This window comes from Pomacea canaliculata, linkage group LG7, assembly GCF_003073045.1.
Source record: "Pomacea canaliculata isolate SZHN2017 linkage group LG7, ASM307304v1, whole genome shotgun sequence".
In the NCBI taxonomy this organism is placed as follows: domain Eukaryota; kingdom Metazoa; phylum Mollusca; class Gastropoda; order Architaenioglossa; family Ampullariidae; genus Pomacea; species Pomacea canaliculata.
In genome coordinates, this window is record NC_037596.1 from 5,642,569 (window position 1) to 5,786,747 (window position 144,179).

The window sequence follows — 144,179 nt, forward strand, 5'->3', positions numbered from 1 at the left end:
AGAGGCATAACCGTCCGATACATTTTAAGTGACGCATCCTGTCACGTGACACATAAACACCCTCGAGCAGTCGTGGGTGCTCAGCCTTGGGTAGCGAACCCTCCCACTTCACCTTTCCTCCTTCGCTGTGTGAACCGAGTGACACCGCCGTCAACTGTCTGTCATTGATCATCTAAATGGAAAACGCGCGCCTGAGACCATTGAAGTCCGATCAAAATAACCGGTCCCTGGACCGGAGCGAACCTGTTAACACCCGGAGACCAGGTGCCCATGGCACTCAATGACGGTAGCAGGGTGTAATATGGAAAACGTGCTGTACAGCCAGGAAGGGGTGGGGTAGGGGACAAGGGCGGACTGGGTGGCGAATACACTGAGTGTAAGGAAGATCATTCTTCCGGTGCAACACTTCTGACTTCTGGCTTTGCCAACGACAGACAGATGACCTCAGACTAACAAACAGACTAGCCTGTCCCGCAGTCCCAGTAACAGACTACAAACAGACTAACCTGTCACAACAGACTAACAAACAGACTAACCTGTCACGCAGTCCCAGTAACAGACTAACAAACAGACTAACCTGTCACGTACTCCCAGTAACAGACTAACAAACAGACTAACCTGTCGCTCCTTAGTGGCCTCCAGCTGGCGCCTTGAAGTCTTCTAGTCCGAAAGTATACAACACTTCTTGATAACATAGGAGATGTCATTCTTAACTATCAAACTATTCATGATAGGCAGACAGCTGCTGCGAGTAAACTCATTAACAGAAAGTACCACAAGTAAATTCAGCTTCAATTAGAAGAAAACAAATAAAAGTAACTGCCATGCACCCCAGTGAGTCAGCGGTGTGTCATGTCACGTGCTGCCTCATGGTCCTCTCCCATGTCTGTCTGTAGCATCACCTGGCCCATGGTGCCAGCGGAGATGAAATTTCCAGTGTTCTACTCCATGTGATACTGGAGCAGACAGGTAACAAGTCGGAGATGTGCTGAAACTGGATTCCTCTCCACAACTATCGTCTCTTCTTCTAATCATCATCTTATTACAATTATTGTTGTCATGCAGTCCAGTTTCTTGTCATAAGAATCACCAACCTCATCACTACAATCTCTCCTTTCAGCTCCTCTGAACACTGAAGTCATTTGACCAATCCTATGAACAGTTTATCTGAACATGAACACCGACATCATGTGATGACTCATTCGGTGAGCAGTTGTAACTGTCCTCTTCGTGATGTCACTCTGTCGGCTCTGTTGTTGATGTCAGTGGCTGTTGACCAACAGCACTTACCCTGACCTGTGCACTATATGCACTGAGGGGTGTATGAGGACACCAAGGCGCTTCCTTGTGATCATTGTGCTTTGAAACTGGATGAACTGTTGTCTGTTGTTCCTATTTCTAACGCTTTAAAATGTTTACCTCATTTTTGTGCAAACACATTAGTTTATTTGTTTTAAGTCAATGGCTTTACACTATGTAATGTTTTCATTATGGTCTTAGCCTTATTGTGTACATGTACCTGGACTTTTGCTAACAGCCTGCCACAGATACTGTTGGTCTTCTGTCTACACACCAGATTAACCTCTTGATGTAGTTTTAAAATGTTTGTATTCAAACCTAAGATGATTGTGAAGATCTGCAGGGCATTGTATTTCACTATTATATTAAGGTAGATAGCATATTGAGAGGTGGTAAAGTTGATCTGAATTGTGTAGAGGTATAGAGAATGTATAGAGGTATAAAGATGAAGATGTCAGCCAGAGGGGACTACCTTGAACTTCCTTCTATCTTTTGTCCAAGTGTTACAGAACCCAAGCTAATCCTACTTTTAATCAGCATTTTAATGAACTTTGTAATGAATGACTACTGTGATAAGTTCTGCTATCTTTTATTTTGTGTTCAAGATATTTTAACATTATTATTTCTCGATTTTTGTCGAGGTGGCCCTGGTTCACGGACCCAATCATTTCCATCTGACCGAGTTTTTCTGACATGATTACCGGTCGGCGTTCTACTCTATCCACTGCTTCAGTTCGTTAAGTTTTACAGCTAGAATGAATTGTTTTTGTTTGTCTAATTATGAGATGATCACTTTTATTCTATTTTTTATTTTTTATTTTTTGTTCCTTGCACTAACGGTAAGGCAAAACATTGTTTATGGAAAAAATTACAAAAATAAGAAGTTAGTAGGATTTTGGTATCATACAACAGCAACAATGTACCCCATCACTGTACTGTGTGTAAAAAGTTACTATTGAGAAATGAAAAGTTCAACATCTGCAAACAGAACAGGAATAAACACTAAATAACAAAATTTTTTTCGGAAATTAACATTTACAACTGATCATAATTTCTCCTACAAGTGAATATTGGCAGCCGGGAAGTACCCACACATAGGTAAAACACTCGGTCAGGAGGAGCATGAGGGGTTGAACAAATAAATAAAGGTGGAGACACAGAGACCGGAAAGCAAGCAGACAAGAATTATTTTTAAATTATTTTTAAAAAATAGCCGCCGTAAAATGATGGGACGAGAAGTACAGGTACACAGTTCGTTATAGTGCAATGACAAGTTGAAACATTGTCAGTAAGTATAGAGATACGTAAGAGATAATGGGATAATTATAGGGTTGGACACGGGAAATGAAAGGCAAACTCCAGAAAATAAAAAGTTATTTAATCTAAACATTTGTTATTAAGAAAACAGTGGTGCGTAGTTTCTGTTTGTGTTATATAACCTTTAACATTTCTTACGGGACCCAATGTCTGCAAGAGACCTTTAAGCATATACGCTCTTTGTTGTCTGCGATAATTGTTGTAGAATTCTTTGTAAACAACTTTGACAAGACCTCGACGTGAAACTTTCTCTCGAGGGCATTTCAATTAATCATTAAATCTTCTGTTCGTCATCACGGTGGCCTTGTGGTCTAGACACTTCTGTCCTCCATTTCTTTATCTCGTGGACCGTTTGACATGAGACATTGTGAGCAAGAGCATGTTGTCACATTGTTGTGACTGTATCGAGGGCCAGCACTACTCATCATCAGGTCAATGACCGACACCATCTTCGGATGTAACGGTTCTGTGCTGACGCGTGCTCATCGTCTTTGTTGAAAAAGAGTAAAATAAAAAAAAAAGGAAGGACAATTTTAGATTATTCAACTCTTTCCGATGTGAACACGAACGTGCAATATCTATGTTGAAAAAAATACCCCCTCACCCACTAAATCTTAGACTACAGTCAGATCGACCAAACACACATCCCAAACAATTTCTGGAATTATATACCAAATATTTTTTCTGCTTCTCTGCTATGAACGGTCGCACTCTTGCGATGTGATGAACCCCGAGCCACTCATGCGTAATGATTGATTTATTTTTCCAGTCCAACGATTCCTCTTCAGTTTTTCCGCAACCATTAAGATTTTTTTTCTAGAGCGAGAATGGATTGGAAAGTCGTTTGTGTCAGTCGAGAATTTGAATGCAAGTGGCCTTGCAAGCGTACAAAGGCGCGTGAGTGTTCGAGGTGATGTCATCAGTTAAGACAGTTTGTCAGGTGTGACAGGCCAGACATTACCTGCCGTGTTGCCGCGCGCTATTTCCGTGGAAATTTCTCCTGTTAATTTGTTCTTTCACCCAAAACACTTTTTGGTGCAACTCAATGTCAGCTAATAATTTACTCGAAATTAACTTGAAAATCGCGAGACATCTCCATGCTATAATTTTACCCGTGATGCAGTCATCGTCCCACTTTTATCGGCCAGCTTTCATTGTTGACCTCTACGTTAGTAATACTTGATGAATATACGACTGGGTTCCTAGATGTTTCTCTAAAACTCATACAAGTGTGTATTTATGCAGAGAGTTAAAATAGTTTATACTTGGCTGAAAAATTTCTGTTTTACAGAGAGAAAGTTCCAGTGATGAAGTATCGGGTAGAGCTTTTTCTTTTCTTTTTCTCGGTTAAATCATTTTTAGATGGTAATCCATACTAAAGTCTCTAAAACGTGTCAGGACTCCTGACTGATTGTCTTAAAGAGAGAAAGTAGTTACAACTGTCTAAACAGTTGATATTATTTCAAATGATGGCAGTTGATTCATCAATTCTGTGGTCTTTACTCCGGTTCTAAAGAGACCGTTGCTGTCCGTGTGGACATTATCTTATATTAACGCATTGTAAGGGCTTTCTCAAAAATGCAAATGCTTGCACGATCTTGTTAATACATCTCTACAATATATTTCACATGATGTGACCAATATCACCACAGCTGTCATTAGTTCAACAAAAACATTCACTTCCTGGAGCAAGTTTAGTTTTCCATCCTGTCTGCTTCTTTCTTGTGTCTTTTGTTCGAATGTTAATATTTTCTAAGGCATTGACGGTATTTCTTTAACTTCAACAATATCCCTTAAACAAAAGAAAAACTTGTCTGACTTTATATGGCATTGTCTGCCTTGCTCAGCCTGATTGAACTTCTTTTCTCTTCTCGCGTCACTTGTCTCTTCTTTTTTCTTCTCTTGTCCTTTGTTTCCTTTTTCCTCTGGCAGGACACACGATCTAACCTCAAGAACTCTCCACAAATTCGATTGTGTGCTTAGCCTGTCAGATTTACTGGTGCAGTTCCCCTGATATCATCCTAAAACTAACTGCAATCTTTTGCAACATACCACAGACGAGGATAGAAATCCTAACTCACATCAGGACAGCGCAGTATTTTATCTAAACAGTCCGGACAGTCGAGCGCCTTGTTTGCACAGTAAACAAACTCCGTTTCTATGTTATGTTGCGCTTCAGGTTTTAGTGCTCGAGCTTCCTGCTTATAGACCATGTCAAGTTAAAAAATATATGTATTTTACGGCCAGGTAACTGGAAAAACAACAGTAAACTTCTAGGCGCGCCGAGAGCCAACTGCGCAGGACCCAGATAACAAGGCTTCCGGCTCGAGTCGCTGGCCAAAGCCCGCAATAAAAGACATTGTCAGGACAGGAAGCCTGCACATCCAAACCATAATGGCTGGCAACGTTTATCAAGGACCGTTGTGCATAAACAGTTGCTCCAGTGACGAGGTTCCTAAGAAAACATTGCAAGAAGATGAAGCTTACTACATGACAGTACTTCAGAGGACAACAATGTTCTTGAAGAGAGGTCAATAGTAAACAACCTGGATTGCACAATACTTCATCAAGCAGACATCACCGCTTCACAAATGGAAATTTTAAAAATAAACAAGACTTGCAGCCTTTGACAAATATCGGATACTGTCGCTACATGACTACAAGTACTAAAGCCACCACGGCTACACTATTTACTACCGACACTACTTCGCCATTATTGTCCTATTACCGACACTACTTCACTATTATTTAACTACTACCTATCCTAATCTAACTGCCATGAACCCCAACACAATCATCTCCATCACCTCCATGATGAGGACGCCTTCTTGTCATGTAAACCTAGATCATTGTCAGCGCTCTACTCACGTTCCTCACCTGAAAGTAAACCTTTTGGTGGTTAAACCTCTGAATATGAAGGATTTTATAGACAGATTCCCTATTTACCCTAAACTAAATTATCCTTAAGCGAGGGAGCTTCTTCCGACTTTTGAGCCCAGCCAGTCCTCCGTGGTAGAATGCTTTTATGATTCGTTGTTCATGAGAATAGACAATATTAGAGGTGGCAATATCACTTTGTTAGGCAATAATAATCTTTAAATATAAAAGAATCATTGTACTGCAGAATGCCGCTGAACTATCTATATATTTCTGTGCACACAATTTTTATCCAAGCACGTTTTCAAACTAATTTTGTCTCTGCTACATACTCCAGATGTATGATGCACTGCCTATTTGTAACACCTTCCCACATCAGGCTCCAGTTGCCGACACGTGTTCCCAGGACAAATCAAACATGGCGATGTCGAACTCAAGGAATTTGTCACAAAAGTGCGCCGCCTGCCTTAGTCTTATTCATAATCTCGATATGCTTACTCGGGCTGTTGTACTCTATGCCTCACATAATAAAAGTTCAGCTACTCATGGTAGAAGGTTTTACAATACGTTTTAGCGAAGGAGTTCAGTTTGGTTGTTTTAATGTTTGTCTTCCCAAAGCGGATTTGAAGACTGCTTGCTTCTCTCTTTCTTCCCACACCAACCGTTATTTGACTTTTGCCTCTTCAAAAAAGCTTTTAAAGTTTTTAAACAAGTCTGCATCTTTTTTGTATGCATTTGTTCCTATTTTCCGAAAATTCTACTTCTCGACCTGTTCATCATGGTATTTGTTGACAGAGGTATCTGTGGTTATCGATGTCAATATTTCTTCCGAACGTGGCTATTAAACAACCAATATTTTTTTAATAACCAAGAACAGAAATGATAACCCCTTCATTGTTTCTAACTAACAATTTCGTTTACTTTCAAACCTTATTGCACGTGACTCTCCTCCTAACCTTTCAGTTCAATATAAAAATATTGCTTTTCTCTCCATTGGGATAAATTTGTTTCCTGAATAAATACTGTTTCAGCAGTAGCAAACAATTCCCTAACATCTTCCATTCAACTACTATTGTAAAATTAAAATTGCATAATTTACTGTTATCTTGGCTGTTAAATCTTGTTTTTCTAAGTTTCCCCATGATGCAATGATGGACTGGGCGTTGTAGAGAAAATATCCTCTGTATTAATGGTTTGTCACGTTCACAAGTTTACTTATAGATTGCAGGGTCTGAGCAACACCACATCAAAGAAACCGCTCGTTGGAGCATTAAGTCGATTTTCAATTAATTCTGTCCATCCCCATATCAATGCCCACATCTCTCTCATCAGTGGTTTCGATAAAGGGTAGAAGCTGTGAGCGAGGGTAAAGAAGCTTCTTGTTTAACCTTGCAGAGCTAATTCCACCCTATCGAACTTCATTCCAAGTCCAATTAAGTCTTCCTTCAATTAAAGAAGTGTAATGTAATTAGCAATTACTTTAAAGCCTAGATTAGTCTGGAACGAAATGTCTGTTGCAGAAAAAGCGACTGGACTGAAATGCTTCTCCACAGAAACCACACTATGCAAGTTCTGTCAACAATGCATACACAATGCGGCTGTAAATTATTTGTGTTTTACAATGTCAAACTCCAGCTACTTCCAGTTACACAACCTGTATTACAAATTATTAATAATTACCAATTATACGACACATACTATTATCTATTAGTATCAGTTACAAGTGATTATCCAAGGGAGAGGGAGTTGGTCTTGTCTGGCCACCGATATTTTATGTCTGTCTTGGCAACGGCTGTGGTAATTGTTGAATTGTCGTTAACCGTTATGATTACAGCGATCAGCCCAAGTGAAATCATTTTTTTTTTTCGGGGCGACTGGGGGTTGGTCGATGCGGCCCTCCTGTGCCACCACAAAAGTCGAAAAAATGTTTTTAATTTACTGCCGACCATAGCTGCTCCCACTTAGCTTTCCAGTGGCCACATGCGAGGCGACTGTAAGCATTACCAATTAATTTAGACTCGATCATTGTATTGAGTTGTCTGCTGCCTCTTCCGGAATTGTTTTCTGCTTGTTTTTGTCGCGCTGCCATGGCAACGGTGCAGGCGAACGGCAGGTGCGTTCAATAAGATTGCGCTATTTACAGTTGAAGTAAGAACACGCGCTAACCGGGGGTCGTGCACAGCGGGCGAGCTATCGACCCCACACTGCACCTCTCACATTTCGCTCGATTTAACTGTCTTTTTACCTGTCTCTTATCTCTCACACACCACATAGTGTTTGTCTTACGATAGCTTTTTTGCAGGGTGAAGGAAATAAAATAAACCTTTTTTGTTCTGTTTAAAGAATAATATTTTTTCAAATTGTAAACAAACAAACAAACAAACAAACAAACAAACAAACAAACAAACAAACAAAAACAAAAATAATAAAAACGGAGAAACAACTTTCTGTCGATATTTAGTCTTTATTACTGGGTCTTTACTCCCGACACACCTACCTACTCTTTGACTAGCTTCATTCCACTGTGTTTGTATTCTTTGTTACATGAAAATTGTTGCTGACGATCTGCGCGATGTCGCGCAGTGACAATAAACGAACCACCCTGCTCCTTGGTGAATCAAATTCTTTGTGGGGAGGGTTGGTGGTGGCGCGTGCTCAGTGAGTGAGTGAGCTGTGTGCTCAGGGCTGTGTGTTTAGTTGTGCTGATTGTTGTTGCCATGTTACATGCAGCGGGCAACTAGATATGCTTTGAAGTTAAATGTTAATTTTTTAAATGTGAAACTAGAAACACAGCTACCTGCTCGTGCATGCGCGAGTGTACACAGGCATGCAATTCCTTCATGAACACGGGTATACACAAAGCTTATTATGTTTAAAGACTTCAAGATAGATGTCAATTGTTTCGTGAAAACAGAAAAAAAGAGACTTTATCGTCCGACTTTCATTATCGCCTTGAGAGAAGGTCGAGGGTACAACCACAGTTACCTTGTTCACGGTGCGGCAAGATGGCAAGATTTGTTGTGGGCAAGTGTGTGCAGGAGTAAACAGTGACTCAATTCCAGAGCCGTCGTAAATTAAAGAATAATTAGAACTGTTGTAAAACATCATGATTGAGGACCATATTTGGTATCCATTCAGAAACTTTGCAAAGTGAAAACCTAAGCAGGGAATACAACAAGAAGTCGGTGTTGTTATGTTTTCCACGTGTTGCTATGGAACCTGAGGGGATGACTTGACATCACTGCTCACACTTAGACTATTAAGGTTCAGTACATGTATACAACTTCACACCAAGTGTTCACTCCCAGATCTTTCGGATGAACAAGCCTGAGGCAGTCATCAGTATTATCCATGATGATGCCATCGAGGTAGTCGACTCTTACAAATATCTAGCTACCATCTTTGATAACAAGCTTAAATGGAACATCAACACAGACATGATCCTCCGTAAGAGCCAATAACATCTGTACCTCCTACGGAAACTCAGATCTTTCTCTGTCATCTCTCATTCCCTTGAAGTTCTATCAGTCTTTCATCGGCGCTGAATGTGAGTCTGAAGGCCAGTTCACCTTTTCTTTCACCCCTCTCACTTCAAGATCAACTGTCACGTTTCATTGCTGTCATCCTCGCCTCAGAAGAATTTCTCTCCTCTGTCGTTCGCCATCCAAACCTCAAGTTCGAGATAACTCGTAGTTTACCCAATTGTGAACTGGCGAAACAAAGCCATTTCAGACAGGAAACACATTCCAATTCTGCTTGATATCTGAACAAGGGTAGTCTTTAAAGAAAGTCCCTCTCCGTGCTGTGAGAAAACCGCCTGCACTTTCATCCGTACAGACTCCGTGCGCTCAGCCATGAGCATCAGATCATCAAATGAAACATCATTTACATACTAAAGAAACGTGCGTTCAGATAGTAAAAAAAGTCTTGGGATTTCTTCACAAGTTTTCTTACATGGAGGATGGTTTAATTTCCAGACTGCAACATATCGGAGGGGAAAAAAAAACCTTACGCGCGCGTGTGTGTACAATGTCCTCTTATGCATGCGTGTATGGATTCTTACACCCCATGTCCCCCATCCCCAATGACAACAAATGCCGTTACTGTCAAAGTCAAACGAGACCTTCACCTTGACATGGCAAGATCGATGGCATGATTGGTTCTTGACGCAGCGGGCAGGTAGTCAGTGACAGGCGGTGTCCCAGGATGGCCTGGTGTCTTGCTGTTGACTGTCAGCCCCCAGCATCCCGCGCCGCCTTGTGCAGTCTCACCATCCGGGTAGCAGAGAAGCTTCACTGGGCACAGGGTATCGTTGCGTGATGTCAGCAAGCCACACTAGTCAAGCATGGCCGATGGACGAAGTCCTACAATGTAAGAAAAACAAATCGGGCAAGTGTATATCCCTGTTTGTACTTTTACAACCTGATAACGGTCGATGTGTGGGAGGATCGGGGGAATGAGGGAGGTAGATGAGGGAGGAAAACTGAAATGATGGCGACGGGGAGAAGCCATGACTATGTCGCTACAAACACTGTCAATGGGTACCTGGAAGTTATAATAAAAGCACTTCAGTATCTCAAGACGAAAGGAAAGGGTGCAGAATGAACCGAGCACAATCTGATCAGCAACATCCAGAGCATCCTCTCCTGCCGTTTATACGAGCTTATCTCATCTTCCCAACTCTTCCATCTATGAATGCGAATGTGAATGCATCAGACCATCTAGCGGTGTGATTTAGTTAGATCATATATTACCTCCTCGAGCACGGACAGGGTAAAGTTCACCACTTACTCTTGTCTTCAGCCCTAGTGAGGTGGTTCTGAGAACAACCAATCCTCTCCATCACATTTGCCAACTAGTTGTTCCTCTAAACACTTCAGTTTCCCCCCATTCCCTCCAAGGTAACTTGACCGATGGTCACATGGCAGAGCCAGATCACCTGACCCCACTTCACGTTTACGAGGTTTGGTTAGTCAAGTTTTATGCCGTGCCAGCAACTAAGGCCATTTATATCCAGGCTCAGGAGAAGGGGTTTCTGGTGTCCCACCACGGTGCCGACTGTCTTCCGTTCAAGTTGGTTCTGCTTCTCCTGCACGAGATTGGGAGCAGCCTCATCAGGCACTTGGTCTCGAATGCCTGGATTCTCATCTCTGTATCAGCAAGCAGAGTCCACGTCTCATATCCACACAGCAGTTCCTGAGATGGTGTTCATGCGATTAACTCATTAAGATTACTTTAGCACCACATCATCTGGGTGGCTAATTAGGCTATAAGTCTTCGAAAAGGGTACGACCAGTGATTGCGTCTATTCTTCTCTTTGACACTAAACAGCGAGGGCATCTTCTCCACCTTGCTTGAAAAGCTCCACCAAGTCATCGTCAACACATGACTTACTTTACTTTTAAAGTGCGTACATTTTGCTCGGCCTCTTCCCACCTGGCAAGTATGTAACAGTGGTCCAAAAATGGTCTAGATATGGCAAGATGTGAAAATCAAGTTATCCCTTGAGTAGCAGATTTAAACATAGGGTTCTTACTGCTTTCAAACATTAATTTACCTGAAACAGAGTCGCTTAAACGCTCAATACATCACAAAAGTAAAATGGAAAACATTTGTGTCACCTCAAGTTGACAATCTTTATTCTCTGGAAAGCAGAACATAACTTTTGTACAAAAATCACAAGACACAAGAAAGCACTGAATATTTCAGGAATGTCAGTTTTTGTTAGGTCTGGCAAACTTGACGGCACATCAACGGATGTACACCGTACAGCATCGGTAAAGCTTGTTCAAATTTTCATTGCACATTTCCACAGCTGTGCTGAAAAGACTAGTTAAATGATGCTTTCAAGGAAAAAAATTACACGTCAAAGAAACTCTCAGAGAACTCAGAGAAAATGCAGTGAGATTTCTGCAGGCAAAATGTATATTTTCAAAAACAAGTATCCAGAGATTCTTTTCCACCTGAACACAATCACTATGTTCAGTGGGTTCTTTGATCACAAAACATGCTACTAGCAAAAATATAGTCTTATGACAAATATGTAAAAGGCCGACATTTTGCTTTTATATTGAGGATGTGTTTCAATATAGTATTATCATCAGTAAACTATTTCCAAACATTTACTAGATTGTCTATCATCATCCCACTGACTGATAGGATAATCACTGCAACTGCATTCCAGTAGGTTTCATGTAATCAAGTTAAGCCTTCTACATGGTGGCAACAGATATTCCTTAAAAATGAAAAACCAGCCGAAAAAAACCTCCCTACAGTGAAAAGACACAATCTGCATGAAAAGAAAACTACTCCTTCTTGGGATACTAACAATATTCTTGTAAAAAAGGGAAAGAGCATCAATTGAACTACGGTAGACGTTCCAGTTATGTGCTCTTTTATAACAAGTTGCCTGGACCCACAAACCAGTGATATGTATACAAAAAAAAAAAAACACAACAAAAAGTAGTAACTCTCAAATATTACTAAATTATGTCAAAGAATTATACACAACTTTTTTCTGCTTAAGGATTTACAAAACGTTCAAGAACTTTTCACGAGGACTGTCGTGAGTTGTGGTAGGTCTTGTATTGTTTCGTGTATGAATGGTGTCTTGTGCATGTCATTTGTTCCAGGTCACTTGGAGTGGGAAAAAAAGACGTCATATACAAGAGAGAAGCAGTTGCTCTAAAAATGGCCGAGTAGGAAAACACAACAGTCTTCTCCGCCATCTTCTTTGTGACTCTTTCAGTGAGATTCCTCACAATTTGTGCCTCTTCGATTCAATTCCCCTACAAATCTCTTCATCCTCATCTGAAGGGGGCTCGTCGAGCGTTGTGTTGTGTATGTGTAATATGTCATGCGTATCCAAGGTAAGTGTACCTTCGTCATATTACAAGGACATTAATTCACAAAATAATTAAGGCCCAAGAAAGTGCCTGGATTAAAAATGTTCTTTTTTTCCCAACAAGAAAAATAGTGTTAAAGCATTCTGTACACAGAAGAGTCCATGGAAAAATTTAACAGGAAGCAAAACTAAAATGCAGAAGAGGTGTCCTCCTTGAACCCTTTCCCAAAAAAAACCAACAATAAACAAACAAAAAACCAAGAGCAGAATCAAACTGATTCCTGCAGTACATATTGCATTATAAATTCTGCATAATAAAGTATACACAAGCAAACAAAAGTCTATGATCACAAATTTAAAAAATTTTAAATTTCAATTCCACCCCAACCTAAACCCTCCCCACCCCAAATAAAGAACATAAATCTCCATGCTGAAGAAAAGAATGGTCTTTCAGTAAACTGCAGATATCTACTTAAAAGCTTTAAGTTTGTTAACAGACCTATTTCCCGAAGCACAAATACATTTTTGTCTTTACATAAACAAAACTGTTTCATCACCATTTTCCCCAATGCTGGTATGTACAAATATCCTGATGGGCATCTTTTACAAAAGTCTTCCCAGACAAAGCGATTGCCCAGGAAACAAACTGAGGGCTGAGTGCAAGGCTAATCTCATCGTCAGCAAGACAAATAAAGCATGATTGTAACACAGCTGGTGCTAATGTCATGAATATGCAGGAAAAGCCTCTTACAGGACCAGCAGCATGCAGCAAGACAGGAGGGGGATGGACGAAAAGACTGATGAGGCTGAAGTAGTGGGAAGAGTGAAATGGATGAAAGACAAACTCACAAAGAGTGGAGAGGGAGGGAGACAGGGTGATACAGCTTTGAAGTCATGGAGAGAGATGCAGCAGCAAGAGGTGGACTAAGACAGACAACTCACAAGGCATGGAGAGTGAGAGAGAGAGAGGGAGTCAGGGTGTTGAGGCAGAGAAAAATGACACAGGCAGCTGATGTTGTCAGGTGGGAGCACTGCAGGATGCAGGGAGAAAGACCAAATGTGCAAAGCAGCGCAAGCAGGAGTGGAACCTCCTGTATATTTGTTAGTCTTCAAGCTTATTATATGGGCGGTTTTTTTCAAATAACTAAACAATGCAGTCAACTTTACAACAAAACACAGATCAGTTGGTACTTGGAGATTTTTGCCCACCATTAAAAGATCTCTGAATAACCACCTACTTCACTCTGACAAAACACAATGTGCTTATCCTTGTGATGATCCAAATTATATTCACAAGTCATTTACATCCTGCAAAGTATATACTAATATACCTCACAATATGGTATATGCCGATGTTATTACTAATGTGATACACATTATTTGTCCTCCTGACACATGCATGCAGGAACCTATCTTTTTTTTTGGTATTTTTGTTATCTGCTTGGTGGCTTGAGTTCTTGGAATTGTTTTTATCTTATTTCAGCTTGTTAGTCTGCATCAAATACAAGTTTCTTTCTAACTTTTATATCGAAGGTGTTGATTTTTTTCATTTTTGAGATCAACAAAACACACACAAAGGCCACTTTTGAAGGCGAACTGACAAGACACCAATTTATATGTCTAAGTAACAAAGCTCAAGCAACACCTGTGAGGTATCAGAAGAGGTAACCAATTAGGATGAAGTATTGTGTGAGAGAGATTCTGTCTTTTAAAACCAACAACATCCATTAATGATCAGACCTTGGTTACAACTTCTCATTTCTCTCACATTAGAGGCGCGGACACTACCCAACAATGACATAAGCAGAACAATATCAACATGATCAAAACTTATAGCTAGAAGACAGCAATAACTAAAGTTAGAAAGCAGTCTAGACTGATGATTGTTAGGAAGGATTAGGACTTTTTTTGCTTACTGATCACATAAATCATATTCAATAGCTGTTTATGCTCACACTTTTAACACCATAAAGAGCACAGGACAGAATATATACTTGTGACCTCCCTTCAGTGTGTCCAGTCTAGAACTCACTGCCTCATTTCTTGCTCTTTTACTTCAGAGGTCAGATTCAGCACACTGACACTAATTTTATGCTGTTCACATTTACTTGCCTAATGTCCGTACACAACTCTCAATGTTCTGAGATAACACCAGCTTTTATTTTGACAATGCTTATTTTATGAATGTGCTGTGTATTAAACCTGTGTGGGGGGAGGGAGATATGTGTGTGTGAGGGAGAGGGGTGTATATGCACATGCCCAAATCAAGAAAAGATAATGCAGAATGAGAGGCTTGATTCATGTTTTAGTCTAGCGATGCAGCAAATATACAAAGCCATTCCTTGAGACTGACAGTCTTCAAACAGATGATGTCTCTGAGAAAATGAAAGTGTAAAAAGAAAAATTATATTAAAAATGCCACCAAGACCTAAAAGAGAACAAAATAAACTTTAAACCATAAATAATCACAAGAAGAAATAACTTCTAGCTTATCTCTGGAATATTACATGCACAAATAAACAAAAATTTTATAAAATTTTGATCAGGTTCTTTTCTTATCAGTTACATTAATGAATATAAACAATGCATTCCAGTGGGTTTCATGTAATCAAATGATGTCAAGGGAAATGAAAGGCATCCAATACTGAATGTGCCCCAAGTGAGGAATGCAGACAGCAAGCATGAGAAGCAGTGGCATCAAAATGCCTTAGGATTAGCAGGAAATAAGAGACATCACTAAATAAATTCACCAATAGCCTTATAGCCAGCTTGATAATATATTCAGTAAAAGATATGAACTATGACTAAGAAATGAGAACCACTTTTCCTTAAAAAATGAGAACACCAAGATAAAGAAGTTACTGTAATGTGAAAGACACAGCTAATATATCTAGTGGTCTGTCCAACAGCGTTCAAGCCCACCAGACTGCTGCCTAAGAAAGAGAACAAAAACTAGATAATAACGAGAGACTTCTTACTTTTTAATCTGATGTCGCTTTCTTAGGGCACTCACCAAATAAATTTCCCCTGCTGCATATAAGTGATTTCTACCTTTCCTTAAGAGCTTATTCCTCTCATGCTCAATAAAACAGCAAAGAAAACAGTGCTCTAAAAAAATTGTTTCTCATTCGTGCTCTTCAGCAACAAACATGGAATGCTTGCTGAAGACAGTAAAGATGGCCGTGTGAAGGATTCAAAGACAAAAAGGCACTGTGATCCCCCACTACACCCCTTCTTGCCTTCAGATCTCATCAGATATCTTTTTGTAAAGTCTGTCATAAATTTCAGATCATTTCAAAATTTGTGGCTTCACTTCCCTTAAATGTTAAAATTCTGCAGCATCCTTGAAAGTAGGGAACATAAGATGGATAAAAGGTAATAGAAAAGCTAACAATAACTCATCAACTTAAAACATAAATTTTTTAACAAGAGCAGCTTTTACAGCACAACAATAACTTTCTTCTCATGTTTTCTATTAATCACACTAACACCATCCTGATCACTGCTTTAAAAAAAAAACAATAAAAATAACCCCCCCCCTACCCCCAAAGCACAGTCTTGCATTCATGTCCATCTTTCAGAAATCTTTTTCTGTTTCTATTTTTCAGTCTGAACTAAGATCACAATTTCTAGAGATCTGGACGGCGCAGTCGAACATTTCAGGCTGTGAATAGCAAAGGATGTAGCAACAGAAGATGCACAATCCAAGAGGAACAGATGTCCCTCTTCAAGCTCGTGTTTTAACCAGTCTAACCTGGATTGTGTATCACAGTAGAGCTTTCTCTCCTCTCAATATATTCTGTCACAAAAGACTCCCATTAAGCCAAGACCAAGGGTTCATCATCTGAAAACCCTTGAATCAGAGGCTCATCACCATCATCTGGAAAGATCAGACAGAGTTAAACAGATGTAAATCATTCAGTATCAAAAACTTCTGTTAGAATTTATCATCGTCAACCCTTTAAACAATTTGTAAAAAGCAAAACAGAACAGTTAATAAAACAAGAATAGCTGATTAAAAAACAGTGTATCAAAATTTATTACTTCTCCTGCCTAACCTTGTTTTAGGAAAACTTATGGCTTTTCATGAAACATAAAAGTTACAAAACCTTCAGCACTATCATCAGTATGTCATGTGAAAATATGTAATTAACTGTAATAAGCTTGTGGAAAGTGAACATCCTGCTTTTGATGAGGTCACAGGTGTATAAGGTACCTAGGGAACACCTGATGATTAATAAAATGTAAAAATGTCAACATTATGCAAATAGTAGACTGACAGCATACCTAGCTCATTACCAAAGCGTGTGGTCTCAGAGCGTGTGTTGTAATGAGAATTGGCAAAAGCCAGGAAGGACCGCTGTAGACGTCTATGCCGCACCACAAACACCATCACCAGCACCATCAAGCCCACAACAACAATGCCTATTGGAACCAAGATGGCCACAAAGTTGGTCTTGGAAAGAGTAATAGTACCAACAACATTGCTGGCAGTTGGCTGATAGCCTGTTAAAGAAAGGATTTAACGTGTTATAAGTTTTAAAACACACACACATGCATGAATATACATGCGCACATACACACTCACCAACCCTTATTGCCATCCACTCCTCAAAGCTATCACCTTCCTCCAATCAGCTTCTATGAACAGTTCACCACAACTTTCACTCACCCAATCCCATCCATCTTACCCTCTATTATATTGCATACTATAGTGCGTGTCTATATATTTACATATACATAGTGAGCAAAATGTAATGTGCAATAAGTAGCCATATCAATAAGTCATTTTGGACAGACACAATTACTGCCTTTCTATTCGTGGTGGAAATACCATTTGACAATGCTTAAGCAAGATGTCAATACTACTGCTTTCATCTACTTGCAATCTAGAATACACCTTAGTAATAAGTTGCCTGTGATACATTCCAGTAGCAAGAGTTCTGCTGCTGCCATTTAGTAGTTCCTGGTCTCAAGAAAAAAGCTGGCAATTATTGATACAAATTGTATTAAATAGAAAAAAGTTTACTGCTACTCAAAACATTTTCTCCTTTGCTTGATCATCCAGAACATAACTCACCACTGAAGAGATGGTGATCGGTTTCTCCAGGTGGTGCATCTTTCACCACCACATGCAATGTGAGGTTGTACAAGAATCCTGGGATGGCATCAAACATGTAACTGGACTGTTGGATGACCACAGAGGTGACCACAGAGGTGACAGCAGTGTCAACATGCTGGATGGTCAGATTATATCCCTGTGCATATCAGTAAATATTTTAGAACTTTATTTGAAACAAAGAAAACATACATAAGAGACAGAAACTGACATCATTAAGCTACAGGTAGTCCTCGGGTTACGACGGTCTCGAATTACGTCGTTTCGTGGTTACGACGCTTTATACGACGCTCATTCCGACTTCGGAGGTTTAGCGTAGTAAGTCGAACTGTACGTGCGCCTCATTCCACGTGCGGCGGAAGTCACACAGTGACTTATGTTTATTGATAATTATGTAGGGTACTGTGTTAGGATAGATGTTTGGATAGGCTAAGTGTTTGCAGTACTGTACTGTTATTATGGTACAGTACTGTATGAACGTATGATCCGACTTACGTCGAAATTTGGTTTACAACGATGCGTAAGAACGGATCAACGTCGTAAGTTGAGGACTACCTGTATATAAGGAATAAATTAAGCCTGAAATATGACGTCAAACGTCGTCTGCTGTAAGCTGCCGTTCTAATATCAGTGCATCCCAAGCACTGAGAGAAAGGCAAGCATAAAAAAATGTCTGACACACAACAGGTAGAATGAACTGAAGATTGTATATACATACAGGTTGGACCAAGTAAAATTTGAGTAAAATCAATTTTACCAGACTCAAGTTGAAAAACTGACTGCGCAAGGTAGTGCATTAGTTTAGGACATCATAGATGCAAAAATATGTGAAGTTAGGTGCATTATTTATGGCTCTATATGTGCTTAAAATTGGCATTCTTGTAAAATGGAGCCATGTATCCTTACTACGAGTATGATGCAGAAATCTTTGATACATGATGGTCACAGATAAAACTTTAACATTCAAACATGACTCCATTCCTATATTCTGCTTTTTATATGCCTCATTTTGTGAATCTCCCCCCATATCATAACAACAAAGTCAATGACACTAAAGCTGTTAATTATCACAGTATCTCTTTCTCTCTTGCCAGTCTGGTTGGTAATAAAGCAAGGAATCTAAGAACATGACCCCAACCCTAAGCCATGAATAATGAACTTGTGATAAAAAGGCCAGGACTACCCATGAACACCAGAATTTCACGCTGACAAAGAGACAATAAATGAGACCTTGAAATCTTCACCAGAGGGCTGATCTTTATTGGGCTGCCAGGTAATGTGCACTGATGAGTTGCGCAACTCCCTCACCTCTACATTCACTGGAGCTGGGTATGGTGCTGTACACAACATACAGGTAATCAATCACTTGTTGACAGATTATAATACTTTGGCTGTACCCAACATACAGGTAATCAGTCACTTGCTGACAGATACTTTACAATACTTTAGCTGTACACAATATACCGGTAGTCACTGATAGATTACAACACTTTAACCGTATACAACATACACGTAATAAGTCACTGACAGATTATAATGCTTTAGCCGTACACAACAGGCAGGTAATAAGTCAGTGGGAGGTGAAAGGTATTATAGGAAGTGGAAGTGGGCATGCAGCCTTACAATTTCCTCTAGCATATCTTTGCTGTATAATTATGTGTATATGAGTGTGTGAGAATGCAGGTGAATTGTGAATGAAAATTGTTAACGATTTGGGTATATAGCCATATTTGAGTAGGTTCTCACACCCTCATTGTAGCCAATGCACTTAAAGCAATAAAAGAGATGTCTATGTCTGGCTACTGATAATACCTCCATGCAAAATTATATCTTATGATAATATGTATACTCATTTATCCAAACCAGTCACAAACATAAAGTAACCAATTTTTAAACACAAAGTACTTACGTATGGACACAGTTTTTTCAACTGTCTCTGATCCTGGTACATCAGTCTGAAGAATGAAACTATACTTCATTCCCCTCTTTACTTGCTTGAATTCGAGATTTTGTTCCTTTGTTTTTAAGGGCTGGTTTTTGCATGTCGAACACACGACTGTGACCTTATAACTCTGTGAAAAATACATTAGCTACAAATATCTTTCACGTCAAGGAAATGCAGGTCTTGATTCTAGGCACAAGAAATATTTTTATTTTCCTTAATTGTGTCTACATGCTACATCCTGATTAAGATTTCAACTCAGGATTATCCAGTACCTTTATGGTGACAGATTTACAATTTCATGGTACTAGAAAATACATTGCTAAAACTCTAATATGGCAAAGTAATATATGTTATTCCTTTCTGACAAGCATTGTCTTGACATTTACAAAAACATGAAAGCAGCTGGAGACTGGACTCTCTTAAACTGGAAAAAAGGAGAATTAACTGTCCCATAGTAAGCAATCAACTGTCTCATATTAAGCCATTAACTGTGCTGATGATAAAAAAGCATACATTCAGTGCCATCATTACTCCTGATACTACTCCTAAGAGTCTATAAAGCCTTCATCCTCCTGAGTTTGCACTATCTAGAGACAAAATTGATCACTTACTGACCTAATAAACAGGAAAAGGGAATTATATTAAAAATGTAGGCAAAAGGAGATCAAGCAGGGAAAAAAATTATTCAGTTTTTCCAAACCTTCTTTCACATTTTTCATGCCTACTCTATCTATCTATCTATTCCTCTTCGTGCATCAGGTTGCACATAAGGCCTCAACCAGAGTCCGCCACCGATGTCGATCGGCTGAAACCCGCTCTAGGTGACCCCATGTCCAGCCCTTTCCTTTCATCTCCCTTTCCACTGTTCTTCTCCAAGTTTCCTTTGGGCGGCCTCGTTTTCTTCGGCCGTCTGGAGTCCATCGTAGGGCGACTCTGGAAAGGTCTGCTGTCTGCTGGCGGAGCACATGTCCAATCCATCGCCAACGCCTTCGTTGAACCTGCGTGGTGATGGACTCGGTTTCAGTTCTTCGGTGGAGTTCTTCGTTGGTGATGGTGTTTGGCCAAAAGATGTTAAGTAGGCGCCTGAGGCATCTGTTTTGGAAGACGTCAAGCTTGTTACTGATGGTTTTGGTCATCTTCCAAGATTCTGATCCGTAAAGGAGGGTGCTGATCACATTTGACTTGAAGATTCTCAGCTTGATCTTCTGGCTGATGTTTTTTGCCTTCCATGTGCTCCTGAGTGAGGCGAAGGCCTGGCTGGCTTTCGCCAGTCGGGCTCGAATCTCCACCTCCGCATCCCCGGTGTCTGACATTTTGGACCCAAGATAGGAGAAACTGTCAACTTCCTCAATCTCTTCTCCATTTAGTTTGATGCTGTCTTGGACTCTGGCGTTCACTCTCATACTTTTCGTTTTCTTTGTGCTGACCTTCAAGCCAAGGTTTCCAGCTGTTTCTGAGAAGGCCTTTGTTTTTTCCTGCATGTCTTGGTGGCGGTGTGACAGCAGAGCAATGTCATCAGCAAAGTCTAAGTCTTCCAGTGTTGTTGTTGCTGTCATAGTCATGCTCCATCTGATCCCTCTCCTCTCACTGTCGGTGGAAGTCTTCATGATCCAGTCCATGGCCAGGATGAAGAGGAACGGCGACAGAATGCAGCCCTGCTTCACCCCGGTACTGACGTTGAAGGGTCTGTGAGCTCCGTGTCACAGACAACCTGGGATTTGAAATCGCTGTACAGCATTGCAATGACCTGAACAAGTTTGCAGGGACTCCGTAATGCCTCAGGATCTTCCATAAGGACTCGCGGTGGATGCTGTCAAAAGCCTTCTCCAGGTCGATGAAATTGATGTACAGCGGTGTGTTCCATTCGTTGCTCTGCTCCAGAATCTGTCGCAGAATGAAGATGTGTTCGGAGCAGGATCACCCAGGCGAAATCCTGCTTGCTGTGGTCGGAGGTCTTTCTCAAGAGTTGCCGTCAGTCTGACAAAACAATCTTGCTGAAGACCTTGCTGGTGAGGGAAAGAAGTGTTATGCCCCTCCAATTATTGCAGTCTCCAAGATCTCCTTTCTTGGGTAACTTGAAAATGAGCCCTGTCTTCCACGCAACAGGGACCTGCCCTGATTCCCAAATTTGCCTGAAGATTTCAGTCAGCTTGGGAGCTGTCACATTCCCATCAGCTTTCAACATCTCTGCTGTTATTCCATCTGCCCCTGGTGCTTTGCCGCTCTTCATTGTCTTGACTGCTGCTGTCACTTCTTCCAGCTTGGTGGGTCTGTGCAGATGTCAAGGTCTATAGCTGCTGGCTGGATGTCTGCAAGCTGAGGGGGATCTGGTCTGTTCAGAAACTGACTCAAAATGTTCCCTCCAGCGCTGTAGTTTCCTGCCTCTCCCCTCGATGACATTACCGTTCACGTCTTTCACTGGCACATCACTGTTCTTAAATCCGTTGTTTAGCTGTTTGTTTATCTTGTACAGTGTCTTCAGGTCATTTTTACTTGCTGCATTTTCTGCTTCATCTGCCAGTTTCTCTATATGGTCTATTTTGTCGGTTCTTGCCATCCTCTTTACCTCTTTGTTTAGTTTTGCATATCTTTGTCTGAGTTGTTCCTTCAGGCGTTCAGATCTCGTGCTGTTGATTCTTTGTTTGGCTGACTTTCTCTCTTCTATCTTCTTCCATGTCTCTTCTCTGATCCACTGTTCTTTCTTTTTCCGTTGGAAGCCCAGTATTTTCTCTCCTGATTCCTGTAAGACTCGATTGAAGTCGTCTAAGGTCATCTCTTGTTGGTCTCCTAGTGCCTGGAACCTGTTCTTTACTTCCATAGCAAAGGCCCTTTCGGTGCTGATTTTTTAGTTTGCCGGAGTCCACTCTCTGCTGACGTGCCTGTTTTCCTCGTGATCAACGCAGCTTCAGAGAAACTGTGGCTATCACAAGAGTGTGGTCACTGGCAATGTCTGCTCCTCTGTAGGCTCTAACATCTTGAAGTGAGCTCCTCCATTTTCGTTTGATGATGACATGGTCTATCTGGTTCTTTGTGATCCCATCTGGTGATGTCCATGTTGCCTTGGGGATGTCTTTGTGTGGGAAGAGTGTGCCTCCAATCAGTAGGTTGTTTTCTTCACAAAAGTCTGCAAGTCTCTCTCCGTTGTCATTGATGGTTCCGATTCCATGTTTGCCCATGACATGCTCCCTGCAGGTGTTGTCACTTCCCACCTTGGCATTGAGATCGCCGATGATGAGCAACATGTCGTGGGCTGGAACGCTTTCTGAGGCTGCCTGGAGCTGATCGTAAAAAGCATCCTTGTCTTCTGCCTCAGAGTCATTTGTTGGTGCATAGCAAGCTAGCACTGTCAGCTTGGTGTACTTTGAATGGAATCTTGCTCTCAAAAGCCTGGTCCATAAGGCTTCCATTCCAGCAGTGCCTTTTCCGTTTCTTGTTGAGGAGTAGAGCTACTCCTTCAGAGTGCTGAGCGTCTGATCTTCCTGAGAACAAGATGGTATGTCCTGACGCTAGTCTCCTCTTTCCCGTGCCGGTCCATCTGACCTCACTGACTCCAGGATGTCCAAGTTTGTAGTTGTCAAACTCCTTGACTAATTGGAGCATCCTGCCAGTCTGGTACAAGTCTGGACGTTCCAGCACCCCACCCTCAACTTTTGCCTCGGCTTCAGTAAATCTCCTGTCGGGGCGCCAGCTCCCTTTCGGGTTTGGCTGTCGTCCGTCATTAGTCCAGTCTCCTGGTGTGCTTCATTACCTTCGCCATCTGTGACGAGTTCTCTGGTTTTAGTTTCTGTAACATGATTTTTTTTACATGGTGGGGTTGTTAGCCCTACCACAACCTATTTTACCTCTAGGTGAGGTGTCCACCTTAGTCGCCTCTTACGACATGCCTGGATGGATTGCAGGGACCCTATTCTTACAATGCTTGCTAGGCAAACATACCCCGGGGTCCCACAGGGGTGCCTACTCTAAGACTGACCTTAATCTGCAACACAAAAATGACGCAGCAGCAGAATTCATTTTGACTGAAATATTTTTTCATTTGCGGGGACTGCACCAACCTTCCCAAATTTCAAGACATTTTAACCTTAGTAAGCAAACAGTCAAAAATTCCATTACTTTCCGAGCCCTCGAACTGTATGAACCCTACAGATGGAAATAAATAAAAGTGGAAGGAATGGAGGACTGAAATAAAAGAAATGCAGCAAACCTACCATTGCTGAAGACATACTGTCACAAGGTGTATCCCATGTCAAATTGACAGTCAGGGTGTAGTCATGATTCAGAATTTCTGTTTTAAATCCTCGGGGAGCAGTCTTATTATCTGAAGAAAGTGATCCAAAACTTCAAACTGAGTAACATGTTACCTTGTTACTATCCTATACCCAACCCTATAATCCCCATACAGGTCAACCACCTGAGTTAACATCTCAGGTTTTAATTCTCTCAAGATACAGTGGACAAAATTTACTGAACACAAGCAAACTCTAACACTTGAATACTGAGTCAACTACAAACTGTTGGTGATTTTTGAAGTTACATCAAAGAAGCTCTTCGAAGGTGATCTCTGAAAAACTTCAAAGAAAGAAGAGCAAAAACAAGAAAATAAAAGGTAAAAAGAGAGAAAAAGACCAGTAATAAAACAGTACAAGAACAGGAAACTGCCTGCTTCTCACCTTCTTTTGTACGTAAGGCAAGCTCCAAGCTCAAAGGGCAGGTGTTAGGGTGTAGTACCAATACGGAAGCGGTACCAGCTGCATGCGTGGAGACTCCCAATTGTCATATTGTTTCTTCCTTTTGGCACTTGCAGTTTCACAGCATGCTCAAAGAAATCTGATGAGCTCAGATCAGAGGAGGAATCATAGTAGACTATGTAGTCCATCTGGAGAGGATACCAAAAAAATCCCAACACAATATCAACGAAACTAAAAGAACAATAAAGGTACTCTCCTAAAGTTAGTTTTGTTGATAAAAATTAATGTTTAAATACATGTGGCACAATAAAATACAGCTGTCAAGCCAATAAACATCTCAATATTGTTTAAGAGAATTAAAAAATAGCAAACTACATCAAAATTTAGTGAATCATCAAGAAATATTGTGTATTACCAATGTGCTTACAGGAAGTGCATGATTAAAGGCCATATAACAACCACTACACTTTGTACAACAGCAGATCACTCACCTCAGCTGCATTCTTTGGTCGAACAAATCTTAACTGAGCACCACCGCCAACTAGCACCACAGAAAGGTTTTGCACAACAGCTGGTGTATTTCCTGTAGCAAAACATAAGAGCATACTGTTTTACTGTTCTCACTTATCTTTCTCCTACCATTCTCCATCTACTTGGACCAGGCTACCAATAAGTCTTCGTCACTCTGATTCTCTTACCACCTTTAAGTCCAAACTGAAGACATATTTTATCAAAACAAAGACTTCACTGCAACCCTGTCCTGACCATAAGCGAGCATAACCTGTGTCTGTATTTATCTTATGTATGAGTAGGTCTGTTGTAGAAGTGAGCCTGTCTGTTACATGAGAATATGGGTGCACGGTTGTTACTATGTTAGTGATTCTGTTTATGTGGATAGGTCTATCTCTTCTGTAAAGCACTCTGAACGAATAATTGCAAAAGAACTATAAAAATGTTTGCTATTGTTCTTATTTATATATTTTTTTCTACCCACCCTCACCCCCTTCCTCACACACACTGACAGCTGACAGATGTACACAACCTGTGCACTGTAAAACCGCTGAGGAAGTCTCATCACTGTAAATCATGCAATTATCTTAAGGAATGTGTTTAGGTGCAAAAAAGTGTTAAGCGTAACATCGAGAGCATTTGTTGGCTTTGTCTGGTAAGCACACATCATACATGCCAAGGAGAGGTATATTGCAATCCTGTTTCTGTGGTCTAAAAACAAAAGAGATGCATACCTCTGAATCTATTGCTAGAAATGTTCAAAGCATAAAGTATAAAACTGCACCAACCTTCCCCAATTTCAAGCCTTTACCTTGTTTATAAGCAAACTGTGAAAATTCCATTACTTTTTCAGCCCTTATGACTTTTGGTTTCCTGCCCTGCCTGTTTGTCTCTTTACACTGATGCTCCTCATTTGGTAATTACATTTTAATAAGGCCAGTTTACAAAATATAAATAAGGCCAATGTACATTCACTTGTTGCACATAATACTGGAATTCCTCTACTTCTCAAATTATTTATTTTAATATAGAATTACACTGTATCTTATTCACATTGTTCCTGAATGCAAACTGCACTTTACATATTATTATCATCCTGCACCCGAGGTCTCGTCGCTTACAATATGTTTATCTGTGTGTCATAAATCTGTCTCAATTTTAATTTAAATACAGTACCCAATGACCACAATAATGTAAGTGTAATACTAGTCTACACAAGATTTTTTCTTCTTCTTTTTTTGTTATTCTTAGATTACCTCAGCTACTCACCATTAGTAGTCAGGTAAACAAGGTTGGAGGGCAGACTTCGATGATTACCACTTTCTGCTTTCACACTGAAGGTGACTGAAGTCCCAGGACAAAGGCCATCGACTACAATAACAAACGACTTATGCAGTCAAGTTTCAACAAATACAAATATTACAAATATCACTAATTACAAACTGTTGCACAGTAACTTCCGGAAGAGTGAAAAATTGTGATGAAAATGGAAAAGACAAGGAAAACACAGCCTTGAATAAAGGGCAGCACTTGCTATAGATGCATGCTAAATTCCTTGCGAGCAGGGTCTTTGCCGGGCTATGCTGAAAGTGAGGTGCTAAACAAGGGTGCCACTCACTTTTGTAGTTTTTTAGCCATGATGATAGTGAACAACTATACCCTTTCTCTTTTTGACATGACCATTAAAACATTTCAGGCACTCCAAGTTGTATCTAAGAAGCCACAGGAAATCTTACATAACATTATAACTGTTGTCTGCATTGATTTAGATCTGTTGAATCCCTGATTTCAAACATAGTGAAGGCAGACCAAAATCTTAAAAGTGGGATAAAGCAGCTGACTGTATGCAGAAAAATGGCTATAAATAAAACTGCTAATGTGGTGGGTGTGCTGAATCCACTTGTCACAGTGTGTACCAGCTATTTGAAATGAGCAGTAGCTGGTCTTTCAAACTGTCATTACACAGAGAAGATCTGACGTCAAAGACATCAAGAACTTTTGTAATTTCCTTCTAAAACGTAGAATGACTTGCATCAGAAATAAGGGATACAAAGCAAAAACAGGGTTCCCAGGGATCAGGGATGGTGCCAAAAAAGGACCTTAAAAGGACCTTTCATGCATTCGAAAGGACCTAAGTGACAGTCATCAATGCTTAAGTTTTTCTCTTGTGTGGTCGGAAAGATGTATTATTTATGAATCTGTGGTCTTCTCTATGTTCTCAAATACATGTATTTCTAGTAATAAATAATCAAAGAGTTAATTTTGATGCCTGTCTGCCATATTTAGATTAGATAACTTAAAAAGTGTCCTTAGCGCGCTGATAACATACACCGTTAATGTTCCAAGTTTTCTAGAAATCTAAGTAATAATAATTGCAAAACCTGAAAGCCATTCTTTGGTGTAATACAAAAGTCAGTTCACGTGTCTCTCTCTCGCACACACACTCTAATGGGAAGAGAGAGATAGAAATAGAGCTATGCACAGTAGTACTAGAAAGATCAAAGTTCAAGAAAGAGTAAGTTTCTAAAGAACTTTTGAAAAAAAGAGCGTTTTTTGCGAATACGGAAGGGCAACTAGTGTTGTACAGATGTGTAGACCAAACATTTTCTTGTGACTACAAGGATGCCAAGGATTGGAGGATCAGATGAGGAATGAAAAGAGTGTGATCCTAATGCTAAACCAAAGATGGAATGAGTCGAAAACTGTCAAGCATTACAGCCCATTTTATTTTTAACCTTGAGATATATTTAAGCATTCTATTACACATACATGTAACACATGCAAACATATACATAAACAGCATGATATACTAATACACATAAGATTAAGATTACAAAATGACAAAGCAATCCATCTACTATAAGCAAAAGTTTCATTGATGAAATTCAATTCTTGTCACCCCTACAGCTTTACCAATACTAAACAATACAATTTCTTTACACAACCTAATTTCCTCTAAATAGTTCTGGTTTTTTAACATGTTCCATAGCATACATGTACAGAATTGTGCAGGCTTATTTAAACTGAAATAAACATTAATTCTGAATGTCACAATTCAACACCTTTTAATTTCTTCCTGTAATCTATCAATGTCTGACTGAATCTTTGTTATCTCCTCTTCTTGTCTTTGGCTAACAAACGCATGTTTGTTAGATCTTTCAATAAGTGAAAAACTTTTTTGCTCTTCAGCCTGGAACTATGTCTGTCAGCCAGTTCCAGCAGGTGTCGTTCTTCGGCACTGGTGGTCTTTAGCCTTTTGTGAGTATTACCAGCTCATCTCCTAATCTCTTCTGTGGACCTGCTTTTTTCTGTTTCCTTCTGCTGCTTCTGCTCAGAGAGGTAACGTTCATACCTGCCATAGGCACTAGAAGCGGATATCATCAGTGTTTGGAGATCTCAACATTTTTCCACCCTCCCACACTGTGAATATGATCAAGAATTACTCTGCGTGCTTTTAGTGCAGTCTGACTAAGATTGTCAGCTACTGTTTCTTTGTTGAATGAAAATCTCTTTCCACTGTAGCTTGACCATGAGAGAGTAGGAGTAACTGTCTGACAACAGACCACAACACCTGAAACTCTGCTTTTCCAGCAAGGGCATCATAAAACCAACTATCCAGTCTTTGTGTCATAGGGTCAAAAGCCTTACTACCACACTCACCTGCAGAACTGTAAGAAAATTACGGAACTCTGACAATACCTTGTCACAAGTCACATCATCAAACCTTTTCACACCTTGGCAATACACAAAACCTTTTTCATTTTTGTATTGATTGTCTTTTTCCCCATGGTCTTGGGTTTAAGAAAGTTATGTTTCTCACTAGGGTGTACTTCAGTGGAGATTTATCCTGCAATTTTAGAACAACTGCTTTCAAAAAATCTCTGCATTCAGCTCTGAAGGCCATGAGAGTTCCATCGTTTACTGATGACTGTTTCTTAGCTACAGCCAGTAGTCTATCACCCTGAAGCCAAGTTCGATCATGCTCAGATTGACATGGTTAGAACTGTTGCATATATCAACCTGCACAAGTTGGAGGGCAGTTTCACATTTATTAAGTACATTTGACTTGATAAATTTGTGCATCAGATTTTTCATAATGTCATGTAAGTCTAAACAAAGGAAAGGAAGAAGAGGCTGATCAGCTTGGTATTTTCTCAAAAAAGGTTCAAGTATACTGGCAATTAAACTAAAGAAAGCCAGACGACATGAAAGCAAAGGGTAGATAAGACTCCAGCTTTTACAAATCAAAAGATTTGTTCTTGGCAATGTTATTTTTTTCTCCATTGCAGCTTTGACAAATTTTTCCAAGTATGGAAGCATAACAATTGCTTTTTCAGCAACAGAATTGTTTTCAAGCCATCGGTGAGCACAGAACTTGGCTGGAAAAGATGTGGAACCAGTTACTTTTATATAATCTTCTCTTCTGGCTGGCTGTCTCTGAACAAGATATAAGCAGATGTAAGAAATGACTCAAGCTCCCATTGAAAGCCTCGCACCCACGCTAAATGCATTGTGCATAACATGGAGTCCACAGCTGCCCACATTTAACAAACCAACATTGTGATTGGTCATCATGTCGTTATTAATTTTCTCAAGAAGGTTTAGGTTTACAGAAGGTCCATCCATAGAAATTTGAAGTAAATTAGCTTGCTTGAAGTTTGATTCGCTAATTACCTTACTGAACTTTTGTTGAAGGTCTATGGCCGCGGAATGACCAAAAAATCCGAGGTCAGGTAATGAGTCCTTACAGCATTGTCACTCCAGTAACGAACATGGAAATCCAGCTGTTTAGTTTGATCTTATGGTTAGAAGATTCATCAAACAAAAGAACATACTCAGGCGACGAATTTACACAGTCCAGAAGCAATTTCGAAAAGTGAGGAGCAAGCCCAAATGAAGTTAGATAACTGGCTTTGTTTGACCGCACTTAATTCTGCAGCTACTTGGCTGTCTGGGAACATAAGTCGAAACAGTTCAGCAGACTTTTCAGCAGATCTGAAACTGTAGTGTGATTCCACAATCTTGAGAGTCCACAGGATCTCTGCCTTCAATCGTTCATTGCTCATCACGAAACCTATTCAAAGAAAAACATTTAAGTTACCATTATGTCTGTAAACATATGTTCTGTCTGAATAAAAGACAGGTTTCAAAAAGCAATAATTAATGACATGATAATATAAATAATACTAAACTAAGTTAAAGTATAAAGATGGCAGCATAGTTGAAAATGAAAGTTATTTTCAGCTAACTGATTTAGCTTTAATGTTAAATTGTTTGATTTTAAAAATCCAAAAAATAATGTATTTGCTGGTAAAATAGGATAATAAGCATACATTATTAATTATACTTTCTTTTTAATCTTTCCTGATCAGATGCCAAAAATTCAGATCAATTTTCTGCAGCAAAGCTGTAGTAAGATTCGTGATTGTATAAAACTCTATTTGTAGTTCGAATCATGAGAAAATGAAAATCTCAACTTTTTAATTTAAATAATTCTTTGCTATTTACTGATCTTTAAGCTATTGGCTTCACCGTAAATTAGACGATAGGCTTAATAAAGAGTGAAAAAAACGCAAAAATGTTATGCACGCTTTAATTTAATGTGTTTTCTAAGTACCGCACATCGTTAACTAAATGAATCGCTAAAGATAAATAATTGTCAACTTACTGGACACACTTGCAGAGCTGGTCGGTGCCGTCTGATTTTGACGGGCTGTGGATTTCTCAATGACGAAAGTAATCAGTTACACAAAAGCGCGCATCTTTCAGAATACTTTTATTTGCCTTTGGTGTCTTTCGTAACCATGTGCTGTTTCAGAACACTTTCGCCCATTGATGAAAGATTCAGAGATATTTTGCAGCAGCACATCGTGCCAAATGTTTATTGCTCGAGTCTTTTATTAACCAATCTTTATACTTGTCTTCCTTTAGCCACTTCTCCTGAAAAGAGCACTTCCCGGCATCTTTCAAATTGTTAAGCAGACAAAGAAATGTGGTCGACACGACGAGAGTGAACTCGCGAAAGGCCGAAACGGACGTTCCCGCCGCGAGCGAGACTGGGTAGTCATGTGATTAAAATAGCAATGCAGCGAAAAATCGTCGGTATTTGCGCCAAAGTCTACTCCGGAAATAAATTTGTTGTAATATTTATCGATAAAAGGACTTAAAAGGGTCACAGAGAAAATGTAAGGACCTGTGTGAGAATTTGAAAGGACCGCATGGCAAATAAAAGGACTTAAAAGGCCTTTTGGCGAAAATTCAATATAAAAGGACTTAAAAGGACCTTGCAAGGACCTGGGAACCCTGAAAAAACAAAATTAAAGTTAGTAAAATCACTTCCCAATAATCTATACTGATTTTTTTTTAAATGTCTGCTACTGAGGTTTCTTGAAGTATCCACCATGTTGAATCCCAAAACGCAAATGGTACCCATCTGTAAGTTCCTTGCTCAAGACCCACAGCCTTCCATACATGCAAATGAATGTTCTATATATGTAACTTTTACTTTTTGCCACCCTAAAACCAAACTACCGTTTGATACAGGCAAGAGTGTACATAAATCACTAGTCCTGGGCTATTTACTGCATAATTCTGATTGCTATCATATTAGTGTGGAGTGACCAAACGCTGCATAAGTTGTAAACTATAGTAACTGGGCCAATATTATAAATAATCTGGCATTAATTCAACATGATACATTTATGAAATAACCTAAGCTTTGACATTCTGGTCAGAACTCTTCCTATAATCTCATGACTTGAGTCACAGAGGAGCGCAATTCCACAATGGTCAATATCTACTTGGGTACAATTGTATTCATGAAGCAAAGTTAAGTGGTTGTCCAAGGTAAACCAAGGACGTGTCTTGTTTCCATGGAGAGGGGTGATTAAAAGATTTGTCTGCAAAAGTTTAGGAGTAAGCAAACGTGGTTGGCCATCTCGACGCTAATCTTTAAACCCGCTTTTCTCAAAATGGCCGCCACCGTACTTTCACAGTTCAAACGTTGATAACTCACTCAATGCTGCGACTAGAAGAACAACTTTTGTATCAAAAGAAAGTTCAGAACTCGTACGTTTTAAAAATATGCAATTTCGCAAATCTCAAATTTCCGACTTAAGACTCGTTTCATCGTGGAAGGTCACACACACACACACAATGAAATGACCCAATGAAAAAATAAAAAGTAAACTTTACATATAAAGCTTGTATTCTGGGTGATTTTCTGGATCTGACGATCCTGGTACTGCAGATTGGCAGTCACAATGTATCTCTCGGCATGATCAACGGAGTTCCAGATCAGTTTCACAGAGGTGTCTTTCACCTCCTCTGCTGACAGACTCAGAGCAGAGTTCTTACTGTATGTATGTAAAAATTTAGATGGACTTCATCACTTGTATACATTGTATTCATTGCTTGCAGCTATGGACAGAAAAGAATAAGGCAGACAAATCAAAATATGCATTTGTTCAATAAAACTGTAAGAAATCCTGATTTTTAAAAAGTTATGGCTCAATCTGCCATAAAGTATAAAGCACACATAAAGAAGTCAACTTACAGTGATGCAGTAGGTGTGACTGAATGAAACTTCAGTAACCATAGTTATCTTGGCCAACTGCTTTTCCCACATGATTCCAGTTGTCAAGTCTTGCACTGTGACCTGAACAAAGGTGAAGTTTTAGAGACAACCCAGACACCACCATTTAACCTTAAAAACAGGCTTAAAATAAGCTACTTTCACTCAGTGTCTTTCAGAACAACTAATAAATATCATCCGTGAGACTAATTCTAACAAAAGAGCAATTAGAAATTAAGCAGCTACTTGTTTGCATTGCATGAGAATTTATCATCCCCTAATCATACAAAGAACTGAGAAATCACAACTACTTTGCCAACAAGGTGACTTATCGTATACATATGGATGGCTGATACTCACCAGATACTGAATATTTTCACCATTTGGCTGTTTGGGAGGCTGCCATGTCAACTGTATACTTGTTTCATCTAAAAGGTAAGCTTCCAGAAAACGTGGCTGACTAGGTTCTAAAATAAAAATAAAAATCATCAAAATTTGGCACACAGATGATACATGCAACAACAAAAGATGCAAACAAATGTACACACACATATATTTATGCATGGCCCTGTATGCAGACGTTTACAGATGCATATGTGTGTAGATACACACACAGAACTAGTTACTGTGAAACTTGAGCAATGCTTAGTTTGGGGAAGGGGGTAAGGAATTGGTGTTTTATACCGACCCAGCAACTAAGGCTATACCATGGCAAGGCAGCCAATCCTGTAAACAGATGCCACACGCAGAGAAAAAACAGCATGCCCAATACGAGAGCTGAACTCAGGACAGCCAACTCTCACTGTATTGGTGAGAGGCGTTAACCGTTGCACCACCAGGCCGCCTTTAACTTAGGTAAGGAGAAGCACATTATCACATTTTTCTCACCATTTCCCCACCCCTTTCCTTCCCCTACCCACCATTTATTTTTGTAGTTTGTAAACTGTGCTTCATATTTATTTCTTTTGTTCAAGGGTGTTTAACTCTATTAAGGTGGGAAAATGCACAATTACCTATTGTTATTGTTGTATAAAGGCAACATGTTGCATTAGTAACAACTCTAGTCCAGCAAGCTATTTGTAAACTCTTATTATATTTTATTTAATGCATGTTTTTTAATAAGTTCTTTTTAAGATTCTGTGCTGAGTGAGCTCTTTTAGCCAGGACACGTCCTGTTTTCCAAATCGTCAAACTGCCACACTTGCTTTCTTAAAAAATATAAATTGGTTGTAATTCCTGTGTCTCTTTAATTATTTAGCTACAGGATTTTATAAACCATGTGCAAATGAGCCAAACAACAAATGCACTGATTTTTGAAAGTCAAACACTGTTACCTTTTCACTGATCCTTCACCCCAATATATGTCAACCTCCTATTGAAAAAACAACTATTTTATTAGGGCAGTATCCAAAGTTTGGAAAAATTGTACAATGCCGGTATAAAAATATTTTTTGCATGACACGCAATTATGTCAAATACAATACCCTGACATATGATCATGATGTCTAGTTACATTCCCCTCTCTCCCTCATCCACATGTCAAAAAAAACGAGAAAAAAAAGTCACCTATTTACGGCATCAATTTAGAACTAAACATGAGATTTTTATGATGCTGATTAGTTTTCCAAAAATCCCAAGAAAAGGGACTCAAATATTAATCATTGTAATCTGCTATCCTCCTTCTACAGGCAAAATGACAAAGGAATCTTACTTCCAACATCCGTCCAGAATTCAAGAGCATCCGAAGGATACAAAACATTGTTCCCTCGCTTGATATACACAGCCAATGTATAGGAAGTGTAAGGCTTCAGGCCACTGAGAGCATAGAAATACTTGTTGGTTGTTGAGCCATTTTGCCAGACTGTTGGTGCTGAAGTCTCACTGGAAAAATATAACTTTTACTGAATTCTCTTTCTTCAAGACTTACCAGACTGACATGATCACAGGAGTTTATGTTACAACTGCTATCTAACCATTAAAAGTTGGCAGTAAGCCAGCATATACCTGGCCTTCATAATAAAAGGCCAGTGCTGATTTGACCACAGATCACTACTGCATGCAAGGCACGTAACAGCTCACTGCCAGCAAGTCAACATTTGACAGACAGTAATTATAGTGTATTATCTCCTATAGTCCTGTCATCAAAGCAAGAAACAAAAGAATAGTCTAAAGGTATGAGTAAAAGAAAGAATCCAGTTGTAGGAAAAACTGATTTCATCAAAATGTCACGCTGCGTATTTATTATTCAACTTGTTGAGACCAACAAAAAAAAATTACTAAAGAAAACTGTAATTGATTCTATACTCTCTAGTCGCAAAGGATAGAGAAAGATAGCAGCAAGGAAAGAGAGCATGAACTCTCTCTCTCCGCTCCCCCTTTTTACACAGATGCGTATGTGTTGGGGAGTGTGCATTGGTGGGTGCAAGCACAATCATATAGATGTCTGCAATACCTTCTATGCATGTATTTCAAATAAGAACACAGCTGGACAGAGAAAAGAAAATGGCAGCAGGGGAAAAAAAAAAAGTAGACAACTCACATATAAGAAACCATGAAGTCATCACCAGCGTCACCCCCTTGCCACATTATCTGTGCCGATATATTTGTCGTCTTTATCACTCTGAGTGACACATTTGACTTGAAGCCTGAAATACAACAGACTGTCAATGCTGTCAAGCATATAAACAATATCCTGCATTTATGAAAACAACACATTAATAACTTTAAGACAAATTATTACAAATGTAATGCTTCACTCAGTCATCCTATATGACTTTTGATTGCAATACTCAGCCTCGTTATCTCCAGCAACTATGAGACACACCTGGACAGTCACTGCAGCCTTTCAAGGTATCACACAAGAGCATCATGTGCACTGACCGGTCAATGAATGGACATTTGTAGAAGTATGTGACATTCACAGTAGCTGCAAGACACAAGATTTGAGTAAAGAAAGGCACAGCAGTGACAACAGTTGTACACTTTGCTTATCTGATTATTAGCCTAGAATGGAATCCTCATCCAGTAATCTACTGACTCCTTTCAAAACCAATCTTCCCCATTCTGGCTGCCCAACACTAAACTGTTCTTACAGCCAAACAAAAATACTGAGCTGACATTTTAAAGACTGTGTAGAAGGTATGGGCAAAGCAAGTATCTCACCTGATTATAACCAGGACAAATATTTCAATCTAATTATGAACAATTTGGAAAAGAAAACTCAAGATAGTAATGGCTTAGTTCAATTACCACTTACCACCTCCAGAGGGAACTTGAGAGCCTGTCAACACACATTAACCACAAGAATGACTGAAATGCCTGCACATATTTGACTAATCAAAGCCAAGACATCAAGTCTGCAAAAAAGGACTCATGTCCCCTTGCTTTCACCATTATGTAAACAAGTATGACATAATGCGAGGTTTTAACTCTTTGTCACCCTTCTTGAATCTACACACATACCTGTGCATGCGTATGCACGCACACACACATAATTATATGAAACAAAACAAAACCCAAAAAAACTCACATGAGCTTTGGCTGACTGAGCATGTGTTACCAAAGGTTCGAGTCTTGTTGAAACAGCCTGCAATGGTTTAAATGAAAATTGAATCCTTTTCATACACTACTGGTATGTCTTATAAAGTATGGTTTTCTTTTAAATCATTTTAATCCATTTACATTACTAGGAAAAATGCTTTTATCATCTTAAAATGCAAGCCATCACATGAAATTATTTTCTGCTGTAATAGGTCTGTTTTCTGCCATGTTGTTTTACAATACACACAACAAGCAGTTAAAAGATAAAGACCTGCAATTAGATACATTCAAGGACTAAACCTTTGGCATGGACAGAGCCATTTGCAGTTTTCAAATGAATTGTATACACTGCGAGCAGCTTCTGGCTACATATCTTTCATCTCACATAACATTCTATGTTGAGCACATCCCCGTATGTCACTCTGTGTGTGTGTGTGGTTTTTTTTCTGTAAAGCAATGTAAACCTGCCTCTAGGACATCTAAGTTCACTATTATTGTCATTATTATTATGACGATGCTACGTTGTTTCCTAATGAATCATGCATCTGAAATGATTGCAATGATGAAGGCAATCCTACATGATATTAGCTTTACCCTAAGCACTGTGAAAAGGCCACTGGAGCTTGAAGTTATGAGGCCAATCTAGTATGAAGGTCTTGTGGGTTTCTCATTTCAGAGATGGCATCAGTTTCACACTTGGAAACTTACTGATTCAATATTTTTTTTTGTAAGCACACTTACACTAAAGATTATGTTATGATTTGTCTTCCAAAACAGTTTCATAAAGCATCACAACTATGACTAATATATGCACTTCATCATGAATGATTATAACAATGATTTTGAAGGGAAAGCAATGTGGACAAACTACCATTAAAGTTAACAACTACAGAGCAAATGAAAGAATGAACAATTTACCATAAACACGATCTGCGTCACATGTGAGGTATGCACAACCTGCAGCGCAGCATTCCTCCTTGCTAACAGTCAGCTGTTCACATTGGTTGGCTGTAAAGGAATAAAAAAAATATTTTTAATTAAAAAACAAAAGGGACAGAAACAGTTTAATATAGCTACTTCCTTTCTTTTATTTTTCCATGAGGTTTTTTTTTAAAAGAGCAACAAATTTAGAAGCAAGACCATTCCAATGCCTTACACAATACAATAATCTATCTCTTCTTTGGTGGTATTAGCACTAAGTGACATTCTTAAGAATTTTACCAGCAGGCATTAATATATATTGTAAAATACAGCAGAGTTCACTAATATACATGCATACCCATAAATACATGTGTGCTCCTACCTCAACTGGCAGTAACACAGAACACATTACTTACATAGACACCCCTTTTCATCTGACATATCGTCACATTCATTAACACCGTTGCAACGCTGGCTTATGGAAATACACTCTCCACTCTCCACACACTGAAACGCGTTACTGTTACAAGGTAGAACATCTGCACAAATATTTCATAATAGTTTTCTTATCTGAAGGTAACAAAATAGTATAAGATTTTATTTACCAAATTGTTTCTTGTTCTGCTATTATTAGACTTAGGGACATTTTTACAGTAACTCTCTTTTTTTTTTATCAGCTAGTTTAGCACAATTCAACCAACTATAAATTTTTTAATTTGTGCTTTTTGGGAAAAATAACATCACAAGTGCTCATTTCAATGATGACATACATTAAACTGAAGGCCACATCTATGTAGGTACTAATTACACTGTATACCCATAACTGTCTAAAAGTATTAAATCTACGTTGGTGGTCTTACCACGAGAACAACTTTTCCTTACTTCTATGCTTTATGTCTTCATTTTCTCATTTATTCTTACTGCCTACTGGCCCTCTTTCACAACAAATTGCCACAAAATAACAATCAAAAGCCATCTTGTTCATGGAATTCTTTCCTAGCTTACAAAACAGACTTTCTAAATGACTGAATAAGGTTGCTTAGACACTGCTTTTTCAACATCATATACCACTCTTACATCAAGTGGACAAGTCAAGATTTGAAACCTCATGCCTTATCCTGCTGATAATGATAGTGCTGATAATGATAGTACTAATACCTATACAGCCCTCTTCATCTTCTCCAAAGGGGCAGTCTCTTTCTCCATCACACAACCAAGAGTCCCAAATGCAGTGTCTCTGTTCTGTGCTCGTTGTGTTGCATCTAAACTGGTCTGAAGCACATGTGTTGATGTCATCTGTAGATGAAAAGAAAATCATTATCATCACCACCACAAATATGCCAATCCTTCCTTACTAGACAACCCTTTGGGCATGATGGGCCACGATCGAGGCTTTGCCAGGGAAGCATGGGGAAGGCAATTTTCATTACTATATTGCAAAGTTCAAAATTCCTTCTTTCAAAAAATGTATAGGTTTCTTGGTCTAATTTTTACCTGAGAGCAGCAATAATAAAAAACAAAACTTTACCCACTGTCATCTTCACAGTCTTCAGTTATTAGCCAATCTTTATAATACTTATATTTTTATGCAGTGCTCAGAGGGTTAAACAATGACAGAACTGTTCTTACCACACAGTCTCTCATCACTGCCATCTATGCACTGTATTTGTCCATCACAATGCTGACCCTGGGAGATGCACTGCCCTGAGTCACATGGATACTGCCCCTGCTTACATGGTCTCATGGTAGTACTGTGCTCATAATCTGCACAAAATATCACTCTATAAATCCTTCTGATGTACAGATATACACATTTTGATAAAATACTATAAAACATACACTCTTTATATAAACATAGTACAGACAGTGAACAATGATGATCTGTCTCTGGTCTATCAAATAAAAAAGCTAATATATTAATTTCTGTTATGTTCATAGTTGTTTACTATTACGATGGACCTTTTACCTTGACCTTCATATTATAAGGGAAGGATTAGTAGGAATGTATGAAAAATGGAGATGAAATACTGCAGCACTAGAGAAATCTAAAGGTCTAGTAAAGATTACAAAGTATCAAGTTTATATACTTTCCTCAGCTAAAAAATTATGCCTAAAATGAAAAAATGCATATATTTTATCTTTCTGTATGCTTTTTTAGACTGTAAATTTATGTTTTATTTTATAGGTATTTTGCTCTTATAATAACTGACAAAGCACTATATTATATTTTCTTGTAGGGAAACTATGGTTTTTGAGGAAATGGTTGTATCTGATAATAACAATGAATTTCTGTAACAGATATTAAGAAGTTGATATATATGTGAATGTCTTCACAACTAAATTAGTACAAAGAATGAATTTCTTTTTATCATTCATTATTTCAATCTTATTAAGTATCACTGGTTTTGAACACAATCTTAAAAATAGGTTTAATATCAAAGTGAAATTAAGTATGATGCTATAAAAACACTGCAACATGCAAGAGATTATGTGGAACAGGATACTATTTGAAAAAGGAGGACTAAAGTATATGTCAGTAAATGAAAGATGTAGAAGCACTTTTTAGCACATAATAAGATTAAGCATTAAATAACATAAGTAAATTCAAGTTAATAATTGGTGTTTAACCCTTAAAAAATTACAAAGCGAAGGTTTTACTGACATCACTTAAGGTGAAAGGATGGTGAAAGAATAACTAAACTATTCTTACAGATTTTACTTCTATTTTGAATATTTATGTGTTAAGTGAATAAGCTGTGCCTGATTTTAGCAAAGTGGAAAACAGGTAAAAATTATCTTTCATGAAGAAGAACCTTTTTTGAATAATTCTTTCCTGTAGTCATGAGGATGAATATATGTAGACTACCACTCTCAACAGATATAGTCCTTTTTCTGAATAGCATAGAACACTAACTTAACCTTAAATCTTGTACAACTTGTCGTGTGTTTGCATGTCCATGTAGTCAATTTATTTCAGTTATAATGGTAGTTATAAATGAATAAGGTGACTTAGGTATCATTAAACAGGAAAAGGGAGAATTAATAATACCAGCACTAATGTACACTTGTATATGTTCTGAGCACTACTCATAAAATACAAAAACACTAGAAACTGTACAACAAACAAATAAATTAAAAGCTACAGATATGGAACAATTGACAGATTTAAACTTGTGGCTCAAAACTTCAAATGTTTCTTGAACAAATCTGCTTTAAGGGTACAATTGAACAACTGTCAGCTGCTGATGCAGAGTTTGGTAAATTTAATGTGTGTTAATAGTATATGCACAAATGATACCTGCTTCTTTTACTGGTTATGCACATGATGTATGGCTGAACAGTCTACAGCATTGTAGACATGCCAACATGCATTTATGATGCGCCATTTATTGTGTGTGTTAGACAGTGGTGATTACCCATAACTGGATTTAATCACTTAAAATGTATAGCTTTAAAAATTAAAAATTTTAGCTTTGTGTAACACATGACTGGAATCATGGATAGCTAAAAGTTCAATAAAAATTTCTAAAATAATAGGAAAATACAGCCAAAATGATAATGCATCTGAACAATATTTTTTCCACAGAATGTATATACAAATACGTTCTTAAAAGTTCATGATTTAAACAAGAAAATGATTCGCAAACTCACAGGCTACATATTCTCAATAAAGAAATAAATTAATTCAATACAATAAATGAAACTTCTTATTCTAGCAGTGCATTCTAGCATTTTCATATGCTTCTGTTAATTTGTTAAAGAGAATGTACTAAAAGGACTGCAAGTAGTTATTTTTTCACATATAAGAAAATGTCATAAAGACAAGACAAAGATTGTGAAAGAGTAAACCTGATTTTAAGAAAACAGAACTCCCCTAAAAATTTTGTTCTTCTTATTCTATTTGCTTTTGGTTTAATATGATTCCATGAACATATATATTTTAAAAGTTATTTCAGCAGCCTTATTACAACCTAGTGTTTAAAAGTCCTTTCTCTTGCTACATGTTGACCTTGTAAAGTTGCCCACCTTCCAAAAATGCAAATCCTGAAAAGTCTGGAGCAATAAGCCACAGCAAATGGTCACACATACACAGAAAATAAATGCAGATACTCCAGCTTTCTATCGAACATATATATCGCAAATAAATGCAGATTTCACTTTCTGTCTGTCACTCACATGTATACAGGATACACTCAAAGTGTAATGGTACCCTTACCACAAGATCTCTCATCACTTGCATCACCACAGTCATCAGCCCCATCACAGATCAGTGAATCATCAATGCAGAAGCCCATTTCACAGCGGAACTGATTGGAGAGGCAGCTGGCATTAAAGGGTGGAACAGTAGTTACAGGGGTAGTAGTAGTAGTATCTGCAACAAATGCCATAATCATATTGGTACACAACTGCACACAAGCAACTGAAGGGAGCTTGCCAAAATCTGACAAGTGTTGTACAGGTTAGAGGGTCCTTGCACATTTCTGTCAAACTTCACAATACAGATAGAAGGATAAAGGCAGCATTTTAGTCAACGTGGCAACAGTGAGAATAGTCTTTAATTATTCGAAAAACTTTACAACTTTTTCTGAAGTTAAACATCAAACCAAAATTGATGATTATGTTACTACAGTGTATCTGTAAATAACATGTGTGTTATCTGAAAATGTGTGCCTAAGCATACACCTACATAAACACACACAAATGATTCAAAAGACCTACTGCAATTTTTTTCATCGCTGCCATCAGCACAATCCACATCTCCATCACATCGCCAGGACTTGTAAATACACCGTGACCCATTGGCACACTTGAACTGCATGCTATTACAAGTGGTGCTGCAGTTTCTCTCATCACTGTTGTCCGAGCAATCATTTATACCATTGCAAACAGAGGATGGAGAAATGCAGCGGCCATTGCCGCAGATGTGCTCCCATATTTGGCATGTCTTATCTGCAACAATATTTTCTCTTAAAAGCAGTAAGAAAGTCTCCCATCCTTAGCTCATTTATGAAGACTTGTGCATCCCAGTTTTAACAAATACTTTGTACCAACAAATAGTGGCTTTACCACTCTTCCTAGAGTAAATACACATTTGATCAGCTGCATCCCTTTTACTTTTACTGTGCTTGTATTGCATGTAGACGCTGACCTTTGGCTGGAGGACCGTCATTTAGTTCTGACGTCACTTTATTTTACGTCATTTTGTCATGTGTCACTTTCTCTCCTTTATGAGAGTGTCCGGGGTGTCTATGTAGAGGAAGCACCTTTGACTTTCCGCAGCAGTGTCCCTTGGGACAGACGGGAAGCACTGGTCCTCACATGGCAATCACTCTCACAGCTGGCTCCAGGTCCTTAACCTAGCACACCCCGGTAACGCTTCTGCTGGCGGGCCAAACGCTGTGAGGGGCTGACGTGTTATTATGCACGTCAATACAATACTTGGAGAGGAGATGGGCGCCACCAAGTTCGCCAAAGCCCACTGAAAGGACTTATGGTAGCAGAACAGAATAGAAGCAACATGCCGGATCGGTCGGCCCGGATCACCAACGACCGCGCACCCTCTGGTGGTCTCCAGGGAGGGGGCGACAAGTGTGCTACTGGACCAAGTCTACACCCCAATCTACAATCAAGCTGCCTACACAAGGGACTACTATCGGAACATGGAATGTTCGCACACTCTATCAGTGCGGCAAAGTGAAAGAACTCACACACGAGTTACAGCGTTACCGCTGGGACATAGTGGGACTTGCAGAAGTCGATGGACTGGTTTCGGGGAGTTCAACTACAGATGAAGGCACAAGCTCTGGTTCAGCGGAGACGAAATCAAGCATGAACGTGGTGTCGCTTTCATTGTCAGGAAGGAGGTGGCTGGAACTGTCATCAGCTGCACTCCAGTCTCTAGCAGACTTATCTCCATCCGAATCTCTGCTCGACCGCACACAACATCACCATTGACAAGTGTACGCCCACATCAGAACACGAAGATGAAGAGGTTGAGGAATTCTACGAGGAGCTGGACAACATCATCAAGAAAACTCCGAAGAAGACATCTGCTTGTCCTTGCGACTGGAATGCTAACGATCGGCCTGACGCTTACCAACAATGGCAGAACAGTCGGCAAGTTTGGCCTAGGCAACACCACGCAAGAGGCCTACGGCTACTAGAATTCGCTCAGAGTCACCGTCTCACCATTGCCAATACCCTCCACCCGCACAAGAAGTCAAGAACTGTAACGTGGCATTCGCCGGGAGGTCTGGTCCATAACCAGATTGACTTCATCTTGCTGCCTCAGCGTTTCAAATCAGGCATCAAACAAAGCACAAACGAGGTCCTTTCCTGGCGCTGACATAGGCAGCGACCACAACCTCGTCCTCACTAGCCTCAAGTTGAAACTGAAGTTGAGACGTGACAACAATAAGAGCCCTCGCATCCGATTCAACCTTGAGAAGCTCAAAGATCCGGACACAGAGAGGATCTTCCCAGGGTGGGGCAAATTTGCAGCCCTGGCTACTATAGACTGCGACATAGACGCCCTTGCTGGAAGTATCAAAGAGGTGCTACTCTCTACTGCAGACGAAGTGCTGGGGAAGCAGAGGAAGCGCAAACAACCCTGGGTGACAGACGACATCCTTGATCTTTGCGACGAAAGGAGAGCTTGAAGAGAGGGAGAGGTCGAGACCCGACGTCAGCAGACAAGTACAGACTTGTCAACCAGCAGATCAGAACAAGGATGAAGGAGGCAAAAGAAGATTGGATCGAAGACCAGTGTTGCAGCGTGGAAATAGGCATGGCAAGCGGAGACAGCAAGAAGGCATATGAAACACTGAAGGCCCTCACCAAGACTCAGCAGCGACCAGCCACAGTCATCGAAGACAGCGCGGACAGCTCCTTACGGAAACGCTGCTGTACTAAGTCGTTGGACTGAATATGCCAAGACTTGTACAACTACAAGATCGAGCCAGACACCAGCATTCTCCAGCATCACCAGACTGGGACAAGAGAGGCTGAAGACCTGCCAGTCCTCACTGATGAGGTGAGAGAAGCTATGCACAGTCTGAAGGAGGAAAGTCACCTGGTGTGGACAACGTACCTGCTGAGCTGCTGAAGCATGGAGGAGACGCAACAACCAAGGCCTTCACCACACTGTGTCAAAAAGATATGGGAAGAAAAGAAATGGCCAAAAGAATGGCTCAGTCTATCATCATCCCACTCCCTAAGAAAGGGAACCTGAGGCAGTGCCAGAACTACAGAACCATCAGTCTGAAAGTCACCAAGCAAAGTAATGCTCAGAATCATCCTCAACCGCTTAAACCTATTGCAGAGGAACTGCTGGCAGAAGAACAGGCTGGCTTCAGGGCTGGAAGAAGCACGGTAGAACAGATCTTTAACTGCCGTGTTATGATAGAAAAACACCTGGAGCATCAACGTGAACTATACCATAACTTCATCGATTTCAAAAAAGCTTTTGATCGTGTCTGGCACGATGGACTCTGGCAGGTCATGAGATCATTCAACATAGAGGAGGGACTGATCCAGAGTAGCAGCACTCTACAAGAACGCCTCCAGCGCGGTACTACTCAACAACCAACTAGGCGAGTTCTTCGCGATGACGATCGGGGTCCGTCAAGGGTGCCTACTCTCTCCCATCCTTTTTAACATCTTCTTGAAAAAATCATGCAAGACACCCTCCACAACCACCTTACTCAATCTCCATTGGTGGCAGACCCCTGTGCAACCTCCGCTTTGCAGATGACATTGACCTCATGCAGGCAGTAACAACGAACTTCAGGATTTGACGGACAGACTCTCCAGGCGAGCGGGGCCTATGGCATGGAAATAAGCTCAGAAAAAAGCAAAGTAATGATTTTCCACCACCGACAGCAGCAGCAACATCGTCATGAACGGCCAGAAACTGGAGGAGGTCAACAGCTTCAAGTATTTGGGTGCCCCTGATAGAGATGGTTGCTGTACAGCAGAGATCCGTATCAGGATTTGTATGGCAACATCCGCAATGTCCAGGCTGGATAGGATTGGCGAAGCAACTCAATCAGCTTCAGTACCAAGCACAGGCTGTACAAGTCCCTCGTAGTGTCAATCCTACTCTACGGCTGCGAGACTTGGACGCTGCTTGCCGCAACGGAAAAGAAGCTCCAGGCCTTTGAGAACAAGTGCTTGAGAAAGCTGCTCCGCATCTCGTACCGCGAGCACAAGACCAACGCATACGTTACGAGCACCGTAACCTCCCTCGTGGGCCCACATGAGCCCCTTCTGGCAACAGTGAAGCGGCGCAAGCTCGCCTGGTTCGGTCACGTCACCCGCCACAACACCCTGTCCAAGACGATCCTACAAGGAACCCTCGAAGGGAGCCGTCGTCGTGGTCGTCCGAGGAAAAGCTGGGTCACCAACATTAAAGAATGGACCGAACGCGAGATGCCAGACCTGCTCTCATCTGCTCAAGACAGGACCGGGTGAAAAATTCTGTCTGTTGCTGCTGCCGGACGGTCCCCCCTACGCCCGGACCGGGCATGGGACTGACCTGACCTGACCTGATCCCTTTTACACAGCGTAAGTGGATAAACCAACAGTGACATGTTTATACACTCCTAACAATAAAAAATGTGTATTGCTCTTTGTTAACCCCTTAGGAATAAGCACAAACATTTAACTAACTGTGTGGTCTCCTGTCCTAACACTAACCACTGCAGTCATAAGGTCTTCCATTACAAAATGTGTTATACCAAAGTTCAGCAAAGGCCCCAGAAATAAAGATAGCACATGTGAATGTGCTGACATTTCAAGATGTCTGGCCACATCTTTTGCCCCTTACGCCCCTATGCAGGAAGGCGTGCTGGGGTCCAGAATGAATATGAGGTAACGAGGCAATGTGACTGGAAGATGTGGGGTGGTTGAGGTCATCTTTCCTATCAGGATGAAAAATGAACAGCCTCGATCATGTGTCATGAAATGCTGAACTGCTCCTCCTGTAGGTAGAAGGGTTTGAGCAATGTACAGCAAGGAAGAGCACTGAAAGATCACTTAGCAACTGCCTTTCTACTTGCAGCTTGGACCTAATACAGGGGAAGCTAAGCATACACTCTTCTTAAGGCTTCTCTGTCAATGTCTGCAGAAAGACCAAGTCAAGGAGGAAACTCTAACTTGTTTTTATATATGCCATCTTCTATTCTAAGATCACGAATTTAATTTTTTTTTAAATGTTTACTGAACAGTTCTGTACCATTATACCTATCTAGTTTACTTGTTAGTTCTGTTAAAATGCCATTCAGTTGAACTAAATGTCATTCAGTTGAACTAAATTAATCCCAATCATCCAAGGTGGGGAAAAAGTTTTCGGAAGGGGACATTCCATTAACACCAGCTGGTAAAGTGATTTGGCAATGACAGATCCATGAATGCTGAATTTGAGCTGCCATCTGCTGATTTACCCAGTAGGTTAAGAGGCTGGGTAAACAAGCTTTATGAATATGACTCCAGGTCATCAGCTAAAAGTGTAATAGTCAAGACTGAGTAACTGACCAGGTAATTGAGCAGGCGGGTTACACCTAAGTTGGTTTCAAGTTTGTTTGTAGCAAGGGAGGGAACTCTATGGTTTGACATTTTAATTGGTAAATAAGTAACTTTTATTGTCAAGTCATCAAGTAAAGATAAAGAAGAAAGATCTATTTGCATCCACATAAGCAGGTAAAGGTAACTGTATGTTTCATACAGAGGAATGAATCTATTGTCAAGCACTGCACTGTACACTCACTTGTACAATTCATTTCATCTGAGTTGTCATGGCAGTCATTGTCAAAATCACATTTCCATGCTTCTGGAATGCATCTCTGATTTGCACAGCGAAACTGACCTGGAGTGCAGTTGGGCCTTGCTATAGGCAGAAAAATTAAAACATAATTTTGTTACATTACAGAATAAAAGATGTAAAAGGAATGTCACAAAATATAGCAAAACTTTAATTCTATGTTTCAAGCTGTGCTTTACAAACCACGCAAGATTCTCTACTAAATCTTACAGTACTAGGCTCTCATTATGCTGCTTAAACTGTCAAGGTTGTTATTTCAAACTTTTCTTTAAAAAAAAAACAATAACTTTGTTCATGTATGTTAGCCTTTTATATGAAAACAAATAACACTAATGATGTAGTCACAAATGTATAATGACTGATGACCTTAAATTGTGAACTGATACCATTTCTTCATGTCATCCACACTTACAACAGTTACGTTCATCAGAGCCTGTTCCTCCTTCCTCATCCCGACAGTCATTGTCAAAGTCACAGTGCCAGCGTGATGGAATGCAACGACCATTGGCACACTTAAATGTGCCGTTGGGGCACTCATAGAATGCTGTAAAGATGTTTACAAATGCATCAAACATCAACTGCTCAGCAGTGCAATTCACACAGACAAAATATGCAGTGGTGTGTGCAGTTTTATATATATATAGATAAGTTTATTTATCTTTTTAACTCTTTACTTGCATTTCATGTCCTCAGAAATGAACTTCTTCACAACCAGTGCCTGTTTCACACACTGTGATGTGAACAAGGTAATGTTACAAAACACATCGGGCTGTGATTAAATAAATCAATCAATAAGGGAAAAAAATGTTGGTACCTTTAGGAATGGTTTTACTATGAATTACTTTCTTAGGAAGCTAAAATAGTCAACCAATCAGGTATTTTGCTGTATCTGAAAGTAGGCAACAAGTCTGTTGATCAGGAGCGATGTTTGAGAGAATTGCTGGTTTCTTAATTTGACATGGATTTGTATTCCAAAAACAAAAAATGACAGTATAATAGTAAGTAATATTTGAAGTTTAATGTATGTTCTAAAAAAATATTACTTGTTTGGCACTTTCATGTTTGTATAAAGTGTGTAAATAATTTTTTTAATTTCTGCCTTGTGACCTACTTTCATGACATAAGCTCTCCATTCCATACAGATAGGATCTTTCAATTAAATTTAATACAAGCAAATAAAAACTATATTTCTTTAAAAATTTCTGTCACTCAAATGTTTTAAAAAATACTCTTTATAACAGTGTGTCACCAATGGTTGTCTTTATTGTAGGTTTAATAGGTTTAAATATTGAAACATATTGTACAGGGTGCACACAAAGTTTATACACCCCTATCTTTGGGTGGATTTTGAAAGCTAAACGTTACTCTTAGGAATTCAAAACAAGGTTTCTAAACATGAGGCTCATGCAGCATTCCAAAAAGTCACCTCGCAAATGTTGCAGGACATGAGCAGGAGAACCTGGCAGAACATTCAGCTATGCTGAGATCATGGAGGGACCCATGGATTCCTAGGAGACAACCTTTAGCTTTCAAAATCCTCCCAGAGATAGGAGTATACAGACTTTGTGCACACCCTGTTCTTTGTGCCACCACTGCTGGTCTAATTTTGTCTTTTTTTTTTAAATTTTCAATATGTGTTTTTACATTATGTTTATGGCTAGATGTTTCTCAAGTTGAATTCAGTTACCATGACATGTGGAGCATGGTGTAAATTCCATTTTAAGTATGATCCATTTATCATCATGAAATAATGTTTCACACTATTAAAGCTGAACTCCTATCAGAACAAGCATACAAATTTTACAAAGAATCAAACATTATACACATATTATTTGTATACTTTAAAAAAAAATTTGTAAGTGCATGGAGCCTACTTTAAAGTAGGAAAATGTGCTGCACAAATCTACTCAATATACAAACAATTTCCTCGTTTATAAATAATTCTGGAAACATCAAAGAGGTGCTCCTATCCCCAGCGAAAAAGGTTTTCAGGAGACAAAATAAAAACCTTGGGTCATAAAGGAAGGTCTTGACCTTTGTAATCTAAGGAGGGTCCTGAAGAAAGAGAAAATGACCAACTTCGAAGCAGCAGCTGAATATAGGATGGTCAACAGTGATATTAGGAAAGGGATGAAAGCAGCTCATGAAATCTGGAGGACAGGCGTTGTGAGATCAATGTAGTGCTAGCATGGAAAGACAGCAAGACTTACTGAGGACCCAATCATCAGTCATCAAAAATAGAGTTGATCACCTTCTCATGAAAGACACAGCTGCACTCAACTGACAGACTGAATACTAGAACAATCTCTACAATTTACTGCGAGAGATAGACCCAAACATTTTACACAGTGACTCTGTAGATGTTTCAGTCCTACGGAAAGAAGTCAACTCGGCCATATGAAGCCTGAAGAGAGGAAAATCTCCTGGGGGTCTAAAACATAATCACACAACTGCAAATGTAATGGACACATTAAAGAAGTACTTACGACAGTCTAGCTCATCACTTGTGTCACCACAATCATCTTCACGGTCACACTTCCAGTGTGAAGGGATGCATCGTTGGTTGTTACACTTGAACTGATCAGCTCTACAGGTGGAGGCTGAACATACAATTCAGCTGTAAATGCACGCTACAAAGCTCTGATTTTTTGCGTGTACATGAATGTGCATGTGCACATGTGTACACATTCATACAAAAGCAATCAGGTCTAAACACTAAATACTACCTAAAAATATTCTGATATTTGCATATTTGGAGACTAAATTTACCATCTATCACACCCATGTGCCAGTGGAGAATAATAATAATAAAGGCAAGAAAGGGAATGAGGAATTTAATTTAATACAGTTGTACTAAAGGCCTTAAGCATTTTGATTTACAAAACTGTGTTAGATATGTCACTGCTTTATAATTTCAATAAGGGTTAAAGAAATCTTACTGCTATTTGTCACTTCACAATCTCCATGAATGGTCATCCTCTCATTGCTGCCGCAAACACACTGCTGATCACTTGAGTTCTGCCGCTGCAAAGTCTGGAAGCCATCACCACATAAACATGTGCGATTCACTTTGGTGCTGTCAGTGGCATGCGGTTTAGGTAGACATAGCTGGGAGCACCTGGGATGCCCAGGACTGCAGGCACTTTGTGCTGCAACATCAGTGCAGCAAGACAACTACCCATCTCTGGCACAAAGTGCAGCAAATTAGCTACCCATCTCAGGCACACAATGCAGCATTAGCTACCCATCTCTGGCACATAGTGCAGCAAGTTAGCTACCCATCTCTGGCACCAGCAGGTCAAGCGACCTCTGTAGAGTGCCAGCATTTCATCAAAATAACCTATGTTAAGGTTTCAAAGACTAACATCAGCTGCTATCTAAACATTATAAATTGGTCTGGAAATGTGTCAGCAAATTTGTTCACTTTAATACTTGTGGGAGCACTTTGAGATCTGAACTGACAATCTACACTCCTCATTGCTGGCAAGCACTTTATCAATAAGCTACTGGACTGCCTCAGAGTATTAACACTTTGAGCCTGGGCCTTGATTTTCAACTCTAATCCCCAGGTACACACAAATTTGAAGTATTTTCAAAAATCTTAAAAAATAAACACGACAGGAAGCATGCTCCTCAGGAGTGTGAGTATGCGCATTTATTATTATTATTAAATCAAAATAATAATCAAAGTTTGAAGAAAGAAACTGTTCCTATTTCATTCCACAGTGAAATTGCACTTTCTTGTAAATCCAAAGGAAATTAAGTATATCAAATTGAATTTATAAAAAGAAAGTTTTTTAAACAGATTTATGCACAGTTGTGATGTTTAATCCAGTATTCAGTGGATTTTAACAGTTACATGCAGAAATGATGAAACATGACTTACACCCATAAGTACTTATACCTAATATGAAGAACAATTCTAGTGTCAAATGAGTTCTAAAATCACCAGCCATCTTCATGTGGAGACTCATGTTGACTTAGTTCTTGAAAAGTACATAAAGAAAAATTCAAGTCTTCAAATTAATGACTTCCTGTTCCTACGTTAAAAAACAGAATTCTTTTCTAATGTGATTCAACTAGGAAAATCACAGGAATTTGTCCCTTTGTTTTTACAAAGTTTTGTAGTAAAAATCATTAAAACTGGCAGACACAGATGGGTGGCCCAGTCTTAATAGTTGGCGAAAGGGCCAGACTCAAAGATGTAAATGTCTTCGAAATGTTTCCTTCAGCTAATCATACCTTGCTGTGAGGTGTGTGAGACTGTCTTCATGTCAACCACAGTATAGTTGAAGGTCATCTGGAACCATGCCACACCACTGTGTTTGCCAGCAATTACCAGATTTCTGTCTCTGTTGTTTACCCAATACAGCGAGTTCTGGAAAGTAACAATAGTCAGATTTATGTTCCTATTGTTCACCTAATACAGAGATTTCTAGAGAGTAAACAGCAGCAGGAGCAGTAATGACAAAAGCAGTGATGAAACATCAGACATGCAGTAACAGTGTCCATATTCTCTGCTATTTATTTGGCCAAATACTAGCAGACAGGGAGATAAATTGTTTGCATTTAAAAACTAAGTTTCAGATTTTACACTCAATGCAAATTAACTGAAAAAGCAACAAAATTTTGTTCAATTTAGATACATAAACTGAAGTGGTACGTTTAGAGTTCCTAGAGCTAGAACCATGTTATCTGTACTTATCTATCCCAGCTGCAATTCAAATATACAATCAATTCATGGATAGGATGTGCACAAAAATACTGATGGCCATACTACTTACTCCCATTCCAGCATCTTTTATGCATACTTTTTCATTGATCTCATCCTTGTCTCTTTGTTTTCTTATTTTAAGTAACAATATGAATACCTGCAGATTTTTAATACCTGTGAAAGTGACTATAAGTGCCAGCACAAATGATTACAAATGGATTAAAAATATAGACAGCTTAGGCTGTTTTTAGCCTGCATTAACATTTTGTGTAATGCTCTAATGTTATTGTTGGCAGACTCAACAATTTCCTGAAAAAGATTAGCAAAGATGTTTTGTATTTGTGTTTTTGTAAAAAGTTCCTCTACAATGCTGTCATGAAAACGTCCTATTCTACACAACTGAGACAACTAGTACAACAATAACTTGTTATCAACATCAGAAATATCCACAGTTTATCTTGAGCAGCCTTAACCTCAGAAAAATGTTAAATTGTGTTTCCAATGTCCTCAAAAACATCATCTAATCAGTCTTTTAAAACAACATAAGCATCATTTCTGGAGCATTAATATCTTTGGGTGGATAAGTAAGACTTCAATGCCTAATAAAAAAAATAATAGACAAACATCAAACATAAAATACAATAAAAGTGAACAGTTGTTCCTGGCTTTTCCAAAAAGGGAAAAAAACTGCTTATCTTAGACCCAACAGGAATGAAAACATGCATAAATTAATCATGCTATATATATATATCAATCAACAGACCATAAACCTACACCAAGACATCCTTAATGTCATGGGTCAGTATTCATCAGTAGCAGGTGTGAACACAGACTAAAAGAGACAGCACCTATTGGCAGAATCACACAATCCTTCCAAGTGCTACTCACCTTGTATGTTGACACAGGACCTGGACTGTGTAAGCTCATGGCAGGAGCAACCAGATCTTGCGCATCTGTACCTGCAAGATTTATGCTCCGTACATGATTGTCCACCCCTTGTGTCCAATACAGTCGCTCAGTACTGAGGTCAAGGGTTAAGCCCTGGGGCATGTTCAAAAGAGGATGAGGTCCAAAGACTTCAATATGAGTACCATCCATCCATGCCCTCATTAATGACTGCCGTCCAACTGTCAGTTCCAGCCAGTACATCTGGCTGCAACATTCAGACATTCATGATGTGTCTTAATTATCACAAAAATGACCATCAGAGCTCTCTTTCACCTTTACCCCTCATTACAAAAACCATTACTGAAGATAAAACTAGAAAACAATGTAGTTGGTCATTAAAATCTTGAGTGTATGAAATATGTGTAAGGAACAAACATTTTTAAAAAATTCCATGTCAAGATTAATTTAACGTGCATGGAGCAGCTATGCAGTTAAATAAATTGACAAACTTACCCATGCGGAGGATCCACAACAAGATGGGCAGGCCTTCTCACCAAACTGTTACTGCTGATCAGATTCCTGCGGAACAGGCCATTTGTGCTGACCACCTCAATGGTACCCTTCTCCTGGTCTGTCCAGTAAAGATGAGCAGAAGTCCAGTCAAAAGCAAGAGAACTAATCTGCTGCATATGCCCCTGAGTAACAGTTGTGACTTCACGTGTAGAGGAGATGTTAAGATTGAGGCTCTGTTGATAGTATGAAAATATGAAAATATCCATATTGCTCTCACACACACAAATGCACATATATAAACACATGTAAAATATTTTTATGCTGCTAAAACATTCACAGAGACTAAGTAGAAATATATACCCCAAAAATATAATTTAGAGAGTAAATTCTTTCTTCAAGACTTACCAGATGACATGACCATATGAGATAAAGGTTTGTAACCCTTTATCTTTGATGGTCCTCCTGATACAAAGAAGACACTCTTTATTATCCCTTAACTAGCAAACAGTTGGTTGGTACACACCTCAATTTTTGCAGGTTCATACATGCCCCAGTAAACTGTGTTATTTTGATAATCAAAAGCAACAGCACTGATGTAGCCTATCTGGCCAGCTGGGAGCGTAAATATTGTTGTAACAGTGAAGCTGTCAAGGTCAACTGCAAGAATTTGCCTCTCTGTGCTGCCAGCAAAAATTCTGAGCGCTCTGCAAGACAAATACAAGCATGTTGAACCAAGAGCAAGTGTAGTTAATTTATTAATTACTAACTGTTGATAAAATAATTTAAACAAAACACTTAAGCAGTCATCTGCTGATCAATATCATTCTACAAACAAACAAAAAAAATCTTACAGTCCTGAATAAATGTCTGATGGTATTACATTTACCTTGCACTGGACAGGAATATTGGACTGGTGCATACAGCGTTTCATTCCCACCTGTACAAGTGTCCCCAGGCACACGGCGGTAGCTGCATCAAATGCACAAGTACAAAAAGTTGTTCACTCGCTGTGCACAAATCTGTGATTAATCAACTTTTTCTAAAAGCTTTTTCACATTTTCCAAACCTACTTCAATCTCAACATCCAAAGTAGTAGCACACAACACGTAACAAAAAAATATTTTAAAATATGCAAACACATGTGAGGATCATACAGCAGATGTCAGGGACACACACAGCACACATACACATTATGTTCACAAGTTCTTTTAAACAACAAAACACCAAGATCTGCCAGTGAGCTTCCTGAATCATGTACCCCAAAAATAATTTTTTTTGTTTCTTTTCTAAACAATGTGAGTAGCACCACATGAAATACAAAAGCAAAATGCAGTCATAATTTGTCATGAAAAAAGGCAGCTTGTAATATCAATAATCTCCCTTAAAACTTTTGTTCTATTCTCATGCATAATGAATTTCATGCTTCTACCGGTTAAGTCTCAATATACCAACAGAGAACAACTCGAAGTTTCTCTGTATGCAACATGTTATAAAGTTAGTTTTCCAAAATTCAAGGTAAAATAGAAAAACAGTCACTAAAAGGTTGCAAGAACATAAACCATAAACTTAAAGTTACTGACATTCTTCAATGTTGTTACAAGGTTACTTTGACTAGGCAAGGACAGGTCTGCTACTTGACTCCCACTACGCCAACATGTTATCTTTTCCAAGGTCTATTCAATAATGTTCAAACTCTAAAGGCACATGATGAGCTCTCATGAGAATTCTAGTCACTTGCATGGGTTTCATGTACACATACTGTCAAGCTAGCTTTCACACAATGCAATACCCACTACCATACAAGTATACACATCTAAGGGTGGCCACCTGGTCTCTGACAAATAACATTCTTCAGTATCTTAAAGTGAAGCACACAAGCACACAGGGGCAGTTAGTCAAAAGCAGTGTTGAAGAACTGTATCTTAAGCTGACTTTTGTGCAACTGAAAATGTATTTCAATAACTTCGCTTTCTCTCACTTTAAAGACACAACTCCAGGTTTTCAAAAGTTTTTAAGTAACACCTAGCACAATAAAATTATGAACAACAACAATTAGCCTCTTTTGTTTTAATTCCAAGAGTTCTCAGGTTTGGAATTTTGTACATGAATGAACCCCAAGTGGTACTTGGGTATAACACTATATTTGAGTCAAATCACAAATTACACCAAGTGATGCTCTGGGTTAAATATTTGATTGTAATATTCCAAGCCTAAGGAACATTCAATATTTACTGTTTTCATACAAAATTTTAAGTCTATGTAACGCTCATGCTTAGTGCCTCGGGGGTTACAAAAGGAAAATCTCTTGCAAGACAAGAAAAGATGAAGACGTATCCACATACCCACGAGAGTGCTGGTAGTATGTTCCAGGTGGACAAGGATATGGCACACCATCCACTTTGCCAGCCTCTGCGTCTGGCACACATTCAGATGTTTTTGAGTTCTGGTCAACTCTCCATCCGTAGTCACTAAACATAATGCATCAAGAAGTCAATGGAACATGCAAACTACAAATTTTACAGCATTTCCAAACAACAAACAACTGGGGAAAAAAAAAATCACTAAAACTTCAAGTTACTTTCTGGGTGCCACTGCACCCATTTTAAAGTTGTATGCACATTTCACTTCAGGATGTTTTTTTAATCCATAATAATTAGCTTCATCCGTTTTTTTTTTTTTTTTTTGGGGGGGGTTCGTTTGTTTTGGGGGAATAGGTGAGTGTGAGAACAGCACAGCAGTGACACAGTCAACCCAGATGTTGGTGATAGGCACCTGACTCCATAAAGGCTTGGGGAAGGGTAAAGTAGCACCATCCTCACAAAATAGCTGACCCCAAGAAAAGTGCAGTGTTGGGGACAACACACCAGTCTCAGACAACACATTGCATCCCACACATCTCCTTTCTTACAACAGATTAGAAAGATTTGTACGTGGGCTTACAATGCTATATTATGCTGGAGCTTGTATTTATTTTAGGGTAGGGCAGTAAAGTTCACCTAACTCAATACATGCAAATGACTGCAAACCATACACAGCACACCATTGTCATAGATGACTCTCAACCCTCCTGTCATCCAATCTCTTTAAGCGAAAGTTACTTCAATAGTTCCAAAATTCTAACTTATGGTCAGTGAAGTCCAGGAACGATCACACTTACATATATATATACCCTGAATAATCTCCCTTGAATACTCTAATCTGGGGCCACTGGGGTTCAAGAGGCTGACAATGATACCGTGTCTGTACCCAAGAACAACAAGTGTCACTAGGCTGGCAAACCTGGCGGATGATAATACACTTCCAGACCCAAACAACAGGTGCTGACTAGGCAGACACACCTGGCTGGCAACGATACACTTCAACTTGTCTTCCCTTTCCCTAGGTAATTCCTTGAATTATTCTGATTCCCCAGTCTCTTTCACACAGAAATTCGCTACAGTGTCTCTTTGACAAATGGTGTGGGAATGATCAAACTCAGTTTTTTCCCAACTACAGGGGTGCAGTGAACCTTTCTTTCACTCATGCGCGCTTTCTTAAAACTTACTCATTCCCATGCATTCCAACTAGCACACAGTTATAGGCGACAATCCATGGTTTTTTTAAAAGACACACAAGGGTGATTACCTCCCGTTCCTAACATGCAGTCTCTAAAACCTTTTCCTCTCTCACCAACTATTTAAAAAAAAAGTTTGTAGATGTTTACCTTTATAGTCTTTATATTGTCTAAGGTGTAAGAGATGGTTCATACTCTTTATATTGCCATTATACTTGCCATTCAAAATCATTGCGAGTGCAAAGGCAGTTCTGCAGCTCTTTGAAACGGACAAAATCTTCACCATTGTAGCAGACAGCATGTGCAATACGGCGTCGGTAAACAACTTTACGGCCTAGGAGGCATCCTGCATCTGGGTTATTTTCTGATAATGTCCAGTTTTTATAGTCCTCCTTCCTACAAGGGGAACCTTCAAGTAACAAGTAAGATGAAAGGTGGGTATAATAGAACTGCATCTCAAAATAATAATAAAACTAAATGCAAAATTTGTAAAGCACATGCTCACACTCCTAAGGAGCATGCTCTTAGTGCATAAGAACAAGAACGAAACATGGACAGCATATGAGGGACAGGAAAAAGAATAGCATATGAACTATAAAGGAATAAACAACAATAGTAAAAGAAGAATAAAATCAAATACACAAAGAGGAATCAAAATAAGAACAAGAGCTGAGAATAACATATTGCAAAAAGAAGGGTGTAAAAAAGACTAGCATTATGGGAAAGGATGTTAGGAGTAATGTTTATGGAAGAGATGCGTTTTCAGTGCACATTTAAAGGATTCAATAGTTGGTATGTGGCAGATATGGAAAGGGAGAGAGTTCCGTTAATTCGCTGTACAATAACCAAAAATCATGTGGCCATATGTTGTTATTTTGGTGACAGGAAGAGTAAGGAGACGATCATCAGACAAGGAGTGGAGTTGTCTAGCTGGGATGTAAGGGAAAAGAAGTGCAGAGAAATCATCAGAGCAGGTGCCAGCAAGGAAATTAAAACACAGCACAGACAGTTTGTACTGGATGCCAGAACGGATGGGAAGCCAGTGTAGAAAACAAAGGAGAGGAGCGGTGTGGTCCCGTGTCCTAGCTCTAAGCACCAGACTGCGCAGAATTCTGTACTTTATGGAGTTTGTGAAGAAGGTATTCAGGGCAGCCAGCAAGCAAGGAGTTGGAGTAATCAAGTCTGGACAAAAATAAATGCACAGACAAGAGTGTTGGTAGCATGCATAAATAGAATGTGACGGATGGTGCTGACCTTGCGTAACTCATAACACGCAGACTGACAGACAGCTGTAACTTGTTTAGCAAGAGTCATGTCTGCAGTGACAATGAATCCCAGATTTCTGATGGAGGACACAAAGGAAGTGTTAGTTTTGCCCACCTTGATGTGATTTGGTGTACAAATGAGTGAAGATGGATTTCTTCTTCTCAAACATAGGAGGGTTTCCGTTTTATCATCATTGAGTTCAAGTTTGTTTGTTACCATCCAGTCTTTGACTTCATCAATACAGATCTCTATGATGCTGGTAGCAAAGTGAGACTCAGTTGGTGGAGTGTAGCAGTACAGCTGCGTATCATCAGCACATGATTGATGAGAAACCTTTAAGACTGGATGCAAGATGAAAGTGGCTTCATATACAGACTGAACAGAACTGGGCCAAGTACTGAGCCTTGAGGGACACCACAAGAAAGTGAAGCAGGGCAAGATGTTTGACCATCAACAAACACAGTCTATGTCCTATCAGTGAGATAGGAGTTGAACCATGCTAGCCCAGGTCCAGAAATCCTGTAGAGGTATGTAGTCTACGAAGGAGCAGAGAGTGGTCAATGGTGTCGAATGCAGCAGACAGGTCCATTAGAGTTATTTGGTCAAAGACCATCCAAGAAGAATATCACAGGAGATGCTGGCAGGCACTGATATCGAGTGCAAGGATGATCAAATGTCTAAAATCTTGTTAGCAAAATAGTCACAAAACACTTGTGATAAGGCAGTGGGCATCATCATCACCTTGCTAACTGTAGTCATTCGATTGCAATATGTCAAAAAGCGTTTTGGAGGAGGTGCAATTATTTATTAGTTTAAACTACACACGCTGCAGAAGGGAGTGTGCAAATGATGTGTGGAGGAAGCATGATCCAGTATAGAGTCGACAACATACTTTAGCGAAGCAGAATCTGTGTCAGAATTTGGTGATGAGGGGCATGCAGCAGAATAAGAACGAGTAGGTGGTGGATTTTTTTCAAATGGCGCTGTTTACGACGACCAGCATGGTAGCGATGAATTTGAATCTGTTGCCTTGATGGGGTGCCAGCATTCACGAAATCAAAGTAAAGGGAAAGTTTTTTTCAAAATGTCAGCTAAATAAGCATAAGTTTAAGGGTAGCAAGGGGATTTAAAATCAGTACCACTCAACTAGAGTACTAAAGTTTGGGTCATGGAAAGTATTTTTACTTTAAAAAGGCCTGGATCATAAAATGTACTGTGCCCTGTTTCAGCTTGTAGCAAACATAATATTATCTCTTTTAAATGAATTATCTTACCAAGAACTGCAGACATGTTAATCTGCACCAGAATCCAGCTATGTGCTCCTGTATATGAGCCAAACAGTGAAAAGATGGTAGTTCTCTCCCCTGGCTCAGTAAGCAGACCATACACACGAATGCTGTTGTTGACAAATTTGTGTTGAGCCCATGTTTGCCCCTCATTGACTGAGTAGCTGGAAATGTCAAAACATACTGAATTTCTTGCTACAGAGTTTGAAGTTTTTCAAAGCTAAAAACATATTTTAAAGTAAAATTAAATCATGCTCTAAAATGCAGATGTTGACAAGGTACTTACTAAATAGTATCTGTTGGTTGGAACTGCTGTACAGCCACTAGAATGCCACCATGATCAGCCATAGCATATAAGTAACTTCCATCTAATACCTTTCAAAAATGCAAAACACTTTCATCACTTTTTAATATTACCGATTCCTGCAACAATACACAATTAACTCCCTTGAGCAGAAAGAAAATGTGACATTTGCATTCTTATAAATTTGTTATTTTCTACCTTTCACCTAAAGCACAAAATCTGCTATCATCTCAGTGCCTGACTTTAAGGCTATGATATGAGTTAGTTTCAACACATAGGGGAGCTTGTTCCAAGTTATCAAAGTATAGTACAAAAGCTCAAGCATCCCAATGCTTCTCAACCATCAACTTGCGCAGTTCTCTAAGATGACAGTAATGTCCATCAGGGATACCTGCGATCACTAGTTTTTATATGCTCTTTGTACATTATTCAAGTTGTATTGAACCTCATAAAGATCATGCAGGAAGCACTCTATGAATACAACAGTTTCCTCTTTACTATGACAGATCCTCTTCTAGAAGACATTAAACTAGTTCAGTTCCTGAACAGGGATTCAAGAGGCAAAGTATCTTGTGGCTAGATGATAGCCTTAAGAAACTACAGATCTCTAATTCTTCTTAAGCAGGTCTGACTCAAATTGCACTGATCAGCATGATGTTAATAAGATGCTTACCTGGTGCCAAGAATAACCAGCATCAGATGACACAAAGATGTTCATTTCAGATAGCAGTGAGCTTCCAACAGAGCCACTAGCAATGAGAATGCCCGGTGCTGACTCACGTGACAGGAGAGGCTGGGCTAAACTCCCAGGATAAAGCCGCTGAAATTCTTGGGACACATGTAGAGAACAGTTACGAGCCTGTGTACAAAAAGCAAAGAACCACTATGCTTTGTAATACATCGTTATCAGAAGTCACTCTTCTTTATTATCCATATGAAAATGATAATTCTGCAACATTTTATATTTTATAACATGAAGACAATCTCTAGAATATCACACAATGTCCTATGCCTTATGCACCATGCATACAAAACAGACAATAAGCTCCATCACATTCTGTTGACTATCAACAACTAGACAGACAAATTATATGCACAGATATGTGTGTGCATAAACACACAAATATTGCAATATTAGTTACTATTCCTGCTTTTGCACTACTAATTATGTCTCAAAGAGCTTTCCAAAAGTAAACTCATCAGTCTGTAAGGCAAATGGCAGATGTTGTCCAAGATTTTTATCATGGATAAGCTTCTTAAAGCATCAATATAACATTCAACCATCACAATGAATATTAACTTCTGATGTATTACTCTTGACATTCATGAAGTCATGGTTTAAAATCTCTGGTGTTACATGCAAAACAAGTATTCTTTTTTAAAGAATTTCTCAGCTTTGTAAGCAAATTTTCTGTAAAAAAAAAAAAGCCTGTCATGTCTCTCGACCCTGGACTAAAAATAGTTTTACAAAACACAATGTTTCAGAGTCAAACTTTTTTCCTACTATCTGGGGCATCTCTGTAGTATGGGGGTTAGTGTGCTGGACTCCTCTTTAAGTCAGGAGAACTTCCCTGCCCACATAGCCGCTATCCATTAAAAAAATAAGCAGGAAAGGCAAAAATGGCAGAACAAAAGTGTTGAGTTCTTCTGGTTTTCCACTTCCACATGCCATGCCCTAGAGTGAGCAACTTACTTTCATAGTTGCTAAGCCTGCAAAGTCTGTAAGACACCTTTTAGATTTTTTACCTCTACTATCTGGGACTAGCAGAAAAAAATTAACAGCAAATTTTTAACACTAAAACTGCCTTTTTTTTCCCCACCCCAAATTGTCAATTCAGTCAAGAAGCAGTTGACATTTTTAACTTTGACGCTTTTTGCTTGATATAATTATGATGACGTAATGAATAAACACTATTAAATAAGGCACTTCTTCAATGTTCAATTTCTAGCAAAGAACAAGCTCTGAAAATAGTAAATTGGCAACGGCTAGCTGTGTCCATCAAGTAGGTGGGCAACGAGCTGGGGTTTCAACAAATTTGTTGCAAAGGAATATAATTATATGACACCTGCATAGCAAAAATTACTTAAGCAATCTGTGCATTTTCAATGCTGCATGCTCAAGAACCATGCAAACTGCACAAGGTGGAAACAACAAATCCAAAAATTTTTTTTAAGAGTTCTAGTTTACCTGGTCCTTATTCCAAAAGTGTAGCACATCCTTCTGCTGATAAATAAATGATACAGGAAAAAGACAGGGTCAGTTTCAAAGAGTTAAAGACAGTAAGATGGTGACATCATTCTAGTTTTCTAAAACAGAGTTAACTACACCATACTGCATGTTCTGTGATGAAAACAGTGTTTTCTGTTGTAGTTAAAGCATTTGTGTCAAAATGTTATCTCAGGGAGAAAACAATACCATTTTAAGTGGTAAAATTTCTTCAAGTACTTAACAGATGACATGACTATGTGAAGATCACCCTCTAGCTACCTCAAATCTAGTTGTCCAAACCTGTTCTGGTCAAACGACCACAGAACAGTGGGACATGAAATCAGTTCAGACCCCCCCAACTCCCATCCCTACTTGTCATGCTAGTGAGCATTCAACTCCAGTTTTTTACCTGGACTGAGTCTTGAACCCACTGTTGGAGGTGGGCGGGATAAGCTGTCATGTCATCTGGTAAGTACTAGAAGAAATAAATTTTACCGCTAAAAATGGTGTTTCTTGTTTGTATTGTACCAGATAACATGATTATGTGGAGACTAACAGGTGGAGGGAGTGGTAAACCACCCTGGCAACAAACCATGCTGTGCTGCCGAGCTACTGCCAATCCTGCTACCAGCGTCAAAAGGGGTGCCATAACGTCATAACACGCCTTCTATCATCTGAATGCTACTTTCAGGCCTTCTCTTCTAGCCGGTTAAGCTAGTGGTACAAGCACTACTTCATGTGCTCTAGTAGCACGAGAGGCCGCTGTAAACAGCGTTACATAAACAGCCTTAATGACCGCCTAGAACCAGGCCTGAACAATTGCATGAAAACTCTGAACTTGAGCTGGAAAGCTATCACCATGAAACAAGAAGGCCTCCAGGTTGCCAAGCTCAAGAAGGTCAGAAACTAGCACCATTGCAAGAAGAGGAGAGGATCAATCTACAATGAGTCAATGAATGGCCAGCAATGCAAAATATCATTATAGGTCCCTACAAACCCAAAGAGTAACAAAGGTCTCTTACATTAATTGGCGCCAGCAGTTTCTCAATGAACAGTCACAGAGACAACCGCCACAGTCGCCTGGGACATAATCAAGCTCCAGTCCATTACCAAATGGACACCTCTCAGAAACCCTCTCCTAGTATTCCTTATACTAGTAAGTGAGGAGCCTTCTAAAGGAAGCAAAACACTCCATGACATCCATGATAAGACCCAGGCAGGAAGATTCAGAATCTCTGGTGGCAGATGAAAAGCTTGCTGAGCACCTATTTCAACAGGGTCCGGATGGCTGGTAGCTTCACCAGTGCTACCATCAATAAGCCTGCTCACTCTGAGCTCCAAGGATGACACCCAACTAGTAGATGTCCTGAACTCTGGGAAATGAGCACTCTAAGATGTTCAGAAGTTGCGATTCCATTGCCTCAGGCTAATCACACTCTACCAACTAACGCCAACATTTACCATATGCGTACACTTACACAAAATTGCTAATGATTCTTCGCTTGACTCCCAGCGAGCATCCCCAATAACAAACACAAGGCAATTAAGTGCGATAAAGAAAATTATTAATATTTGAGAGTTTGACAATCAATTTACAAAATGATAAAATTCTAAACATGGCTGTTTTCCAGGTGTCTCGTTAACTTCGCTATATCTAGTCCAGGTATCATAAGCTACTACTTTAACTGCTACACACAGCACACTACACTCATCTAACACTCTCCACTTATCTCTTCACACTAAAGCCTCTTTCGAGGTGGAGGGCCCTCCAATGTTTCTGACATCAGGGAATCTGTTGTTTGTATCCTCCATCAATCAAGCTGCCTCCTTCAATAGCAGGCATCTACTGCCCCACCAAATGATCGGAGACTATTGACACAGCATCAAAGCTTGTGGTTCTAATGCATGGCCACAGGGCCACAACAGGACGTCCGCAATAAGAGATCTGTCCCTTCCTGCTCAAGGCATCTGCAAGGCCACGGAGCCTTCCCGCAATGTGACAAGGTAACGGCACCAGGGCCACATCCTGACTGTGGGGTACAGCTCGGGGAATAGGGAGTCCACTTGTGGACATAAGTAGGTCACTGAAGAGGAGGTTTCTTACTTCACACCATGTTCCCTTCACAGCATGCCACCAAACTTGCAGTGCTCTCCAGCTTGCCAGAAACTTCCAAGTAAATATGCTAAGACTTCTTTCCCCCAGACCATTGGCCCTGCTGTACCCAGAACCAAAGAGCAGATGAGCCTCCAAACCGGACCATCTGGGTCTCATGCACAAGGAAACTATGACATGGGATCCTGGAGGGAAAATCCTTGGTTAACCACCTTATGTCATACCAAGGCAACAGGTGACTCTTAGCATACTCTGAACCCGATATCTGGTCGTCCAATGATTGTTGCTGGTCTCCAGCATGTCATTAAAAATATCTGAGAGTGGCGCATCCATCCCAATGGCAGTATCTCTACTGTTGCATTCTATAGGCCCGAAAGTCTTAACCCTTACCAGGATAAGCAAAAACAGAACAGGCAGACCACCGGCTTGACAGCACCAGATCGGACCTATCAGAGTAAATGAACCAACCCAGCTCTGACAGTCAGGTCATAAGGACAATCAGGTTGGACTTCACCATCTGACTGTCTTGCCCCTATATAAGGAAGGTCCAGATAAGCGGAGACTGCAGCCTGAGCCTTCATGCAGCTCACAAATGCACCCAAATGCTTAACCAAGGTCATAGAGGTGAAACAATGACCAAGAATCTATTCCAAACTTTACTACTAAAGTATACGCGGGATCTAAGTTCTCATAATTGTGCTTAGCTGAACAAGGCAAAAGTCTTCAAGAAGGTGCAGCTGAGCAGCCAGGTTCTCAATGATAGACCATGTGACTTAACAACTCATCTCTTTGCTAGCAGCAAGGTGGCGGGAAACAGATGGATAAGTCAGTGAACTACCCGGTACTGCTTAATCAAAGCACATGCCATCATTCACTAACCGACAAAGACTTGTATCTCTCTGCCAGCAAGACACTTCCAGACCTGCCGCACTTATAACATAGACACAAGCACTTCACTTTCACCTCTTATTGACCCATACCTGCACACACATATATAGTCAACATGCCACAGAAATGAGGTAGCTGCCACACATCAGCTGCATGAAGCCGGGCAAAAAAATGGAGTTAAGTGATCACTATTGTGACAGGTGGGGATGGGAAGTAAGGGGGGGAGCTGAAGTGATTTCATGTCCTACTGTTCTGTCGTCATTTGACCAGAACAGGGTTGGACAGCTGGATTTGAGGTAGATAGAGGGTGATCTTCACATAGTCATGTGATCTGGTACAGTACGAAGAAGAAAGGACAGAGCAAAAAATAAAACAGCAGAAGCATGAACTTGAAGATATATTCTTTACATTCTATTTAATAGAATCAAGCCCTTCTTGATTTGAATGACAGTTGAGTAGTACGATGTTTTTTATGGAAGCTTAACTGTCCCTCTTTGGTGGAGTAGCTTAACTTTTGCAGACAGAAATATGATGATATCAAAGGGTTAAAAACAGCACCAAAAAAATGATTCTATGAATGACATGATGACACCATCCCCAATCTGGACCCAGCTGCCTAGAAAATTTTGTGACACCATTAGAAAGGGAGAAAACCAGTAGATGATATTGGTACCTTTGTACAGTTGACTAGCTGCCTGTCAGTAGGAGCATTTAGCAGTTCCCACTGCCCACCCTTGTCATAAGTGATAAGACTCCGCTGGTTTTCCACACTCAGTTTTTTGTCCTGTACTAGTTGTGAAGCAATATAAATTCCTCGCAGTCCGGCTACTTTATGGATGTCAGCAAAGGACTCACTTGCATAAAAGCTGGACAAAAACAAAGGCAGTTCCTAAAAGTAAGCAATTTTCAAAGTGTATTTTAATTAATATAATTGCAGAAGTAAAATACACTTGATAAATTCTACTGGCCGTGATCTTGTAAAAGCCCGAGGTGACCTCGGGTCACCAACTGTATCTGCTGTTGTTGGGAATGTGTGTGGGGGGGGAGAGAGAATGTGTGTGTGAGATACAATTTCAACATATACATTTATATTATCTATTTTATATCTTTTTATCTGTATACGTATATATTATTGCTAGTATGAGCACTATCTTGATTTGCCCCTGGGGATTAATAAAGTTGTACTCTATTGTTAATATATCATCCTTGCTTTTAAAGACAATATGCCCATTTTTATATGTAGCTTTAAAAAGCTTTAATTTTTTTTCTCATTAAGTTTATCAGAAGAAAACTGCTGTTTCTTCATTATGTCTGAAGAATATGTTATGTCATTATATGATAAAGCTGCCATCACTGACCTAAGCCAGGTGTCACTGTTGGCACCTGTGGGACTGAAGTAGACAATGTTTTCAAGAGACAATGAGAATCTTGAGCCCAGAACATCTGAAATGTACAGACTTGTGTTTAAGTTTCCATGGGTGACGCAAACCATGACTTGGTCCTCAGAGGCATCAGCAACAAAGTAATCCTGAAAAACATAATGGGATAGTCATCCATCATTTGCATCAACAGGACATGACCTTAACCCTTTGACTGCCATATTCAGTTGGAAGCAGCCAAAGGGTTAACAGAGATTTGGAAGTTTTATGCCAGAATAAATATGGAAGTCAGTGAAATGAACCAAATATAATATAAACTGCAATCATGTATTGTCAGCTCCTATAAGACATCTTGCTGAAAGTGCAGAACAAGATCTTCAGTGTAGCCCCCATGCACTGAGCATCCAAGATAAATGCGGTTCTGGTATATGCATATACGCTAGCAAATAGTACCTAAGCTTAACATTCAGATTTTTTTCCTTTTTTCCTGTCAGTCAGTGGAATAAAGTCTTCAAGATTTTAATCTGTTAAGGATTGAAAATATCCCCAAGGACTTTCAAAAGACACACTACCACACCTGACTGTTTGTTTCACTAAAATTTTAATCTTTCTTCTCTCTCTCTCCTTCTGAACAAAGATAAATGACAACATACTGTGTGGTTGTCTGCTCTCCCTGGAAACATTGCATTGATGAATTCACTTCTGTTGTAAGATACCCAAAACTGATACGTACTGCTCTGGAGTGATCCAAAGAGGTGCTAGAAAAAGAGAAAGACTAAGACAAACCAACACAAGCTACGGCTAAAAGTAAACATTTCACACAGTTACCAATAGCAGATTACAATGATGGAGAGCAAGCTAAATATATTTCTGCTAAATCCTTTTTAGTCTCACTAAATTGTAAAACTAAACAGTAAGTTTTTCACCACAGCCTTTAAACAAACACCTACTTACCTACTACTTTTATAAATATGCATGTTACAGTTTTGTTTCTATTTTTCAATTTCATCATTTGTATATCAATAACAACAAATTCATTGCCTTTGTAAATAATCATGCAAAACTACCAAACCTCTCCTGTTAAACATACCACTTTCTTAGTTGCAAACATATATTCCTCTCGCACTTCAAAATCCTCCACACCCTGGATGACTACATTTTCAAGGTTGTCAGAGAAATATGTTGAACTTCGGAGAACAATGTTGCCACCATAGCCTCTCTTCTCTTCTACATACAATGTGTTAGGTGCATCGTATGGATCAACACCCCTGTAGTAGAAGACATACAAAATTGTCTTAGTTACATTACATGTATGCAACTGGCTTAGCTTTTTACACATTACATACTGTTGTGTTGCTTGTTAGCCTTTCACTATTTCTGCTCACTGACCAATGACCTTACATGACAGTCTGATAAAAGCAGCCTTCATACCAAAAAAAAAAAGCTGATTCTTATCCAGTAAAATTCATACTATTATCCGATGCAGAAAACTCGGGTTGGATTAATTCTTGTGCACCAGTAATGGACACAACAGCATAAACTGATCATGCAAAAAATTAGTAAACCATAAAGTAAAGCACTGCAAAATGAAACAAGTGAATGAATTATTTCCATAACATAAACCATGCTATCTTTCAACACTGCTATCTTCTTACCAAAAGAAGGCTTTCACATTGTGTCGTATAACTCTCCAGGACTGGCCAAAGTCTGTGGACAAGTAAAGCTGTGCAAAAACAAATGACTGTCACCATAGTTTCATTCCAAAGCATCTCAAAGTAATGCATAATATTCTAAACAATAACATAAAGATTATGTTTGGGGAAGTCATAATGGAAAATATTAAACTGCACTCAAGCAACCTTTACAATCATCCTAATTCCTCCTCTCACATGAACAGTCACAGGTATGTTCATGGGATACTCTGTGTTTAAAAAAAAATGTTTACGTAAGGTATAGATCTATACTCATTCCATACATATACCTGCATAAGTCAACCAACCACATACACACATAAGAAACAAAAGAATAAGGAGGAAAAAAAACACAGACATAATCTCTTTTGCTAAAAAGAACTAGCAAATCCCAAATAACTTTAAAGAAATTTAAATAATGAAAGTAATTTAAGCTTTTTAAACTTCGTGAATGGTACACTAGCATGACGTAGTACACTGTTACCGGTGCTCATTGATCTCAGGTGCGAATTGTAGTGGATAATTAACGGATGGGTTTTTAGAGGCTAAATTTTACAGGTTAGTTTTATATTGTCTATATCTACCAATATCTGTACAAAAAAAATGCAAACCATTCAGGATGGTTTAAAGGTACACTCTCAATCTTCTTCTTTTCCTCATCCCTTTAACTGTCACCGAAGGTAACAGTTGTAGGGGAAACACAGTGGGATGCAGCATGGGTAAACACACCACCAAGGCTAGTTGTGCACCAAGAGAACGAACCCCAGTGGACAGTTGGCCCACTCCTTCAAAAAAGTCCCCCACCTCTTCCCTCTTATATGCTCTCGATCACTGCCCCATAAAACTGCCCCATAAAACTGTCCCTTCTTAAGTCTTAGGCTGAATATTAACCTTATACACACTTTAGAATAACATGAAAGAAAATACAACAGCTAGAGACAATTTAGCACTTATTATCCAAGTCTTCTTCTACTTACATCTGGAAAAAAGCTGCCAGGATCAAAGGCAAGAATGTGGTCTGCATTTGATGGACTGAGAGAGACAACTGCTGGTTTGAAAGGAAGATTGCACTTTGAAACGATGTTTCTAGCATAGTCTCGAGTAGTGAATATGCATCTTCTGTTCACATCAGTGAAAACATACTGCAAAATGGAGAATGAACAGAATGACTTCTGAAAACAATTCTTATTGTGTGTTTTGTGTCAATGGCATTTATCTTTGATTTTATTAAGGTGACCAGACGTCCCACAATAGGCGGGACAGTCCTGCTTTTGACCTCGTGTCCCGCCTGCTCATCAGGCAGGACGTCCAACGTCCCACTTTCTGGCTTTCTGGCAAGTCCATCAAATGTCCCGGTTGTCTTTAAAAATCTGAATACCGTATGCTGATTCGCATCCGGCAAAGTCAGAGGAAAGGCCAAACGTCTGGTCACCTTAGATTTTATAAGATATGCAGGTTGGTTCATCAGCTGGCCTGAGGTGTTTTTGAGTGTAATAAGTTCTTGTATATGTGTGTGCATGCACATGAATGCACGTGTGAATACATGCATGTGCATGGTCAGCAAATTTGTCCAGAAATTATTACAACTATCATTTCATCTTTGTGGTATTAAAATACATCCATCCTTTTGATCTACAAACCTAATTCCTAAAAATCACATGTAAATCAAACACATTAATAAATCAAAGTACATTGTCAAAATTTCCCAGCATAACCGATTTGGGTATTAATAATAAATTTGTTTTGTGTTTTACACCGAGCCAGCAACTAAGCATAGCCCCTATTACAGCAATGCAGCCAGTCCTGTAAACAGATGCCACATGCAGAGAAAGAACAGTATGCCTGAATTTGTTTAGAGCTTTCCAAATATATTTATAAGTCCTGCCTATAAAAGCAAAATATTCTTTAACAAAATGCTAAAACTTCAACCAGACAGACAAAAATGCAAGTCATCTGTTATCACCACTTACATGGCTGTTGAGCAGATCAGAGTTAAAGTATTTGTCAATGGATGAGGCACCAGCGAACTGATCAGTAATTGATGTGAATGAAGCGCCATAATCCCTTGACACAAAGACACTGCTGTTAGGGCTTCCATGAATCCCAGCGCTCTTCGCCAAGGCAATGATGACATTGCTGTTGTCACCAGCCCAATGAACTATCAACATTGTGTGGGTGTCATTCAGAGGAGCCTGCCATAATAATGTGTACATTAAAATACACCCACAATAATATAATAACAATAAAACTCACATGGTTTTACATATATGTACATATTACTACTTTTACACACTGCCACAAACATCTTGCTTTGGTTTCAGCTTTGTATGTGTGCATGAATATATACACATATGCATTTGTGTCAACTGTGTGTGAAAGAGAAACACTGAGTGAGCAATAGATAAAAATTGTGTGACACTGCAACATTGCTGCAATGATGTTGTATATATATTCTGCAAATATTGTTATAATTTATCCATACATAACTTTGTAGTTGTTCTAATACAAAACATCTCTATTTTCAGTTTAGGAGATTAAAAACAATTGTAAATATAATATTTCCTCATGATGCCTTTTAAGCTCATTTTAAAAACACATATGGTCAACAAAACAAATATAATTTTATGTAACTTTTTATGCAATTTATCTTTACGTAAAGCAAGAATAGAATAGAGCTTAAGACATAGAAGATGTCAGTGGGTGATCTTAATTTTTATAATTCAATGCTCTCAGGTAAAAATTAGACCAAGAAATTTGTAAATTTTGGGAAAGGAGAACAATCCAAGAAAACTCAGTTTACTATTGTTGGGTCATATAAGCAAAGCCACGGTCATGGCACATCATCCTAAGAGGGTTAAGAAATAGATGTGCAGGTTTAAACAGCCTATACACATTCAGTATGTGCTAATGAGCATGTGAAAGGAGAAAAAGAGTTAGTTTAGTTTATTCCTTGTTACTCCTCAAGGAGCATAAGGCCGCAACAACACCTTGCCAGCAGACCTGGTTTAGGACAACCCCCTTCAGTTGGGCCCATGTGGTTCCGATGTCCTTTTCCTCACTCTCTACTGTTCTCTTCCACTTTGGTCTCGCAACTCTCCTTTTCCCCTGAGGGTTCCAGTCAAGTGCATAGCCTACAATGGTGTCAGCTGGTTTGCGCAGGGTGTGTCCTATCCAGCCCCATTTGATGTTTGGGTTAGTGACATTCTGGTTGGTTCTTTTCCACAAGCTGCTGTTGGATATCCCAGAATAGGGCACAGGCATCAGTTGGTAAAGGTCTGGAGCTTGTTGTTGATGGTATTTGTCACTCTCCAGGTTTCAGAAACATACAGTAGGACTGCTTTTGTATTGATGTTAAAGATGTGAGTCTTACTGCAGAAGGATAATGCTCGAGAGTTGCAGATGGGGCGTAGGCTGTTAAAAGGATGTCTGGCCTTGTCGATGCAACTGAAGATATCATCATCCACTCCACTGTCTTGCTGACAATGTTCTCCACGCACGTGAAGTGGTCTGTTTCCAGGATAATCTCTTTCTGAAGTTGGATTGGGAGTTCATGCTTGTTGATTCTCATCACTTCAGTCTTCTTTTTGTTGACCTTTAAGCCAGTCTTCTCTGGTTTTTCTGCTAGCTTGCTCAGTTTGGTTTGTGCATGCTGCTGCAGATAGGTGATTAATGTCATCTGCAAAGTCCAGGTTCTCTAGCCGTTTGGTGAAGGTCTACTGGATACTGGTGTTGTTTTCTTGGGTCATCTTGTGCAGTCTATGACCATCAGGAAGATTGTCAGTGATAATATGCAAATCTGTCTCACATCGATCTTCATTACGAAAAAAAGAGTTGGGACTACCATAATGATTTTTAGGCAGTGTGATGAACTGTCTTCTGAATGGATGCATTTCACTAAAATTTACTATGTAGAAATTAAGGAGAGGGGTAGCAACTGTGAAAAAACTGTTGTCTGTGTTCTATTCAAGTTGGAGCTCCAAACCTGATGGTAGAAGCTTCAATGAACGCTTTCAACAAGATTGACTGTAATGACAGATTTTTATCTTTAACTTAAAGTTTTGTTGACAGCACTGGGGAATTACAGTTTTAAATCAGATAATCTCGGCAGCCAAGCAGTGGCCACAAGAGTGGATGTAGTTACTGGGCATACCCCTGTAAGAAAAGAAATAAGAGGCAGTCAGCCTAATCAGAAAATGAAGTTATGCTGAAACCCACACGAGCAGCAGAAGAGCAGGCCAGATTATAGTTGCAGCTGATAGTACAATTTTCATTTTACAATACAGACAGAATATCAGGTAGCATTTCCTTTGACAATTTTAACAAATCTAATCTAGAATTTTTTACAAATGTGCTAGGATAATAATCAGCTTTGAAAATTATTTCCTGTCATCTTTGACAAGGAAAATAAAAGACTAATGAATGATTAAAACAAACTGCTGGTGAAGAAAAAGGAAGTGACTTCATTCAGCAGGCATGATGATTGACAAGGATCTTGACTCACTATACCTGCACCAATACTTTCCTACTTCCTGCTCATCTCCATTTATCTGCAATATGTATGCAAGAATTGGACAGTAGACTTGCAAAAGAGAATGAAATGAAAATGAGATACTGTGGAGGATCCTTCATATCTCATACAAAGACCACATCACGAATAAGAATATTAACTGTGAAAGAATAAACAGCAGTACTAATGATAAATAAAAACAAATACAGAAAAGGCAAAGAGGAACCAAATAACAAGAACTGTATCATGATATTGCAAAAGGAACATGAGCAGGCAAGGGTGCGAAAAAGGACTAACTAGCATTGTGGGAAAGGTTGTTAGGAGTAATGTTTATGGAAGAGGTGTGTATTCAGCACACGTTTAAGGAATTCAATAATGGATAGATGGCGGATATGGAAAGGGAGAGAGTTTTGTTGTTAACTAAGAATCCTGTGGCTGTGTGTTTTAAAAAACTGTAAAAGACTTTTTAAAGAGAAAAATCACGTTTATTTGCTATTGTGAGATGTGTTCTCTGTATGCGTATTGCCAAGCGGCCATTTTTGGTGGCTTAACTTATTCACAAGGCTCTGTTTAAAACAGGCAGCAGAACTTGCATATCTAGCTAGTTCTGTTCAGTCTGCATATGAACCAACTTTCATCTTGCATCAAGTCTCGCAAAGTTAATCATATGCTGATGATTCTTCATTTAGTACAGTTATTTATTCTTTTATAGTTCATCTGCTAATTGTTTTCCTGTCCGTAGTATGCTGTCCATGTTTGATTCTCGTTCTTAAGCGCTAACAGGATGTTCCTTTCGGGTGCGAGTATGCGCTTTACAAATTTTGCTTTTATTATTATAGATGGTGATACCAAATAAAAAATAAACTAGCAGCACATGAAATTGGGAAAATTGTGTTTTTCAATTACTTGCTGTTTTTTAACCGACAGACCGTTTTACATATACGATTAATGCAACGAAAGAATAAAATGATACCAAAATGTTTAACAGACCATGAAAAAGGAGTAAGTTCAGGTCCGAAAAATACTACTTCTTTTTCCGAGTCAGAACGATAGACAAATAGTGATGGTATTGGAAATGTCATTGTTGTTGTTAAATTTTCAAAATATCATTTAGCACCACTTTTTTGACAATGTTTGGATGCTATCAGTCAATTTAGTGCATGGGTAAACTGACCGCAAACACGGAAGTTCGCAGTGAACATTCATTGGCACACCTCACATGATGCTGACGTACTGGAGTTCAAACAGTACACAGAGGGCAACAAAATATAACGAGACGAAACTGCCTTTAGAAATGTTTAAATTTCAACTGAAGAAATAATTCTAAAGAACAAATGACGCTTACTACGGTAGATCTGACATTGTCGGCTGGTTTCGTATCGCGGCGATAACGTTTCAAAAGTTCTTGAACCTCGTCTGTTTCTTGAAAGTCGGCATCTGCTTGAATGACAACAAACTTTTCATCCCATTCCTGATATGCTCCTGAATGAGACACATGAAGAGTCTTTGAAGCAGCTCCAAATCTTCTTAATTTACCCTGTGCATTACTGCACAAACACAGTAACAAGAAGACAGCAGCCGCTGCTCGGCGCCCCATGTTTGTTATGCAGCTGAAAATAATCACAATGCGCAGCTTGTTGCGCAATTACGTAGACTACCGAGAGTGGCCTGAAAAAAAAAACGGTGACTGCCCAAATTCAAATAGCTTTAATATTTTAAAATTGGTAATAAAATCAAGCAGTTAGTAATGATTTTAGTGTATTATTTTATTCTGATTTTAATTTTTGAGTCCGGTTCAACCGGAAGTCGATTGCCTGATATTCATGTCACATTGGTTTATATTTGAGAATGACCTTTTTTCACTTTGGAAATTGTGTTGCTTTAGCGTACATACCGTATGTTATTGTGTACAAATGTTCAGGATTGTAAGTATATAATCTTACTATTAATATTTGCTACTATTCTGCAGTCTATAATCACTCTCAGAGTTAGGACACAAGCCGCATTAATCGTCTGCTCTCAGCATGGACGTGGATAATAGTTCGTGCTCTCAGCAAGGACTTTGACAAGCACAGCTCAAATAAATGTGTGGTAACGCGGCCCAGATACTGAGGATCTGACCTGTGATAAGCCATTTTCATTATATTTTCTTTATGTATAAACGCTACATAATGAAACCCTCTGCTTATGAAAGCTTCCTTCGCTTGCTGTAATTAAAGGCCTGAAACAAACTCTGAGCAGTGCTAATTATAAAGTGATTCGATCAGTGGTCATTTCGACCATTTACTAAAGCAAGCATACACAAGTCGATAAAACAACTTAATGTGATAATGTCTAAAGAGGAAGGGTCCGACACCTCTGCTAAGAGATGACTAGAATATCTAAGACAGAAACTTTCAAGAGACCAAGACTTATTGTAACTATCTGCCTTTCAGCAGATGCCCACTTGTGAACAAGAAAATTGTGTCCAGCCATCCCCCTCCCTGAAAGTGTGTTTAATGTGATTCTGTATTCTCTTTGTGACTAAGTGATTTCAATTTGCTGATCAAATTTCCTTTTGTTTTAAACTGAGCTATAACAATCCCCAGAAGATACATTTGATTGGAGCCCTAAGATAACTTTGCAGTCTGGTGGCGCAATGGTTAGCACTTGTTGCCATTATAATGAGGATTGGCTGTTCTGGGTTTAGATCTTATTTCATGCCCACTGTTCTTTCTTTGACTGTGATACCTGACTACAGGGCCAGCTGCTATGCCATGAAATAGCCTTAGTTGCTGGCTTAGCATAAAACACTAATTCTCCCCACCACCACCACCATAACTTGGAGTAGTCCAGTGGCACAAAAATTAGTGTCTGTAACTAATACAGTGAAGGTTTGCTGTCCTGGGTTCACCTCTCGGCTCGGGCATGCCGTTATTTTGTGGCTTCTGTTTACAGGGCTGGCTGCCTTGCCACGATATAGCCTTAGTTGCTGGCTTGATGGAAAACACAAATTCCCCTCCTCACTCTCCAGGCACCTACAGATCATTATATTCATCATCATAAGAACAGCATGCCTTGCCATGATATAGACTTCATTTCTGGCTCGGCATAAAATACCATCACCCCCACCCCATCACCACCACCACCACCATAACTTGACCAATGAACATGCAAGAAGTTGTAAAAAGTATCAAAAATTCAACTGCCCTCTCTTTTTCAAACATCAACAGAAGGGAACACAATATATGTTAAATAACCATTTGATTATGGACAGCATTTGTAAATTTGTATGTTCTTATAGCTTAAGCTGAATATATCATTAAATGCATGAGTGTATTCACTGTGTGTGAGAGAGAGAGACAGAGACAGAAGAGTGTGAAATCTTACAGATAATGATAATATTTTCTAGAACAGTAGAGAATCTTTAAAAAGTTAGAATATTATTGTTGACTGTTTGGAGTGCTCCCACCTATTTCGTATTTGCAGGGCGGAGTACAGTGCCTTCTGGAAATGTGTCCAAGCAGGAGGTGCCTACCTGTTCACTCAGCTATGTAAAATGCTTTTGCTTGCCACGTTTTTCCCAGAATCTGCTGCTTCTGCTGGTGGGCTTGACATAACTGGAGTATGTTGTCAGCATTTTTGATGTGATACATTGAGCTGTAAATACATGGTGCTTAATTAAGCATAGGAATAATAATCATTCATAGGAATAATAAGATTCTTCACCTTCTTTCTACCCCATAATTTCAATGATTTGACCTGATCACACTATATTGAAACACTTGAAATCTGTTTGCCAAATTAATTTATGCTTGTGTTTCCACTTCATATCCTACCAGAAATTATCAGGAGATATAAAGCATAATTTTTCCATTAATAAAATAAGCAATCCATAAAACAGGTGATCTTTATGAATCTATATGTTCCATACAAAGGACCTGAGATATGTCACAGCTAGCTTGTGAAAGTTTGATGTGCTGAAAACCTTTTTAACATCGCTTGCTCACCCAAGACTGCATCAAACCATGGCTGTGGCTACAGTCATGCAATGCAGTAATGCACTGTAGGATCTACCTGCAACACATGTTGGCAGACTAAAGAAGATTTAAATTACAAAATCCAGGACTGTTACCCATACAAAGGCATCAAAACACATCTGTTTAGATGTTTTACAGTCACTTCAGTGAAGAAGCAGAATGTCCATAAAATATATTTCTCACACTTTTTGAGTTTATCTGAAGATAGCTTCGGAGTTCTTGTGGAACGTTGTGCCTGTTACGAATTAAATGGTGTAACGGTCTGTGCGATGTGTCGCCCGGCGCCGTCAGCGCTTTGAGGCAGTATCTGACCCCGCCTGACTTGCCATTGATGGCTTTGACTAGATCTTTCTGGCAAGTGCATAAGTGTGACTGACTTAAAGCCTTGGTACCTGGAATGTTCGGTGTGAGAGAGAGCGCATGCGTAACGAGAAGATGCAGGATGTTTCTAGAAAACTTTTGCACATTGTATATAAGCCCTGAGTGAGAGCGAGGGCAAGAGAGAGGGGCCCGATAGTGTAGTGGTTAAAACACATGCTTGTCACCACTGCAGTGAGCTGCTCAGGGTTCAGATCTCATCTCAGGACACTATCTGTATGTGACATCTATTCGCAGGGGTGGGCGTCAGGGGTTTTCTCCGGGTACTCCGGTTTCCTCTCCCCTCCCTCTTCCCCCATAGGGTGAAATCACCACAAGGTGGAAGCACTTTCCTACTAAACAAACAACAGCAAATGAGAACAAGAGAGGAGTTATCGTAGTCGAAATTTTAGTCACAGTCAGTAGTGTGAAGAGTTCACAAAATTGTCAAATATTAACTCTAACAGCACCAAGCTCTGTTCTTTTTCTCACTTTTCCCTCTTGCCTCCCTCTACAGTCCTGTTGATTATCAGTTAGGAAGAACTATGCATAATGAACATTTTTATGATGAATACCTCCCCTTTATAAGACTGTCATCATGAGGTATCCTCATTAGGGAATCTTACTAAAGGCATATGTCTTTGTTGACTGTAAAATGTCTGTTACACCATTGCCATGCTGTACTAATAGAAACTGTGGTTTGTTGCAGGAATTCCTTAAATGCACTGTTGATCTTGCAGACCTTTTGGGTTTGCATATTGTGATGTCAAAGTATGCTGGCAAAGGGCAGTTGAAGTTTATGATAGCAGGAATGGGATGGGCCACTGCAGAGCTTATAATGACCAGGTTAATTTTGACTTATTCATGCATGTATGCTTGATATCCTGTTTTCTTCTCATTTATTTTTCTTGACATTGAGCATCATTAATGGTAGACTGAAGTGATAAAATATTAAAACTAAAAATTGTCCCCCAAAAGGGAAATAGTGCCCAATTAAAAACATCTTTCTCATAATTTTACACTGTTATATGCTTAAAATATCTTCAGGAGGAAAAGCTTTAAGTTTTCAGAGATTGATATGTTTAAGTCAAAAATGAATTTCTTGTGACATCACAAAAATAGGATCACTTATAAAAACATCTCATTAGCATGCGCTAGGCTCACAGGGTTGCAGTCTTCAATGACCTCAAAAGTTAAAATCATGTTTTTCAAAATTTATTTTGTTTCTTTTTTTTGTCACTGTCATAGTATATTTTGTGACAAACTAATGGTCATACTAACCTGCCAGCATCTCTAACTGAATTTAATTAGTCACCTGCATCATACTTGAACATTTAGGTATATTATGCTTGCGTCATGATTTTTTTTTTTTCTTCTCTTGGACGACTTTATTAAAATTTAAGAGCATCTTTTTAAGCTCTTTTGTTACCAGTGAAGTAACCATGTTAATTTCTTGCCTTAAAATAACACAGCTATCATGTAAGTAGATTAATCAAACTAGAACTACACAGTGTACTGAAAGTCGTTTATACACGGCTGTTTTCTTGGTCATAAATCTCCCACTTAACCTTGCAATTCCTATTGTTAATATGTGTAATAGACAAAGTGATGTCAATTTCTTAATCATGTCAAATAAGGTAGTGGTGTTGTTTTGCTTGTTATGCAGAGGTTTCTCTTGTAGAAATGTATTGCACCTTTCACAATCATTTAAGTTTTGCTTTCAACAGGGTTGTCCCATTGTGGGTTGGGGCCCGTGGAGTGGAGTTTGACTGGAAATACATACAGATGAGCTTAGATTCCAATGTCAGTCTGGTGAGCATTTGATCTTCTTCTCTTTGACTTTAAATTAACATTGAAAAGTATTGCAGGATGTTATAAATAAAAAAAATTCTAAAACTGCAAATTTGACATACAGTATTTTGTTTTGCGTATATGTGACCCACCACCACAGAACAAGTCCTAAGTTGGAAATTTCAGATTTTGCACATTGTATATTTTTTAATGTTCAGGTTTTGACCCTTCTTTCGATTTTAAAGTCATTCTCCTAGTCCTAAAATTGAGAGAGTCATAAAGGTTTGAAGTGTGCAAGTCCATTGGCACAAAGTTGACCCTAATCACCTTTCTGGGCCTCTTCTACAAAGCTGCTCTGTGCAACTTTAGAGTCATTTTGTGGTGGCAGGACACATATATTTAAAATGAGAAAGAGCTTTATGTTAAAGCAAAAAATGTATATTTTCCAGTGTTCCGTGTTGAAGTGACAATATTTTCAAAAAGTTTGGCCATGCTGCATGTAAAGATTTACATTAAATTGGTTTATAGATCCACCACATAAGTGTCGCCATGTTGGTATGGCTGTATGGACGGAGTGATCTTCAGAAATCTCTCATCCCCATTGTGCTGCTGCTTTTGGGGTTGGCCTGCTATCGTCCTTTGATTGTAGAGTAAGTTTGATGTAGATATGGAGCACACATGATTTTATTCAAGATTATATGAGAAAGACATCCAGTGTATGTGTTCATGTTTGTTAAAGCAGGTTTGCATATTTTCTTCCTCATAAAATGTTCACTTTCCTTTGAAAATACACCCACATAGGTTACTTCTCATTTCTTTGCTGTTGGGAAAACACTTATCAGCAAAATGCTAAATGTTAATATTTGTCTTGAGATTTTTTAAGTGACCATACACTGGAGATTTTTTTTTTTCCAGAATCCTTATTCATGCAGTGGGTTTGGGTTCCTGGACTCTGCTCCTTGCCAAGGCAGCGTTCACTTCCTGTGTTGCTTTGGTAGCAATGCAGATGTACCTTGGGATTCCATCACAGCTGGCAAATTCTCATTACTAAATGTTTAATCTGTGTGTTGGAAATTATGATTGTGATGCATCTATGTTGTGGGCATGCTTGAGATGTTTTATGTAGATGGGCTTGGTTGATGTGAGAAATGATTGTGAGCATATCATAGTGTTTTGCCCTCTCATCCTGCTGTGGAATGATAAAAGGAAGAAATAAATGAACCTGAAAGTCTCTTTGTTTGGTTACTGCCTATTGTTATCAGTGATTTAACAGATGTCCTCAGTAAAGACACAATTTTTGGTAAAATAACAATTTTGTGACCTGAAAGCATGAATGACAATGATGTTAATAAAACAAACCCATACCAGTGCTTTCTAAGCAAGTCTTGATATTCACTGTGTAGTCCATCTTGCTCACTGGCAAAGGTCTGCTTAGCAACCATGGCTAGTTTGAAGTCCCTGTTTTTTGTGGGAAGATCAAGCTCTAGATTTGTTTTACAATGTTGTCACAGCAAAATGGATGTTCACTAGGTTTTAGTCGCAAAAACAAACCTGTTATGCAAGAGTATTTAGATGTTTATACCAATAGTTTTCACCCCACACTATTTGACTGCTTGGTGGTAGAAGCAGGGGCATAGAGCTGCGCAGTTTATAATTTTAAAAAACACCTTTGAAAATAGCAGAATACCACAAAAGATACCACAACACCAGCCTGTAACACTATCTTGTGTCAGTACAGTACAAATGAGTTGGTTTTTTTTTTGCAGTCTGAAACGCCAAGGTATCACAGACTTATGATGTCACAACTACTTAATCAAAGTGAAGCTTGCCCATTTCTTGGGAATTTTTAGTCAATTTATACTTCACTGTACAGGATTAACTTTTAAGAGCAACATTCTAACACCATTATGTTATACATGAACCACCACGATGCAGGCATTACACTGCACCTTGTATCCCATCTAAATTGCTAGTTGTACTACTATTGTGGTAGACATTTCTGCAGAGTTTGTACTTCAAGAATATGCTGATGCTCTTTTAGAGCAGGATGGTGTTTTTTTTTTAAATCTTAAAAGCCTATGCGATCTTTGTTCAAAAGATCAAGTAAATTCTGATGAAAGACTATTGTGGCTGTTGAATATAAGCAGTAGCTTTCATATTTTTAAGGTTTTTGTCATCTAAAGAGTAGCACTTACGTTCTGCATCCCACTAGCCTACAAAGCAAACCAAACCAAAGCAAACCAAAACTGCTCATTACTGTCAGTTATGACTGTAAGTTCTTCATAACGATGTCATTTGATAATAAAATTACAATGTGAAGTGCATACTGTCACAAATATTCGGAATAGCTTAAGCCATTTGATTTTTTATTTAATTCTCAAGCTGTTTTATAATAGGTCAAATTGAAAGAAACAGTTTTTAACAACACTTATTTGTATATACACATATCAATATAGCATCATGTACATATACAGAACATGCTTTCTCACTGACATTAGAAAGGAAACACAAATGCTGGCGTCGATCACACAAACTCCAACATGCTTCCATCATTGGCACTTCTTCAACTTCTGGATATTTTAAGTTTTCATATTCCCCAGCTATGAAAAAGCTTCCCAAAATTTTTGGGAGACTGGCGAAAAACCATCCTCCTGTCTTACCTCCCCCTCTTTCCAATCTAGAACTGATTTTATTTGCATGATATTACATGTTTTTCTTACAGCAAGTGCCATGGCTAGAGGAAGCCTGGTCAAATCACTGCAGACATTCATGATAATATTTGCCTTCTAAACTGCTGACAGTATTTTATTGTTAGGCTGCAGTCAATTCAGGGGAACCGGCCCCCTTACCTATCAAAGATGCTATTAAGAAATAATTCTTACAAGAAGACTCACCAATTAGATCTTTAATGTGACTGATTTACTAGAATAGAGAGTTGCTGTCAAACAGCTGGGCTAAATTCATTACATTAATACTGAGTAGACAATTTCTTTATCTTCACACAATCACATTTACATAAAGTAAACGACATGTACTGAACATAAAAATCTTTAGCAATTGAATACCAATTCTAGACTGTGCAAAATCACCATTCACTTAACATGGAATTTACTCAAAATGGAAAGCTGAAATTCAGAGCAGGGAACACTTTTTTTCCAATTCTTCTGCACCGACATAAAGCTACCTTCCTCAAGAAGAGATTAACCATAGCTGAACACTTTAACACAATGCCATTAGAATCTGTTCAAGGTGTGCTTTCATAAAATTCTTTACGGCATGTGATCTTATTTGTTAACTTTTTTATGGGAGCTCTCACAAAACGGTTTCTTTATGACACAATGCTGAGGACTTGTGTACAGATGACCCTGACACATGTAAAACATAATGTAAAGCATTGCCGTTTTACAATAAAAGGTTGTAGTTGTAGTATGATTTCTTCCCTATGCCTAAGCCATATTCTGGGAATAAGATGGCCTGAAAAGATCTCAACAGTAGCCTGTGGAATAGAATGCCACTAACCAAGACATCAAAAAGTGCAAATGGGGCTGGATAGGACACACCCTGCGCAAACCAGCTGACACCATTGCCAAGCATGCACTTGACTGGAACCCTCAGGGGAAGAGGAGAGTTGGGAGACCAAAGCAGACTTGGAAAAAACAAAAAACAGTAGAAAGTGAGGCAAAGGACATTGGAACCACATGGGCCCAACTGAAAGGGGCTGCCCAAAACCAGGTAAGCTGGCAAGGTCTTGTTGCAGCCCTGTTTTCCTCAAAAGAGCAACAAGGAATAAACTAAACTAATGATTTCCTCAAACCTTCTAAAAACTGAATGATCTACTAGCAACCAAAATCTTGCATGCAAAAATCTTTGCCTCAATTAAAGATTCAAAGACCTGCCTCTATAAACACTTTCAAAGATATAGAAGGTGAGAGAGGACTCCAAGGTTCACTAAATGTTGAGAGAAAATTATGCAACCTACATCTTTGAACTTGTTATGTCTTATGACCTCTGACAAAACATAGCTCATGATCTTGCTGGCAAGTAATCCTTACTTGCTTTGTATAAAAAAGGTTTTCATATTCTGATGCCAACATTATTTAACAAACTGCCCATAAAAATTCACTAGCTGCTGGTGAAAGATTTTGGAATCAACCTATGAAAATGCAGCCTGTGTTGTAATCTGAATCTCACATAGAAACATTCTGACACACCAACAAAAACAAATTTCCCTAAACAGTTTACAAAAACACCTCACACCATTCTTTTTCTTTTTAACATTCTTTGGGGGAAAAACTTGCACACAACATGTTACTGTAAATGTACAAGATCAATTTTCATATCACATCAAGTCTTGAAGTGGAAAAGCTATTATACTGGGGCAGCACATGCATCATCACTTTACCCCATGTAATGTCTTTTGTCAACCAAGTCATGAGAAAGGAGCACTGGCCTGCCACTTAACCCATTCATGCATGAACACATCCCCAATATTGTATAGTCTTGCCTCAAGGCCATCACAGTCTAAACTTTTGTCACTCATAACACCATTTGTGGACAAACAAATAGCCAAAAAAGTTGTCAGCACCAGTAGCAAATGAGTACACTGCACGGCCACCTGACAGACCAGTGGTAACTGACTAACAGAGTTGACATGAACGCAAATGCAAACTCTTTCACTAGACATCAAAACACATCTATCTTATCTAGCATGCCAAACTTTGTACATGTATTGTCTAGCAACTCCTGTACATACTATCTGGCCTCTTAGGCTGAATTTCATCCCACTCTGCCCCCATCCCCTACTGAAACCTGAACTCCATCCCATTTCTGTATCCCCTTCTGCCCACTCATTCCTTTCTGAAGCTTGATATGAGCATTATGAGGTATGGCACTGCATGCGGTCTGGCATGCCCTCGTCATCATCATTTGAATCAGAATCACTGTTGTCACTGGAGCTGGACACATCTTCCCCTTCCTGTCGCAGCTGCTTGAAGCCAAAAAATAAAAAAGCCACATTCAAGCACAATAAGCTAATTTCTGTCAGCAACATATAATGCATCTATTTCAATAGTAAGAAGAAAAAAAACAGTCATATTACTGATGTTACAGAGCAGTGGCAAGAGTCACACCTGCTGAATAATAGGTTGTTTTTTTTTAGATAGTAGAAGAGAAAAAGAGAAACAATATTATTAACTGTCACCAACAAGTGCTTCACTTCCCAAGGAAACAGCAGGTGGAGGGACACCACGTGTAGGACAGTGGAGGTGCATCTTCCTAGCAAGGTGTGTTCATTTTTTTGAGTATTTTGTATATTTTTTTTAATATTGACTTTTTCCTGTATTCTTTTTAAAGATATAGATATGTATAATTTTAATTAAATGTCAATAGGCACAATCTACGGGGCCAAGAGATGGGCCATGGAGTCAAGGAGATGGGCAGTGAGTGGTCCTGGCTGATGCCATGGATTATTCAAAGAGGTTTTCATGGAAGTTGTTTAGAGTTTGTTTCCTGGAGTATTTAGGCCAGGAAAGTGTGGTCATTTGTCTCCAAAAGCCAGAGCCAGTGCGTATAATGCCTGTTCCCCTAGAGGCGGTGTGTATAGAGTGGTCACTCATCCCCAAGAGGCAGCGCCACTTTGTGTTGCAGCGTCTATCCCCGAGTGGAAGAGTCTATGGTTTAAGAATTTGTGTACGTGTGGAAAAGATACACACATACACATTTGGATTCTGGAACATTCGTCCCCAGTGACTTTTATGTATGTATACAGAAAAATAATTTATCGTGTATTTTATATTATTTACTGTATCATAAATTTAGATGATATTAAATTTACAGTTGTTTTGTGAAGAAAAAGAACATGCAAATGTCTAGGCATCAACATATACGTGTCTGTGACAACTAATAAATCACTCAAAGAACTATCTCAACTGACCCTTCGTCTGGCTGAACGGCGGAAATGATGCATGATGTGCCACAGCATCTGGCCGTCAATCATCTCAGGTTCATGGCTTCTGTCCCTCTCTCGTTCTCGTTTGTTCTTTCTAGTTACCTACACACAAAATGTGACATCCATTGTATTCAAAAAACACACCTTAAACTTATGTAACTATTAAATGTCGAACAAAGGTCTCAGTCTACTGCTGCCCCTAAATATTATTAGATTTTATCCTAAGTAAATATAAAGAATATGCTCTTTTGATTTACGGTGTAGGGCCATTAAGCCGCAGTCCACTAATCTGCTTAAGCTGCACAAAATGCTTGGATCCCAATTTTTCTACACTATGGATCTACAGACCTGGACATGTCCTCTCAAACATTCGAGAAAGGTGTTGATTGTTGTCATTTTGGCATTTCAAATGCCTGTGATTGACATGCTACGCACTATTTTAATATAGTATTGTGCCATGTAACGTTACAAATAATAATTTCTTCATCCTCATCATCTGCAGGGGCCTGTCAAGCATTGTGTTGTATGAGTGTAATGCGTCATGCGTATGCAAGGTAAGTGTACCTTTATTATCTAACAAATTTATTATTAATTTCAAGACTGTTAATTAATCATGATTTAATATGCAGCATGCAATATCGCAATTGAGATTATGGCGCTACTTTCAAAATGGCAACTCGTGAGAACAAAATGGCAACACATGAGAAAGGATTGTTTTAAAAAACATTAATTTTTTTCATTTTTATTGCAACTTATGCATTATCAAGAAATAGTTAAGCCGCGGTTAAGCAGTCTGGACCCCAAACATCGCGGCTTAATGGCCCTACACTGTACCTTAGCAAGGCCGCTGAGATTTGTAGGTTGATGTGAGGTGGGTGCCCAGATCTTTACATCATGATCTAGGCCACTAGTAGCCAGAACAGGTGCAAAGGGATGAGGCTCCAAGCAATTAACCTGTCACAGATTATGCTGTTAAAGTGCTTGACAAATAACACCACATTCAAACATTTCTTATGGTGCCAGAGGTAACTTGCTTTTAGGCACTGTTCAAGTTAACATCCTTCATGAGTTACAGTCTGCATTGAATTGTAAGCAAAGGAAGCATTTTGCTAAACATATGGCTTGACATTTTCATGCAGTTGCACAGCCCCACACCCCACCCACTATCCATGTTGTATCATTCTATTAAATAAACTTTTCTTGTTTTTTTTCCATGGCTTAAGTATTATACATAGCTAACTGTTACCACTCCTTTAATTTCTACACATGTATACCATAAATGACATTCATTAGGATAGTAAACTAATGTCTTACCACACCGCAATCATCTGCTTCCATAAACTGAGCAATACGTTCTGTCTCCTTGTCCCATATGAAGACATGACCACAGTCGCTGCCACTCACAATGAATTCACTTCGCGGGCCATAGAAATTGACACCTTTTACTGCAGCATTGGGATAAGTACAAAGATATTAACAGCACAATTCTTGAGGGAATATCTATTATGTTGATGTTAGGAACTGTAAAGTCACATGCAAAGGAAACATGCAACAGACGCTAAAAATTCAATAACCTAATGCACTGTAAACAAATTATAACTTTAAGTTAACTAACCTGTAGCATTGTTACGATGTCCAATGTATCTGTGGATATGGCTGGCACCATCAGAATGACGGTTATCAAACAGATAGATGTCTTCATCATTGTAGCTGCCCAGAATCTCTATTCAGACACATGAAGTGGTGGTGATAAAATAAAAATTATATCTGTTTTTATATCTGTATATATGTATATAAAATATTAATGTATATTTGTTTAATTCTCTGCCACAACATGAGGGTCATGCTCTCAGTGCTAATCCATTATATAACAGCATGACTAGCTGCACAACAGTAAATGATAATATAATAACCAGACTGGAACTTGAGGTTTAACATAATGACAATGCTGCATACACATGCCACACTCAACCAGCAGTCCACAGCAGGCATAAACTGTACACAACATGTTTTAATTATTTTACATAAGCGCAATTTGCAGAAATGAGCTAAAACACCCTCACAGCTATTTCCTAAGGATTTTCAAAATGTTATATCCTGTAAGCAGTGAACAAGATGACTGTTAATATACAGTTTTAAAAAGTGGTGATACTCCATTTTATTTATTTATATGTGCAAACCAAAGTATTCCAAGCACAATAAAGGGATCATATTTGTAACATTTTCTGACTTTCTACAATGATTTCTACAAAAAAAATAAAATAAAATAACTGTGTGGAAATAATATCTTAGCAAGAAATGCACCTACCTGTGCCATTGTAGTTGTAGCATGCACAAGTTACGTTGGCTTTCACACTTACATGACTGTTTACCTGAAGACAAAGCACCACAGTGACATTCTTTGTATAGTCATTTTTTGTTACACTACTAGCTTTCCCCCCCTCTCTCTCACACACACACAACACATGCAAATTTTCTATTTACATAAAAAAAGTAAAAAGCAAATTACAATGAGAAACTATTGGTGGGGTAGGAGCTAAGGAAGAGCTACTTTCTCATTAAAATAGTACAGTTATTGAAATACATTTTCAATTTAGTTGAATGCAGCATGACTTATGGATGGTCTCTCATTTTATAAAACACCAGCTGGAAAATGAGACTACAATGTACGAAAATAGCAATATATTTAATCATGCATGTGCATTCAGAAACAGGTCATTAACTTAGCAATAAAATTAATGATCAACATACTAGTCAGTTAGTCAAAGGAAACTGACAGCATTCAAGAACATACCAAACGCACAGATTTCCATGCAAACTGAACAAGTTTTATATACCATTTTCATGGTAAGAAAATACTTACCAGATGCTCTGGACAAAACTTTTTAAGAACTCCTCCATTTACGCCCTGGAATGACAAATATGCATGATATAGTTATCAGCTAATATTTCTTTGAAATAGTTTGTTATTAGTTTTATTCAAAAGAATCTATTCTTAACACTTTAGCCATATGGATGCTTTATAAAAATTGTTAACTCTGGAGATTTTGACCTTATCAAGCTAATTTCATAAACTTCCACTATATCTACTTGCCTTGAAAATCAGTTTAATGCTAATAAATGCATCTGATTAAAGAACCTGTTTGATGGACAGAAACACACATTCGTCTCTATCATTTGCATGCACACACAGAGAAAGTAAGTGAGAGAATATTAAATTATTTTCTTACTTCAGCTATCTTTCGTTTGTCGTAGACTCTGGAAAAAGAAAAAGCGAGGAGAAAATGACCATAAGGTCTATTTCTCTGTTTATTGAGAAAATCCCAAAATTGCTTAATACCTTTGTACTCTTATTACAGCATGCATAAAAACATCTCTGGTCACACATACCTGAGCAACTAGTTACACAGATGCTCTCTCTCTCATTCATCATCACATCAGGGCTTCTGCTAAGGCTAAATTCTTAGGGGTCCCAGGGACCCCTTCTTCAGATTTTTAAGGGGTCCCTATTCTTCGCCCAAATTTGAATGGGACCCCATTGACGAAAATTGAAGGGGTCCTAAGAACTTTTAATGCGTACTATACGCAATTTTTTTTGTAAGCAGAAGCCCTGTCACATGGATGCAGTTTTCTCAATATGAGAAAAAGAGAAGCTACATGTATATCATGGATAAGTCTATATAACAACCAGAGTAACTACATATACAAGGAACCTCCCTAATTCACCTTGCATCCTTGGTTCCCAAACAAAACTTTCCATAAATACATCAAAATTCAAGCTCCTCACAAAATCCCAAAATACTAATAAAAGACTAAGACACTGCCTATAACTCTTTAGTAAAGACCTACCGGATATAATGGTCACGTCCCCCAGTGCAAAATTCATAAGAATTGACTGGATTTGAATGAATGGAGTAAAGTGCAACTTTGGTGTCATTTTCTTTTGTCACCACCAGCCTGTAACACATAAAATATCTTCATGATTAACATGAAAGCTGATAAAAATTTCTCTAACTCAGTCCACACTGTTTCAAAGTACCTATTCCAAGCACACAATCCGGAAGGAAAAATCTGGCTAGTGATACTCACTTGTGAGGTTTATCTTCTCGCAGGTCTATTTCATAGGTCAGAGCATCTTCCCCGCAGCTCAAAAACACATGTGGTGAGTCATATTCCAGTGCAAGCTGTTAAGAGAGAAAGACTTTTTTTGCAAATATGCACAGCATCACTAAATGTTGAATGAATATAAAATTACTCATTTACCTGCAAAATTTCTATGGACTAATCATTGTCACGACAGAATCCAAAGACACCAATCACCTAATAAAAAAACTACCCTCCTACATATTATTGGGAAACTTACAACCCATGCATACAGAAGTGTGCGTTTTCAAGAGTACAAACAAGCACTGTTTGAAAGTACCTTATGTGCAGCACCACGATGCTGGGCAAGACGCTTTGTGTTCTTGCATCTTCCAGTTAAAGATAACTCTGCCAATCGTACCTGACCATCACGAGCACAGCTCACTACATGACAGTCCCCACTAAAAGGCATGAACTTTGCCTGCAAACACAGATTTATCAAAAATATCATTTACATATATGTGTGTGTGTGTGTGAGTGAAACCCTTTTTTTTCTTTGCATGAATAAGATAAAGATCTCTTTTTGATACTATAATAATGCAAACATCTCTGTATTTCTTACATATAATAGGAAAGGCTTTGAGCAGTCTACTGAGTGGTAATCTTCCCAATCCAACTTCTAGAAGAAAACATCCTGGAAACAGACCGCTTCACATATCTGGGGCGCATTGTCAACAAAAAGCTCCAGACCTTTACCAACCGATGCTATACCATATTCTGGCAATAAGATGGCCTGAAAAGATCTCCAACAGCAGCCTGTTGAAAAGAACCAATCAGAACGTCACTAACCCAAACATAAAAAAGTGCAAATGGGGTTGGATAGTGCACACCCTGCACAAACCAGCTGACACCATTGCCAGGCTAGCACTTGACTGTAACCCTCAGGGGAAAAAGAGAGTTGGGAGACCAAAGCTGACTTGGAAAAGAACAGCAGAGAGTGGGGCAAAGAACGTAGAAACCACATGGGCCCAACTGATGGGGGCTGCCCAAAACCGGGTAAGCTGGCAAGGTCTTGTTGGGGCCCTATGCTTCTCAAAGAGTAACAAGGAATAAATAATAGGAAAGGCTTGGAAAAGCGATTAAATTTTAAAGAAATGACACCAGAAGCTTTTTCTGAACTGGACCATCTCACAAAGACAGGCACTTTCTAGAGTAAAAAATCTTAAAGCATTTTCTTTTAAAATAATTTCTCTTCATTTTTTAACAGCATGTCAGTAAATCATGAAAACTTGTTTCCTAGCTCACTTTTTCCATAATGGAGAACACTGCTGAATAAATCAAATCACTTTGTAAAGAATGTGCATTCAGTTGAACAATTTAGTTTGCAGTAACATATTGGCACTCTTCTGATGGATACAGGGGAATTCAGACAGCCCAGCCAATGATTTGGCAGGGAATAGGAGAGAAAAGACCCCAGATATGGCATCACAAAAAAGAATTTTAACCATAAATTATGTTACAAGAAATATATTTATGACAAGAAATAGCGATAATACTATTGGTAACACCAACAACTGAAGCAGTCATTTAAACATCACCTTTAGAAAACCAGCTTTTGTGCCTAAACTTATTCCAGTAATAATAATTGATCAAAGAATGCATTTAAATAGAGGGAACTCTGCTTTGACTTTTAAATATGGTTATTCGGCCTCCACAGACCTGAAAGACATTGCTGCGATGACCACTGTCATAGACTAGAGCTTTTCGGTTCCGTACCCAATTCCATAAGACAATGTGCAAGTCATCTGATCCACTTGCAAGAAGTGTACCTTAAGAGCAAAAAAGTCAAAATAAGTCAGAGCCGTCTCACGTGCTTATAAATATTTAACACATTTTTCATACAGATATTACACAATAAGAGAATTTTATACATCTCCATGACTATGAATCAATGCATGGATGTTTTAACTGCATTTTAAAAACTGCACACAGCTCTACATCAGGAATATCATAAAATAATGAAATGACATGTGGGATTGGATATACATTATAATGCTTTATAAGCATTAATAAAGCATCAAAATGTTGACATTAGATAACTCGGTAATTATACTTTCTACTGTTAATATCATGTTTTGTTGAATGTACTGCTGAATGCACACAAACTGAGCGTTAAGATTTTTATTTCATAAAATCTTTTCTGTTTATGCCTGACACATCTAGCCAACAAAATGGAAACTCCATCTGCATCTGCACTATTGTCGATGGCTAGCTAAATGGGAAAGTCTACTAAACCATGTCACTAACTAGCACAAGGGACATGGAAATATTTTTCTAGCATGCTTTCATAGCCTTCTGTACAAATTTTATTATTATTACAACTTATTTCATCAGTATCAACAAACTACCTTATCTGATGTAGTTTAAAGGTATTGATGTTTAAAATGCTCTGAGAAAAGTAACCTTTCCAAATATGTAACAATTTCTACAGAAAATAGACCTTGTTTCAGAAAATGAAAATTACATAGTGGTTTAGATAATGTAAATTTCCTTTTAACATTTCATGAAAAGATAATCAAAAACTATTTCAGCATGTCCACCGATTGTAATCTCAACTGGTCCATCAATCATCAATCATTGCACATGTATGCACGATTCACCAAGATGTCATGCACCATACAAATTTCACCAAGGCAACTTGCATTTAAAGAGGCACTACGCATGTGATAAGATGTGCTGAAAAGGCCATAAGCCAGAGCTATAGTCACATATTTAGCCAAATATACTGTGCTAGCAACAAGAGGAATGCAATATGAGCTGCTGCCAGCTAGCTGAGTGAGTCAGACTAAGAAACAGGATGCAAGATTAAGAAAACAATCCTGTTTGGCTTCTGGCTTATCACTAACAGTATGGTACATCATAAAATATCTTCTTCAAAGATCACTTTGCACACATTAAATAAGTACTTGTATTAGTATGATACATATTTTAATTAGCAAAACAATAAATCAAAGGAGGAGTGTTCAACAGCTGCATGTCTCATGGCACATATCTTATTTTCTCTTTGCCACATTCAATTATTCACCTTCATTGATCCTGCAGCTTTCACTTTTTACATGCAATAAAGAAAAATTCTAGATCAACATATGGTTGGATATATGAAATGGTGCATGATAGTTATTATTTGTTTAGAATATATTTGGAAAAAAGATGGCAGAAAGAAAAAACCTTAGTGACACTAATATCTTCTAAATTCTTAGGAAGTCAGCTTAGTAAGATGGTGCCCGAGTTTCATGCAATCAACTTGAAAATTAATTTTTTTCCGAAATAATAGTTTTGTCTTATTTATGTACAGTGCTCAAACAATACTAAGCTTTGGTGACATGAATAGCAATTTCTGATATCCCTCATTGATTTATCTCTTGACATGAGTTGGTTTGCCTTTAGGTCAGTGGTTCTCAAAGTGTGGTCCATGAACCACTTGTGGGCCACACATGTCAGGTGGTCCATGGCTAACAGTCATCAAGTGTCAGCAAAGTGATGTTTAACTCGCCAGATACTCTAAATAGTCCATACTGATTTAACACGAGTTTTAATTTTATCGATGACCAACTGCTCGTTCACATAAAATGCTTGCTTACCAAGTCTTGATGTCACAGCGAGAGCATTGTGTCATTTACCTTTAGAAACGCAGTGCTTTCCTTATATTTAATTTTTATGTGTAATTTGCGATGCAATTTTATATAAACTTATTACTATACTACTGTCACAAAAGTAAATTTAGTTTTGAATTGCAATGAAACAAATGTGGCAATTTAAATTTGAAATTCACAGTATAGAGTTATTTTAGGCCTTGGTGGTCAGCCCTATTTTTTACTTTAGATACCTGGTCTGTAGTCCAAAATATTTTGAGAACCACTGCTTTAGGTGGTCAGTTAATGTGCTCTTGGGTCAATTTGGTCTTGGGAGGGGTTAAAATGTGTACTGGGTCAAGGTACAAACAGATAAGTCTATTTTGTTTTAGGTCAATTTATCTAGTCCTTGTTAAGTTCTAAAAGCAGAATTTCAAATTGCTCAGAATGCTGCAAAAAAGCTTAAAATAATCTACAACCACCTCACTGCTAATTTTCCCATTTTAGCATTGTTGTTTTATTGTCAGTCAAACATATTTAGAATTGCCAAGCTGTCTACAGCTTGCTTTACCAAATCTCATAAAGAGATCTTAGTTTTAAACAATTTTCCTAGTAGTACCACAGCTCATGTCCATGTACTCATTATGATCAGAAAATTTTGTTGCATAACTTTTACTTAAGACTAGGCATATACAACATTTAATTTTGACAAGTTGATGATCTACACTCACCTATACGATTAAAATGCAAAGCATTGACACATCCTTCATGATACTCCATCCGGTACTGGAGCTTCAGTCGCTGAGTCATCTGCAGGGATCCCTGCACCTTCTCTCTGAAGCAGGATGGTGGAATGCGATTAGTCAGTCCTGTTTCACGCTTGCGTAAGTCATAGAGGGCACGCCATTTGTGTTTGGGCCATGGCTTGGCTGACATCTCTGTGTCTTCTTCACTTTGCGTGTCTGAGTCTTTCTTCTTGTCTGAAAGTCTTCCAGTCCTGCCTCTGCTCACACTGTCATCACTGTCTGAGTCAGAGTCACTACTGGAAGAAAGTCCATATTCCCTGTGTCTTTTACGCCTTGAGGACACATCTTTGACATCTTTACAATCATCTACCTCAACATCATCACCTACGGTAACATCTGTACCCGAACTTGTGACTAAATCTGCCATTTCCACTTCATCAGTGTCTTGTGTGTCGGTAGCTACATTACCATTATTTGGAGAAGAATCTGCATTATCCAGAAAAAATGAGATATCACCACTGTCCTCTGGCCTGACAGGGCTGTCTTCAGACTTAGTTTCACTCACCGACTCTGAATGTGACAGCGACAGGCCTGTGCTGTCAATGTAACACTCACTGACGCTGTCTCCACAGTCTGCATCTGAAGACAGCCCATCCCTAGTGCTGGTAGAGGGAGACTTCTCTACGTCAATGCCACTATCCTTCTTTTGGAGTTTACGATCCCCTTGAACTTCTGCTTGCTCTACACAGATAGATTCTCCATCAATGCTGCTGCTTGAGTCAGGCAGTTTATGTTCTTCATCTGAAGCTAAGGTTGTAGGTGGCACAAAATGATCTGTTTGTCCATCAAGCTCGTCACATATTGTCCCACCACAATCGGAAGTGCTCTGAGCTTCAGCCATTTCTAAATCCCAGAGATTTAAAAGCTTTCAAGTTGTTATCTTTTGTGAAATTATATTCAGAGTGTCGAAAACAGAAAAATCTGTCCTAATCATCTGGGACTAGTGTGGTTCTATGAAGACCTGCACAAATATTGAAAGAAATAACAGTCTAATAAATTGGACACTGGCAATACACAGCATAATACAAACAGCGCAAAGTCTATTTTCACACAGGATATTGCTCAAAGGATGTTAAGGATATGTCTATTATACCATGTTCGCACAAACATCTGTTTCAAGTACGCAAAATTCGTTATAGCTTACGAGTAATAAAAGGACTGTAGTAATATCTCAGACTCTAATAATTTATTAATATACGATCATAAAGCATACCTTACTTGTCAAAAATTTAGGATCGAATGCTGTAATTTTTTTTTTAACGAGTTTTTGAGTCTAACACAACTTTAAAGTAGTTCAACTGCAACGAACAAATATTTTATCGGCATTCAGCAAGAGGATAACTACGTTCCTCATCAAAATAACTACCGACCAAAATAAGGGACATTTGGAAACCTAGTAGAGGGTAGCCATTTTGGAAATGTTTACAGGGAAAACAAAACAAACTTCTCTTGTGATAAACAGCGCAGTGTCTGGTATCTCTTCATGCAGAGCATGAACACAGGAACTAAGGAAAGATTGGGTAAAAATTTACTAGACATGATGAAATACCTTTTTTAGTTCTGTTGTCCAGTTTACGCAAAAAATATCTAATGACGAGCTTCCCAAACTTCTGGATGCAGCTGGTCGTGTTTAGCTCTTCCCGTACCTTTGCAGCAAGCCTTGGTTCTGAAAGTTGATTGGCTTGTAAACAGTTGTTGTTGATCTTAAAAACGATCAAAATAATCATTTGAGACGTTTCTAACCACAATAAATTTCGTCATAAAAACTGTTCCCATATGTTTATTACAAAAAGTTTCTAAGCGAGACTGCGAGAGAGGTCCCAAGAAACGCAACAAAATAAACACCAGATGCGGTCCTAAAATATGGTTGCTGCCTGCTGAAGATGGACTTTGACAACAGTGAGAGCCCCAGTAAATTTTTCACCTCTATAGTGAAAGAACTGAAGAATATAGCTATAAGCAACATTAAATATTTCAAAGATGGGAAACAAAGTCACCATGCCAAATTTCATGTCTCATTCTGCTTACTATTTGAGTACCTAGACCTCGGAATCGAGCCGTGTTACCGTGAGATTGATAAACGCGTTCATGAATTTGATGCCTCTCCCAAAGAGAAGGGAAATGGCTATAGAAGTCTTCTTCGCATAGTACAAAAATGTTGTCTCCATCTCCTGCAACTATCGCGTAATATATCAACGAACAGAGACACTATTTTGTTTCGTCGCCAGTTTTACATGAAAGAACTGGAAGCTTATGTAGCAACGTTAGGCCAGCTGCGAGCCTGTTTGTACTACGCACAGAAGCTTATGACATATTGTCAGCCTGGCAACTTATTCGCTGATGAAGAGACGCTGGATGAGGCAGTTGCAGAACAGCTGATGGCAGATGTAGAAATGTTGAGTCAAGACTGCTTTTATGGACGATGCCTAGGCTTTCAGGTACTATTTAATTAATCGTCAACTGCTAGTATTACTAAATAACATTGTAAGTTGCTCCTATTGAGGTAGGCAGACATAGTACAGTTTTGCACATACAAGCAAGAAGAGGTTTGAAACAAATGCTTGTGTGTGACATCAAAAACCTTATTTTAATGGAAAAATAAAAACTAAAATATTTCTGTCGCCCAAATTATTAAATGTAGTTAACAGCACATAACTCCACACCCAACTGTTCAACTTCACTCCCCTTCTGTTCAGTGGCATCATACCTGATATCTGTGATCAAGTACCTTAACATGATGCTGCATATGCAACCCAAGTAAATTTTGTGTCCTTTTTATTTTCAAGATGATATAAATAGTAAATGTCAAAATGGTATAGAATTTATCTTTGTATGAGAGAACTTAAAAATGTGTTAGTAATATAACAGTCAACATTATTTTCAGATATGTCTTTAAGCTGTTTTTTAAACATTAAAATTAAACATTGTTATCAACATTTCCATACCAAGTTTGTATATTGATTAAAATAATAAATATAATAAATAAAGCTCTTCTATGCCAATGAACAAGAACCAGTAAAACTGGCTCCATATGCAAACGTAATAGTTTAATGACTAACATTGTGAGCTTGTTGCTTCAAACAATTAGTTTTGCTAACTCTTTACAGTTTTGACTTTCTTGCTCATCCACCAACTAAATATTTTTGTAACTATATCTATTCCTCTAAACTGCAAACATTAGAAGTCAAAAGACAAAAATACTTTGGCAATTTATAATATATATTTTAGGACAGCACAATTTATGCAAGTGACTTGTGTGACTATAAAGTATTTTAGAAGAAGTTATGACCTATTAAAGTTTTTCTTAGTTATTTTTTGCCTCAATATACTCATAAAACTTATTTTGTGATAAATCAATTGTGGATTATCGTCAGCTAGCCTTTCTGCCCAAAGAACATTTCTTCTGGTTCAGATTTAGAGAACATGAGACAGACTTGCAATTCAGCAATATTTGAAAGAGAATATATGGTGATAAAAATTGTTAAAATCAGTCAGAGCTGAGATACTTTCACTACTCTTGCTAAATGCTATATTGACATAATGGCAGCTCCTTTTTATTTGTTTGCACTTTGTGTGTTTTACTATATTATGCTTTAATATACTATTTGCATCATATACTGTACCATGGGTCTCTGCATCCAGGTAAGCAAGTATCTGTAAATATATTTTCTGGTTTTGTATTAACTAGTGTTTGGTAAAGCTTACTGTTGAAGAAACAAACATCAACTTTTATATATTACTTCCTCTTCACTACAGTATACTAGAAAAACAAACGTTTTATTACTACTTACTACCACAGAATAGTATCATGAAGAAACAAAAGTCTAACTTCTGTCCTGATTGTGTGTTTGCAGTCATAACTTCTCCCTTCACAATTATTATGGTCATCATTATCATCATCCTTTTTATCATCATCATCCTCATCATCATCCTTTTTTTGGTCCAGATAAGGAGATATCTTCTCCATTTGATAACATGCTGTGTTCATTTTCTTTACAGTTCTGTGAGTCCATGCAACGCCCTCTGCAAATAGTAGCTATTGCTATGGCATCTTTCTCTGAAGGTTACCAAGAAAATTCCCAGATAATGAAAGTCGCAACATCTCTTTTTAACAGTCCAAAATATCTCATCAATCCAGAAGTGCGAGCGCAGCAGGTTTGTACCAAAGAAGTTTAATTACATGTGCCTATATTTGAGCATATGTGTATCTTGTAATATATGTATGTACATAAGGGCACTTGATATCTTCATATTTCTTTTAATTTAAAAAAATATGTTTTTTGGAAAAAACCAGAAATATTCCTTGCGTTTAACTTAGTGTTAATCTTTGTGAGAGCAGCAGCTTGTATGCTCTTGAAACAAACTCATGCATATCCAATATTTTGAAGCATTGTTTACTTACTTTTGCAATGTTAAAGATGATAAAACACTCATGATAATTTGCAACAGAAAAGATCAAAATTTCTAATTATCAGCTTACAATGCTTTGCAGGTAGTCAACATCACCAGGACTGCAGACATCCAGTTTTGCAAAGCATTCTGGTCAATTACAGAGTCTGAAATTATGCATGTAAACTACTTTTTCTCGTGTTGGAAAAAACTACTAAAATATACAAAATGGTGCTATGATGCATTATCCTACATGTACTACAAATTGAATAAAATTATCACTTTGTAAGATTTTATTCAATTTGACAGTGTGTACTTTAACATCATAGTACTGAGATTTAAGTGTTGAATGCATAAGGAGAATAATCTGTGTAATTTAAGTGTGCACTCATTTTATATTTTCTCAATGCTTTATACTAATTTACACATGGCAGAAGGTTTTTTTTTTAATTTCTTAACTTAGCCAGAAGCAAATCTAGGAAGCACATGTGAATAATGCACAGTTTCTAGTCATATTTATGCAGATGGAAACAAAATTGTTTTAGTTGTAACAAAATATGACAATTCAGTAATTTGCAAATGAAACTTTTGAGAATTAGAATTATAAAAATTGTTAGAATACAAACTCATTTACTAGAAGTATTTTGATTAGTAATTCTGTGTGTACATGTTTATTCATTTATTTGTGTGCAGCCCTTGCCATCACTGGTGTACCCAAATGTGCAAGTTGATGAAGTCTTCCATCTTGGCCCTGATGCATTTGAAATGCTCTCAGTCAATGGGGAGGAAATAACTATAACTCCTCCTTGTGCCCACACTGGGCCTGCTCCTGTACAGGTGCGACTCCTCTCATATCAGCTTCGTGAAGGGCAGGTAAGCAGACTGATCAGTTTTTGTTTGTGTGTACCACAGAGTCTACAAGGCCCTCATTGACCTTAAAATGGAGCATCTTTCCCACCCACTTGCTATACATGGATTCCCTTCTCATCTATAGTCGAATTACACCAGCACATAATGCTTAGTGGTTAAATCAGTGTGCACATTTGTATGTGTTCACAGATAGGTACATGGAAAAAGGTTATTGTGTGAAAATAAAGCTCAAAGGTTAGAGTGGAGAGGATGAGCGCTGATTTTTTCCTGATAATCAACTGTATTATGATATTTACCAAAATGTTTTTTTGCCTTTATTGTTAAGGAGCAGCATTTAAAATCATCACGCTCACCAGGTGCAAAAACACCATCACCTAAAACGCAGCGAGCACGAGGTCTATTGATTCACTGTCATGGTGGTGGCTTTGTTGCACAATCTTCTCGATCTCATGAGGTAAACTTAGTACAACATTTAGGCTATTCAAATCTGTGTGCTCTAACATTGAAGCATAAACATTCTTTCTGAACTATTGAAACCAAGGCATACATTAAATTCAAGTGGACACTTTGTCTTAATTTTTATCAGCCCACTTCTGCTTGTACTACAAGAACAACATAGTGTGTGCTGCAAAAATAAAGCAGCTTATTACTAAAATGCTTTTTGAAATTCTTAGGTGTACCTGCGACACTGGGCAAAAGACCTTGATGTCCCTATCTTGTCTGTTGACTACTCTTTGGCTCCTGAAAGTCCATTTCCACGAGCACTAGAAGAGTGCTTTTATGCTTATGCTTGGGCAGTCCACAACTGTGAGAAACTTGGTAAGTTGGTAAGCTGACTAGCTTAATCTTATGGGTTAACCATAATCATCAACTCATTACTATGGCCTGTACTCTGTAGCTGCAACTTAGAAACATGGTACACATGTGCAACAGGCTACATTGTTTACTCATGACATGAAATATTAGAAAACTAAATTAATAGTGATTCCAGCTGAAGCATTTCCAATCATCTGATAAAACATCTGACAAACTCCTGATAAAGTAACTTGTGCATCTTTATACAGACAGGACTAACTATATTTAGATGTAAAATAGATGAAAGACACTTGTAATGCTTATTCCAGAATAATGTAAGGTATTTTAAACATACACAAGAAAGCTGTGCTTGGTATTAGTCACAACACATAATGGAAAAATATAATTGCTTATTTTCCTTATATCAATAACAAGACAACACTTTTGCCAGGATCCACAGGGGAAATAATCTGCATGGCAGGAGACAGTGCAGGAGGAAATCTTGTTATCAGCACAGCTATGCGAGCTTCATCATTCAATATTCGCAAACCAGATGGCATTCTAGCCGTCTACACACCAGTCCTTGTGCGCTACACTCCATCACCTGCCCGTCTTCTTAGCTTAATGGACCCACTGTTACCGGCAGGCATTCTTTCCCGCTGTTTAGCAGGTGAGTTAACATGGTACATGTTGTCTGTTCATAAATAATTATTACGTGTATGATAGATTAAGTTGTTTTTGTTATGTACATACTAATCAGTATGCCTAATATCTTAGGCTCAGCAGTCAGAGTAGGTGTGTCAGCTGTGATGATTGTTCCTTTATGCAGATTAATAACATTCCAGCTGCATCTTGGAGTTTGGCTATTGTGAAATCTTGGTTGTTGATAGAGATAACATTGTTCATGGTGAGAATGTTTTGATCATGATGAGAAACTGAAGAAAAAGTTGCTAAAGCTAATAATTTAAAAGATGGAGTCAGGTAAACCTTCTGCTAGCAGATCTTAAAAAAAACAATTGAAAATAATTTTAATATATCTTTCGCACTGACATCTATTCATAGTTGAAAGAATAGTCAAATGATTTACTCAGATGAATCATTTCTCTAGTTGGCAGACTGTGTACCATATAAAATCTTTGTCAAGGACTAGTGGTTCTTGTCTTCTAAAGGTGAAGAGAAAGAGAGAAGGAACCAGTTTAATAAGCAGTTTTTGTATCTTTCAGCTTATGCAGGAGTGTCAGATGAACTGTCATCACAGCTGGCAGCTTCTGTGACATGTCACATAGAGTCCAGTGCAGCAACATTGAACATGTCATCCCAGGATGTTTCAGAGTCAGACTGGGTCCTCATCAGTCAAGACTCGGCAGCTAGAGTCAACACTACTCTCAGCACCTTGCAGCAAAAAGTGCAGATGTCAGGATCATCTCATCTGAGCAGTCTAGAAAGGAATGACAGCCAGGAGGAGGTGGAACTTTTCATGAGACCCAAAATAGCTGTTGCTTCAGTAGCATCAACGGTAGCAGATGCAAAAGATAAAATTATGTCTTATGTCGGTAGCTGTTCACAGATTCTTGTAAACAGCTTATCTGGATGGTCAGCAGAAGGAGAAGTCTGTTCAAAGACTTTGCAAGCAGTCTCAAGTCCAGGTGAAGAGAGCATTGAAGAAGAGAGTAAACAAGAGGAAAGTTTAGAGACTCCTAGTTTTTACACACCACTGACTTCACCTGATGAGGGGCAGGAGAGTCTTGTTTCTTGTGACATGGTGACAGGATCCACACCTAATGATGGAACAGACAGAGACTTGTCTGATAGTTACTCGGAGTCAACCAGCGATATGCTAGAATCACCTGATAATTTCTTTTCCAGAAAGGTCAGTTCTGAAATGAAGAGCAACAAAGATGCAGGAAAAAAGGAAGGGTCTGAACACGACGTTCCTGATGGTCTACTTGCCTCTGACTTATCATTTAGACACACCTGCAGCAGAGAGTCAGATGCTTCTCTTGGGAAGAGTTTTCTTGCTCTGTCCTCACCCTGCATGCCACTGCTGACAGAAGAAAAGGCACAGCTGCTAAGACAGGAAGTGGAAAATTCAGCTTTTGTTCCAGAATGTGAGGTGGAGGATCAGCCAGAAATGTCGCATTCTTTCATTGATGATAGCAGCGATATGAATGTCTATGAGGTTCTTGCTGATGAGAATCAAACTGTTGTTGTGACTGTATACAAAGAAGGTATTCCACCTCAAGATATAGATAATGCCGAATATGTCAGTTCTCCCCTGTCAGAGGGAGCTAAGCAATCAAGCATCAAGGAAGTGGCAAACTTGAAAGAAAATTTGCAAAAAAGTGAAGAGACAGGAATTACTGTGACTAAGCATGCTAAAGAAGACCAGTTATGCAGCAAAGATGAAACCTTTAACCTGTCGGATCCTTCAATTATTTCAAATTTCCAGATCGGAAGTGGTTTGAAAACAGAGAGTATTTCCACTGCCAAAAGTGATTTGCATTTCAGCACAGGTAACCTCTCATCAGACAGTGGCTGCCTTAGTGATGATACTATGAGACCAGGACCATCTGTCAGTCCTTCTTGTATACTGAGTGAGGTAACAGTGATGGACAGTGCTGTGTCTCCTAGTCACCTGCGTCGCATGCAGCTTCACCTGGATCTTCCAACTAAATCCTCGAAGCTTTCTTTGCCACGTAGTGCTTCCACACCTGCTTTCATAAGCCCAGCAGACTTTTCTAGGTACTCACCTAGTATGTCCCCATCTGATTTCAAAAGAGAGCGCCACCTAGCACAAAGTCCACTGCGTGCAATCCGTCACATTCCAATCGTTAAAAATCCTTACATGTCTCCATTGCTGGCACCAGACAGTCTATTGGAGGGCCTTCCATACATCTCACTTGTGGTGAGTAACATGGGGTCACACAAAAGGTTTCTTAATAGACCATTTTTTCTTTTTTGTGTGTGTGTGTTTATACACCTTCACGAGGACATGCATATACATATAAATCAAGCAGGCAGGCACATTTGCACACACACACATATATGCGCACCCAATATATACATGCAAAAAGTAGAGTTTTGTATGTCAGGTAATATTGTTCTTCATTCTAGCTCACTGCACACCACACACACACAAACAGGTCAGTTTTGGAAAGGATGTACTCAGAGGGTTTTTTTTCAATTCCATGTGTATGCCTGAAATACACTGACATGGAATTAAATCTAAGCTGAGTCCATGTAGGCTGGTGATTGAGAGCAGATACTTCCACAGTAAAGCCAGTGATGAGAATGAGCTGCCTTCTTTTCCTGCAGATCCATCTTTGTAACTTTTCCTAACTGTTCAAATGTTGCTTCCTAACAGTATAGGTAATGATACAGCCTAAATTTCCTTAACATTTATTTTTCTCTAGGCCTGTCATCTGGATCCACTGATAGATGATTCTATCATGTTTACTCGGCGCCTGCGTTCGCTGGGAAAATCCATTGATCTGATGATGCTGGATGATTTACCACATGGTTTCCTTAACTTCTCCATGCTCTCCCAGGATGCAAAGCGTGGCAGTGACATCTGTGTTAAGAAATTGAAGGAAATGCTTTTCCCTCAGTAGTCTTTCTCTCTCCTGCTTCTTTGCTTCAAAACTCTCATTCCTTTTAGTCTTCCTCAATCCCTTCATCTTCCGTTTATCTTTTTTTATCTGGCGCACTTCCTGTCTATCTCATTCTTCAGTGTGTGCGTGTATGTGTCTGTATTTGTATGCACTGGAAAGCTGTCGGTCAGGGGAAGGGAAAAATCTCCTGTCCTCAGATCTTTTAAAGGACATTGATGTACATGTATGCAGATTGATTCATTCATAAACACACAAGACATTCTTAAGCATGTCATGCTTTTCTTATGATAACAGTTTCTTTTAATGCCAATCTGCAGTCTTCTATTTATATTTGACATGTGTACTGCTTTAGAGATCATTTAAAGTCTTCTCACTTTATTGTCTTCTTTCAACAAATTTATCTTTGTTTCCTATTTATGTCTTCTTATTTTCTTCACCAATTTGTTTCACCATTTATTTTTTTTTAAAGATATTTTTATATTGCTTTGCCGTCTGCCACTTGCATCTTCCAGAAAGCAAGACAGAAAAAGGTTGTTTAACAATAGCTGTTGACATACTTTAAATATTGCTTAATAAAATTAAGCAAAGCTCTTTTAAAGTGTTGATATGTTTGTTGTTAAGTGTAGGTTTTTATTTATTATACTTCCATTATGTACCTTTGAATGCATTTAACTTGCTATTTTCCTTGTTTGGTTTTTGGTTTTGTTTTTGTCAGTTTGCAACTTGCAGAGGCTGGCTGCATTCATTTGCTGGATCTTATGATTTCTACCCTCTAATCTTATAAACTTTTAGTAAGTTTCAAGTCCCACACAGTCTGCTTCTGTGCTTATTATCAAGGTATGGTCTGTTTTACACATTGCGTCTGAATATTTTTTCATAACTCTCTGCTAGCTCACTGTCAGAGAGACATCTTTCAATGGTTAAAAAGCTTTATCTCCGATGGTCATGTCATCTGGTACAGTCAAAGAAAAACTTCATATTTTGAGATATTCAATAACAGCATGATTCTTCAGTATGGTTTCATTAAAACTGCCCACACCTTCACATATACCTTCATTTTTATGGAAATTTGACTATTGTAATTCTCTCTTTTTTGGTTATCTTCTGGCTGTACTGCTTCTGTTTTGTCCATTGGCTCCCTGTGCAGACTTATATAACTGACCAAACTTTGCTTAAGATTCTCTGCTCCTGGTAAGCTGGTACACATGGCACAAACTTATGCATACTTTGCTAAGATAGTGCTCAATACATAGCCTTTAGGTTTTTGATACCATTATTATGGTAACTGTTTGTGCATCATCTGTAGCTAGGAGTGTGACCATAGCCATGCAGGGCAAACTTGAAGCAAACTTTCTGCCTCAGAGGCCAAGTCCTCAACTGGACTGCCATTTGAGATGACGATGGTTTCTTTTGGCAGTGCTGCAACTTGCTGTCTCCAAGCGTCTGTGCTGACTTCTTACCCCTTTTATACCCTTTTATGCCTTTTTAAACCCTAAAAGGAGGGCTTTTGTGTCAGTGTGCCTGGCCATAATGGAAGACAGTGCTGATTGTGCTACTAAGGTCTACCTATTGGGAGGTTGGGTGCACCCCTCTCCATCCTACCTGAACCAAAACAAACGTGCACCAGTCATTGCTGCTGACAAATCGACCTTCAGACAGCATCTAAACCAACCTCTACTACATTACCTCCCCAGACTTCTAACTCACTACACTCCAACCAGACATCACTGTTCTGAAAACACTCACCCTTTTTCCATTTCTAGATAGGACAAAAACCTTTGGTGAACTCATGTTACATCTGATCTCATTCTTGCTGCAAACCAATTTGTGAGATTTGATATTGTTGTGAACTGGTTGCTGCTGTCGACTGTCTTATTTTTATTATTTTGTGGTAGAATGGAATTCAAATTGTCTTAGTAATCTGTTTTGTAAACCACATCAATTAATTTTTGATTATTTGTAATTTTATTTTCCATTCTGTTTAAAGGATTTCCATTTTTCGCCAAAACTCATTAGATGTGCTCATGCATATCCATATAAAGAAAATGAGCAAAACTGTTTTTAATAGTGTTGAAACTGAACCTAAAAAATGTTTTTCATTTTTCATAATTTTTTTTTTTTACATAATTATTTCCTTTACTCTTGTTACATTTACAGTTGTTAAACAACTGAGGAGAAGCAGTAGTGTATGCTGGTGGGCTTTGTCTTTCAGAAAAATGAACATGAACTGTAATAAATATTTTTTATGCGAGCAAGCAGAAGGGATGTTAAAATGGAATTTATAAGTTTCTCAGATGCTCACCATGCACATGCTAATGCTTTGAGTTAGAGCTATCACAGCTAATCTCCTTGTGTGGCATCTGTATTTTTACCTTTATTTCTAAGCAGTGTATTTTGTTTCACCTTGACGACTTGGATGGTTGACTATTCTACTCAGAGGACTGCCATTTCTTTTGGTGAAACGCATTTTAGATGTGTTCATGCATTCACAAACATTGAAAAAACATCCTTTTTCCACAAAAATTGTCTTAGGCTGGAAATTTTTAGTCATATAGAAAAATCCAGAGATGAGAGCTTACATCCATGGACTACTAACACAAAATCAGGCTGTCTATGTTTTATTAGAATATCAAAATTTAAGAAACAAAATAGACAATTGTTGTGGAAAATGAGAAGGGCTTGTATAGGGCATATTTGGTGTTACAAGAATGGGGCACAAGCAGAGCATGCTTGATGTCACAAGGATGAAATAATTTCAGGTACATATACAGGAAAAAGGCAGAATGGGGTGAGGGGCTTTTCCCTCTGTTTGTGACAGTGAGTGTTGATGCACGTTGATCAAAATGAGAGCAATTATTTTCTCTTTTCTATATTGATAGCAACATACTTGCTATAAGTGAAAGGCTAGGGCTCTTGATTTCTCGTCCATTTTGTTTGTGCCCTAAAGGTCTAAAAGTTATGAATTTTGCTGCAGTTTATAATAAAAATGTTTAGAATATTTGATCACCTTTTGCGAGAAGTTTTTTCCCCGCACTCTCATTAAATAAACATGCACATTTGATGCATATGTTGTGGCCTGTGTACTCCTTTTAATGTCCCCATCTTCACCTTTACCAAAAATGTGTCGGATAGAGGGCAACAAGATAGCTAATTGAGATTATAGGCAAGGGACAGACAGTGTCAAGACAACTTGTGCTGACTGTAAAATAATGGTGGATAACTAGGAGAGACCATAAACAGCAGAGAACTATCAGTTTCACATGGTTATAGTGCTAATTTTTTTAAATCACTATGTGTAACAGTGAGAGAGCACATTGTTAGTGTTGGGTATTTCTAGTCAGTATGTTAGAAAAGCATAAACAAAAGAGTGTGACAAATTCTGTCTCAAAATTTCATATGCATCCCTTAAAACGTGTATGTAGTCATATTTTTTTTTTCAAATTTTGTCTTGCATCCATTGTTCATAGGCTAGCTGAAATGTGTATGGAGTAATGGTTGATATAACATTCTGTGATAATTTTTCCCCAAATAAGAATACCACCATTCTTCATCAGTCAAGTATAAATATGATTATTTTTTAATATCTTTTAAATAATGTGAATGAAAAAAAATGAGCAGATTAAATGAAGTGTGTAAAAGTGTGCAGTAAAGTGAGGGCTTGTTTTGTCTGTGAATGTAGAAGTAAATATTAAAAAAGAAATAAAAGTTGTGTATGAGAGAGAGAGAGGGGGGGGGGGAGAGAAAACGAGAGCAAGTGAAAACAGATGTTTCTTTAGATATGTATGCTTCCAGTGGGTTTCATAAATGTTGTTTTCATTAATATAAAACAATTGTCTAGCTAAAAAAGAAAGGCAAACTGATTTCTTTGTTGGGGTGTTTAGAAGTTCTTGAGGCTGATAGATTCATTATATATGTAGCCCAAAATGGTCAAACATAAAAAAAAATCAATAGTAAAATGTTTAACTTTCAAGAATCATCTGGTTGTTGTTCTATTAAGTGAAGGTGTCTTTCAGTGCTTTAGGAAAGCATTTGTCTGTAATCTTATCGTATGTGGGTTTTTTAAAAGCCATTGTTCTTTGCAAATCTCAGGTAGTTACTTGGCTTTGTCATCTGGACTCTTATTATTTCCCTTTTTATTAATAAAAATTATATTTGATATGCATTCATTAGTTGTGTCGTTTCCTAGTTGTAAATATAAATTTTGTGTTCTTGTTGTGTAAAACAGCTTACGTGGAAAGCTTATTTTTGGTCAAGTTGTATTATTTTCTAATAAAAGCTTTTTTGTCTGATGTTTAACAAAAGTTAACAATAATAATTTTTAATGATATTTGCAAGTACCTCTGTAACATATTTTAGATTCTCTTACTAACCTTTAAGAGTTCACTTTGATAACGTTGATCTCATTAATGTTGTCATAAGCCACTACTGTTATTTCTGAGCACAGTGAGCAGTGATTTCTTACATGTGCCCTACAAATTTCAGTCCACTACAAGTTTTTTCCCTTTTATTATGGAAGCAATGTACAGTCATCATTACAGAGCAGCTGATGATGACCAGCTATGAGAAAGTGCTCTGCAGTTCTTAACATAACCTTTGATATATGGTCCACCTAAGACTTCTTTTGAGCAAAGTAAGATTAAAGGGCAGACTTTCCACACACAAAAAATGGTTGGATCTAAGGGAAAATGGGATGTAACTTATTGGGTCAGAGAGGTACAACTAGCAAGGTATAACTACCAGGGTAGCCAATTCCAGGTATACACCTCACTTTCCACCCCTGGGTCAAACCATTCTTTCCCACCATAATGTTGAAGTTCAGCCTTTAACCATAACAACTTTTTATAGTTCTAGATATTTTATGTATATGTGAGTTACTTATATGACATAGACACCTGTTAGGGATTACTGCCTTGTTGTACGTGCTTATGACAGCTGTCTCTAGCTTGAGGCAGATGAAAAAAAATGTTAGTCAGGGTGTACTTTATATTTTTACCTCAAAAAAAGTTTGTTTTTTTTTTTTGTCATCCTGGTACTTATTTGTGTGCTTGTCATATTGGAGTATTTATAATGCCACCATTCATATCATTAATAAGTGATACAACTACATTTTATAACTAGCTTGCATATTTTCCTGAAGTTTTTACAAATATAACTGTTGGAGGGTCTCAGCATCAGATGACAGAATTATGTATCTCAAAAAGAGACTTGGTACCAGTAAAGAAATGTGATGTTTGCCTTCAAAAATTATTTTCATCATTGGATGAGAAAATTGTGTATCTTGAAAAGAGATTTGGTTCCAATAAAGAAATGTGATGTTTGCTTTCGAAAATTTTTATCGCTTAATGCTTTTGATATTTCTTACTGTATTATATACTGTCAGAGCAGCGCTTGAATAAAAGCTGGAGTCATAGCCACATTAGGTTCAGGGTTATTCATCATCATTTGTTGTCTCGGCCGTCCTTCTTAAGCCGGAAATAGTGTAAACCTATCGGTTTTCAATTTTGTCAGCTGTTTGAATTATCTTCTTGTCAGCGCTGTTTGGTCTTTCTTTTAAATCACACCTTAAGATCTGACATCAAAATCAGTTGGTTAGAAAGAAATTACCAAGTGAAAAGATGAAGAAGAAGAGGAGTGGGAAACTGAGTCTGTTTTAAGGTTACGGATAGGGCTGCAACCTCTTTCCGCCATCCATACTTTTTTGTAACACATCTACTTGCTTTCCATACTTTCAAAACAGGCAAAAAAACAGCAGCTGCATATTTCTTCTGAAAACTGACATACACTTTTTACTCCCATGAAATGTTTTTATGTCCACATTGACGAGAAAATTTTACAATATGCAAAATATATTAATACAAATTTAAAACCAACGAAAAGAGCAAACAGCACACATACTCCCATATGTACATGACTATTGACTTGATGTACATGGCATATGAACCACATTTTACAACCTGCTGTTAGGACTGCAATGGAAAATCATTAAGCACTACTGTGCTTGAAAGCCAGTGCAATGACTGAAGCACCTATACTTGTATGTATAACCAGAGGTCACAATATGCAAGATGGTTCATTATGTCTTATCTCTGACTAAATTTAAAAGTAATTATACATCCTGAGCTATGCACAAATGTACACCACAAATGATCAATGTTATTTTCTTTTCATTTTACTTTTGTACATTTTCTGGTAAATTTGAGTAATATCAAAAACAATCACGGGATTGTTCTGGCGAATTTTTTTCAATTTCTGTTGAACTGGGTGTGTGACCAACGGTCCCAACAGGCCCCAAACTGTTTCCATAGCACAATAATGTTTTCAGTCGTTAATTCTGTGTAGATTCGTCATGCAGACCTCAGCAAAACTAGGACAAGTCTAATTAAAATAACACTCTTTCATGAACACAATATTGGCAAGTGGCATTTATTACAAATGTGTATGAAAAATGAAATTTCAAATAACAGAAAACACTACACTTGTTGACTTCACAAGCAGTTCTCGTAAAGTTTTTAAGACATATTTTGTCTTCAAAAGATACCTGAGTCTTGAAATAAGAGAGGACAGCAAGGATGGTGAGAGCCCCAACGTTCATGGCTGAGGACCGCGCGCAGAAACCGAAAGGTTAGGGACTAATTTTGAGTTCTCACCATTGTTTCTTGAATAACAGAATTTGATCATACAACGACATCTGTGAATATAGCGGACAAAGGTCTGCACCAACCGACGGCTGGCTGGCAAGAAATAAATCAGACTAGTCACCCTCGATTAGCACCATCATCATATTGTCGCTCAGCCCTCGTGTCAAGGACGGCCAGTACAAATATTTACAGGTACCCTCTTCAAAATGTCCATATATTCCTGCAGATATTAATTACTATTATTTTTTCTGTTTCTCGTGTTTTTGTAGGCTTCACTAAGTTCCCAGGGTTGGTGAAGTCATTTGGAACTGCCGTGTATTTGGGAAGAGCGGGGCAAGGTAGGGAGGGGCTCGTCGGAGCGCATCGGGCAAGTTCAACATTACTATCACTGCTCTCTTCCGTTGCATCTAGACTGCGTCGGAAACGGGTCATGAGGTCCATCTGAGGAAGCACATATTTTATCCTGTTCAATAAGCTGCGATTTTGGGACTTGTGATGTGAATCACTGTCACCAACCGAAAGGCCTTGTTGTATCATGTTGTGCAGTATATAAGCTGAAACAAAAGGAAATAACTTTTTGGCATTATTGTTGACCGATTAATCTTTCATATGTGTGTGTGTGAGAGAGAGAGAGAGAGGGGTGTTTTTGAATGTAATTTAGTAAAATGCAATTAAATATCGACATTACATATGCTTTTCATGGACCTTATATAGAAACTGGTAGTAGCGTTTCAGATCCCTTACCAATGTCTTGAAAGAGGTTGTCCACGTTCTGGCCTGTCACAGCGGAGCACTCGCGATACAAGAAGTTGTTTCTTTCGGCGAAAAACTTCGCAGACTTCAAAACATATTATTAGAGATTATAGTTAAATTCTTCATAAAGTGTCTTATTAGATATTATTTAAAATCGTCAAAACGTGTTTAATTAGATGGCCAACTTCTTGTTCAAATATTTCAAACGAGGCCAGATAGAAAATATCAGATAAGCATCCAACCTCGATGTCTGAGATAATAAGTATATAATGTCAAGAATATCATAAATGAATGACACACCTCTTGCGCCACCTGTCTGTCGCAAATTTTGTCTACTTTCGTCCCCACCAGGAACACTCGCGCTCTTGGGGCAGTCTCCTTCACCAGACTCACCCATTGGGTGCAAACTTGCTGGAAACTAGCCTGGAGATAACAGCAACACAGAAATACTTTATGCAAAGATTTTCTTCTACAACTTGGGATCTACAACTTCTACACTATCTTCTTTTTCTTTTCCGCATGAGCGCCTCAAACAGAATAAAACGAAAGTGATAGGTGTACCTTGCTGGTGACATCAAAGACAATGAGGGCGACAGCGGCCTGCTCTAGTCGTTGTCGCAGGCTGAATGCGGTGTCGTACAGGTCAAAAGTCAGGGACGGAATATTCTCAAAAGGCTCGGTGATCACTGTGTAGGACGAACCTGAAAAGTATGTCTCGTCATCGACATCACTGCGGTTGGCTTATCGTCCAAATATGACAATATAAAGTTTATAATAATATTTAGATATGATGCATCGTCAAGGAGCATAATGAATATTAATAAATTAAATATAATAAGAATTCAAGGCGCACGTTATTCCCCCTACCCTAGAGAGAGATAAAATAAGATGTGTATAGCCTACCTCTGGCAGGTACAGGAAGATCGGGGATACGTTATAAGAAAAAAGGATTTGAGAGATGTTTTGAAAGAAGCTAGGGCGGGTTTCTGGAAAAACTGGTATAGTGTGTCTCAGATGAGTTGGCCAAAGAGAGAGAGAGAGAAAAAAAAAGAATGCGGAGCGAATGTACGGAGTCTGGTTCGAGGAACACAGAGTCAAAATCAAAAGACACGAAGTGGCGTAGGAATGGGTGGATACACCAGAAACGGACTGTCTGACCACTTCCTGGTGTTGTGTGGGTGATACCAAGTTGAAGATAATCTCACATGCACACTGGTATTGGTGACCTATGTGCTAGACCAGTGTTGCACTGCACGTGTTTTTCTTGGATATGCAATGAGAGAATTAAGTGAAGAGGTTGGTGTGGTACTTACAGCCAGCACTACCTGAAGCATAACTGCAGAACCTCTCGTACTGATAGCGAAACAACAAACAGCTTTTCCCAGCTCCAACAGATCCCAGGGTCACCACAACCGGAGTCATTGCTGAAAAATAAGAAGCGAATAAGAACCTCGACCTTTAGATGTGACAATAACTGTTGTCGTTAAACCGAGAAGTATTTATACTAGTTTTATTAAATTTAAAATACAAAATCTAAAGATGGATGGCGATAAATTGCTGCCACATCAAGAGAAGATGCTCTTTCTCATGAAGGATTGCATTAAGCTACAGGCAACACCGCAGGCCTAGTCTTGGACAGGTCAACCTAGGTTAGTGGTCTTGCGTTTGGTGCATGTAACTATCGCTCGAGGGCTATAGGGAACAGCCAATACTTCAAAGATATTTTCTCTAGTCAGTCCGCGGTCAAAAGTAGGCAGAACGCAGAGGGCATGTTGCCTGTATTAAGTGATACGTGAGTCGTCTTCTCTATCCTCGACAAGGCTAAGTGTATCTTCACACACGAAGCTTCTAACTTCTCTTGACCAATATCTTACTAACTGGGATGGGAGGAAAATTATACCCCCGCTGGGAAGCGGTTGACACGGCTGATATGGCTGAGTGATGAAAAAAGGTAAATAGGAAAGCATTGATCTTCGCAGAAACTTGCCAGGTATACATGGGTTTGTCGGCACTGCCCGACACGCGACTACCTGCAGGCTGCCGTACTTGTTAGTAAACAAACTTCATCACAGTCCAGCCTACCCCTCTAGCGTAAATGCGTCCCTAGCATCCAAATGTAGACTTGTAGACACACAGGAGCACCGACTACAAGAATCGTATGCGCAACGTTTGGAATAGTTCGTCTTTAAACAGGAAAGGTAGTTCCAATGCTTACTGTATTCAATTTATGATGATCAAGTCTGCAAGTATCAAGTTTACAGGCCATATTATATTTAAATATTTAAATCATCTAATGAAGAAAGAGTAACAGGCTCAAAAAGCACTTCCTTTTCAGAAATCAGCAATATCTTACCTTCTGTAATTTCACAAGCAGTACACAGCTTAAATGGCGGCAAATTGTTGTTGTTGTTGAGCTTCTGTGTGTGGTTGTAGCAGTCAGCACGGCGGCAGCGACACCAATGTCCAGTCAACCAACTCTATTACACTTGTAAGCCTTATTACCTAACGGCGGGAAAAAATGGTTTTGACCCCAGGGAGGGAGGTAAGATACACACTCAGTGGGTCATGTACCCTAGTGGTCATTCTTCACTAATGCTTCTATCAGGTCAGGATACTACCCTCACCTCCCTCCGCCGCGGCCAATCCATTCTTTCCTGCTGGACGGTGGGAGTTCGAATTTAAATGTTACGTCGACATCGAGTGGCTAACTGCATCTGATTGGTCAGCAACGCCACAGTACTTATTAGGGGCTTACAATAAAATACTTAGCGCGTTAACGAGGCGTTACACCCCGACTGTGGCTTACGTCAGTGGTCAGTCGGCCCCTGAAGCGAGGTTTACGACCTTATTTACGCAATTAGTTTCCTTATAATCCTAACCTTTAACAAGGCCCCAATCTTACATTTTTAATTGCTGGCGAACCTTGTCGTTTCTTTCAAGAAACGTAAAAAATATAAAATATTATTAGCACTTTTGCTCATTTTTTAACTTCCAGGGAGTCATTGTCATATCCTATGTTGGAAATACCTTTCCATCTACTTATGGGGTATAAATTTGTCTTAGAAAAAAGTTAAGTATGATGACAATGCAGCCTTCACATTTCACTCATCTAATATTGCGTACGGCTGTGATCTCTTGTCCTCGTTTCCCTGCCGCTTCGATCCACCGTCTCCACCCTTCAATCTAGTCTATGATGCGTAAGCCCATTGTACCCAGGGTAGACCATTACATAACGTCAGTCTTACATCACCTGCCCTGCGACACAAATGCTCAGTAAATGTTTCTCCAGCTGCCTGCCCGTCACGCACCAGTTCACTTGGTGTCCAGTCGAGGGTGTTTGTAAACATGCCACGAGCTGACAACACTCAAAGGTCGTACAGTTTAATCCGGTGGGATGGAGGGCTTCCTCCGTCGCAATGAATTATGGGAAAGGTGTAGGGGCTGATTTTGGCTCGAAGTAGGACTGGGGTTGGAGTCGATTGTTAAAGCTTAAGTGTGCCGTGATTAAAGATTTGTGAGACAAGGGACTCTAATTAAGCGCCTCTTGTTATACGAGTGAGTGTGTGTGTCTGAAAATACACATCTCTCTATCACACACAGAATCGTTATAAACACACCGTTGTGGCTTTTATTCTTAGGTGACAAACACGTACTTAGTTTTAGACTGACAGTTTATTTAGAAGCACATCAAGGACAATCTGGTAAGCTGAAAGGATAATGAATTCGAACTAGTAAGAGAATAAGAACAAGCATTCTACAAAACAAGCAGAAGCATGGGCAAAAACAAGGACATGATTAGGAAAAGGATAATAAGGAAAAGGATAACATTATGAGGATAAACCATAATTATGAACATATTTTGAACATTGGATAAAACACACAGGAGAACAGCATGAACACACACACTAGGCAGACAGCTGCTGTCGCAGAGCTTGCTGTGGCGGGTGTGTTACAAAGTTGTTTTAATTGTATCTCAGTGCTATGTGGTGCTTGGAAGGACTGAGCGTTGTATCACACACACAAATATAATTAGAAATAATTACAGACATAATGTACAGGAAAAGAGCGTGATCAGTCAATGCTTTTTAATCATTTAAACACATTATGAGCCAAATAAATCAGTAATGTGTCGTCTAAACACGACAAATTAGGTGGCGCTAATTTAGTCCCACACTTTCAAGTGTATCATTAATTGAACACCCCAAAGCATTCCTGGCTTCTATCTCTTTACACTGATTATCAGGAGCAAAGAAAAGCAACAGTAAAGCGCTTAAGCGAACTATAGGCGTGCTTTTTTTTTTTTTAAAAAAATTATAAAATCAGCAAAGGAAAGAAGCGAAAATCTTGACATGCTGGTCAGCCAGGCGGCTCTGCAAAAGATCAGAAAAACAAGCCGTATCACACACGAGGTCAAGAAAATATAGATGGTGCTGTAAACCTACAACTCTTTTTGTAGTCCTGAAGCAGCTCCATCGCCATACACTTATTTCTTGTTCACGTGATTATAAAATGCATGTACATTACTACATAATTTCCAGTTACATAACTTTTTTTAGCTAATTGTGCGTACTGTCTATAGCTCCATTATTTGTCTAATTGTAAATATTTTCTGTAGTTACAAATAATGTCTATCTAATTATATATATAGTCTACACAGTATATACACTGACTACTAAATAGTGTGCTGTGTACGATTGCATAAACTATCTACGTAATCGCAATGGTTGTGTACTTACACACGCCACGTCTTGTGACTAGCTTCTGTGAGTATTCGTCTTTGTGTGATCTGAAAACAATCCAAATACCTTGTAATTAATAGACTATTATCTTGGTGTTGGTATTTTTAAAATTCCTATTTCAAACTTGCATTTCAGTTGGGCAATTGGAAAGTCACATGACGTATTTATACACGGCAGGCAAAGTAGAAAACAAATGTGTATTCAGATTTGACAATGGGACTTATTGTTTGAAAGTTTCATTTAATCAAGTCTGGACACAGACTTGGCTAGTTAGCTCATCAACATAATTCTTCTATACATCTTCGCAAGACATCGATTAGCTTCCCACAGAGTCACCTTGGGCTCAGTTCGTCAACACACTGCCCATAAAACACGAATCATGGTCACACCGATGGATCAAAATGTCGTGACATTATCCTACTTATATAATAAATTAAGGATTTAACACCAAAGATAATATTGTGGTGACATGGGAGGTGACTGTTTTAGCCACGACGATGATGATGATGATGATAATGATATAAAAAACATTCAACATGTGTGTGTTGTTTCATTACAGATGTGTTAATCTCATGATCAGCCTAAATGCTGCTTGTAGTGTGGTCACGCTACTTTGACAGAGAAATAGTTAGGAAAGAGAAAGAAAGAAAGCTCAGGATCTCGTGGTTCTGTAAGTGAACACGGCAGGGCCCATTCTACTCACAGGTCGGCGGTGTCGGTGGTGTCGTCGGTGTCGCCGTTCTCGGTGGTGTCGTCGGTGTCGCCGTTCTCGGTGGTGTCGGTGGCTTGTATGACGATGCATTGTATGACGGTGGCTTGTATGACGATGGATTGTATGACGGTGGATTGTATGACGATGGTTTGTATGACGATGGATTGTATGACGCTGCACTGTACGGCTTCTTGCTGACGTAAGGACGGGCTCCATAGGATGAAACTGTTGGAAAGAGTAGTGGACGTGATCATGTTCTTTCTTTCCCTATGACATGTTTGGCACTACACGCAGTCACAGACCCTCCCCCAAACACTCACGGACATTAGCACGTTCTTTTCGTTCTCAACAAAGACAACCATCAGGGCTTCTGCTAAGGCTAAATTCTTTGGGGTCCCAGGGACCCCTTCTTCAGATTTTTAAGGGGTCCCTGTTCTTCGCCCAAATTTGAATGGGACCCCATTGACGAAAATTGAAGGGGTCCTCCGAACTTTTAATGCGTACTGTACGCAATTTTTTGCGTAAGCAGAAGCCCTGAACCATATACGCCTCTTGCAGGCCATGTCTAAGTTTCAATTACAAAAAAAAAAACGAATGTTATCGCACTCGCTGCATGAAAATACACGATAAAAGTAAAAGACTCAATATCTCAACTCAGTTACATCCAAAGATTACACCTTACAATTACATAACACTTCTAATTATGCATATTGTACTAACAAAAGTGTTTTTTTTTTCCCCCAGTGAATAGTCAGCCGAATCTGAGGAATGATGGAATTGGTTGCGTATTCACAGTCATTGTTGTGCAACACTTACACATAAGGCTGTGCTCACGACACGCTTAGTTGAACTAATTACTCAATACAAATTTATTACTTTTTTAGAAGGTTAAATTTTAGAAGGAATGACTTACGCAGATTGTGTAGGAAGTGTCCAACTGGAAACAAATTAGTGACCAGTTAGGATACGATGGTAAAAAAATATTGAAAAGCAGAATTCAAACTTGATTCGTCAAAATGCTTCAACATATCTCAAATACAGCTAATAGGCGTAATAAGAATGTAAAAGATTGTTTCTGTAAACAAAACTGAAAACTACGAATCTGTGCGAGCGATCGTGCGCGTGTGTGCAAGGCAGACAGGCAGACAGACAGGCACACAGACAGGCAGACAGGCAGGCAGACAGACAGGCAGAGTGGAGAGAGAGGCAAAAGCTAAATACAAATGCCGTTAAGGACACATAGACACGGAGAAAAAGACTTACTGATCAGGCAGCCTTCATACTTTGTTCTGATATAACCAATTTTGCATAGACAGCTGTATCCTCCAATGGTGTTAAAACAGTTTTCATAGTATGAACACAAGTCTGTCCTTCTGTAACACTCATCGATATCTGTAAAGGGATTGTGACAGAAAGTCTTTTGCATCTCTCAGTGTCAGTCACTATTTATCTCCATCTTCATCGTTATCATTCTTATTTGTTCACAAAAAATACTTCAAATATACACTAAATATCATCCTCTTAAATATCATTCCATCCTATTTTCTAATCACTGTTTGGGCATCTTTTATGTGGTTTTGTTAGCCTAACTAGCTTGGCTATTGCTTACTTGTCTAATGCTTATGTCTTTATAGGGGCATTCGTTTTTAAAATGTTTTCATTTTCCTTGTGTTCTTTTTCTGGATCTGGTAATATTTAAAGGCATTGAAGTTCAATAATTTATAGTTGTAGCCTAGTGCTAAACAAGACTTAGTAGTAGTAGTCGTCTCACTAGCTGTATACACGCACACACTGTAGCTCATGTAGTAACTTACCAACACATCTGTTATTCTTCCGCTCAAAGCCGTTGTTGCAGACGCACTCGTAGGACCCGGGGCTGTTGATGCAATTTGCCCCAAGACCACATTTTAATGAATTGCGGCACTCATCATTATCTGAAATAAATACATTTGTCAGCTCATCTTTCCAATAAACTGATCGATCGACTCATCAATCGTTCGATGCGCTCAGCAAGCGTCCAACAGAAAAGTTCAGTAAGCTATGAAAAGTAAAAAAAAAAATCCCCATTTTTTCCTGCTGTACATAATGTTCCACAACAGACTTCCTGCCGCTGATGTTTGTCCTAACTCATCATCATCACTTCTCCTCACCACTCTCTCTCTCATACACACAGAGGGACAGACAGAGGTGCGACGTCTCATCATGTCTAGCTCAAACAAACAGGGATTTGTGCGCCTGGATCTTCACAAAAAGTAAATATACTCTAATGATAGTGCAGGCAAGAATTTTCAAAGCAAACACTGTTATGGTAGTGCTTATTTCGATTTGAAGCGTCATGTGACCTGTAGGTGAGACATGGAAATCTCCAACAATTAGAAAAAAGGGTAATTCGACTTCGCAATAGCAATCAGAGTATACCTGTGTATGTAAAAGAGAGAGTCGCCTACACAAGCTGTCAGGAAGCGTTACATCAGACAGAGAGCCTAGCAGAATAGAAAACAGTCGGGACGAAACCTAAGCGTTTGTGTGCCAGGTGTGTGAACCACGATCAGAGCAGAAAGCACCCGAGGATGTTGTGCCACTGAAGTCAGCTGGGCTAAGACACGTGGAGACTCGACACCCACGGTTGCGCAATGACGGTAGGATAAAAGGTTAATTTAGGAGGAAAAGTGCTTGTCAAGTGAAAGGTTAGATGCTTCAAAAAGCGTGGCTGTGCCATGCCAATTGCTCTGTTATTCTATAAATTAAACTAAGCTAGGAATTAATTTTGTTCTCGCTCATAAATAGTTATCCATGCGCTACATTACTTCTAAAAGCGCCTATTTTTCATTTGAAAACAATGACGGCTGGCGCCTCTCTCTCTATATATATATCATGTGACGAATTTGTATAGAGAGAAAGGTCGATTCGTTTCATTTACACACAACTTGCAACGAGTAGCAACTTCTGTACTCGGTGGACAAGTCGACCGAAGCCAGTGGTCTAATCGACTAATGGTCGCGGCGGAATCGGTCGGCAGCAGCAGCAGCAGCAGCAGCAGCAGCAGCAGCAGCAGCAAGCAGCAAGCACAACAACAACAACAACAACAACAACAACAACAACAAACCGTATCAAGATTGAACTTCGAAAGTCCTGCGAGGGAATGTATTGAAGGGAAAGTGCAAAAATGTCATTCTTACCAACACAGCCGCCTCTGTCGTCTGGACGAAACCCGTCAGTGCAATTTACCGGGTTGTTATCGTAGCCAGGCTTGTCGTGCTTACCGGCCGCTGCTGGAGATAAAATAAGCGGAGTATTAACAACTGCTCCAACAGTCGGACACGGGAAGGTGATGGACAGGAAGAAAACCGTTATCTGTTTGTTAGCGAAACATCATTAACCCGTTTTGTGTTAGTATGTCCCAATGTCAGGTGTAACTGGACTGAAATAATACGTTTGATACAGATGTTGCTGCAAATACTATGGCACAGGTTCATCATATTTAGATATTTGACAGCAAGCGAATCAATGTTGAAATCAAGATGCAAGAATTTACCGATGGCTAGCAAGCAAAGCGTAACCAGCATCACACACCGACCGTTGTCCCTCATTGTCACGTGCGGACTACTCTTCACCTTTGAACAGATTTATGACAAAAGAACATGACTAAGTCTATTAATGTGTAACTTCTCAATGATTTCATTAATCATTCATATCACAATGAATTTTAAAACTAATTGAAACAAATTATTTTATTTGACCGTATATTTCTGTACCGGTAAAGTGCGGCCAATAGCAAAAAGTGACTCGGTGGTCCCTCTTCGCCCTCACCTCAAGTAATTCAGAAAGATCGCCTCGATAACTTTATTTAACACAATGTGGCTAAAATGTCGTCACGCCTAACAGAGAGGAAATTGTTGCACCTATCAAGGGACTTAACAAAATGGCAAACCCCTATGGCAAGACAACCTGAGTGCCAGATCCAGAGCTTAACAACAGCAACCCTTTTGCACTGTTCAAAATAGTCTGGGAGACTGGTGTACACTGTCACGAGAAAAGTTTCAAAACAGTAAAATAATAAACTATAAGCAAGTCAGTGAATAACGTACCTCAAGCGCGTTGTGCTTGTTGTTTAGTTCAGCCGGTACAAGCCTACAAGTGTCTTGATTCTAAGTGCCAGGCCCCGCAGTTTGATGCTAACCGGCTAACGCTGAGGTTCTTCAAGACTTTGGCTCATCACCTGAGGATGTCGAGGATGTCATGTGACAAAGTTAAAAAAAAGTACCCTAGGGATGTCTGAACACTGAAGCTATTTGCACACTAACCAATTGGCACAGGGTGTTCTTGGGTCCAAGAGGCGCCCTTTGCTCGATGTTGCCATGTATATGCATGGTAGCTTCAGGGATCGAGCAAGGGTGATAGCATTTTCATTTGATGAACCGAGGTCACGTGATTTGCGAAGGTCTTTTGAAGCAGAGAAGCTCCCACAAGCAGTCTACTTTCTATGCAGGTTTTGCTGTGATTTTTTCGGATTTGCCGCCGGCAGAACAGCTGGCCTGGCACTGTAACTGTCGCTACTGGCTACTTCCATCATCATTATGACAATATCACTGTAATATTCAAGCCTGACGAGAGGGGGGGACAGGGGGGTCTGGTGTACCCGGGCCCGCGGCTGTCAAGGGGGCCCGGCCTTGGTCAGTGGATTTTTTTTTTCTTCTCCTTTTCTTTTTCTTTTAAAGAAAGGTCTAAGGACAGAAACACCAAGCATTACACATGCAGAAGTTGAGTTTGAGTGTAGATATTGAGATTCGAATTGTAAACATACATTATATACTGGGAAAATAATTTACGATTACAAGTACAAGGGGCCGGAGAGGTCTGTCCCGGGGCCCGGGTGGCTCTCGGCGGCCCTGCTTACAGTCTAAAATAACAGGCTGACAGTTGGCTCTCCATGGAATACTGTACTTCTTGGAAGTAAAATCTAGTGTAACATCGTCTTCAGTGTCATTTACATGAGCAGTCTCTTTTCTTCCATGCAGATACTGTAGAATAGTGCACAAAGGAACTAACACCCATCAAGGTAGATAATATAGGGATAATCTATCATCCCAGGAATATTACTGTTTACAGGAAGACGAAATAAAGTACAGTATTATTGCAGGGTCAGAAAATGAACACGAAGCTGAAGTGTCCTGCTCCATTGGGATTTCTGGTCTGTTTTCTTATTTTCCACGTGGTGCAAGGTGTGACCTCAGGCAATGTGACTGGTACTGAGTGCACTGTACAGGAGTCGTAAGTATCCAGATGTGTTTTATTGTCAGCAGTTCAAACGCACGTGGCCTAATGAAAGCTCTTGTCAAATTTCGTGATAAATTTGATATTTAAAAAAAAAAATCAGATTTCTTGCCTCCTTTCATTCTACTCGCTTCTGAAATATTTTTCTTGATATTTTAATACACAGTTTATGTCAAGGTTTACACATACATATCTCACGGCCGTTGCCCTAGCCTAAAGGTTTAGTCGAGTGCATGATAGTCAAACTGTAATATAATAAAGCAAATGGTATTTTGTGAAATGTGCCTTCGTGGGAAATAACATTTTTTAGATTAGATGTCCCAGTCTGTTGTTTCTGTGTAACGGCTTCTTTAAACTCCCACCGAATACCTGGCGCACACAGGCACGTGAGTTGTGTCTAAGTATTTGTGTGTAACTGTTTTTCTAAACTCTCACCAGGTACCTGATGTACAAAACTGTTCTGACTCAGCACGCGCACGAAGTCTGCACTAACACGTGGTGTTGGCATTTTCCTCCGCGATGTAGGAGATGCAGGTGAGCAAAAGAACAACACGTGTGAGTATGATGACGTGTGGCCTGGGTGACGTGTGGGACCTGTAACATAACGCGTGCGACTTGTGACGTGTGGGTCCTGTACCATAACGCGTGTGACATGTGACGTGTGGGACCTGTAACATAACGCGTGTGACATGTGACGTGTGGGACCTGTAACATAACGCGTGTGACATGTGACGTGTGGGACCTGTAACATAACGCGTTCCTGTGTAAGAATTATGGTGTGTGGCATGTAACAGACTTGCGATGTATGAAATGTATGAGACAAGTACTGTGTAAGGTTCAGCCTCATCTTAATTAAACACGTCATCTTCAACATACACCTGTCTGTCATCAATAGAGCAATGGTGTCAGTTTTGAAATGAATCGAGAAGTCTGCTATCCCAGTCTTGCATTTTTCCATCTCTGTTTAGTCCAGTCAAATGGGTTTGGTTTCGCTGATCATTGGAAAATAAATCTTCTAAGCCACCATGTTCACTATCTTGATGTGCACTTTCTTTCAGCACTGAAGCAAAATAAAGCAATACAAGTGTAGAAAAAAAATTGAAACAAAAGTAACATATTTTATCCTCTCTCTAATTTCTCATGGTCATGCAAGTCTTGTTTTGACCAAAAAAATCAATAGAAATAAAATGGATAATAATTTCCCCAGGGAATTCAAATGGAATCGTTGTTAACGAGCATCGCTTGCTGTAGGCCTAGTGTCTTTTCTCAAACGATGGGCAAAAATCGGAAAAAGACTCACAACGGTCTCTCGGCAGCGCTGTACACCGGCAACGGCTGAAGGGATTCGGGAGGTCTGGTGCCTAGGGAGGCCTGAACGGCTCGCGCCCGGTTAGAAATTGGGGGGGCGTGGCACAAGGCAGGGATGGTTAGGGTTGGCGCTATATACATGGGGAGCAGGCGTCCCGAAAGGTTTATGTGCTTGGCTGATAAGTCAATGGTGCGAGGCTACCATCTGAGGGATTATGACTGAACGCCTCTAAGTCAGAATCCCGCCCGAATATGTAACGATACTTTCAGTGCCGCTGCGATACACGCCGCGGTGTCACAGCCGCGGCGGTGGTGAAGCCACAGGAAGGGGTCATCAGCCGCTCGCGCCGAGCAGTGCGCGGCGGGGACCAGGACGATTTTCACCCCATGCGACGTGGAGATGCCAAATCATTCGTAGACGACCTAGTTCTCGGTCGGGGTGTCGTACTTAGTAGAGCAGCCACCTCACTGCGATCTATTGAGACTGAGCCTTGGACCAGGAGATTTGTCCGCATTCGCAGACGGACGCATCTCCGACGATGGGCTCGAGTCCCCCTCCTCAGTACAAAGGGGGAAAGGTGGTGATGCAGCTACCGGGTGCACCGGTAAAGCAGCACACCACTTTTCTCTCTTTTACTACTTCGCTTTTTTCTTTTTTTTTTTTCTTCAAAAAAACCCAGGGGGAGGGCCTGGTGCAAAACTTTTGAAAATATTCCAGTTCGATGGGAGGGTCTGGTGCAGATAGGAGGGTCTGGTCAAAGACTTTGAAAAAACTTTACTCGTCATTAACTTCGCTTTGGTATTAGAAATTTAGGGGTACCTCGATTCCTTCAAGTATACTAAAATGGAGGGCCTGGTGCTATGGGAGGGTCTGGTGCATACAGGAGGGTCTGGTGCAGAGGAGGGTCTGGTGCGAAGAGGAGGGTCTGGTGCGTGAGGGCCTGGTTTAAAAAAAAAGGAAAGTAATAGGGGAAAAATTGAACAAATGTTGTCCATAGCAGCAACGCTTTCTCCTTTCGCCGGTTGATCGCATTCCGAACAACGTTGTGTCTCTGTACACCGACAAAAACCGATCACAACAATACCCAGCCCGATAACCGTACCAAATGAGAATTCACCCATCATCTTGGAAGTTTCAGTTCAATAGGAGGGTCTGGTGCCGGTAGAGTTAGGGTCAGGTGCCCGGAGGGCCTGGTGCCTAGGGAGGGTCAGGTTCCCGGAGGGCCTGGTGCCTAAGGAGGGTCAGGTACCCGGAGGGCCTGGTGCCTAGGGAGGGTCAGGTGCCCGGAGGGCCTGGTGCAATGGGAGGCGTGGCAAGATCCATCACTAAGCCGTTTGGGTAAATAAACGAATTTTGTCTCCCCTCATTATAGAATTTGGAAAAGCTCTGATAAGTGAGTGCGTAGGTGGTTCTGCTTGTGCATGAGATCAAATCAGTTTGTCCAGGAACTAATATCCTACATATGTCCGTGGTTTGTCTGTTTTGCATGGTCTGGGAATGTTTATGAGGAGGAGTTTAATGATGTGTTCCACACCAAAGAGAAAATATTTCACAACCATTTTTGCTATCACCACAACTGACAATCACAACTACCCAGTACATATACACGTCATCATAACACAAAGTCACTTTGAATTGAAAGCATTGAAAGGTCAATATCACACCAGAGAGGATCCTCTTTCATCACATCTTGAAAATTGGTATCACTAATCTAGCTTCTCTTGTATATGGTATAGATATGAGTGCATGTTCATACTCTTTCGTTATGTTAATTTTTGCGTGTGCATAGAATTACAACAAAATGTTTTGACTTCCTGCCTTTCAATAACTTCTTGCATATGAAGGTTCTTTAAGATACATTATAATACAAGACTATTGCCTTTATTAATAGTCTTTAGGCCTACTGTAAAAATTGTAGCAGAAATGTGATGGTTCACAACCGGGTACTTTCTTTTTTTCACTGCTTTCCGCTTTACACATCTGTTCTTTCTCTAGAAATGACGTAACACACGCAAGAGCTGATGAGAACTTCTCGTGATAACTGTGAAGCGTGATTGGTTGTGGTGTGTCATGTGGCTTGACTGACCAATTGAACGCATGTTGCTCTGGAAAGATCTAGATGCAAGCTCAGCGCTTTTAGACGACGGGACGACCTAGGTAATTAGCCAAGTTAGTGAATCAGCTTCTTACAACCTTGCTTGTTCTTTTCGTATTCCCTTTTATCATTTGGTAATTTTAATAATCTTGTTGTTGATTAATAATTTCTTGAATATACTAAATTGCGTGTTGTTATTTGTGGTAATGCATGCTGAGGGTTCAGCAAGCTAATTAAAAAGTGTAGATCAGCAATTTAGTATAGGCGCATGCGGGAGATGTCGACGTGATTTGGTGGGAGTATCGACGGTGTGTTAGACCGGGTGTCAGAAATCATACCCCTACCCAATCTACGGACTCCTGCCCCAGAGTTTACGACAATATTACATATTTGCATTATCGAAAATGAATTGTCTGTTTATGTTTCACACTAAAGTTCCTAAAATTGTTAATGATACACACTGATGAGGGTGAATAGCAGCAAACGTTTGTATGCACGGAGAAGCTGTTTGGCCTTGCTGGTGGCCTTTAAAGTTGTCGGTGCTGTCGGAGGTGAGTAACTCGCTACTCGCCATGAAATATGGCGGCCTTCCCTGTGTTCAGCCAGCTGGTGTAACTGACCTTTTAGTGGTGTGGTGGCTTGAGCACCTTGTCGATCCACAATGAGTGAGAGTAGACAGTGAAACACAGATATCTCCGTCCTCTGTCAAGAAAGGTCCTGTAAACTAGGAGACTTTGTGTGACAAGCTGCTGAGAGACTTGCTCACCTCCATCTGTAGGTTGTAATTTGTTGCCCCACACAACACCTTTGTCTGACTCCTCCTAGAGCGTGCGTTTGTGTGTGTGAGAGAGAGAGGAGAGATAGAAAAGTAAAAAAAAAAAAAGCAGCATATAATCTTTCGTTTCTTCCTTAAAACCAGGGCATCATCCCCAGTGTCGTGTGCATTGATGTAATCCAGGCTTGACAGGCGCTCACCCGAAAATCGCCAGGCATTGTACAGGCATGTTTCAACTTAGACTGCCATCACGAGAGGAAAATTAATGGCATACATTTTTACCCTTCTTGCCTTCCTCCATTACCGGTCGTCACCGCCATTGGCGGGAGGCTACAGGCCAAGACGTGAATGGATTTCACCCTACAAGTGTTCTTAGTGTGAATGGAGAGTGTTTTGACATTGCCCATTGCCCATGCGGGGACTTGAATAGGTATTTTTAAAATTTGTCTTCAGTATGTTTTTGTTTGTCTTCACTCTGTTCTTGTCTGTCGTCATTGTTTTCTTCTGTCTTCCTGATACCAGTGTTTACTCTCTGCATCTGCGTCTATCCATTTCCATTTTTGTCTGCTTTCAGCTCGCGTGTTGTGATGATCTAGTCGGCGTTGAAGCAAATTTTGCTGGTCAGAATAAAACATCACAGACATTGGAGACATGTAATAGGGTTAGGCCTGTCATAACCCTGACGGGGACAGAAAGATGCAGCGCATCATTCCAGCGAGAGATGAAATTTCCGGCCACGCCGATGCTCTCCCTTTCCTGTTGCAGTTGCGTGACTAAGGGAGTTATGGTTCGTTTATTTTCACCTTCAATTGTTTTTTATTTATCGTGTCACAGCTAGAGAAGTTTTGTTATTTTCTACAAAGCCTGATAAAGATCGGCTCAAGGGATCGGAAGATAAAATTTACATCTCAGGTGTTGACAGTATGGTCCTGTCTGATACTTTTAACACTTTGTGTACTCGCTTTGAGATATTCGATTTAGGTAGTGTCATGGATCATTTACTGTCTGGTTAACAATGGCACTTTTTCTTACTCACGATGTTCCCTAGATCACCCCAAGGCTGTATTTTATCCCTGAGCTTGTTTATTCTGTATACAAACAGCTGTCGCAGTAACTATGAGGGTCAACATCTTGTCATATTCTCCGATGACACTACACTGAGGTCTCTCTTCATAGCGAGCCAATAGATACCAATAATGTAGCCTTGGATGAATTTATTGCCTGGTGCTATGACAATTTCTGAGGACTTAATGTGGGTAAGATAACGAAATTGCCTTTAATTTCCATCGAAACTCTCCACTAAGTCCCGTAATTGTCGCCCATGACCAGGACGTGGAAATTGTCAATACATTGAAATACCTGGGCACCAGCTTCGACAGGTCATTTTGCTGGGATGGGCTATTGTGTAAAACGCTCAACAACGCCTCTTTCTTCTCTGAAAGCTGGTCTTTCTCTGTCACCAGCGATTACTTCAGCGATTTTATAGATTCCACATGTAGAGCTGCTGTCCTCGCTCATCTGGTTTTACAACCGTTTACCCGTGAAGGACAAGAGGAGCTTGAATAATGTTGTATACAGCTGCTCTAAAGTTATTGAGATAGCTCAGAGGTACCTTCAGACTTTGTTTAACAGGCAAGCTTACAACATTGTCACCTAGAAATTCAAGTTCACAAAGCTGTAAGAGTAAGTCTAATCTAGGCATGCTAAGCAATGAATGGAATAAATCATTCAAACTAAACGTTTAATACTGGCATTGTGAACCAGGGATACAACAGTAAGATATCAGAATGGAACATAAGATGTCCATCCAGTGAGTCCAGTCAATGCTTAATATCCACGAAATACAATGCACCATTTCCACGCAAATACAATATAGCGTATCACAAAACATTGTGAAACATTTTAAACCATGGTGGTCACTAGGTATTAGCGGTTTTCCCGTCTCTCGGTTGTCTGCAGGCAAAGTTTCGAATTTCTCTGACACAAGGCTCGGATGCAAGAGATCGACTACTGACTCAATTAGTCTGAGATTTTTTTCTTGATGCTTTTATTATCATCCATTTTGCATGCATGAGAGACTCTCCGACAGGCAAAACAGCAGACGAAACATTTTTTTGTAAACAGTTTGCAATCATATTTGCTTGGAAGCAGATGAAATTTGAATAAAAAATAATGAGAACATTTACTGTCTCCAGAGTAAGACACAGTACTACTGTATGTAAGGTACTTTGTAAACGGTGTTCATGCACCTTTAAAGCATCTGTATCTCACGGTGGGCGTTCGTGTCCCGTCACACCACTTCACCTCACGTTCATCAGACGACCGGCCATCGCCGCACGTGGCTCATTGATCCCGATATGCCCCGCGAATGTCGTCTGACAGGATGATCCATCGTCTGGCACAAAGACATCGTGCTGCTTTCATTTAAAATGGGATCTAGCTCTTTACATCCCCATTCACTTTCTAATGATGTATTACACCTGATTTTATTTTTCTTCAGCCTTCATCAAGGCTGGATGGAAGCTTTCTCATCCATGGGAAGTCTTCTCGTTTTTATTTCAGAACTGTCACAAACATTCCAAACAATTTCAAGCCGGGCTGATCTCGAAGTAAGAGACTGGGTAAGGTAGTGATGTGAAGCCAGTGTAAGTGCTATACTTACTGAGGACATTGATGTCAGAGCCTCCAGTTTCATAGGTTGGCGACCCACCGCAGTCCCCAGACCTGTCGAAATGAAGCACACATGATTTCTTATTCAAATAGAAAGGGCGATTACCTGATTCAGTGAGTCCACTGGATGTGGTTTGTTGTTTCACGAGGTAGTTACCTCCCTGCTAGATAATGAGCAGAACCTGCTGACGTCACACACGAAACCTCGACAGTGAGAAGGGAGAAAACTCCAGTCTTTGATGTCGTGCTGACCTGTGAGCTGTGTCGACTTCTGCTCCTAGCGACGATAAATCTGGTGATAACAGAGACGATGATGTCTAGTCGATTACAGACCCCGGTTCCTCGTGTCGAGCGATAAGATGTCGGCCAAGACAAAAACGTTTTCAGCGCCATGTTCTTGTGACTACTCCGTCCCGACAATAACTGGAACAAAGTTTTCTTGGTGGAAAATAACTGGACGTCAAGGAATGGAGGTATCACGAGATTAGAATATCATGGACTTGCAAGATACACCATGTGGCAACAAAAGCACCGCCACACCCAACCTGATACTAGGAGGTAGTGTCTCGTGCACTAATTAGAAAGCATCGTCTTATACTTTGTCTTATATTAAAACACCGTCTGACACTTTGTCTAATATTGAAGAACCGTCTCGCTTTTTGTTTAATTAGGAGGCACAGTCTAACACTTTGTCTAATTAGGAAACACCGTTTCACACATTGGCTGATTGGGTAGTATCGACGCCCACCTGCTGATGAGATCTAGAACTCAAACTACCCTGGTTACTTCTCTACACTGCAAGCACTCACCTCATCCCATCCTGCCATAAGAAGAAAAAGTAAACGGTATTTTTCATCCACTTCATTCTATGAGTAGCAGACTTAATTACAATCCGTAAAATCCTAGAAACAGTGTCCAACATGCAGATTGTCAAAGAACGATTGTTGATTTTCTGTGAGGGACCTGTCTCCTTGTCCACCCATGCTTTACCGAGGTGATCTTGCATGTGGTCTACTTCTTTTTTAATTACAGTTCTGAGCCTAACCACACTACAGTGCTGCTGGATTTGTTTACAGTGAGTATTAAAACTTCCTGCAGTCAGATCGCAGTGCACCCCACTGTACACAGTCACACGGGACAGACAAACCCAGAGTGTTACATATGGACTTGGGATACAAAGGTCTTGTATGTCTAATGTGAAAGTAGGAGATTGAGCCGACACTTTGTCAGCCAGGGTCTTCAACACGATGACCCTCAAGTCCTTGCCCCGACGGAGCAGAACTCGGTCAGGCGCCGGTGCTTCCGGTTCAGAGATTAAAGGGATCTGCAGAAGGGTGGAGTAAGACGGATTCCAGACATCCAAAAGAGGATTCGTCAGGGACTAGGTCGCTTCCAAGCGCAGCTGCTACCGATCTTTTTCGCTCAACAACAACTATACTATCTGTGCTGATAAAGTTCATTGAAAAAGCAGACTGGTACTCTTGATATTTGATTGGAATTTTATTTTGAACGTTTGCTGTTTGGATGATGTTTAGTAGGATGGATGCTAACTTGATGTGAATCACGAAATGCAGAAACCTTTTACCGACAAGGTTTATTTTTGGAAACAGCGTCTTTACATTCTCAGGGTGAGGCTGATCACATACAGTGGACCTCCTTTCACATTCAACATTGAGTGGAGGTAGCAGAGGATGGAGCGGGACATGGGGACATCCACGTCAGTGATTCTGGACAGACTGAGCACAAGAGGTCCTCCTTCATATCACAGGACATCTGGCGAGACGGACTGGTCTGTGTATGATGTTTTTTCCCTGCAACAATGACAGTTTAATCTGACTTGTAGTCCAGATGCACAACATGTTTCTTAAAGTTTAAATTGTCCTTAAGAAAATATTTAGAAGCGTTTTTATAAAAATTCATTCATGCCATCGAGATGCGTTGAAAAAGCGCGTACTAAAAATTGTGCTGATGTGAACAAACTTCTGACTTGAAATGTTTTATCTTATTAAAAAACAATTTTAGTTTAGAAAGCTCTAAAATTGTGTTCTTCACTGTGTTTCTACAAAAGTAATTACACTGATTTAAGACCAAAAAGTATTTCCAGTTTGAGGTGTGCGACTGGCTCCATGAGTTGTGACTTTTAGGAGTTCTTGGTCCTCCCAACTCATCTGGTCAATCTACACTCGTAGTGCTTTACTGATTGTGACACAGTTGTTGTGACCTGTTTTCCCTCTCTTCAAGCCTGCTAGGGATGTAGACAAGAACCTCCTCTAAATGCCACGATTCTCCATGGAAACTACAAGGCTTACGAGACCAAGAAATGAACTCAGTAGATCAATTGCGCATTTGATGGCCGACTGCTGTGCTAAAAATATTCCGAAAATGAATAAGAAGCACTCTGTAACATCTAGTAAGACTTTTTAATCTCTCGTTTTCATTTCTTTTAACTTACATGATTATCTTCTTTGTTGCTTAAACTTGCACAGACCTTTGAAAGTCTGATTAGTACACTAAAAGCTCGCTCGGACCAGTGACTAAAAAACTCATTCTGTCCACTCGACAGCTTGCCGCGTGCTCTTGACACAGTGTGCCACTTACAATACCCCGCCAGTACATGCGCTGTCTCTAAGACTCTCTAAATTTACATGTGCAGCACATTTCTATCGTCGACATCTATAACGTCCAACTGTGTAGACTTGTCAGAAAAGATTTTACACTTACTGATTGTCCAATAAACGCGAGTTTTACACCCTCGTAAACAAGTTTCACTCTCGGACACTCGCCAGACGTTCTAATGAGGTTCCAGTGTAGAGGGGAGATTGCGCGTGTAGCGCGGTAAAGCCACGCACTCTGACATTTTGTGGAAAGTTTTCCAACAGGTGAAACAGAGTTTATCGTTTCCGCCCGCAAAGTCCCTTCAAGTGGCTCCGGCCGGACGTGGACTCACACCGCAGACACGGCTCGACAGTTTCCCTGACCCCGGGGTCACATAAAGCAGAACGGGACATCAGAGACTGACGTCACAGATTCCCGACTGCGCGTGTACTCAGTACTGAATGAAGTCGGATAAGTGAGAAAATTTCCCCGAGACATGCGCTGGCATATACATACCCACAGACACCCGACAAGAGATCTCAGTTACTGAACTGGTTGGTCACTTATAATTATAAATATATCTATCATGTGAAGTCAAAGAGTATGAAAGAGATAAAGATATTTATGGAAAAAGATTTCCTTCAATTAGTATTTTTCTATTTGTCAAACATCCCGCCAAAAAAATCAAGCAGTACGCACGAGCCAAATACTCCATGATTCAAACATATTTCATAAAGTTTTTAAAGATCAACCTTCCTCCTGAAATTTGAAAGAATTATATTTTTTTAGCCAGTAAATGGTAGTGTGGTGACAGGAGTACGCACAGCTGTATTTGACAATGGATTGATTATGAACTTGAGGTTCCCAATAAAACTGTTAATAACACATAACTCGATTCGAAAGGAAAGAAACTTTGGAGAGATCAGTGCTTTGCGAGTAGCTGTGTTTCTGTCCTAAGGTTTTGAGAAATATTGTTATTGAGGGATTGTAAAGTCATACCTCAAAAGGAAGGCAATATATAAAACTGTGAAATAGAGAAAATATGTCTTTGTGTGTGTGTGCCCCCCAGCACGCATGTTGGGAGAGAGAGAGAGGAAAATTAAGTGGAAAAAAGACTCAAAAGTATTAGGAAGGTGAAGCAACTTATACGACTTTTTCTACAACAAGAGACTTATTTAGGCGCTAGGGTGACAGGTTGTACGGGTCACGTGACTAGCCTGCAGCACTCACTGCCTCATCTGCAATTGTCGACAGCCGCGAGATCCTCCCGTCCTAGACAGGACACTCCATCAATATTTCCGAATATTACGTCCCTGCTTCCCCTCCAGACCCACACCCCGAAAGGTGCTCTGCTGCTCCAGGGATGCCCGATTGCAGGTTGCTGCTGCTTGTTAGCTTTTGGTGATGGACAGCATCATCGACTGGCTGAGCTGGAGGCGCACAACGATAATGGAAGTGTCGTACCTCTCCGCCACCACCGCCCCGCATTGCGTCCACCTTCTTCGGTCAGCCTGACATCCACTGCTCATGTCCGTTAGCTACGCGGGTGTTGGTGGGAGGAATAATGTTTACTAGAAATTTTGTTTTCATCCCTTTGCTTTCTTACTAGCATCTCAACATTCAGTGATCCTTCTTCAGCTTTTATCTAAGAAGTGTGTGCTGTGGAATGGCGTAGTTTAGCACCAACACTCTGTATGAGGGTTTATTGTCATTACAGGGTTCAGTAAGGACTATAAACTCCTCAATTAATGGTTTATCAATAGAGCAAAGATTATCAACTACTAACCTGTCATTATCACTTTTATAGATGGAAACAAACGTGTAAGTCCTCCGCTTAACATCATGTTACTCTAGTCTTGATGATTTCACCTAAGAACACTCCAAAATAAAAAAAGTTGATTGATCCCACGGAACCTCTTTAGAGAAGTTAAGATTTTTCCTTTTTCTTCTTCTTCCTATTTTGTTGTTGTCTCCTATTGCTGGGCCAGAGAGTGCGACCCCTTGAATGAGTGAATCCTCGGTGACTGTAACAGATAAGGGGTCCAGCGGCAAGCAAATCGATGTGCCAGACCTGTCGGCACTCAGTCAGCTCCAAACCATGCTGGCCGGCCGGATGGCAGGCGTGAAGGCATGATGCACGTGCGCTCCACAATTAGGAGAAGATAATTCCTAGCCTCGATGCTTTTCTTGCCTTGTCGTTGTCACCAGAAAGAGCGCCGTTAGCCGACCCGGAGATCAACTGTCCCTCATGCATCTGGACAACGACGACGCCTCCAACGGCAGAAAGCAAAAACACGTGGAGGATAGAAAGGTTGGTGCCACATGATGGCTGTGTTAAGATAAGATGTTCGAATTAAAGTATAAGTGAGACATTTTACTTTTATATATTGTACTGTGCACAATTCTATTTTGGTTCTTAAAAAGCATATTTGCGATGAAATTTGTCCCAGGGAAATTAACAGATTTAGAGAGTAGGCTTGGTTCAGTCCAAAGCATTAACATCCATCTGGACTTTTTCATCCTGCGTTGGTTTAGGTTACTGATGATTGGTTCCTTTAATAAGGTCTTGAGTCCCTTTGAAGGAGTGTTTAAGATAACAATGATATATTTTATTTATTGCGACAAGGCGAACAAACAAAAACTGTGTAAAGCTGAATACAATTTAAATCTTCCTGTTTATGAAATCGCTTTCAAGGCTTAAGCTGCATAAGAAAGAAAAAAAGAAATATACATAATTTTCTGCAAATAGCTTCAATAATTTAGACAGAAGTAATATGAGCTCGAAGACATTTGGGTTTCTAATTATTTAAGATCAATAAATTTTATCCTCAGGCTACCTCGGAATGGGCAGACAAGCACACAGTAGATTTCATCTTCAATAACATTTCCCCACAACGAGCAGAGAATATTTTCCATCGAGTGATTCCGGTATCTGTAAATATGTGTTTCTAGATCGGTCATGTCAAATCGAAATTTTGTCATACAAAAAAATGTAGGTTCTTATCTAACTCTGATTGATGATACATAACAAGCAATGATGGTTGCTTGATATTCTCTACATGTTTAACACGCTCACTACTGTTCACATGTTCATTCCATCTACAATAGACGTGGATCTCATTGGAGACATGCAAACATGCTGTCACTCTGCCACCCACCCTAACCCCGTTTGTAACAAACAAACCCAAACTTACACTGACATAGACATAAACACATGCCCACACTTGGGACTCACTTAACTTTGCCATTTTCATCGAAGTTTTCAAAGAATTAAGTTTTTGTGGGGAAAGGCGACAGTCTTTACTTATCCTTTTCTAACATCTTCAACCAGCATCGTGTACATCTAGCACGTGACTTTCTCGGGATGGGTCGGGTACCTTTAAAGTTAATTGTAGACCAGGTCACTTAGTCTGTGAACATCAACAGCATGGAATATTTTCAGTGCACAAGGGTGAACTCTTTCACAGCACTGAGCAGCTTTTCCAGTCCGCAGATTTCTGGTCCATTCTGTACGATTGGCAACATTTAAAAGTCTGAAGAACACATCAAGGAATGATGCTGTAAGTGCGTAGCCTTGACATCAGGCTGAACAAAGAATTTTTCATTTACTTGAGTGAGGGCAACCATATTTCTTCAAGCGCACTGTGTTGTCTAGACTCCAGTGCAATAACAGATTATGTCTTCCATAATCAAATTCCCGTTTTCTTTTGTTGAAGTCTTAAATTCTCCAAGCAGATACTAATACAGCTTCATTTTTCGTCTTTTTCCTGTTGAAATATCTCTGGTATTTTGTAGAAGCGCGGAAGTATCATCGATACTTCACTCAAAAAAAAAAAAAAAAAAAACCGCGAAGTAGTGAATCCGCGATATATGAACCGCGAAGTAGCGAGGGAACACTGTAACTGGGTAAACCTACGGGGCAAATACGGATAGAAAGTGCTCGTTTGTCAAGATGATTAGTTAGACCTTCACTTCTTTCTCATCTTCTCTAGATATTACGACTTGCGAGAGAGTAAAATCACCGCAAAATATTATGTCTTCACTGTTCAGATTCAAACTTATGCTGTTGCTGTCAGACACTACAATACTATGTCTGGCAGGCTGACTGACACATCCCCTCCCAGACTTGTGCCTGGGGCAACACACTGCTAGCAGGAACACTGAGTCACAACGTGAGACAGCCGTAGACAGAACGTAGCTCCGAGCACAGACTTTGTCCTTAGTCAACCGGTTGGCGATGACTCGTCGCGCCCTTCTCTCAAGCTGCTCTCTCTTTTTCTTCTCCCCTCAACCTCTTGTCCTCCCTTTGTATATCTCCCGGTAGGGTAATGTGCCATGTTTCCAGGATGTCCTATAAACACAGATGGGACAACACAGACAGCGGTTCACGTGCTCTAGCCCAGATGTCAACAAATCACGTGCAGTCCGCAGGTTGCGAGACTCACCATGACCAGAGCTCGTGCTCACCTGTGTGCAAGCTACGAAAAGACTTCTCGCCAGGTCAATTCTGTGCAGAGCTGCACGACTGTAAAGCATCAAACTACACTTTCTAGCAAAGGTACGATGACTAAATTTAGTCATTACAATTGTTATAGGTCAAGGAATAACCACTTTGTTACTCTGTGTAGTCCTCGGAGGCACAGTGAACAATACCTGCTTTGTTCATGCATTTGTGTGTATTGGTTTCTGTCTCGGGGTGTATGTGTTTGTGTGTGTACATTTATCCATTAAGACTTCATGTCAGGAAACAGTGTTTTGGTCTTTACAATTAATAAATAGAATTTAAACTATTTCTTTATTATATGAAATATTTAATTTTCTGCAATGACAATTATTACCTGCACTCCAAGGATTCACTTCCCACCACATACATTCACAGGCACACACACACAGGCGCATATACACACTGAGACTCACACACAGTTTGGAACCAAGATTAATGGAGGAATTTACATGCCTGGTTTAGACAAAGAATATGAGAAATATGTTGATCAGTCGAGTACCGTATTTGCACATTTAATGAGTAATGCAGTACAGTCTACAGCTAAGTAAACTCTTAACTCCCCTTATTCCTAGGTTGTCATGTGCTTTCTTTAATGTTACTCATGAACTCTGACCTTCTATTCATGATAATAATTGACTCTTTTCATTCTTTGGTGCTATACAGATACTATCAATCTAGGTGCTCTTAAACTATTACACGTGGTCTAGAATTGAAGGAATTTGGTCAGAATGTTTATTGTATATGGGTTTACAGTTACCTCAAAATACCATTGCTTTATTAATGTGTGCTCTTCATCATTTACAGATAACAGGTTTGGTAAACCAGCTTTTAAAACCAGGTCAGGTCAGCCCATAAGGTAAGTGGCACCAAACTTAATATAGACATTTTTGATTAAAATTGAGGATTCCTTTCATTCAATGACATATTTAAATTTCCTTGAATAAGAACTGTTACCCGCACTCCACAACACATCTCTTCAACTCCCTTGACACATGTATTTTAGTAATTTCACTTGCAATGTCACCTTTCAAGGATTATAATAATGTAGACACATTGATTTCATGTAACTGCTTTTGCAATTAAGATTTAGTGTTTGTGTATTTAGATTGTCACTTTATTGAATGACATAGTTGAGTTCCATTGAATGACAATTGTTATCTGCATTTGTTGCATTCACTTCAAAGCGCGCATGCAAGCACACACACACAAATACATAGGCACTCAACTACTTCTTCCACTACTTGCATGGTGATTGGCTTTGGAAGGAACTGCCTCTAGGTTTTTTGTGGGAATTTCACTCTTTTATCCATCAAGCCACCTCATTTTTTCACTATGGATAATGGTGTATAGTAATTGGCAGCACATATTTACACAATGATATTAGCTTACACAATGCTTTTTGGTTGCATTATATTAGCCACAGTTGTACTTTTCTCTTTTATGTTTTCAGGTTATTCCCATTCCTTCCTTTTCCACCAACCTCACTCCTTGCTTCCCACACCATATACTTCATCAATTATCTTCTTTAATCCCAGACAAATTCTTTTTCCCTCTTGTCATCATTTCATCATTTCCAACCTCTTCCCTTCCCACAAACCTTCCAATAGCCTCCCTATTTTGCCCTTCTACACATTTGCTTCACACCAATTTCCAAAACCTTCTCAACTTTTCACCTCTACCTCTCACACTTTGTTACCATCCAACTCCCTCTCTCTCCTTCCCTTACAAATCCAACTTTACCCCTTTCTCCACCCCTTTATTACCTTTTCCTTTCCATCAAACCTTTCCTATCTCTTCCTTCCACTTACCACCCTTCATTCACCTTCTCTTCCTTCTCAACCCTTACTGCCTTCCAACCTTCCCGACGAGACGACAAGTGGTGCTCATGGCAGTTACCGAGTGTGCAACGCTTCACCATCAGCATCTGTCTGGTAAGCTCACGACGAGAGACATGAGGTGGCACATGTTAGTGCCAGAGCACTCTACGCTTCATCATCAGCAGTTGTCTGGTCGCAGACACAGAGCTCGAGGCTGGTAGATAAGCGTTGGTCCTTGTTAGGCGCTGTTCAGCTCGAGACAGCAGTGGCCTATAGACGAGAGACATGGGTGGCACATGTTAGTGCCAGAGCACTCTACGCTTCATCATCAGCAGTTGTCTGGTCGCAGACACAGAGCTCGAGGCTGGTAGATAAGCGTTGGTCCTTGTTAGGCGCTGTTCAGCTCGAGACAGCAGCTATAGGACGAGAGAGACATGGGTGGCACATGTTAGTGCCAGAGCACTCTACGCTTCATCATCAGCAGTTGTCTGGTCGCAGACACAGAGCTCGAGGCTGGTAGATAAGCGTTGGTCCTTGTTAGGCGCTGTTCAGCTCGAGACAGCAGTCGCCTATAGGACGAGAGAGACATGGGTGGCACATGTTAGTGCCAGAGCACTCTACGCTTCATCATCAGCAGTTGTCTGGTCGCAGACACAGAGCTCGAGGCTGGTAGATAAGCGTTGGTCCTTGTTAGGCGCTGTTCAGCTCGAGACAGCAGTCCGGCCTATAGGACGAGAGAGACATGGGTGCACATGTTAGTGCCAGAGCACTCTACGCTTCATCATCAGCAGTTGTCTGTCGCAGACACAGAGCTCGAGGCTGGTAGATAAGCGTTGGTCCTTGTTAGGCGCTGTTCAGCTCGAGACAGCAGTGCGGCCTATAGGACGAGAGAGACATGGGTGGCACATGTTAGTGCCAGAGCACTCTACGCTTCATCATCAGCAGTTGTCTGGTCGCAGACACAGAGCTCGAGGCTGGTAGATAAGCGTTGGTCCTTGTTAGGCGCTGTTCAGCTCGAGACAGCAGTCCGGCCTATAGGACGAGAGAGACATGAGGTGGCACATGTTAGTGCCAGAGCACTCTACGCTTCATCATCAGCAGTTGTCTGGTCGCAGACACAGAGCTCGAGGCTGGTAGATAAGCGTTGGTCCTTGTTAGGCGCTGTTCAGCTCGAGACAGCAGTCCGGCCTATAGGACGAGAGAGACATGGGTGGCACATGTTAGTGCCAGAGCACTCTACGCTTCATCATCAGCAGTTGTCTGGTCGCAGACACAGAGCTCGAGGCTGTAGATAAGCGTTGGTCCTTGTTAGGCGCTGTTCAGCTCGAGACAGCAGTCCGGCCTATAGGACGAGAGAGACATGAGGTGGCACATGTTAGTGCCAGAGCACTCTACGCTTCATCATCAGCAGTTGTCTGGTCGCAGACACAGAGCTCGAGGCTGGTAGATAAGCGTTGGTCCTTGTTAGGCGCTGTTCAGCTCGAGACAGCAGTCCGGCCTATAGGACGAGAGAGACATGGGTGGCACATGTTAGTGCCAGAGCACTCTACGCTTCATCATCAGCAGTTGTCTGGTCGCAGACACAGAGCTCGAGGCTGTAGATAGCGTTGGTCCTTGTTAGCTGTTCAGCTCAGACATGAGGTGGCACATGTTAGTGCCAGAGCACTCTACGCTTCATCATCAGCAGTTGTCTGGTCGCAGACACAGAGCTCGAGGCTGGTAGATAAGCGTTGGTCCTTGTTAGGCGCTGTTCAGCTCGAGACAGCAGTCCGGCCTATAGGACGAGAGAGACATGAGGTGGCACATGTTAGTGCCAGAGCACTCTACGCTTCATCATCAGCAGTTGTCTGGTCGCAGACACAGAGCTCGAGGCTGGTAGATAAGCGTTGGTCCTTGTTAGGCGCTGTTCAGCTCGAGACAGCAGTGCGGCCTATAGGACGAGAGAGACATGGGTGGCACATGTTAGTGCCAGAGCACTCTACGCTTCATCATCAGCAGTTGTCTGGTCGCAGACACAGAGCTCGAGGCTGGTAGATAAGCGTTGGTCCTTGTTAGGCGCTGTTCAGCTCGAGACAGCATCCGGCCTATAGACGAGAGAGACATGAGTGGCACATGTTAGTGCCAGAGCACTCTACGCTTCATCATCAGCAGTTGTCTGGTCGCAGACACAGAGCTCGAGGCTGGTAGATAAGCGTTGGTCCTTGTTAGGCGCTGTTCAGCTCGAGACAGCAGTCCGGCCTATAGGACGAGAGAGACATGAGGTGGCACATGTTAGTGCCAGAGCACTCTACGCTTCATCATCAGCATTGTCTGGTCGCAGACACAGAGCTCGAGGCTGGTAGATAAGCGTTGGTCCTTGTTAGGCGCTGTTCAGCTCGAGACAGCAGTCCGGCCTATAGGACGAGAGAGACATGAGGTGGCACATGTTAGTGCCAGAGCACTCTACGCTTCATCATCAGCAGTTGTCTGTCGCAGACACAGAGCTCGAGGCTGGTAGATAAGCGTTGGTCCTTGTTAGGCGCTGTTCAGCTCGAGACAGCAGTGCGGCCTATAGGACGAGAGAGACATGAGGTGGCACATGTTAGTGCCAGAGCACTCTACGCTTCATCATCAGCAGTTGTCTGGTCGCAGACACAGAGCTCGAGGCTGGTAGATAAGCGTTGGTCCTTGTTAGCGCTGTTCAGCTCGAGACAGCAGTCCGGCCTATAGGACGAGAGAGACATGAGGTGGCACATGTTAGTGCCAGAGCACTCTACGCTTCATCATCAGCAGTTGTCTGGTCGCAGACACAGAGCTCGAGGCTGGTAGATAAGCGTTGGTCCTTGTTAGGCGCTGTTCAGCTCGAGACAGCAGTCCGGCCTATATGGGTGGCACATGTTAGTGCCAGAGCACTCTACGCTTCATCATCAGCAGTTGTCTGGTCGCAGACACAGAGCTCGAGGCTGGTAGATAAGCGTTGGTCCTTGTTAGGCGCTGTTCAGCTCGAGACAGCAGTGCGGCCTATAGGACGAGAGAGACATGAGGTGCACATGTTAGTGCCAGAGCACTCTACGCTTCATCATCAGCAGTTGTCTGGTCGCAGACACAGAGCTCGAGGCTGGTAGATAAGCGTTGGTCCTTGTTAGGCGCTGTTCAGCTCGAGACAGCAGTCCCGGCCCTATAGGACGAGAGAGACATGATGTGGCACATGTTAGTGCCAGAGCACTCTACGCTTCTCATCAGCAGTTGTCTGTCGCAGACACAGAGCTCGAGGCTGTAGATAAGCGTGGTCCTTGTTAGGCGCTGTTCAGCGAGACAGCAGTCCGGCCTATAGGACGAGAGATATGGGGTGGCACATGTTAGTGCCAGAGCACTCTACGCTTCATCATCAGCAGTTGTCTGGTCGCAGACACAGAGCTCGAGGCTGGTAGATAAGCGTTGGTCCTTGTTTAGGCGCTGTTCAGCTCGAGACAGCAGTGCGGCCTATAGGACGAGAGAGACATGGGTGGCACATGTTAGTGCCAGAGCACTCTACGCTTCATCATCAGCAGTTGTCTGGTCGCAGACACAGAGCTCGAGGCTGGTAGATAAGCGTTGGTCCTTGTTAGGCGCTGTTCAGCTCGAGACAGCAGTCCGGCCTATAGGACGAGAGAGACATGCGGGTGGCACATGTTAGTGCCAGAGCACTCTACGCTTCATCATCAGCAGTTGTCTGGTCGCAGACACAGAGCTCGAGGCTGGTAGATAAGCGTTGGTCCTTGTTAGGCGCTGTTCAGCTCGAGACAGCAGTGCGCCTATAGGACGAGAGAGACATGAGGTGGCACATGTTAGTGCCAGAGCACTCTACGCTTCATCATCAGCAGTTGTCTGTCGCAGACACAGAGCTCGAGGCTGGTAGATAAGCGTTGGTCCTTGTTAGGCGCTGTCAGCTCGAGACAGCAGTGCGGCTTCCTATAGGACGAGAGAGACATGAGGTGGCACATGTTAGTGCCAGAGCACTCTACGCTTCATCATCAGCAGTTGTCTGGTCGCAGACACAGAGCTCGAGGCTGTAGATAAGCGTTTGGTCCTTGTTAGCGCTGTTCAGCTCGAGACAGCAGTCCGGCCTATAGGACGAGAGACATGAGGTGGCACATGTTAGTGCCAGAGCACTCTACGCTTCATCATCAGCAGTTGTCTGGTCGCAGACACAGAGCTCGAGGCTGGTAGATAAGCGTTGGTCCTTGTTAGGCGCTGTTCAGCTCGAGACAGCAGTCCAGCCCTATAGGACGAGAGAGACATGAGGTGGCACATGTTAGTGCCAGAGCACTCTACGCTTCATCATCAGCAGTTGTCTGGTCGCAGACACAGAGCTCGAGGCTGGTAGATAAGCGTGGTCCTTGTTAGGCGCTGTTCAGCTCGAGACAGCAGTCCGGCCTATAGGACGAAGAGAGACATGAGGTGGCACATGTTAGTGCCAGAGCACTCTACGCTTCATCATCAGCAGTTGTCTGGTCGCAGACACAGAAGGCAGCTGTGGTCCTTGTTAGGCGCTGTTCAGCGAGACAGCATTCCGGCCTATAGGACGAGAGAGACATGAGTGGCACATGTTAGTGCCAGAGCACTCTACGCTTCATCATCAGCAGTTGTCTGGTCGCAGACACAGAGCTCGAGGCTGGTAGATAAGCGTTGGTCCTTGTTAGGCGCTGTTCAGCTCGAGACAGCAGTCCGGCCTATAGGACGAGAGAGACATGAGGTGCACATGTTAGTGCCAGAGCACTCTACGCTTCATCATCAGCAGTTGTCTGTCGCAGACACAGAGCTCGAGGCTGTAGATAAGCGTCCTTGTTATCAGCTCGAGACAGCAGTGCGGCCTATAGGACGAGAGAGACATGGGTGGCACATGTTAGTGCCAGAGCACTCTACGCTTCATCATCAGCAGTTGTCTGGTCGCAGACACAGAGCTCCTGGTAGATAAGCGTGGTCCTTGTACTGTTTCGAGACAGCAGCCTATAGCGACAAGAGAGACATGGTGGCACATGTTAGTGCCAGAGCACTCTACGCTTCATCATCAGCAGTTGTCTGGTCGCAGACACAGAGCTCGAGGCTGGTAGATAAGCGTTGTTAGGCGCTGTCAGCTCGAGACAGCAGTGGCCTATAGGACGAGAGAGACATGGTGGCACATGTTAGTGCCAGAGCACTCTACGCTTCATCATCAGCAGTTGTCTTGGTCGCAGACACAGAGCTCGAGGCTGTAGATAAGCGTTGGTCCTTGTTAGCGCTGTTCAGCTCGAGACAGCAGTCCGGCCTATAGGACGAGAGAGACATGAGGTGGCACATGTTAGTGCCAGAGCACTCTACGCTTCATCATCAGCAGTTGTCTGTGCTCGGCGACACAGCAGTTCTCACAGCAGTGAGACGCTCTAAGCAGCTCAGCACTCAGCTCGGAAATACGTGTCTGTTCACTCTCAAAGGAGACATGATGTCACACTCACTCTACGCTCACCATCAGCAAGTTGTCTGTCGCAGACGCACAGCTCGAGGCTTGGTAGATAAAGCGTTGGCCTTGTTAGCGCTTTTTCAGCTCGAGACACAGGCGGCCTAGGACGAGAGAGACACACACTCTTGGCACATTTATGCCCAGAGCACTACGCTCACTAACATCACACTCAGCACTCTCATCACTCCAGACACCCAGCTCGTGGCTGGTAGATAAGCGTTCACACCTTGTTCAGGCGCTGTTCACTTCTCGAGACACTTCAGTGCTCTCTAGGACAGAGAGAGACATGAGGTGGCACATTTACCCCACCTCACACTTTCTCACTCAGCAGGCTTGTCTGGTGCAGACACAGAGCTCAGGCTGGGATAGATAAGCACACTCACTCACACACTCACTCACTCTCACTCACTCTCACTCACTTAACTCACAACTCTCTCACTCACTCTCACACTACATGGGTGGCAACACTCACTACGTCGTCTCACTAGCCCACTCACTCTCTCCAGACTGGACACGTTAGTGCCAGCACTCTACTTCATCTCCTCACTCATCATCAGCAGTTCACTCACTCTGGTCGCAGACACAGGAGCTCCAAGGCTGGTAGATAAGCGTGTCCTCTGTCAACACTAGGCGCTGTTCACTCACCTCGACGACAGCAGTCACTGGCGTCACATAACTCTCACACTCTCACAAGAGAGACATTGGCCGCTGTGGCACGATGTTAGTGCCAGAGCACTCTTACGCTTCAATCATCAGCAGTTGTCTGGTCGCAGACAGAGCTCGAGGTGGTAGATAAGCCGTTGCGTCCTTGTTAGGCGGCTGCTCACCTCGAGACAGCAGTCCGGCCTATATCTTTTATTTTTGTTTTCTTTTTTTGTTTTCGACGAGAGAGACATGAGGCTGCCAGGCACTCTAGATAATCAAGCAGTTGTCTGTCGCAGAACAAGGTCAGAGCTGGTCTTAGCGTTGGCTGATTATAGGCGCTGTCAGCTCAGACAGCAGTCCGGCTAGGACGAGAGAGACTATGATATACAGGGGCATGTTAGTCCAGAGCACTCTACGCCTTCAATGCTCAAGCAGTTTGTCTGGTCGCAGACACAGAGCTCGAGGCATGCGATAGATCAAGCGCTTGAGTCCTTGAGGCGACTGTTCAGTCTTCGACCGAGCCATATCACGAACCTATTGACACGACGAGAGACATGGCGGGCACATTAGTGCCAGAGCACTCTACGCTCAGCAGCATCTGTACCTGGTCGCAGACACAGGCTTCGAGCTGGCTTAGAATAAGCGTGGCAATGCCTTGTTAGCAAGACCTGTTCAGACTCGGAACAGCAGATGGGTCCTTAATTAGGCACGAAAGAGAACATGGGGATGACACATGTTAGTGCCAGAGCACTCTTGCTCATATCAGAGTTGCTGGTCGCAGACACAGAGCTCGAGACTGGTAGAGGCTGTCCTTGTTAGTGCCTGTATCGCTCGATACCAAGTCCCGCCAACTATAGGACGAGAGAACATGACAGTCCATGTTCAACGTGCCAGCACTTAGCTCTATATCATCAGCAATTGCTGTCCAAGACACAGAGCTCGAGAGCTTGGTAGATTAAAGCGAATTGAGTCGAGGCGCTGACAGCTTGCAGGCAATATCCATGGCCTATGGAACACGAGAAATTATTGAACGTGGCACATGTATAGAACGCAAGAGCCCTCTAGCTACATCCATAACAGAGCTGTGGACAACCACAAAAACCTGAACAGGTGTAATAAAGCGTTAACGGGTTAGTAAAGGACGCTGTTCAGCCTCGTTAAAGCCGTCCGGCACTGGACGAGAGACTACGCTGGGATGAGCACATTATATCAAGAGAAAGTCAGCAGCATTCATCATCAGCCAGCCAATGTCTCTGCGTCGCCACACAGCTCGGCTGGAACTAAGATAAGCGTTGGTCGAGGCTGGTAGCTCGATAGCCAGCGGCCTATAGATACGATGGACATGACGTGGCCATGTTAGTCGCATAGAGACGCACTCTTAGCTTCATCCATTTTTCCTAGCCCCCAAGTTGCTATTTTTTATCTTTTATTTGGTTCCCCCCCCCCCGGGGGAAACCCAAAAAAAACCCCCAAAGAGGCTCCGTGCATGGCGGGGACTTTGGTTTGATTTAAAAAACGGTGGTCCTTGTTGAGGCGCTGTTCAGCATCGAGACCCAGCAGTCCGGACCTAGGAGACGAGAGAGACCATAGGTGGACATTCGTTAGTGCCAGAGCACTCAGCTTCATTCCATCAGCAGTATGCGTCTGTCGCAAGACACAGAACAAGGGGAGGGTCCCCAGGAGGGCGTAGATACAGCGTTGGTCACTCAGATGTTAGGCGCTGTTCAGCTCGCCAATAGCACAGTCGCGAACCTATTATAGGACGGAGCAGACATGCAGTGGCATTTAGTTTAGTTGCCAGACAAGCACTCACGCTTCATCAGACAGTTGTCTGGTCGCAGACACAGAGCTCGAGGCTGGTAGATAAGCGTTGGTCCTTGTTAGGCGCTGGTTCAAGCTCGAAGACAGCAGTCCGAGCTATTAGGACGAAGAGACTGAGTGGCACATGTTAGTGCCAGAGCACTTACGCTTCACTCATCAGCAGTTGTTGCTATCCGCAGGGACCACAGCTCGACTCCGAGGCTGGTAGATACAGCGTTGGATCCATTGTTAGCGCTGTCAAGCTCGAGACAGCGTCCGGCCGTTGACGAGGAGACATTAGAGGTGGCACATGTTCAGTGCCAGAGACTCT

The 144,179-nt window shown here is 40.1% G+C and overlaps 6 protein-coding genes and 2 long non-coding RNA genes across 18 annotated transcripts in view; 4 read left to right on the top strand and 4 right to left on the bottom strand.

Moving 5' to 3' along the window:
- The window catches only part of LOC112569434, a 14,339-nt gene extending 13,395 nt beyond the window's left edge, over positions 1 to 944 (top strand). Inside the window, exon 3 of the mRNA XM_025247199.1 lies at positions 1 to 944. This exon is cut by the window's left edge and continues 1,212 nt beyond it. The gene's annotated coding sequence lies outside the window, so the exon portion shown is untranslated.
- A 23,708-nt stretch (positions 945 to 24,652) lies between these two features.
- Positions 24,653 to 73,396, bottom strand: LOC112567682 (sortilin-related receptor-like). 4 transcript variants are annotated; one of them, XM_025244422.1, is made up of 24 exons: positions 53,092 to 53,266; positions 52,569 to 52,801; positions 52,056 to 52,320; positions 50,696 to 50,831; positions 49,393 to 49,602; positions 48,940 to 49,053; positions 46,866 to 46,997; positions 46,400 to 46,519; positions 41,353 to 41,583; positions 40,850 to 41,005; positions 38,263 to 38,397; positions 37,792 to 37,929; positions 37,050 to 37,172; positions 36,631 to 36,720; positions 35,702 to 35,758; positions 35,429 to 35,452; positions 34,997 to 35,098; positions 34,712 to 34,817; positions 33,884 to 34,053; positions 32,533 to 32,639; positions 32,155 to 32,256; positions 31,794 to 32,018; positions 25,869 to 25,970; positions 24,653 to 24,672 (listed from the first exon to the last, which is right to left on the bottom strand). In XM_025244422.1, the coding sequence occupies exons 1-22, from the start codon at positions 53,113 to 53,115 to the stop codon at positions 31,938 to 31,940; spliced, it is 2,856 nt and encodes a 951-aa protein (XP_025100207.1). In that variant the 5' UTR covers positions 53,116 to 53,266; the 3' UTR covers positions 24,653 to 24,672; positions 25,869 to 25,970; positions 31,794 to 31,937. The 4 variants fall into 4 exon arrangements, with proteins under 4 accessions (XP_025100207.1, XP_025100209.1, XP_025100208.1 ...); XM_025244424.1 differs by lacking the exons at positions 24,653 to 24,672; positions 25,869 to 25,970; positions 31,794 to 32,018; ... (17 more) ...; positions 50,696 to 50,831; positions 52,056 to 52,320 and adding exons at positions 53,455 to 53,537; positions 54,911 to 55,036; positions 56,341 to 56,530; ... (10 more) ...; positions 69,228 to 69,449; positions 73,110 to 73,396 and having other exon boundaries at positions 52,660 to 52,801; positions 53,092 to 53,272; XM_025244423.1 differs by lacking the exons at positions 24,653 to 24,672; positions 25,869 to 25,970; positions 31,794 to 32,018; ... (17 more) ...; positions 50,696 to 50,831; positions 52,056 to 52,320 and adding exons at positions 53,455 to 53,537; positions 54,911 to 55,036; positions 56,341 to 56,530; ... (10 more) ...; positions 69,228 to 69,449; positions 73,110 to 73,396 and having other exon boundaries at positions 52,660 to 52,801; positions 53,092 to 53,272.
- A 139-nt stretch (positions 73,397 to 73,535) lies between these two features.
- On the top strand, positions 73,536 to 79,164 carry LOC112567683 (transmembrane protein 147-like). The gene is made up of 6 exons (XM_025244426.1): positions 73,536 to 73,689; positions 75,233 to 75,368; positions 76,850 to 76,986; positions 77,868 to 77,952; positions 78,460 to 78,581; positions 78,847 to 79,164. The coding sequence occupies exons 1-6, from the start codon at positions 73,613 to 73,615 to the stop codon at positions 78,980 to 78,982; spliced, it is 693 nt and encodes a 230-aa protein (XP_025100211.1). The 5' UTR covers positions 73,536 to 73,612; the 3' UTR covers positions 78,983 to 79,164.
- Positions 79,165 to 80,284: 1,120 nt separating this feature from the next.
- Positions 80,285 to 94,072, bottom strand: LOC112567842 (DDB1- and CUL4-associated factor 8-like). 2 transcript variants are annotated; one of them, XM_025244676.1, is made up of 14 exons: positions 93,949 to 94,072; positions 92,325 to 93,360; positions 89,681 to 89,790; positions 88,302 to 88,442; positions 87,968 to 88,062; positions 87,728 to 87,835; positions 87,109 to 87,136; positions 86,742 to 86,786; positions 86,187 to 86,250; positions 85,494 to 85,601; positions 85,193 to 85,323; positions 84,713 to 84,832; positions 83,864 to 83,980; positions 80,285 to 82,915 (listed from the first exon to the last, which is right to left on the bottom strand). In XM_025244676.1, the coding sequence occupies exons 2-14, from the start codon at positions 93,238 to 93,240 to the stop codon at positions 82,808 to 82,810; spliced, it is 2,091 nt and encodes a 696-aa protein (XP_025100461.1). In that variant the 5' UTR covers positions 93,241 to 93,360; positions 93,949 to 94,072; the 3' UTR covers positions 80,285 to 82,807. The 2 variants fall into 2 exon arrangements, with proteins under 2 accessions (XP_025100461.1, XP_025100460.1); XM_025244675.1 differs by having other exon boundaries at positions 80,285 to 82,918.
- Positions 94,073 to 94,252: 180 nt separating this feature from the next.
- On the top strand, positions 94,253 to 107,393 carry LOC112567841 (hormone-sensitive lipase-like). Of its 2 annotated transcripts, none has more exons than XM_025244673.1 (9): positions 94,253 to 94,837; positions 96,399 to 96,554; positions 96,892 to 96,969; positions 97,482 to 97,661; positions 97,984 to 98,112; positions 98,333 to 98,477; positions 98,905 to 99,123; positions 99,677 to 101,358; positions 101,867 to 107,393. In XM_025244673.1, exons 1-9 carry the CDS (start codon positions 94,283 to 94,285, stop codon positions 102,062 to 102,064), a joined length of 3,342 nt encoding a protein of 1,113 aa, XP_025100458.1. In that variant the 5' UTR covers positions 94,253 to 94,282; the 3' UTR covers positions 102,065 to 107,393. The 2 variants fall into 2 exon arrangements, with proteins under 2 accessions (XP_025100458.1, XP_025100459.1); XM_025244674.1 differs by having other exon boundaries at positions 94,258 to 94,298.
- A 5,715-nt stretch (positions 107,394 to 113,108) lies between these two features.
- LOC112568833 (protein kinase C-binding protein NELL2-like) lies at positions 113,109 to 121,507 on the bottom strand. Of its 3 annotated transcripts, none has more exons than XM_025246341.1 (10): positions 121,481 to 121,507; positions 118,995 to 119,125; positions 118,442 to 118,520; positions 118,086 to 118,175; positions 116,721 to 116,840; positions 116,170 to 116,298; positions 115,820 to 115,843; positions 114,898 to 115,131; positions 114,192 to 114,241; positions 113,109 to 113,825 (listed from the first exon to the last, which is right to left on the bottom strand). In XM_025246341.1, the coding sequence occupies exons 3-9, from the start codon at positions 118,494 to 118,496 to the stop codon at positions 114,210 to 114,212; spliced, it is 684 nt and encodes a 227-aa protein (XP_025102126.1). In that variant the 5' UTR covers positions 118,497 to 118,520; positions 118,995 to 119,125; positions 121,481 to 121,507; the 3' UTR covers positions 113,109 to 113,825; positions 114,192 to 114,209. The 3 variants fall into 3 exon arrangements, with proteins under 3 accessions (XP_025102126.1, XP_025102124.1, XP_025102125.1); XM_025246339.1 differs by having other exon boundaries at positions 118,086 to 118,178; XM_025246340.1 differs by lacking the exon at positions 121,481 to 121,507 and having other exon boundaries at positions 118,086 to 118,178; positions 118,995 to 119,485.
- A 1,295-nt stretch (positions 121,508 to 122,802) lies between these two features.
- Positions 122,803 to 128,760, top strand: LOC112568835. Of its 3 annotated transcripts, XR_003100204.1 has the most exons (6): positions 122,803 to 122,827; positions 123,485 to 123,658; positions 124,504 to 124,789; positions 124,934 to 125,146; positions 128,062 to 128,104; positions 128,640 to 128,760. It is a non-coding gene; the product is annotated as an uncharacterized LOC112568835 (long non-coding RNA). The 3 variants fall into 3 exon arrangements; XR_003100202.1 differs by lacking the exon at positions 128,640 to 128,760 and having other exon boundaries at positions 128,062 to 128,286; XR_003100203.1 differs by lacking the exon at positions 128,640 to 128,760 and having other exon boundaries at positions 123,485 to 123,646; positions 128,062 to 128,286.
- LOC112568836 overlaps positions 128,511 to 144,179 on the bottom strand; it is a 27,878-nt gene continuing 12,209 nt past the window's right edge. Inside the window, exons 1-2 of one of the 2 annotated variants that reach the window (XR_003100206.1) lie at positions 129,751 to 130,294; positions 128,511 to 128,840 (exon numbers count right to left, since the gene is read on the bottom strand). This is a non-coding gene — a long non-coding RNA (uncharacterized LOC112568836). Of the gene's footprint in view, positions 128,841 to 129,750; positions 130,295 to 144,179 lie in introns of those variants that run through there. The other variant, XR_003100205.1, reaches the window with a different exon arrangement.

Coding starts and splice junctions, on each gene's coding strand:
- LOC112567682 (XM_025244422.1), bottom strand. CDS start 53,115: ATGTATGAACCTGCAAAAATTGAG. Junction 36,721..37,049: donor AGATGAAAAGGGGTGTCTAT/GTAAGTAATGTG, acceptor ATTCCTTTACAG/CCAACCAATGTGAACAGCTG. Junction 32,019..32,154: donor GTCACACCTACTGCATCACT/GTAAGTTGACTT, acceptor TTCTGTCCATAG/CTGCAAGCAATGAATACAAT.
- LOC112567841 (XM_025244673.1), top strand. CDS start 94,283: ATGGACTTTGACAACAGTGAGAGCCCCAGTAAATTTTTCACCTCTATA. Junction 96,555..96,891: donor CAGAAGTGCGAGCGCAGCAG/GTTTGTACCAAA, acceptor AATGCTTTGCAG/GTAGTCAACATCACCAGGAC. Junction 99,124..99,676: donor TCTTTCCCGCTGTTTAGCAG/GTGAGTTAACAT, acceptor TGTATCTTTCAG/CTTATGCAGGAGTGTCAGAT.
- LOC112567683 (XM_025244426.1), top strand. CDS start 73,613: ATGACCTTTTTTCACTTTGGAAATTGTGTTGCTTTAGCGTACATACCG. Junction 73,690..75,232: donor GTGTACAAATGTTCAGGATT/GTAAGTATATAA, acceptor TCGTATTTGCAG/GGCGGAGTACAGTGCCTTCT. Junction 76,987..77,867: donor GCAGAGCTTATAATGACCAG/GTTAATTTTGAC, acceptor TGCTTTCAACAG/GGTTGTCCCATTGTGGGTTG.
- LOC112567842 (XM_025244675.1), bottom strand. CDS start 93,240: ATGGCTGAAGCTCAGAGCACTTCCGATTGTGGTGGGACAATATGTGAC. Junction 87,137..87,727: donor GGACGTGACCATTATATCCG/GTAGGTCTTTAC, acceptor TTCTTTTTCCAG/AGTCTACGACAAACGAAAGA. Junction 84,833..85,192: donor AAGCAGATGATTGCGGTGTG/GTAAGACATTAG, acceptor AATCTGTGACAG/GTTAATTGCTTGGAGCCTCA.
- LOC112568833 (XM_025246339.1), bottom strand. CDS start 118,496: ATGAGGGACAACGGTCGGTGTGTGATGCTGGTTACGCTTTGCTTGCTA. Junction 115,844..116,169: donor GTATGAAGGCTGCCTGATCA/GTAAGTCTTTTT, acceptor ATTTGTTTCCAG/TTGGACACTTCCTACACAAT. Junction 115,132..115,819: donor ACACTTCCTACACAATCTGC/GTAAGTCATTCC, acceptor TCTTTCCAACAG/TTTCATCCTATGGAGCCCGT.